The sequence below is a fragment of the Ranitomeya variabilis genome, chromosome 1, assembly GCF_051348905.1.
Source record: "Ranitomeya variabilis isolate aRanVar5 chromosome 1, aRanVar5.hap1, whole genome shotgun sequence".
NCBI lineage: Eukaryota > Metazoa > Chordata > Amphibia > Anura > Dendrobatidae > Ranitomeya > Ranitomeya variabilis.
Window position 1 is genome coordinate 1,130,784,585 of NC_135232.1, and position 142,439 is coordinate 1,130,927,023.

The 142,439-nt window shown below is 45.2% G+C and overlaps 1 protein-coding gene and 1 long non-coding RNA gene across 3 annotated transcripts; both read right to left on the bottom strand.

Moving 5' to 3' along the window:
- Nucleotides 1-14,672: 14,672 nt before the first annotated feature.
- LOC143793377 (uncharacterized) lies at nt 14,673-17,764 on the bottom strand. The gene is made up of 2 exons (XR_013220116.1): nt 15,473-17,764; nt 14,673-15,380 (listed from the first exon to the last, which is right to left on the bottom strand). It is a non-coding gene; the product is annotated as an uncharacterized LOC143793377 (long non-coding RNA).
- A 1,878-nt stretch (nt 17,765-19,642) lies between these two features.
- Nucleotides 19,643-100,545, bottom strand: LOC143793376 (RING finger protein 24). Of its 2 annotated transcripts, none has more exons than XM_077280283.1 (6): nt 100,352-100,545; nt 28,894-29,043; nt 22,664-22,706; nt 22,389-22,430; nt 22,139-22,218; nt 19,643-21,241 (listed from the first exon to the last, which is right to left on the bottom strand). In XM_077280283.1, exons 1-6 carry the CDS (start codon nt 100,441-100,443, stop codon nt 21,103-21,105), a joined length of 546 nt encoding a protein of 181 aa, XP_077136398.1. In that variant the 5' UTR covers nt 100,444-100,545; the 3' UTR covers nt 19,643-21,102. The 2 variants fall into 2 exon arrangements, with proteins under 2 accessions (XP_077136398.1, XP_077136399.1); XM_077280284.1 differs by lacking the exon at nt 100,352-100,545 and adding an exon at nt 31,575-31,764.
- Between the last annotated feature and the right edge of the window lie 41,894 nt (nt 100,546-142,439).

The following is a 142,439-nucleotide window of genomic DNA, read 5'->3' on the forward strand; positions in this document are numbered from 1 at the left end:
GCCCTATCCTGGACCTCATCTTGTAGTAATGTCCCCATCCTGGACCTCATCTTGTAGTAATTTCCTCATCCTTCTAATAGTAATGTCCCATCCTGGTCCTCTTCTTGTAGTAATTTCCCCATCTTGGTCTTCTTCTTATAGTAATGCCCCATCCTGGTCCTCATCTTATAGTAATGCCCCATTCTGGACCTCATCTGGTAGTAATGCCCCATCCTGGTCCTCATCTTATAGTAATGCCCCATACTGGTCATCATCTTATAGTAATGCTCCATACTGGTCCTCATCTTATAGTAAAGCCCCATCCTGGTCCTCATCTTATAGTAATGCTCCATTCTGGACCTCACCTTGTAATAGTGCCCTATCCTGGACCTCATCTTGTAGTAATGTCCCCATCCTGGACCTCATCTTGTAGTAATTTCCTCATCCTTCTAATAGTAATGTCCCATCCTGGTCTCCTTCTTGTAGTAATTTCCCCATCCTGGTCTTCTTCTTATAGTAATGCCCCATCCTGGTCCTCATCTTATAGTAATGCCCCATTCTGGACCTCATCTTGTAGTAATGCCCCACCCTGACCTCATCTTGTAGTAATACCCCATCCTGGACCTCATCTTGTAGTAATGTCCCCATCCTGGACCTCCTCTTGTAGTAATTTCCCCATCCTGGTCTTCTTCTTATAGTAATGTCCCCATCCTGATCCCTTCTTGTAGTAATTTCCCCATCCTGGTCTCCTTCTTATAGTAATGTGCCATTCTAGTCGCCATATTGTAGTAATGTCCCTTATTGTGTTGTTCTTCACATACAGTACACATAAAAGAAAAAAAAAAGATTCTCCTCACCTGTCCTCTTTTCCCTTGGTATCCTTTCTGCACATGCTCCCCGCAGGCACTGTAGACCCCTTGACGATGGCGGCCCGGTCCAGCCTCCGTCAGCGCTTTATCTCAGTTGTCCTTGGACGCACGTTCAGTTGAAATGTATTGCAGCGCAGAGACTCTGCACAGCAATACCAGTGCCAGCTGCCTGCCAATCAGAGGCCAGTGAGGGCGCATGGCAGTGACATCATAAGCCGCTGAGCCTCTGGAGCAATATTATTCCCTGTGCAGTAAGCTTCCCCTAGTGGCAGCTGTTGGTAAATACACTTCTATTGTAAAAGCACACAGCTGTGTGAAGCAGAGGCTGCCAGGCAGGGCATAATGACTGTGGTTGCAGAGGTTATGACCACGACTGGTCCCATAGAGTCAGGGGGCAAGACGACAACAGCGCCATTTTCAGCTGAATGTGTTTCCTCTGATGCAGCTGAAATGTATTGCGGAGCAGAGAGCCGCCGGAGACATTACTACAGGATGGGAGCCCAGGACAGGAGACATTACTACAGGATGGGAGCTAAGGACAGGAGACAGTACTACAGTATGGGAGTCCAGGACAGGAGACATTATTACAGGATGGGAGCTAAGGACAGGAGACATTACTACAGTATGGGAGTCCAGGACAGGAGACATTACTACAGGATGGGAGTCCAGGACGGGAGACATTACTACAGGATGGGAGCTAAGGACAGGAGACATTACTACAGTATGGGAGTCCAGGACAGGAGACATTACTACAGGATGGGGGCCCAGGACAGGAGACATTACTACAGGATGGGAGCTAAGGACAGGAGACAGTACTACAGTATGGGAGTCCAGGACAGGAGACATTATTACAGGATGGGAGCTAAGGACAGGAGACATTACTACAGTATGGGAGTCCAGGACAGGAGACATTACTACAGGATGGGAGTCCAGGACAGGAGACATTACTACAGTATGGGAGTCCAGGACAGGAGACATTACTACAGGATGGGAGCTAAGGACAGGAGACATTACTACAGTATGGGAGTCCAGGACAGGAGACATTACTACAGGATGGGGGCTCAGGACTGGAGACATTACTACAGGATGGGAGTCCAGGACTGGAGACATTACTACAGGATGGGAGCCCAGGACAGGAGTCATTCCTACAGGATGGGAGCAAAGGACAGGAGACATTACTACAGGATGGGGGCACAGGACTGGAGACATTACTACAGGATGGGAGCCTAGGACAGGAGACATTACTACAGTATGGGTGTCCAGGCGAGGAGACATTACTACAGGATGGGAGCAAAGGACAGGAGACATTACTACAGTATGGGTGTCCAGGAGAGGAGACATTACTACAGGATGGGAGCAAAGGACAGGAGACATTACTACAGTATGGGTGTCCAGGAGAGGAGACATTACTACAGGATGGGAGCCCAGGACAGGAGACATTACTACAGGATGGGAGCAAAGGACTGGAGACATTACTACAGGATGGGAGCCCAGGACAGGAGACATTACTACAGTATGGGTGTCCAGGAGAGGAGACATTACTACAGGATGGGAGCAAAGGACAGGAGACATTACTACAGTATGGGAGTCCAGGACAGGAGACATTGCTACAGGATGGGAGCCCAGGACAGGAGACATTACCACAGGATGGGAGTCCAGGAGAGGAGACATTACTACAGCATGGGAGCAAAGGACAGGAGACATTACTACAGTATGGGAGTCCAGGACAGGAGACATTACTACAGGATGGGAGCACAGGACAGGAGACATTACCACAGGATGGGAGTCCAGGACAGGAGACATTACTACAGGATGAGAGCCCAGGACAGGAAACATTACTACAGGATCGGAGCCCAGGACAGGAGACATTACTACAGGATGGGGACACAGGACGTGAGACATTGCTACAGGATGGGGGCACAGGACAGGAGACATTACTACAAGATGGGAGTCCAGGACAGGAGACATTACTACAGGATGGGAGCCCAGGACAGGAGACATTACTACAGGATGGGAGCCTAGGACTGGAGATGGGGAAAATTATTACAGGATGGGTCCTAGGATGAGGGATATTTTTGCAGGAAGGGACCTGGATGGTAGACATTATTACCGAATGGGGCAAGGACAGGGAGCAGTATTACAGGATGAAGGACATTACTACAGGATGGCAGACATCATCAGATATCACTGGATGGAGGCGCATTATTACAGGGTATGAGACATTATTAAAGGATAGGGGCGAAGATGGAGAACATTCTTTCAGGGGCCCATACATCTGTCCAACATGCTGATGAGGGCTCAAGTCCAAATTTTGCACTGGGGCTTGAAGAACTCTGGTTACTTTCCTGAGCAGAGGACTTGGAGTTCTGTATCAGATTTCTATATAATTTGCAAATGTGTTATAAAAAGCTTCTTTTATTTGTTGTACAGAGACAGCGTGGTCTTAAGTGTGTAACTATAAAATGGGGCTGATTAGATCTGACGACAGATAATGGAGGGCAGTGATGAAGCTGATGGAGAGATGCAGAACTTTGCATGTTATTTTAGTGCATTGCATTTTAGCTGCAATCAACCAGAGAAACTCATGAATTATAAATGCATGTAGTTCACTGTGTGACCACCAGAGGTCACTAGAGGACTGCAGTTGAGTTGCTGCACCGCCACCAGTCACATGGTCCTTGCAGGTTGATGGCTTCTTCATGCTGCTGCTTATATTTACTTCACTTGATGAGGAGCAGTACCACGTACAGCCACATGTGCAGGGGTGGCGCTATATCTGATACAGCAGTATAGGATTGCATTGCTCTAGAAGGTGGAGCTGCTCTTTTAGGGTCGTCCGCCTCGGGGGAGGAATTTTTTTTCTTAAATACTTGTATTTGGGGCTTAGAATCATTTATGTAATTGGGTTTCATTAAACATTTTGCACCGTACAGCCTCAGTGTTGCATTGCCTATTGCTGGCTGCAGAATGAGCTGACTGAGAATCTGTCAGTGAGCTCCTTCTGACATCTAGCAGGAGACTTTGTAATTGTAACTCATTTATCTGCCTTTATATCGGAGCTTTTGACTGATTTATGACCACAGACCAAATCAAAATGACGTGCAGGAAAACAAAGAGCCTGGAAAAGACAAATGGTGCCAAATATATGTGCGTTTAAAGGGGTCTTCTCAACTAACTGCCTTTGCCATTTACTCTTTGTTAAAAAATTACTTCTGTTCTCAAGATTGGAGGGGATTTTTAATTTTATTATAAAGGCTCATTGCCTAGGTTACCGGCCACCTCTGCAGTCTATCAATGGCAGCCTGTTTACTAGGTAAGGAGTGCAGCACTTACAAGCTGTTTGCTTTACAGTTTACATACAGTGTGACCCATTGGCAAGGTCTGATCATGGATGGGAAATGGGGAAGGAGATCCCATAATCCCCCCAAAATCAAGTTGTTTCCTATCCAACGCGGATTGCTGGGGGTCCCACCTCTGGGACACCCAGGGATCACGATATCGGGGGGACGAAGAGAGGTGAGTACTTTTTTTTAAATCAAAGAGTACATTGCGGGGACCCATTATAATATATGGAAGGCTATGTGGGGTCCATTATACTATTAGGAGGGCTATGTGCAGGGAACAACATACTGTTAGGAGGGCTATGTGCAGGGAACAACATACTGTTAGGAGGGCTATGTGGAGGGACATTATACTGTTTAGAGGGCTATGTACAGGGACATTATACTATTAGGAGGGCTATATGGGGAACAATATACTGTTAGGAGGGCTATGTGGAGGGACATTATACTGTTTAGAGGGCTATGTGCAGGGATTTTATACTATTAGGAGGGCTATGTGGAGGGACATTATAATGTTTAGAGGGCTATGTGCAGGGACATTATACTATTAGGAGGGCTATATGGGGAACAATATACTGTTAGGAGGGCTATGTGGAGGGACATTATACTGTTTAGAGGGCTATGTGCAGGGACATTATACTATTAGGAGGGCTATGTGGAGGGACATTATACTGTTTAGAGGGCTATGTGCAGGGACATTATACTATTAGGAGGGTTATGTGGAGGGACATTATACTGTTTAGAGGGCTATGTATGGACCATAATACTGTTTGGTGGGCTATATGGGGTCATTATACTGTTTGTAGGGCTATGTGGGGGCATCATACTGTGTGGAGGGTTGTGTTGGGGCCATAATACTGTGTGTAAGGTTGTGTATGGACCATCATACTGTGTGGAGAGGTGTGATTGCCATTATACTGTATGGAGAACCATTATACTGTGTGGGGGACATCATATTATTTGGGGGGCTGTGTTGGGATCACAGTTGGGACATTATACTGTGTTGAGGTCACCATACTTTGCCAGGGGGGAGGGAGGATATATTACAGTAGGGTCATCATACTGCATGTGGAGGCTACTGTGGAGGAATTCACTGTGTGAGTATTATATTGTGTTCGGGGGGGCACTTTTGATTGCATCGTATTTTATCGGGGCAATGAAAGGGGAATCAAGGAGCTTCAATAGGAGGAAATTACTTTGTAAGGTCTGCAAAGTTGTGAAATATGCTCTTCTGTGACCCCGCCAACTTTAAAAAAAAAAAAAAAATGTTTTGGGGGTGGGTCAATTAGGACTTCTGCTATGGGGCACCATGTTTTTTATGTACAGCCCTGAACTATTATATTCCTTTTTGGGGAATTAGCCTTTCATTTTTGGATTGACCCCCTCTGAGATATCCAGGAACTGGTCCTCATTAGTGAGGTCGAATTTGTTATATCACCAGGTATGAAACATCTTGGGAGGCAATTTAGTAATGGCTTCCTGCCTCCAGTATGTTTATAAGTCCACATTAATTGTGAGGTTAACCACATAGGACCATCTGATGAGATATGAACAGCACACCCCCTGAGAAACAAAGGTCCTTACAAACATTTTTTGACCATTTTGACAGCACTGTGGATGAAAGACCCTGCTGTACCTTCTCCAGGTCTATAGGTCATATGGTAAATCATCATAATTAGCCTTAAAATTAAAAACATTCTACATTTCTTCGAAGACAGGACGTTGAGGAGCTCTCACTGCTTTCCTGGTAGACTTTCTGTCTTTGCCAGTAATTCATCGGAGCGTTGCTCCTTACTTGCACGGTTAAATTGGTGTTGACAAGTCGAGATTAAGAACAGATCATTATAAACGGCTTTAGGTTATTAAGAATTTATGGACGCAGAGACCAAAACGACTCCACCTCCATAAGCCCCTTTGTAGATCCCATAATCTCTTGTAATTTAGATGACTTCATCATCGTGAGGAGTAGGACACACCCTAGGAAGTTTTAGGGTGAAAAGAGTTTTGAAAGGACCAGAAATTTTGAGTAGATCTTACTAAAAAACAGTAACTTCTACTCGCCACCTTCTGGCTTGTTGTAGGCCCCATCAAACCACCAACCTAGGTCAGATCTGGATTGGGTATGTGTTGTGAATTCTGCTCTTGGGTTCCCTCCGGTGGTTGTTGGTAGTAATGCAGTTGTCCCTGGGTTGCAATCCTGGGCAGGTGTTCCTGCTGATTGCAGCTCTGACTGGGATATTTAGGTGTGCAGGATTCATTAGCCCTTGCCAGTTGTCCATTGTTCTTGGAGGTTTTGCATCTCTGTCTGGTTCCTCCTGCCCTGCTGCCAAATCAGCAAAGATAAGTGTCTGGTTTTGTTTCTGCAGCACACATGCTGTGTGCTTTACAATTCAGTACTATTCAATGTTTTTTCTTGTCCAGCTTAGACTGTGTTTGGATATTTCAGTCAAGTTGGATTCTCAGGAGATGCAGATATACATTCCATGTCTTTAGTTAGATGGTGGAATTTTTGTATCATCTGCTGTGGATATTTTTAGGGTTTTAATACTGACCGCTTAGCATTCTGTCCTATCCTTTTCTATTTAGCTAGCGTTGCCTCTTTTGCTAAATCCTGATTTCTGCCTGCGTGTGTCTTTCCTCTAATACTCACAGTCAATATTTGTGGGGGGCTGCCTATCCTTTAGGGTTCTGCTCTGAGGCAAGATAGAATTCCCATTTCCATCTATAGGGGTATTTAGTCCTCCGGCTGTGTCGAGGTGTCTAGGATGTGTTAGGCACACCCCACGGCTACTTCTAGTTGCGGTGACAGTTTAGGGTTTGCGGTCAGTACAGGTTCCACCTCCTGAGAAAGTCTCATGCGGCTCCAAGGTCACCGGATCATAACAGTACAACTGGCCAACAATGAGTTAAATGCATCTCAGAAGAAGGGAAGAAAGAGCCATTTTTTTTTCTGTAGCCTGCTTTGTCTTTTCTTCCCTCTTTTTCTCTGGGTGGCTGAGGAGTCTTGTGCTAGCATGGATGTTCAGGGATTAGCTTCTCGTGTAGACCAGCTTGCTGCTAGGGTACAGGGTATTTCTGATTATATTGTTCAGATCCCAGTTTTAGAGCCTAAGATTCCTACTCCTGATTTGTTTTTTGGGGACAGGTCCAAATTTTTGAGTTTTAAAAACAACTGTAAACTGTTTTTTGCTCTGAGACCTCGATCCTCTGGTGATTCCATTCAGCAGGTTAAAATTGTCATCTCCCTGCTGCGTGGTGATCCTCAGGATTGGGCATTTTCCCTGGAATCTGGGAATCCGGCCTTGCTTAATATAGACGCCTTTTTTCAGGCTTTAGGATTATTATATGATGAACCAAATTCTGTGGATCAAGCGGAGAAGACCTTGTTGGTCCTGTCTCAGGGTCAAGAAGCGGCAGAATTGTATTGTCAGAAATTTAGAAAATGGTCTGTGTTGACTAAATGGAATGATGATGCTTTGGCGGCAATTTTCAGAAAGGGTCTTTCTGAATCCGTTAAAGATGTTATGGTGGGGTTTCCCACGCCTTTCGATCTGAGTGATTCTATGTCTCTGGCCATTCAGATTGATTGGCGTTTGCGGGAGCGCAGAACTGTGCGCGCTGTGGCGTCGTCCTCAGAGCAGATGCCTGAGTCAATGCAGTGTGATAGGATTCTGTCTAGAACGGAACAACAGGGATTCAGACGTCAGAATAGGTTGTGTTTTTATTGTGGCGATGCTTCTCATGTCATTTCAGTCTGCCCTAAGCGTACAAAGAGGATCGCTAGTTCATTTACCATCAGTACTGTACAACCTAAATTTTTATTATCTGTGTCCTTTATCTGCTCATTGTCATCATTTTCTGTCATGGTGTTTGTGGATTCAGGCGCCGCCTTGAACTTAATGGACTTTGAATTTGCCAGGTGTTGTGGTTTCCCCTTGCAGTCTTTGCAGAACCCTATTCCTTTAAGGGGCATTGATGCTACACCTTTGGCTAAAAATAAGCCCCAGTTCTGGACACAGGTTACCATGTGCATGGCGCCAGCCCATCAGGAAGATTGTCATTTTCTGGTGTTGCATAATTTACATGATGCTATCGTGCTGGGTTTTCCGTGGTTGCAGGCACATAATCCTGTGTTGGATTGGAAGTCTATGTCTGTGACTAGTTGGGGATGTCAGGGGGTTCATAATGACGTTCCTGTGATGTCAATCTCCTCTTCCTCCTCTTCTGAAGTTCCAGAGTTTTTGTCTGATTTTCAGGATGTATTCGATGAGCCCAAGTCCAGTTCCCTTCCACCGCATAGGGACTGTGATTGTGCGATTGACTTGATTCCAGGCTGTAAGTTTCCTAAGGGCCGACTTTTCAACCTGTCTGTGCCTGAACATACCGCCATGCGGAGTTATGTTAAGGAGTCTTTGGAGAAAGGGCATATTCGGCCATCTTCTTCACCGTTGGGAGCGGGATTTTTTTTTGTTGCTAAGAAGGATGGCCCCTTGAGACCCTGTATTGATTATCGCCTCTTGAATAAGATCATGGTCAAGTTTCAATACCCTTTACCTCTGCTTTCCAATTTGTTTGCTAGGATTAAGGGGGCTAGTTGGTTTACGAAGATTGACCTTCGGGGGGCATATAATCTTGTTCGTATTAAGCAGGGTGATGAATGGAAAACTGCGTTTAATACGCCCGAAGGCCATTTTGAATACCTTGTGATGCCATTCGGGCTCTCTAATGCTCCATCTGTTTTTCAGTCCTTCATGCACGATATCTTCCGGACTTATCTTGATATATTCATGATTGTATATTTGGATGACATTTTAATTTTTTCCGATGATTGGGAGTCTCATGAGAAACAGGGCAGGATGGTATTTCAGATCCTTTGTGATAATGCTTTGTTTGTGAAGGGGTCTAAGTGTCTCTTTGGAGTGCAGAAGGTTTCTTTTTTGGGCTTCATTTTTTTCTCCCTCATCTATAGAGATGGATCCGGTTAAGGTTCAGGCCATTCATGATTGGATTCAACCCACATCTGTGAAGAGCCTTCAGAAATTTTTGGGCTTTGCTAATTTTTATCGCCGTTTCATTGCTAACTTCTCCAGTGTGATTAAACCCCTGACCGATTTGACGAAGAAAGGCGCTGATGTGACAAATTGGTCCTCTGCGGCTGTCTCTGCCTTTCAGGAGCTTAAACGCCGATTTACTTCTGCCCCGGTGTTGCGTCAACCGGATGTTTCTCTTCCGTTTCAGGTTGAGGTTGACGCTTCTGAGATTGGGGCAGGGGCCGTTTTGTCTCAGAGGGATCCTGTTGGTTCCTTGATGAAACCGTGTGCCTTCTTTTCCCGTAAGTTTTCGCCCGCTGAACGCAATTATGATGTCGGCAATCGGGAGTTGTTGGCTATGAAGTGGGCGTTTGAGGAGTGGTGACATTGGCTCGAGGGAGCTAAGCACCGTATTGTGGTCTTGACCGATCATAAAAATCTGATTTACCTCGAGTCTGCCAGGCGGCTGAATCCTAGACAGGCTCGATGGTCCTTGTTTTTTTCCCGTTTTGATTTCGTGGTCTCGTATCTTCCGGGTTCTAAGAATATTAAGGCTGATGCCCTCTCTAGGAGTTTTTTGCCTGATTCTCCTGAGGTCCTTGAACCGGTCGGCATTCTGAAGGAAGGGGTGGTCCTTTCTGCCATTTCCCCTGATTTATGACGGGTTCTTCAGGAATTTCAGGCTGACAAACCTGACCGCTGTCCAGTGGGGAAACTGTTTGTTCCTGATAGATGGACTAGTAGAGTGATTTCTGAGGTTCATTGTTCTGTGTTGGCTGGCCATCCTGGTATGTTTGGTACCAGAGATTTGGTTGGTAGGTCCTTTTGGTGGCCTTCATTGTCACGTGATGTGCGTTCTTTTGTGCAGTCCTGTGGGACTTGTGCGCGGGCCAAGCCTTGTTGTTCCCGTGCTAGTGGGTTGCTTTTGCCTTTGCCGGTCCCTGAGAGGCCCTGGACGCATATTTCTATGGATTTTATTTCTGATCTTCCGGTTTCCCAGAAGATGTCTGTCATCTGGGTTGTTTGTGACCGGTTCTCTAAGATGGTCCATTTGGTGCCTTTGCCTAAATTGCCTTCCTCTTCTGATTTGGTTCCGTTGTTTTTTCAGCATGTGGTTCGTTTGCATGGTATTCCGGAGAATATTGTGTCCGATAGAGGTTCCCAGTTTTGTTTCTCGGTTTTGGCGGGCCTTTTGTGCTAAGCTGGGCATTGATTTGTCTTTTTCTTCCGCATTTCATCCTCAGACAAATGGCCAGACCGAGCTAACTAATCAGACTTTAGAAACTTATCTGAGATGCTTTGTGTCTGCTGATCAGGATGATTGGGTGGCTTTCTTGCCATTGGCCGAGTTTGCCCTTAATAATCTGGCTAGTTCGGCTACCTTGGTTTCGCCCTTCTTTTGTAATTTTGGTTTTCATCCTCGTTTTTCTTCTGGGCAGGTTGAGCCTTCTGACTGTCCTGGTGTGGATTCTGTGGTTGACAGGTTGAAGCAGATTTGGGCTCATGTGGTGGACAATTTGGTATTGTCTCATTGTCTCAGGAGGAGGCTCAACGTTTTGCTAACCGTCGTCGGTGTGTTGGTTCCCGGCTTCGGGTTGGGGATCTGGTCTGGTTGTCTTCCCGTCATGTTCCTATGAAGGTTTCTTCCCCTAAGTTTAAGCCTCGCTTTATTGGTCCTTATAGGATTTCTGAGATTATTAATCCAGTGTCTTTTCGATTGGCCCTTCCGGCTTCTTTTGCTATCCATAATGTCTTCCATAGATCTTTCTTGCGGAAATATGTGGTGCCCGTTGTTCCCTCTGTTGATCCTCCGGCCCCTGTGTTGGTTGATGGGGAGTTGGAGTATGTGGTTGAGAAGATTTTGGATTCTCGCTTTTCGAGGCAGAGGCTTCAGTACCTTGTCAAATGGAAGGGTTATGGCCAGGAGGATAATTCTTGGGTTTTTGCCTCTGATGTCCATGCTGCTGATTTGGTCTGTGCCTTTCATCTGGCTCGTCCTGATCGGCCTGGGGGCTCTGGTGAGGGTTCGGTGACCCCTCCTCAAGGGGGGGTACTGTTGTGAATTCTGCTCTTGGGTTCCCTCCGGTGGTTGTTGGTAGTAATGCAGTTGTCCCTGGGTTGCAATCCTGGGCAGGTGTTCCTGCTGATTGCAGCTCTGACTGGGATATTTAGGTGTGCAGGATTCATTAGCCCTTGCCAGTTGTCCATTCTTCTTGGAGGTTTTGCATCTCTGTCTGGTTCCTCCTGCCCTGCTGCCAAATCAGCAAAGATAAGTGTCTGGTTTTGTTTCTGCAGCACACATGCTGTGTGCTTTACAATTCAGTACTATTCAATGTTTTTTCTTGTCCAGCTTAGACTGTGTTTGGATATTTCAGTCAAGTTGGATTCTCAGGAGATGCAGATATACATTCCATGTCTTTAGTTAGATGGTGGAATTTTTGTATCATCTGCTGTGGATATTTTTAGGGTTTTAATACTGACCGCTTAGTATTCTGTCCTATCCTTTTCTATTTAGCTAGCGTTGCCTCTTTTGCTAAATCCTGATTTCTGCCTGCGTGTGTCTTTCCTCTAATACTCACAGTCAATATTTATAACACGACCAGAAAGCATATTGCCGAAAACGACGGCGCAAAGAGGGGCGGATTAACACATAATAGTGCACAACAGCCCCAGGCCTACACAAAAGGCCACCCACTCCAGATCAATGATAGGGAAAAAGGAGAAAAAAGAGGAGTATATAGGGTATCAAAGTTTATTAAATATACAATGTGTAAATACAAGCGCTAATTTAATAAATACAAGACATAAATAGAAGCTACATATAAAGTGCATACAGGATGGGGACAGACAGTCCCACTGGTGAACGGGGCCCAAATATATAGCATACATATAAATGCTATATAGAGACCCCCAACGCGCATTTCGCTTACGCGGTGAACTGCTTTCTCAAGGGGAGAAAGCAGTTCACCGCGTAAGCGAAACGCGCGTCGGGGGTCTCTTTGTCCCGGTCCCAGCCTGGTGTCCTGGTGAGCCCATACTATTTAGCGGTAAGCATGTCTTACGGTGCCTATTATCAGTGACTGCGGTCACTATATAGCACTTATTTAGCTCTTTGGCATTCTGCGGTTTTTGTTCACTTCCAGTCTGCGGTTTTGTGCAGACTATTTGATTATTTGGGCCCCGTTCACCAGTGGGACTGTCTGTCCCCATCCTGTATGCACTTTATATGTAGCTTCTATTTATGTCTTGTATTTATTAAATTAGCGCTTGTATTTACACATTGTATATTTAATAAACTTTGATACCCTATATACTCCTCTTTTTTCTCCTTTTTCCCTATCACAGTCAATATTTGTGGGGGGCTGCCTATCCTTTGGGGTTCTGCTCTGAGGCAAGATAGAATTCCCATTTCCATCTATAGGGGTATTTAGTCCTCCGGCTGTGTCGAGGTGTCTAGGATGTGTTAGGCACACCCCACGGCTACTTCTAGTTGTGGTGACAGTTTAGGGTTTGTGGTCAGTACAGGTTCCACCTACTCCTGAGAAAGTCTCATGCGGCTCCAAGGTCACCGGATCATAACAGGTATGTATCTAAAAGTCCACTTATGTTCCACCATGTTAAAGTCTTGTTTTTAGTAGACATGACAAAGGTTTGTACAGGGTTCCCATAATGGTGTTGGACCGTTAAGGGACGTGAAAATCTTCGCACAATTGACTGCATAAAGTCTCCAAAATAGAGAGTGGGCTTTGTACTACTATGGTACGGTAGCATTCCTGCCCCTAAAGACAACAATCGAGTTATGTAAATGATGTCATGTAGTTTGTATACATACATTGTGCCATGTGAAGTGTGAACTATGTCCTGCGGTTCTTAATGTGTATTGTGATATGGTAAGGTATAAAGTACAGAGTAAGGCATTGGTTAGGTTTTAGGTCATAAGGTAGTGACTATAGGGTAAGACAGACTTTGGTAAGCATTATAGGCATAATATGTTTAATGTATGTAAATGTAATGCATAACGTTTGTGAAGGAGATCTGTCAGTTACAGAAATAGGGACAGACAAAGTTCGGGACTAGCCCATGGTGGGATGGGAAAGCCCCAGCCAAAATGGACTGCTTTCTTCTAGGCAGTCAGATAAGGAAGATAGTTAAGAAGGTCAAGTCCAAGTTGCAGTGGGTCGATATTGATAGCTAGAGTGTATAGTTCAGGGCAGTGGGAAGCCTTACTGGGATTCATTGCAGGCATTCCTGCAAAGTCCGGAGCGTAAGGCTCGATACAGGTACTACAAAGAGTGCCTTTTCCTCTGGCATACAGATGAAGATGGACGTGGAACCACGTGAAGGGAAGGTAACAGATCCCGGGTGGACTGCAGAACTGGATGGGAAATCCCTGGGGCTAACAGAGCCAGTAAATGTAGGGATAGTTCAGGAGGAACGGATAGAAATGCTGAAAATTGACTGTATTAAGGAAACAAGAAAGAAGTGTTGTGCCTGTTACTGCATGTTACATACGGAAGAACTTGAGTTGTCTAGTAAATTTCTGTGTTGAAACGAACTGGGTGTCCCCCGAGTTATGTGCAGCGGCTCTGGAAGATGGAGACCCGGAGACAGTGGTGGCCACCGGCCTAGAAGTGAGTGTAACACACTCCACACACGCCAGCACATAGGGACAGGGATTTCCTTGTTATGTGCCAGGGAGTCGTAAAGCAGCAGCTACCTCCTCACCTCGGCCATTTCTCTGAGCACTGAACACCTTGTACTTCTGTGTCTTGCTCAGTGTTGGCCAGGCTCAACCTCCTCACCTCGGCCATGTCTCTGAGCACTGAACACCTTGTACTTCTGTGTCTTGCTCAGTGGTGGTCGGGCTCAGCCTCCTCACCTCGGCTATGTCTCTGAGCACTGAACACCTTGTACTTCTGTGTCTTGCTCAGTGTTGGCCGGGCTCAGCCTCCTCACCTCGGCCATGTCTCTGAGCACTGAACACCTTTTTCTTCCGTGTCTTGCTCAGAGGTGGTCGGGCTCAGCCTCCTCGCCTCAGTTGTGTCTCTGAGCACTGAACACCTTGTACTTCTGTGTCTTGCTCAGTGTTGGCCGGGCTCAGCCTCCTCGCCTCAGTCGTGTGTGCACACTGTGTCAGTTGGACGTGGTAGTTGCCTGTGGTCGTGGTAGTTGCCTGCGGTCATGGTAGGCTGAGGCTCGTTGAACGCCTCGATGCGCGTTGTGTTTCCTCTCGTTTCGCTGTGGCCACGGGTGGTTGTTGTGTCTGGCTGATCTGTGCTTCTGTTCTTGTCCATTATTATATTTGTACTACTTTGTGGTGGCCTATTTTAGGTTTACCATCTTTTTACGATGATTAAATTGTATCAGTTTATTAATACATAAATACATGAAAAAAAAAATCTTCACTTTTGGGCAAGAGGAAGATGACTCACGACTGCGCTCACACACAAAAACAGTTTTGAAAAGTTCTCCTTTATTTACATTTCAAGTCAAATCACATGCAAAACAGTTTTCTTCTTTCATATGAATATCGTAGTTAGCAAAAAACACGGTTTTAATAGCAATTAAATATACAAAAATATAGCTTACAAAAACAGTGAGTTGTTTTATTTTTTTTTACGTTTTAAAAAATAGTCTGCTGCAGAATTTTCTCTTCTCTTTTAGTGTACAAACACGTCTATGAAACCGAGAACCTGAGGTCTCACAAACAACGCGAGAAAAATAATAAAAAGCAAAAAAAAAAAAAAAAAAAAAGACAATGGAACAACAAGGAGAAAAAAAAAAAAGACGAGGAGAAAAGAAATAGTAAATAAAACATAAATATCCTTTTTGTGGTTTAATACTGTATTGACATTACTGTGTTAGGTCGAGGCTCATTGCTCAGGTCATGATGACTTTACATAAACTTTACAAAATTTAAAGGGCCATGACACTCAGGCACGTTATTGCTTGCGGAATTTTCTTCTAGCAAGTACAAACAAGGAAAAGTGGCAATTTCTTAGAAACACCTCAATATTAATGGTATTTATCATTGCCATAATTGTCATCAAAGCCACTCCCACCAGGCATAATAATGGAGCACAGATCTAATGTTCTTTTCATTATCTAGAGGAGAATATATCAAAATATCTTCACTATATCAACTCTGAAAACACAAAATGCTGCCCCCCTTGGTCATAATTAAGGGCAGAAATTCTTAGGAAATTTTTTTTTTCTGTAATTGGAGTTCCCCATGTACAGGACTTACAACCACTACCGATATGTGACATCACAATAATTGGAATATGACCTTTAAAAAAACTAAAAAATGAAAAAAAAAAAAGGATTACAAATTTTGGCACAAGATTTTAGACAATTCCTTATCCATCACAACACTTCACCTACCTAATATCTAGTTAGATTCTAGTGAGTACGTTTGACCAATACGAAATACATTTCCAACAACTGGGCCTTACTATCAAATACTTTAAAAAAAAAAAAAAAAGTTTGTGAAAATGATACTGGATCATCTATTTTGTCTATACATGGCAGCCATAACCTCTACACAACCTTGAAGGGCAATGTCGTCACCAAATTTCCTACCGATTGGTATAGAAATCAAGATGGCCGCCTCCATTGTCTACTTCTCCGACAAGGCTTTAAAACATTTTTTCACAGATAACCTAAATTATTAGTGTGAATTTTATATTTTTGGACAAATTAAAGACCAGTGAAAAGATCTACAGTGTCCAAAAAAAATCTATTTTAGCCACTTTAAATACCAGCAGCCATTGTAGTGGGTGGTAAAGATACAATTAACCAATATTTTAATACAAAATATAATACAAAATACAAGCTCCCGATTATGTGATTAGTTTTAGGTGATACTTTGAGAAAAAAAAAAAAGAGGTTTAATAATAATAATTAGAAAAAAAAAAAATTATCCCACAAGATGGCCGCCACTGCAATTAAAGGGATAACATTTTAGTCAACCAATTTTACCAAATGCTCCAAAAATTTTACGACTCCATAAAACAAAACAAACACGTTAATACAATGGCACCACAAAGCCAATTAATCCAATCTGACCTGGAAGAAAATAGAATATATCAAAACCATAACCATTACATGGACGATACAGGTCTCTTTTTAAAGCATCAGAGCCCTTATAGACAAGGATAAACACTCGACTTTAGTCACACAGGCACAACTAGGAGTCTACCATTACAAGATCCTTCCCATCAACTGTCACGCTCGTCATACAGGGAAGTCAAAAAATTACCAAAAATACTTGAAGAAAAAAATAATTTTTGGACGGCAGGTCTATCAGAAGTAGTTACATTATTGGAATCGTGGGGAAATATGCACTAAAGGAATATCAATGTAAGACCATAGTAAACAGTGCAAAAAAAGTTTGGCCAAACTATAAAAAAAATTATAGATTACACAAGTTATCAAGAAAATGTCAATTCTTCATTTTTAAAGATATACACGTGACTGTAGTCCAATGTGGTACAATCACAACAAACCCAGGGAAAAAAAATCTACTGGTTATTCTTATAATTCAATACTTAAAAAGGAAACTCTACGTTTCGCTAGCGTATATGCTGCGACAAAAAATACCCCAGTTGGGACGTCATAAGCAGGGCATCTATATAAAATTCCAATTCTAAGGAGCCGCACATCTGAAAAACATCATTGGTGCTGGTTGGGGAATGGGACAACTGTACAAATTGAGACAATGAGGTTTATAATGAGGTAGTGAGTTCTCCTTCAATGGAAGTCTTCAAACAAACAGAGGCTGGACAGACCTCTGTCTGAGATGGATTAGTGAATCCTGCATTGAGCAGGGTGGTTGGACTCGACGACCCTGAAGGTCCCTTCCAACTGTGACATTCTAGGATTCTATGATAAACCAAGAAGGAGAATGTCCGCAGGAAATCAATAGCGGTTTGAAAGCCATAATACGATTGTTGGATATTGGTAATAGTGAAGTGGCTTAGATACACCGATGTAAAACACCATATACCAGAAAGAGCCTACATAAAAAAGTTGAGTCACTGACATGTGCACATATACTCCAGAGCTGCACTCACTATTCTGCTAATCCAATACAGTTCATAACGACACGAGCAGTGAGTGCAGCTCTAGAGTATAATACAGAACAAGTAATGTATCTACACAGTGACTGCACCAGCAGAATAGTGAGTGCAGCTCTGGGGTATAATACAGGATGTAACTCAGGATCAGTAATGTAATGTATGTACACAGTGACTGCACCAGCAGAATAGTGAGTGCAGCTCTGGGGTATAATACAGGATGTAACTCAGGATCAGTAATGTATGTACACAGTGACTGCACCAGCAGAATAGGGAGTGCAGCTCTGGGGTATAATACAGGATGTAACTCAGGATCAGTAATGTAATGTATGTACACAGTGACTGCACCAGCAGAATAGTGAGTGCAGCTCTGGAATATAATACAGGATGTAACTCAGGATCAGTAATGTAATGTATTTACACAGTGACTGCACCAGCAGAATAGTGAGTGCAGCTCTGGGGTATAATACAGGATGTAACTCAGGATCAGTAATGTAATGTATGCACACAGTGACTGCACCAGCAGAATAGTGAGTGCAGCTCTGGGGTATAATACAGGATGTAACTCACGATCAGTAATGTAATGTATGTACACAGTGACTGCACCAGCAGAATAGTGAGTGCAGCTCTGGAGTATAATACAGGATATAACTCAGGATCAGTAATGTAATGTATGTACACAGTGACTGCACCAGCAGAATAGTGAGTGCAGCTCTGGGGTATAATACAGGATGTAACTCAGGATCAGTAATGTAATGTATGTACACAGTGACTGCACCAGCAGAATAGTGAGTGCAGCTCTGGAGTATAATACAGGATATAACTCAGGATCAGTAATGTAATGTATGTACACAGTGACTGCACCAGCAGAATAGTGAGTGCAGCTCTGGAGTATAATACAGGATATAACTCAGGATCAGTAATGTAATGTATGTACACAGTGACTGCACCAGCAGAATAGTGAGTGCAGCTCTGGAAAATAATACATAGTCAGTGTGTAGTGTCTGTACACAGTGACCCAACTTTTTATGTGGACTAATCCTATAGGTAAGTGGTGATATGGGATTTTTTGTTGTTGTGTTTTTTTGCTTTTGAACAATAGCAATTGTTTTCTCGGTTATTAACACTTTGAATTTTGCACTTCGTCTTGCCAAAATTGTTGACATCTCAAAACACGACATCACATCCCAATAAACCTTCTACAGCAAATGACCGGCACTAAATAAAGTAAGGCGCTTGGAGATAACACTGAGGGGGAAACCAGCGCACACTACGTCCTAACTAGGAGGAAAAATATGGGTAATGTAATAATCTTTATCTTATGAAAATGAAGGAGAACAACAAAAAAAGTGTAGGTTCACATTGCGTTAGGGCAATCCGTTTAGCGCTAGCGGATTGCACTAACGCAATGTTTTTTTAGGGGCCGCGTTAGGGGTTGCATTAACGTCCCCGCTCTCGCAGATCCCCGATCTGCGAGAGCGGGGAACGGACCTCGGGCGCGCCGCGGACGCTGCAAGCAGCGTCCGAGGCGTGCTACAGAAGACCGGCACATCGCTAGCGCGTGCCGAAAATGACACGCGCTAGCAATGCGCGCTAAACATTGCCGGCAATGGGAGCGCTAACGGACGCGGTGCACGGCGTTAATTTCGCCGTGCAACGCTGTCCGTTAGCGCTATCCCATTAACGCAATGGGAACCTAGCCATAGCTGTGATCAGACAGATGACGTTATCTATCCTTCCAGCAAGAATAACAACAAAAAAGAATCTTTATTATAGAGGGCGATTAAAAGATTAAATTATTAGGAACCACTGAAACCTGAATTCTTAATATTGAATACAACATGGCGCATGTGTGGGGGGCACGTAGACGAAAAAAAGTGACGAGATTGATCTTAGGGCGTACAGTTCCATTTGGAATCCCGATGTTTACGTTTAAGCTGTCGCCCCCGGAAACCGATTCCTTCAGAATTCCAAATGCTTCCGTTTAAATGGTTGCCTAGCAACAGATGTTCTCACACAGAGGTGACTACTTAGGGCCTCCGTGTCTTCTAAAACAGCTTTTTTCCACCTCTGATATACTTTAATATTAATCTGTTGGAGAGGATAAAAGGTGTAATCCGTCAATCCGTCATGTCGTCTCCCTAGGATGGTTCAGGACCTTATTTTTTTAATAATTATATATATATATATATATATATATATATATATATATATATATATATATATATATATATATATATATATATATATATATATATATATATATATATATATATATATATATATATATATATATATATATATATATATATATATATATATATATATATATATCTCTCTATCGGTTATATAAGACACCTCTTATTTATAAGGATCACATCAGCCTTCTATGAAAACAAATAATAAATTAAATTAAGTGCTCTTGTTTCTATAGAGATGTCATGACCGACCCCAATCTATCCGGCAGAGAGGCCCGACCATTGCCATGTTACATGTGCCTAAAAGTCTTAATAAAGAATTTGGCTTTTTTATTATTTAAAAAAAAATTAAAAAAAATGAACACAATTCTAGAAGGGTTTTTTTTTTTCTTTTTTTGTTACATTTTTGCCCCCCCCCCTAAATATCTCATGTAATATACTGAACCATTTGATGGGCACTGAAGAGACTTGGCATCGTCAACATAGCCTGGCATATAATGAGTGGGGGGGGACTAAAGGGTTAATAACCCAAGTGCTAAGTTTCCTATAAAATTCTACCATTTCATGGCCGCCTGGAGACAAATTCCTGTATTATCCCCAGACAAATCTAGACTAAAGCCCCCCTCTTGTATCTAAAAGGGGGTTTTACATTTTAGGGGACTTATATAATATATTTATACACATATTATATCTAAAAATATTCATCTTTGCATTTCATTAAAAATGTGGCTCAGTTTCCCCTTCATTACCTTTGCGTCTATTGCTGGCTGAAGAATGAGTTAACTGAGAATGTGTCAGCGAGCTCGTCTGGACAGAAGAGTCTGTAACTGTTATCTGTCGTTTTCAGAGCTCTTCTCAGCCGATTTATGACCAAATTAAAATTTAACGTGGCCTGTAAAAAAATCAGAGGGGGCAATATTTTTAATGAAACCCAAAAAAGAAATTTTTTTAAGCCCCCCAAAAACAAATTTAAACCGTTATCAGCTGTGAAGCGCCTCGATGCTGTAATTAGGGCAGAAAGCCCCGACTTGTGGGATATTGGTGAAGCTGGAATAAGGGGCAGCGTGCCGGTGATGGGTGCACTACATTAAGAAGACCCTCGTGGTGTGTACAGTACCCCGGCGAGGAGAAGCGGTGCACCGGGCTTCTCTCATCCAGAGATCGGCACGGTTTACAGTAAGCAGTTTGCATAGTGCGGCATTTCTCCATCCCCGGCTCCTCGTGGGCGGCGCCATCCCTTCCCTTTGTAAATGGTCACTTGTGCCACGTCCGACCCCCGCACAGCGAAACTTCCAGTAAAAGATTTCCATATAAAATGTTTTAAAAGAAAAAAAACAAAAAAAGTTGCAAGAGTCCCAGTGAGATCTTGTAAAGTGCTCGACCAAGGCCAAATACTGCTGCCAAGTTCCCTTGTGCGCCCCCTGCGGAGCGACGGGAGACGAAAGTGCTTTGGTTGCGACAGAGTCCACACATCCATGTCGGAGGCGGGGACAGGAATCCATCAGCTGCCGACCAGGATTCTGGGATCTGCCCCGAAGAATCGGGATAAGGACATGTGATCTGTGGCTTCAGGTATGGGCGACCCACGACGACGGGCTGGCTGTAGACTATACAATGTTCTCCGCCCCGGGCAGCGGGCCCTGCGGGGGGCCGGGCTCCTGGTTACTGTGAAGCTGGGCCAACTGCAGGACGGGCATGTTACACAGGGGGCAAACTTTCCGCACTTCCAGCCACTTAATGAGGCACCTGAAAGAAGAGACAAAGAAATGTACCAGAACACAAGGATAGAAACATGGCAGAAAGGGTTAATATAATGTACACAGTGACTGCAGCAGCAGAATAGTGAGTGCAGCTCTGGGGTATAATACAGGATGTAACTCAGGATCAGTAATGTAATGTATGTACACAGTGACTGCACCAGCAGAACAGTGAGTGCAGCTCTGGGGTATAATACAGGATGTATCTCAGGATCAGTAATGTAATGTACGTACACAGTGACTGCACCAGCAGAATAGTGAGTGCAGCTCTGGAGTATAATACAGGATGTAACTCAGGATCAGTACAGGATCAGTAATGTAATGTATGTACACGGTGACTGCACCAGCAGAATAGTGAATGCAGCTCTGGAGTATAATACAGGATGTAACTCAGGATCAGTAATGTAATGTATGTACACAGTGACTGCACCAGCAGAATAGTGAATGCAGCTCTGGAGTATAATACAGGATGTAACTCAGGATCAGTAATGTATGTACACAGTGACTGCACCAGCAGAATAGTGAGTGCAGCTCTGGGGTATAATACAGGAGGTAACTCAGGATCAGTAATGTAATGTATGTACACAGTGACTGCACCAGCAGAATAGTGAGTGCAGCTCTGGGGTATAATACAGGATGTAACTCAGGGTCAGTAATGTAATGTATGTATACAGCGACTGCGCCAGCAGAATAGTGAGTGCAGCTCTGGGGTATAATACAGGATGTAACTCAGGATCAGTAATGTAATGTATGTACACAGTGACTGCACCAGCAGAATAGTGAGTGCAGCTCTGGAGTATAATACAGGATGTATCTCAGGATCAGTAATGGTGGGATCAGATGTGTTGCTTTCTAACCTTGGATACAGTGAAGGCTCGGGACTTACTTTCTGTGAAAGGCGTGCTTGCATGGACATATACCCAGCTCATCCTTGGGCTTGAACTCCTCTAGGCAAACAGCACAAATCTACAAGCAGATGAAAGCAGAATTGACGTCAGCAGCTTATGTGGAAACCAACAATGGAAATTATAGGAAAACTTTTCAAACCCATTTAGAAAAATTAGTAACAGAGAGATAAAAAAAAATTAATAAAATAAAAAGTACTGTCGTAGTTTTCAGATATACCAGATACTAACCTCATAGAGATTCAACTCTTTTACTTTCTCTTTCAAAATGACCTGAAAAATAAAAAATAACAGAAAAACGTAAGTCATACCAATGTTTTATGTCAGAAATTAAAACCCCCCTCCAAATACTGATTGGTTATCACATCAGGGGGCTGTTAAGTCTGTGCAATATCGCCCCCTGGATTTAATCATTAGAACTTCTGGAACACTGGTACCAAACCTGTTGGTCACCAAATGAATCCGGGGGTGAAAAGAATGTGGAATTCGGAAGTTGGGAGCCTCACCTGTTTATACGCATAGAGCTCCTTACGGGTCTGATGTCTCAACCTGTAGAGGGCAATAATGAGAAGGGCAGATGAGAACACCGGTACCGCCACCAGGCGTCACATTTAGCCATACATATACTGTACTTTATGACGCCAAGAAATCAATGTTTTTTTTATCATTTTTTGGTCTGCAGAGTACACCCTATAAAAATACTAGGAGGTCTTAAAGGGCAGTAGACACCCCAGCAGCACAGAGCATTTCAGGAGAGACATGTGCTCATGTTAAGACTAATTGGTTATATTACTAGATCAGGTATTTAAGTGGAAGTGATGAACACAAGCCGATACGCCATCTGCACAGTAACGAGACCTAAGCACTAAATCCATCTCAAGTAACAGAGTAAATTGACATTAACCCACATCGACCAATCAGCTTTCATAAAACAATCATGAGTCAAGCAATAAAAGCATACGTCCGGCCGATCGCGATGGGTCATTTCGCATTTGACTCCATTGTGTGCGAATGAACACCGAAATTCCTATAGAATTGCCACGGCAACCAGTCATTATAGGGAAGAACATGGGTTGAATTTACCTCCATTAGAAGAACCTTTATTGTCTTGGAGTTCAAAACACAGAAATCTGTAAAACAGGCAGCACAGTCTAAAAGGAAAAGGCCCTTTGTAAACTGCATGACGACATTTATTGCAATGCAAGAATGGTAAGAAAAAAAAGCAAAGAAAAAATCAGGTCAATACTCGCATCGCTCTAAGAAAAGTAAGAGGAGAGTGTAAAAAGGAACAAAAAAAAATAGAAAACGCCACCACCACAACAACTACATCATAAACAAAAAACACACAGCACTTGATGTACCATAGAGAGACATTACTTATAATCCTAAACAATGAATAGGAACCGTAATGGGCTCCTCACACACCCCATGACTTTCATTTTTAATGCCATCTCTAACCACAAGCTTGTCAAGTATCTCCTAATAAATAGATTCTGATATTGGCATCATCATTGGTTGTAGCTGCCGGTAAACCTCTATATGGCAACTATAACTACTACTTCATCAATCCAGGAGGTTTAGGAACATAGGTGTACGTATTTTGGTGGTGCTATTGGCAAGTCCCTCATTAATCAAATTATTTAAAATCCTCCATAGGCTGTTCTCAAAGCATATCCATGGGCTTAATGATAAAAGCAGGTATTAAAGGAACTCTATAGAGCTTGTATCTTGCTCCTGCCTTCGAATTACATGGAGCAGTAGACAGCTCTATGAGGTTCACATAGTAGTTTTCAAGATCAACAGACCTAATAGCAGGTCACAGGAACGGGGACCAAAGTTTTAGGAGCATGGGTTTGGCTCGTCCCAGTACAAAAGAGGTCATGGGAATATTTTTCCTATAAACTAACATGTTATGGACAGTTAAACACTTTCCCAGAATATTTATAATTTTAAAGGTTCCTAAAATGGAGAACTTAAGGTTTCAGACCTAGAAGTGTCCTCATATCCTTGATTAATAGTCAAGTTCCTCTCTTTCCTGTAGGTCGGCTGCAACTCACTAGTTCTTCTTTCGAAGAGTCTTGTATCTACTAATGGGTAACTTTAGAATACATGGGGCAGACGGTTTAAAAGGGAATATCCAGAATCAGAAAATATTGCCAAAACAGCGCCACACTTCTCTACAGGCTGTGAATGGTATTGCAGCTTAGCCTCCTTCACCTTCTTGGCATACTGTTCCTGAACCAGGAAGCTCAGGATGAATAACGTTATTAGTCTTAATCTAATAGGAACGGATCATGATACTTAATATGACTAACCCGCAACATCAGATGAACTGACGGACAGGGAAGGTACAAGCTCTGGAGGAACAGTATGTGCTTCTTTTATCTTATGTAATCCCTTTAATTAAAACCCATTTAGATTCCACAGCTGGGTCTGAGCACACAGGGGGCTGGCGGTAGGTAAATATGGGATATTGACTCTATGACGTAGGAGCCGTGCCCTCTCGACATTCCCTTTCAGTTTTAGGGGATGTTTATTTTCCTGCGACCAAAGCACGCAATGTCTTCTGAGAAAGAGAAACTAATACAAAGCAGCGCCCCGCTATGACTCAGCGGCGGCAAAGTGCAAGAATTTTTACAAGGAGTATAAACAGGCATCAGGGGGATCTACGGGGTTAAAAACCACCCTGAAATTTAGCTTTTTATAGCATTATAAAAATACTATGGCCAGTAGCTGTCTATTTATGAGCGAATGCAGGGGTGGGCAAATAATTTTCCTGAGGGGCCACATGAGAGACCGTGACTGTTGTGGGGGGCCGAACCAATAGGCTGAAATTAATTCTGCTCAATATCCATATATTATAATTATTATATTATTGATAATTATATTACTATTAATTGTATCACTTAATATTGAGCAGAATTAAGTATGCTGGCCCCCTATATATTGTATGAGCCCCCACACAGCCCCTTATATACTGTAAGAGCCCAACACAGCCTTCCCATATACAGCATGAGCCCCACACAGCCTCTATATACAGCATGAGCCCCACACAGCCTCCTATATACAGCATGAGGCCCCCATAGCCTCCCCATGTGTAGCATGTCACCCCCATAGCCTCCCCATGTGCAACATGTCAACCCCATAACATACCCATGTGCAGAATGACACCCCCATAGCCTCCCCATGTGCAGAACGACACCCCATAGCATCTCCATGTGCAGAACGACACCCCATAGCATCCCCATGTGCAATACAACACCCCCATAGTCTCCCCATATGCATCATGTCACCCCCATAGCCTCCCCATGAGCAGCATGTCACCCCTATAGCATCCCCATGTGCAGAAAGACACCCCCATAGCCTCCCCATGTGCAGAACGACACCCCCATAGCCTCCCCATATGCAGCATGTCACCCCTATAGCATCCCCATGTGCAGAACGACACCCCCATAGCCTCCCCATGTGCACAACGACACCCCATAGCATCTCCATGTGCAGCATGACACCCCCATAGCCTTCCCATGTGCAGCATGTCACCCCCATAGCCTTCCCATGTGCAGCATGTCACCCCCATAGCCTCCCCATGTGCAGAACACCCCCATAGCCTCCCCATATGCAGCATGTCACTCCTATAGCATCCCCATGTGCAGAACGACACCCCCATTGCCTCCCCATGTGCAGCATGACACCCCCACAGCCTCCCCATGTGCAGCATGTCACCCCATAGCCTCCCCATATGCAGCATGTCACCCCATAGCCTCCCCATATACAGCATGAGCCCCCATAGTCTCCCCATGTGCAGCATATCACCCCATAGCCTCCCCATATACAGCATGAGCCCCCATAGCTTCCCCATGTGCAGCATGTCACCCCATAGCCTCCCCATATACAGCATGAGCCCCCATAGCCTCCCCATGCCCACCCAAACATCCCATACACATGAAATAAAAACACCACCACATACTCACCTCGGTCCCTTTCCCCGGCGCTCTGCTTCTCGCTGACTCTCCGGAGTACATTTCATCACATCATCATCACCTGTTTCACACGCTGACTGGTGGAGAAAGTGGCCGGAGGCTTCTTCTCCACCAATGCAGTCAGCGCCTACCGAGACAACGGAGGCAGCGAGCGGACGGGCACGGTGCGGCCCGTGGACCTCTGGTATCCAGCCGCACGGACGTCTCAGGCCGCACTTTGCCCACAAGTTAGTGGATAGATCACGTCATAAATAGGTTGATTTTACGTCTTAGAGCATAGAAGGAAAAAAAAAGGGGTGACAATACCGCCAAGTGGTGCCAAAGTAATGCTACCGCACTATATTATATGCTCAAATAATATGCAGCATGCACATAATAGTGCTACAAAGTGCCAAAGTAGCACTACCATAGAATATGCTGTAGCCACAATACTCCTTTAAAGAGCCCACATATTACCGCCATATAGTTCCCACATAACACATAACAGTTCCTAAATAATATGACCATATAATCCTAGTGTTTTTGTTTGCACCTACAGTTGTAAGAGGACCCCTTTGGAACAGGGCACTTAGTTTCGGGTATAAAACAACCAGTTTATGGGATATCAGTTTTCTCAAAACAGTTTGTTATATCTCCTAAGAAGAGAACTGAATGACTTATTAGATTTTAGGGATGGACGATCTTTAAGGAATGCAAATCAGTAGTTGACTGCTCCAATTTCCTCCCCCAAAAAATAATTTTAAAAATGGATGCAAATGCTGCCCACTTTCACCTATGCAAGCAAGGTTACCATAGCACGCACAAGCAGTATACAGTCAGCTATGTGGGGGCGCTGTTGCATTGACATCTATAGAAAAATAGGTCCCTTTTCAGTGGTAAAAAAGTGGTACTGCAACTTTACAAACAGGAACAGAAAAGAAGTTACTACAACCACAGGTTAAATTAAATGTCACATGGATAAACCAACAGTATAAATTTAGAAATATATTTTTACAATTTTACTGCTTCTATACAATAAACCTGAAAATAATTTGCCTGTGTTATATTGTGCTGATATTAAAGGATTATACTCCACACACATCCAAAGCTGCATTTTGATTTCTGATAATAATCTGCAGTCTATCTACTGTTCAGATATGAAGACCAGCGGTCGAGCCGGAGTGATTATTTCAGCTTCAGGCATGGAAGGAGCAAACATGTCAATCAGAGGCAAAATGCAGGGGGAAAAAAAAGTGGAGTGGAGGGGGTTACTTTCGGAATAAGATTTCTGCATCATCCTGCCAAGATATTCAAGTGTACCATATATAGGATATACATATCGCTACGCACTTATAGGGTTCTGAACCTAGAATATAGTACCCAACGAAGCAAGAATAGGTCGCCCAGTTTAGTTTTTCTTGTAATTTCAACCTACATAATACCGCCATGACTCACCAAGATAATAATACTACACACAGTGCCTGATTAATACTGTCATGTAAAATTACCCCATAATACTCCTCCATAAAAAAACATAATAGTGCATAATACTGCAATATAATATTACCATATTGTGACAAAATAATGTGAAGCATCCTCATAATACGCCTTTGAAAGCCCACATACCTCCACATACTTCCAACATATCACTGCTATAAATTATTACCATAGTAATATAATGTGATGTACCATAGTAATATAGTGCCCAAATATTATCATGCATTCACATATGCCTGTAAGGAGTGCACATAATACTGCCATATAGTGACCATACTAATCCTTAACAATTAACATAATACCGCTACATAATGCTTGGATAATACTGCCATATAGTGACCATACTAATCCTGAACAATTAACATAACACTGCCACATTGTGCTTATATAATACTGCCACATAGTGACCATATTAAGCCTTAAAAGCCCACATAGTGCTTAGATAATGATGTCATATAGTGACCATATTAATCCCTAAAAGTCCACATAATACTGCCAGTGCTTAGATAATGCTGCCATATAGAGACTATATTAATCCTTAGTCCTTAAAATCCCACATAGTGCTTAGATAATACTGTCATATAGTGATGATATTAAGCCTCAGTAGCCCATATCATACTGCCATATAGTGTTTATATAATACTGCTATATAATCTTACCTTTTTGTGCCCAACTATTCTGAAGCATGATCTGCAGCACACAGTATAGCAGTATACAGTCATCTGGCGAGATGTCCATCAGCTACAGACACATTATGTAATGTAACATTTGGCAGAAGTAATTGCAGAATGGTGGAGTTCTGCTTTATTGTCCGGAGCAGACGGCATTAGACAACATCTGACATTTGTGTAGGACGGATCACATTCTGCCCCTGGATTACCAGATCACGGTGACTCAGGAGTCACATTACTGGAGCGTCCTATAAAACTGGAGTTCCCCGTAGGGCTTATTCACCAGGCGTCCCGCTCCCTCCCTGATGCATCATTTTATGTACCGATTGTCGGAAAGCACCAAGAATATATTTGGGTTATCCCCTAGACTTGTCCTAAGTGAGAAAAGTGTGCAACATATGAGCGGAGTTATGGCTTCTATAGGGCGAGTCCCACGAACCGGTAGACCCCAGACATTGGTTATCCATTGAGGACGATGGCAGTCGTGTGCAGAGGGCGCAAGACCTCCGTCTACAGTGACAACTTTCTAACAGAGTAGGGCAGGTGCCAGGAATGGTTTTTAAATTATATTTAAAGTCATAAGAAATAAGGCGAGTAATCAGAACTTACCGTATCAGGTAGCAGCAGAAGAGCAGGCTCAAGATGAAGACGAATATAGCAGTGCCGAACACTACGATATAGATGTTGAGAGGGAGGTTCTGGAATCCAATATTCGGCATTCTGAAGCTATAGTGCTGGAAATCTGGGCTCATGGATGGGCTGCAGGATTAACAGAGAGGAGCAATTAATAACATCATGTAAAATCAAAATAAAAAGTGAAACACAATAGTATGATGGTTGAAGTAATGAGACTGGACCTTATCAGCTGTTTATACTATGTCACATCTCACCTTTAAGTGGTACCGCTATGGGGACTACACACAGCCCAACTCAAGTGAAGGTAGAATCTGGATAGGCTTTGTATGTAGGCTATGTCCCTATTTGTTGTTAATAATAATAAAATTCATGACATTCAGCCGGATCCATCACACAATGTAAACCACTGGCGCCAAACATTCTATTGAATTGTAACGGGGACAATCAGTTTCTGCCAAGTTGTAATGTAATTTTTCCTACTACAATAAAATCTGCAATAGAGCGTCTGAGCTGTGCTGAAGTGTGCACAGAACCTAAGATTAGGGCCACACTTGGCCATGTGTTGTACATGGTACTGTAGAGATTTATGTTGTAAAGTTAGAACTGTTGCACTGTTTTTGGAAGAAAGCAAGTATTATCTTTTTATAATGCTGTGCAACCTATTTTAGTGCGTACTGTATATAACACCCAATCTGTACTTTTATGCTGGAGCCGTTTCCTGCACATGCTCTCCTGGCACTGATAGCAGAATACTGGCACCATTTCTAGTAGCCTGTATCATGTGATTGATGGTAAGAGAAGAATTGTTGCAATGTGCTGATAGTCAACATAACAACCGTTCAAACTGGTGCCTGGAGAGCAGTATTTACCTCAATCACAGCCTAAAGGGAGATATTTCCAAAATAGGCATGAACTGGAAAAATACTAAGATACAACAATGGTGTTTTTCCTGTAGAACTCTGCACCTCCTCAAATAGCTTGGACCTTCATTGCCATCCCTTCATTGATGCAGCAGCCTCCTTCACAACATTCCTCCAGTTTTACAATCCTATGTTTCCTCTGCTACACCCTCCTGGCTGGAAAATTCCACAGGAGACAAAGAGATGGCAATGACAAGCCCACACCATTATGTGTGCTCACTGAAACTTTGTTTCCAGAATCCAATTTTTCCAGATTCAATAGAAATGAAGCAAGAGGGATTTTATTTTACCTCGGGGGGAGAAAAAAAACAAAACTACAAAGTCTAGGGGTGAGTGCAGAACCCATTACGGTTCTGATTATTAAACCAACATTTAGATGAGATATGGAAAATCATGAGGGTCACTCGTGGGAGGAAAGGGAATGGTAAATTTGCCATAGAAGTACAGATACCAGCATGCTGGGGCTAAAACGTTTAGTGGTTTAGGTCAACCTACAGTAGCTTATTGGCTTTTTCAAAGAATAGGGTGCTATTATGTGTAGATTGGAAGGGCATACTAGTATTTACATTCTATGGAATAACACTGAACTTGCTGGCATTTAGTCAGGGTTTAAAGCATCTACAAAGAAAACTGCCACTAACCTGAACTCAGCTTTTGGCACTCATACTGGCATTGAGATTTGCGGCCAGGCTTTTCTTTCACTCAGAAGTGTGCAGATTGAGTTTACTGCTCTAGCGCTGTATCTGAATAAACTTGGTCATGCCAAAATAGTTTGTTGGCCATCAATCTGTATTTTCTACCCCCCCAGCTATTCCCTTCCTAACTAAAGGAAGGATTCTTTACAGAAAAAGCACAATATACAGTCATTTCAAGCATTGATGTTGCAGGCAGTTAAAAAAGATAATTCTATAAAATATATAGCTACGACCTTTACTGAGTAAATAGAGATTAAAATGTTATTTTCCGTTCTCGCACTGCGCTGTCATACCATATTCTCGGTAACAGCTGATGGGTAGAGATAAGGGGCACATAAGATATCTGCAGCACTAGTTCCTGATTTGTGTATATATATATATATACATACACACACACACACACACACACACACACACCGGATGCACTTGTAACAAACCCTCAGTAATAAAAGGAGTATTCAGGAACGTAAAGCAAATAAGAGTACTCCCATTCATTGACAGCATGCAGAGATACTGAAAATGTCCACAAAAAAGTGAAGAAGAGGAGGAAATAGTGCAAAAAAAAAAAAAATCAAAATAGCATTCTAAAAGTAAAAGTCACAGAACTTTAGAGATTTCACCCCCTCAGCCCAGATCTCATTTACAAGCCCTGCTGTGACTGTGAAAAGAGGAGGAATGGTGATGGGGGCCAATGTGTATAGGCCCCCAATATCAAAGGACCCATAGAGATTGATCATTGTGACCCTACACAAACTCCACCACATTAGGAAATGATTAAAATAAAAAAAAAACTAATATCTTATAAATATTCTAGTAAAATAAGCTACATAAATAAAACAAAAACACAGTATAAAATAAAATATATATTTAAAAAAAAATCAAAAGATTAAGTTGCATTTTCCTTGAAATACGAAGAGGCATGAATGACGCCAGGAGTGGAAATCCCCTCTGGAAAAGTCCTTGAAGCTGCGCCAAAATTCCAAGTGTTCTGTAGAAAGAATGTTAGACTTGTCTTTGGGGAGGAAAGCGATGCCCTTACCCACGGCGGCTGCTGGCGTTGTACCTCTGCAGATGGATGTGTACGGGAGGAAAGAACTGCATCGTGGAGGGCAGAGCGCAGGCAGCGGCAGTGAATGGCAGATCTGTGTCCTGGGCCTGCAGCCAGCTTTACATGAGTCACCAATGGGGAGGAGAGTATGACATGTGCACAAGGAGGAGTGGGGGGGATGAGGCTGCACAGCTGGGATCTACTGTACCATCATAGTCCTATTATTACACCGTGGGCCGCCCCACCTAGCAATGCAGACTGTGGGACTAATGGGGGCAGGTGACTGCAGGCTGCTAATCATGAGCTTTCTGCAAGAGGATGCTGGGAGCATAGCCTTACCTAAAGACCCTCGCAAAATAAAATGCTGCCCTCTTCTGGTGAAAGGGGATGTTAACACGTGCGTTAGTGTTTATGTTTATGGGGTCTGTCAGGTTTCCATCATTATTACTAAGAGGAGACACAGAGGGGCATTATTACTATGAGGAGACACAGAGGGGGCATTATTACTATGAGGAGACACAGAGGGGGCATTATTACTATGAGGAGACACAGAGGGGGAATTACTATGAGGAGACACAGAGGGGCTATATTACTATGAGGAGACACAGAGGGGCATTATTACTATGAGGAGACACAGAGGGGCATTATTACTATGGAGACACAGAGGGGCATTATTACTATGAGGAGACACAGAGGGGCATTATTACTATGAGGAGGCACAGAGGGGGCATTATTACTATGAGGAGGCACAGAGGGGGCATTATTACTATGAGGAGACACAGAGGGGGCATTATTACTATGAGGAGACACAGAGGGGGCATTATTACTATGAGGAGGCACAGAGGGGCATTATTACTATGAGGAGACACAGAGGGGGCATTATTACTATGAGGAGACACAGAGGAGGAATTATTACTATGAGGAGACACAGAGGGGGAATTATTACTATGAGGAGACACAGAGGGGCATTATTACTATGAGGAGACACAGAGGGGGCATTATTACTATGAGGAGACACAGAGGGGCATTATTACTATGAGGAGACACAGAGGGGGCATTATTACTATGAGGAGACACAGAGGAGGAATTATTACTATGAGGAGACACAGAGGGGGCATTATTACTATGAGGAGACACAGAGGGGGAATTATTACTATGAGGAGACACAGAGGGGGCATTATTACTATGAGGAGACACAGAGGAGGAATTATTACTATGAGGAGACACAGAGGGGGAATTATTACTATGAGGAGACACAGAGGGGCATTATTACTATGAGGAGACACAGAGGGGGAATTATTACTATGAGGAGACACAGAGGGGGCATTATTACTATGAGGAGACACAGAGGGGGCATTATTACTATGAGGAGACACAGAGGGGGCATTATTACTATGGAGACACAGAGGGGACATTATTACTATGGAGACACAGAGGGGACATTATTACTATGAGGAGACACAGAGGGGCATTATTACTATGAGGAGGTACAGAGGGGCATTATTACTATGAGGAGACACAGAGGGGGCATTATTACTATGAGGAGACACAGAGGGGCATTATTACTATGAGGAGACACAGAGGGGCATTATTACTATGAGGAGACACAGAGGGGGCATTATTACTATGAGGAGACACAGAGGAGGAATTATTACTATGAGGCGACACAGAGGGGCATTATTACTATGAGGAGACACAGAGGGGGCATTATTACTATGGAGACACAGAGGGGGCATTATTACTATGAGGAGACACAGAGGGGGCATTATTACTATGAGGAGACACAGAGGAGGAATTATTACTATGAGGCGACACAGAGGGGCATTATTACTATGAGGAGACACAGAGGGGGAATTATTACTATGAGGAGACACAGAGGGGCATTATTACTATGAGGAGACACAGAGGAGGAATTATTACTATGAGGAGACACAGAGGGGGCATTATTACTATGAGGAGACACAGAGGGGGCATTATTACTATGGAGACACAGAGGGGGCATTATTACTATGAGGACACACAGAGGGGGCATTATTACTATGAGGAGACACAGAGGGGGCATTATTACTATGAGGAGACACAGAGGGGCATTATTACTATGAGGAGACACAGAGGGGCATTATTACTATGAGGAGACACAGAGGGGGCAGTATTACTATGAGGAGACACAGAGGGGGCATTATTACTATGAGGACACACAGAGGGGGCATTATTACTATGAGGAGACACAGAGGGGGCATTATTACTATGGAGACACAGAGGGGGCATTATTACTATGGAGACACAGAGGGGACATTATTACTATGGAGACACAGAGGGGACATTATTACTATGAGGAGACACAGAGGGGCATTATTACTATGAGGAGACACAGAGGGGGAATTATTACTATGAGGAGACACAGAGGGGCATTATTACTATGAGGAGACACAGAGGGGCATTATTACTAAGAGGAGACACAGAGGGGGAATTATTACTATGAGGAGACACAGAGGGGGAATTATTACTATGAGGAGACACAGAGGGGGAATTATTACTATGAGGACACATAGAGGGGGCATTATTACTATGAGGAGACACAGAGGGGGCATTATTACTATGAGGAGGCACAGAGGAGGCATTATTACTATGAGGAGGCACAGAGGGGGCATTATTACTATGAGGAGGCACAGAGGGGGCATTATTACTATGAGGAGGCACAGAGGGGCATTATTACTATGAGGAGACACAGAGGGGGCATTATTACTATGAGGAGACACAGAGGGGCATTATTACTATGAGGAGACACAGAGGGGCATTATTACTATGAGGAGACACAGAGGGGCATTATTACTATGAGGAGACACAGAGGGGCATTATTACTATGAGGAGACACAGAGGGGCATTATTACTATGAGGAGACACAGAGGGGGCATTATTACTATGAGGAGACACAGAGGGGGCATTATTACTATGGAGACACAGAGGGGACATTATTACTATGGAGACACAGAGGGGACATTATTACTATGAGGAGACACAGAGGGGCATTATTACTATGAGGAGGTACAGAGGGGCATTATTACTATGAGGAGACACAGAGGGGGCATTATTACTATGAGGAGACACAGAGGGGCATTATTACTATGAGGAGACACAGAGGGGCATTATTACTATGAGGAGACACAGAGGGGGCATTATTACTATGAGGAGACACAGAGGGGGCATTATTACTATGAGGAGACACAGAGGGGCATTATTACTATGAGGAGACACAGAGGGGCATTATTACTATGAGGAGACACAGAGGGGCATTATTACTATGAGGAGACACAGAGGGGGCAGTATTACTATGAGGAGACACAGAGGGGGCATTATTACTATGAGGAGACACAGAGGGGGCATTATTACTATGAGGAGACACAGAGGGGGCATTATTACTATGAGGAGACACAGAGGGGGCATTATTACTATGAGGAGACACAGAGGGGCATTATTACTATGAGGAGGCACAGAGGGGGCATTATTACTATGAGGAGACACAGAGGGGGCATTATTACTATGGAGACACAGAGGGGCATTATTACTATGAGGAGACACAGAGGGGGCATTATTACTATGGAGACACAGAGGGGACATTATTACTATGAGGAGACACAGAGGGGGCATTATTACTATGAGGAGGCACAGAGGGGGCATTATTACTATGAGGAGACACAGAGGAGGAATTATTACTATGAGGAGACACAGAGGGGGCATTATTACTATGAGGAGACACAGAGGGGGCATTATTACTATGAGGAGACACAGAGGGGGCATTATTACTATGAGGAGACACAGAGGGGCATTATTACTATGAGGAGACACAGAGGGGCATAATTACTATGGAGACACAGAGGGGCATTATTACTATGAGGAGACACAGAGGGGCATTATTACTATGAGGAGACACAGAGGGGCATAATTACTATGGAGACACAGAGGGGCATTATTACTATGAGGAGACACAGAGGGGACATTATTACTATGAGGAGACACAGAGGGGCATTATTACTATGAGGAGGTACAGAGGGGCATTATTACTATGAGGAGACACAGAGGGGCATAATTACTATGGAGACACAGAGGGGCATTATTACTATGAGGAGACACAGAGGGGGCATTATTACTATGAGAAGAGACACAGAGGGGACATTATTACTATGAGGAGACACAGAAGGGCATTATTACTATGAGGAGGTACAGAGGGGACATTATTACTATGAGGAGACACAGAGGGGACATTATTACTAAGAGGAGACACAGAGGGGGCTGTCATGAATCCCAATGGCTAGGGATAGCACAGGACAAGCAAAGTACAAATATATTACGGACGAGCTCTAGGGTGATGGAACCTGGGCTGACCGCTGCCCTACGCCTGACAAACGCAACTAGAGATAGCCAGGCAGCGTGCCTACGTTGGTTCTAGACGCCACGCACCAGCCTAAGAGCTAACTAGCACTGCAGAGAAAATAAAAACCTCACTTGCCTCCAGCGGAATGAACCCCAAAAGATATAGTTGCCCCCCACATGTATTGACGGTGAAATGAGAGGAAGGCACACACATAGAGATGATATATATAGTTTTAGCAAATTGAGGCCCGCTGTAAACTAGAAAGCAGAACGATACAAAAGGGGACTGAGCGGTCAGCAAAAAAACCCTAATCAAAAAAACCATCCTGAGATTACAAGAACCCATGTGCCAACTCATGGCACATGGGGAGAACCTCAGTCCACTAGAGCTACCAGCTAGCATAGAGACATAATAAGCAAGCTGGACAAAAAAACCAAACAACTGAAAATCAGCACTTAGCTTATCCTGAAAGATCTGGGAGCAGGTAGGCAGGAACCAAACAGAGCACATCTGAATACATTGATAGCCGGCAAGGGAAACGACAGAAAGGCCAGGTAAAATAGGAAACACCCAGCCACTGATGGACAGGTGGAAACCAATGGCCGCAACCCACCAAAGTCACCCAGTACCAGCAGTAACCACCAGAGGGAGCCCACAAACAGAATCCACAACAGTACCCCCCCCTTGAGGAGGGGTCACCGAACCCTCACGAGAACCCCCAGGGCGATCAGGGTGAGCTCTATGGAAGGCGCGGACCAAATCAGTCGCATGAACATCGGAGGCGACCACCCAGGAATTATCCTCCTGACCATAACCCTTCCACTTAACCAAATACTGGAGTTTGCGTCTGGAAACACGAGAATCCAAGATCTTCTCAACAACATACTCCAATTCTCCCTCCACCAGCACCGGAGCAGGAGGCTCAACCGAAGGAACAACGGGCACCTCATACCTCCGCAACAACGACCGATGGAACACATTATGAATAGCAAACGATGCTGGGAGATCCAAACGAAAAGATACAGGGTTAAGAATCTCCGAGATCCTATAAGGACCGATGAACCGAGGCTTGAACTTAGGAGAAGAGACCTTCATAGGGACAAAACGAGAAGACAACCACACCACGCGGCGACGGCGATTAGCAAACTGCTGAGTCTTCTCCTGAGATAACTTCAAATTGTCCACCACCTGATTCCAAATCTGATGTAGCCTGTCCACCACCACGTCCACTCCAGGACAATCCGAAGGCTCCACCTGACCAGAGGAAAAACGAGGATGAAACCCCGAATTACAAAAAAAAGGAGAGACCAACGTGGCCGAACTAGCCCGATTATTAAGAGCAAATTCGGCCAGTGGCAAAAAAGCAACCCAGTCATCTTGATCAGCAGAAACAAAACACCTCAAATAAGTTTCCAAGGTCTGATTAGTTCGCTCCGTCTGGCCATTCGTCTGAGGATGGAATGCAGACGAGAAAGACAAATCAATGCCCATCTTGGCACAAAACGTCCGCCAAAATCTAGACACAAACTGGGATCCCCTGTCAGAAACGATATTCTCCGGAATCCCATGCAAACGAACCACGTTCTGAAAAAATAAAGGGACCAACTCAGAGGAGGAAGGCAACTTAGGCAAGGGCACCAAATGAACCATCTTAGAAAAGCGGTCACACACAACCCAGATAACGGACATTTTCTGTGAAACCGGGAGATCAGAAATAAAATCCATGGAAATGTGCGTCCAAGGCCTCTTCGGGATGGGCAAGGATAACAACAACCCACTGGCCCGAGAACAGCAAGGCTTAGCTCGAGCACACACTTCACAAGACTGCACAAAGGTACGCACATCCCTAGACAAGGAAGGCCACCAAAAAGACCTGGCCACCAAGTCTCTAGTACCAAATATTCCAGGATGACCAGCCAACACAGAAGAATGGACCTCGGAGATGACTCTACTGGTCCAATCATCCGGAACAAACAGTCTTTCTGGTGGACAACGATCCGGTTTATCCACCTGAAACTCCTGCAATGCACGTCGCAAGTCTGGGGATACGGCGGACAATATTACCCCATCCCTAAGGATACCAGTAGGCCCAGAGTCTCCAGGAGAGTCAGGCACAAAACTCCTGGAAAGAGCATCTGCCTTCACATTCTTTGAACCTGGCAGGTATGAAACCACGAAATTGAAACGAGAAAAAAACAACGACCAACGAGCCTGTCTAGGATTCAAACGCCTGGCAGACTCAAGGTAAATGAGATTCTTGTGATCAGTCAAGACCACCACACGATGTTTAGCACCCTCAAGCCAATGACGCCACTCCTCAAATGCCCACTTCATGGCCAAAAGCTCCCGATTACCCACACCATAATTGCGCTCGGCGGGCGAGAATTTTCTAGAGAAGAATGCACATGGCTTCATCACCGAGCCATTAGAACTTCTCTGTGACAAAACCGCCCCCGCTCCAATCTCGGAAGCATCAACCTCAACCTGAAAAGGAAGTGAAACATCTGGTTGACACAACACAGGAGCAGAAGAAAACCGGCGCTTAAGTTCCTGAAAGGCCTCCACGGCCGCAGGAGACCAATCAGCAACATCAGCACCCTTTTTAGTCAAATCAGTCAAAGGTTTAACAATACTGGAAAAATTAGCAATGAACCGACGATAAAAATTAGCAAACCCCAAGAACTTCTGAAGGCTCTTAACAGATGTAGGTTGTGTCCAGTCCACAAATGGCCTGAACCTTGACGGGATCCATCTCAATAGTAGAAGGAGAAAAAATGTACCCCAAAAAAGAAATCTTCTGGACTCCGAAGAGACACTTTGAGCCCTTCACAAACAGAGAATTGGCCCGCAGAACCTGAAACACCTTCCTGACCTGTAGAACATGAGACTCCCAGTCATCAGAAAACACCAAAATATCATCCAAATACACAATCATAAACTTATCCAGATATTCACGGAAAATATTGTGCATAAAGGACTGAAAGACTGACGGAGCATTGGAGAGTCCAAAAGGCATTACCAAATACTCAAAATGGCCCTCAGGCGTATTAAATGCGGTTTTCCACTCATCACCCTGTTTTATCCGCACCAGATTATACGCACCGCGAAGATCTATCTTAGTGAACCACCTAGCCCCCTTAATGCGAGCAAACAAATCAGTCAATAATGGCAATGGATACTGATACTTGACTGTAATCTTATTCAGAAGGCGATAATCTATACAAGGCCTCAGGGAACCATCTTTTTTTGCCACAAAAAAAAAACCTGCTCCCAGAGGGGACGAAGATGGACGAATATGTCCCTTTTCCAAGGACTCCTTAATATAATTCCGCATAGCAGTATGCTCTGGCAGTGACAGATTAAATAAACGACCCTTAGGGAACTTACTGCCAGGAATCAATTCTATAGCACAGTCACAATCCCTATGCGGAGGGAGCGAATTGAGCTTAGGCTCCTCAAAAACATCCCTATAGTCAGACAAAAACGCAGGGATCTCAGAAGGAGTAGATGAAGCGATTGAAATCGGAGGTGCATCATCATGAACCCCCTGACATCCCCAGCTTAACACAGACATTGTTTTCCAGTCCAGGACAGGATTATGAGTTTGTAACCATGGCAGACCAAGCACTAGTACATCATGTAAATTATAAAGTACAAGGAAGCGAATCACCTCCTGATGAACGGGAGTCATGCGCATGGTCACTTGTGTCCAATACTGCGGTTTATTCATAGCCAATGGTGTAGAGTCAATTCCCTTCAGAGGAATAGGAACTTCCAGAGGTTCCAGACTAAAACCGCAGCGTTTAGCAAATGACCAATCCATAAGACTCAGGGCAGCGCCCGAATCCACATAGGCATCGACGGAAATGGAAGACAGTGAAAAAATCAGAGTCACAGACAAAATGAACTTAGGCTGCAGAGTACCAATGGCAAAAGATTTATCAACCCTTTTTGTGCGTTTAGAGCATGCTGATATAACATGAGCTGAATCACCACAATAAAAACACAAACCATTTTTCCGCCTATAATTTTGCCGTTCACTTCTGGACTGAATTCTATCACATTGCATAGTCTCAGGTGCCTGTTCAGAAGACACCGCCAACTGGTGCACGGGTTTGCGCTCCCGTAAACGCCGATCAATCTGAATGGCCATAGCCATAGACTCATTCAGACCTGTAGGCGTAGGGAACCCCACCATAATATCCTTAATGGCCTCAGAAAGACCATTTCTGAAGTTTGCAGCCAGGGCACACTCATTCCACTGAGTAAGCACCGACCATTTCCGAAACTTCTGACAATATATCTCCGCTTCATCATGCCCCTGAGAGAGGGCTAATAAAGCCTTTTCAGCCTGAATCTCCAGGTTAGGTTCCTCATAGAGCAATCCCAATGCCAGAAAAAACGCATCCACACTGAGCAATGCAGGATCCCCTGGTGCCAATGCAAATGCCCAATTCTGAGGGTCGCCCCGCAGGAAAGATATTACAATCTTGACCTGTTGAGCAGGGTCTCCAGAGGAGCGAGATTTTAAAGAAAGAAACAATTTACAATTGTTCCTGAAATTCAGGAAGGTAGATCTATCTCCAGAAAAGAACTCTGGAATAGGAATTCTAGGTTCAGACATGGGAGTGTGAACAACAAAATCCTGTATGTTTTGAACTTTTGCCGCGAGATTACTCAGGCTGGAAGCCAAACTCTGGACATCCATGTTAAACAGCTAAGATCAGAGCCATTCAAGGGTTAAGAGGAGGTAAGAAGCAGCTAGACAGCAATTAAGGGCTAGGCAGCAAAACTCTGAAGGGAAAAAAAACAAAACAAAAAAAAAAAAAAATTCCCTTAAACACTTCTCTTTCTCCTGCTTCAGCCCAAACAATTAACACTTTGTGGGCCGGCTATACTGTCATGAATCCCAATGGCTAGGGATAGCACAGGACAAGCAAAGTACAAATATATTACGGACGAGCTCTAGGGTGATGGAACCTGGGCTGACCGCTGCCCTACGCCTGACAAACGCAACTAGAGATAGCCAGGGAGCGTGCCTACGTTGGTTCTAGACGCCACGCACCAGCCTAAGAGCTAACTAGCACTGCAGAGAAAATAAAGACCTCACTTGCCTCCAGCGGAATGAACCCCAAAAGATATAGTTGCCCCCCACATGTATTGACGGTGAAATGAGAGGAAGGCACACACATAGAGATGATATATATAGTTTTAGCAAATTGAGGCCCGCTGTAAACTAGAAAGCAGAACGATACAAAAGGGGACTGAGCGGTCAGCAAAAAAACCCTAATCAAAAAAACCATCCTGAGATTACAAGAACCCATGTGCCAACTCATGGCACATGGGGAGAACCTCAGTCCACTAGAGCTACCAGCTAGCATAGAGACATAATAAGCAAGCTGGACAAAAAAACCAAACAACTGAAAATCAGCACTTAGCTTATCCTGAAAGATCTGGGAGCAGGTAGGCAGGAACCAAACAGAGCACATCTGAATACATTGATAGCCGGCAAGGGAAACGACAGAAAGGCCAGGTAAAATAGGAAACACCCAGCCACTGATGGACAGGTGGAAACCAAAGGCCGCAACCCACCAAAGTCACCCAGTACCAGCAGTAACCACCAGAGGGAGCCCACAAACAGAATCCACAACAGGGGGCATTATTACTATGAGGAGACACAGAGGGGCATTATTACTATGAGGAGACACAGAGGGGGCATTATTACTATGAGGAGGTACAGAGGGGCATTATTACTATGAGGAGACACAGAGGGGACATTATTACTATGAGGAGACACAGAGGGGCATTATTACTATGAGGAGACACAGAGAGGCATTATTACTATGAGGAGACACAGAGGGGGCATTATTACTATGAGGAGACACAGAGGGGGAATTATTACTATGAGGACACATAGAGGGGGCATAACTACTATGAGGCGACACAGAGGGGCATTATTACTATGAGGAGACACAGAGGGGCATTATTACTATGAGGAGACACAGAGGGGGCATTATTACTATGAGGAGACACAGAGGGGGAATTATTACTATGAGGACACATAGAGGGGGCATAACTACTATGAGGCGACACAGAGGGGCATTATTACTATGAGGAGACACAGAGGGGCATTATTACTATGAGGAGACACAGAGGGGGCATTATTACTATGAGGAGACACAGAGGGGGCATTATTACTATGAGGAGACACAGAGGGGGCATTATTACTATGAGGACACATAGAGGGGGCATAACTACTATGAGGCGACACAGAGGGGCATTATTACTATGAGGAGACACAGAGGGGGCAGTATTACTATGAGGAGACACAGAGGGGGCATTATTACTAAGAGGAGACACAGAGGGGGCAGTATTACTATGAGGAGACACAGAGGGGGCATTATTACTAAGAGGAGACACAGAGGGGGCAGTATTACTATGAGGCGACACAGAGGGGCAGTATTACTATGAGGAGACAGAGGGGCATTATTACTATGAGGAGACACAGAGGGGCATTATTACTATGAGGAGACACAGAGGGGCATTATTACTAAGAGGAGACACAGAGGGGGAATTATTACTATGACGAGACACAGAGGGGGAATTATTACTATGAGGAGACACAGAGGGGGAATTATTACTATGAGGACACATAGAGGGGGCATTATTACTATGAGGAGACACAGAGGGGGCATTATTACTATGAGGAGGCACAGAGGGGGCATTATTACTATGAGGAGGCACAGAGGGGGCATTATTACTATGAGGAGACACAGAGGGGCATTATTACTATGAGGAGACACAGAGGGGGCATTATTACTATGAGGAGACACAGAGGGGCATTATTACTATGAGGAGACACAGAGGGGCATTATTACTATGAGGAGACACAGAGGGGCATTATTACTATGAGGAGACACAGAGGGGCATTATTACTATGAGGAGACACAGAGGGGCATTATTACTATGAGGAGACACAGAGGGGGCATTATTACTATGAGGAGACACAGAGGGGGCATTATTACTATGAGGAGACACAGAGGGGGAATTATTACTATGAGGACACATAGAGGGGGCATTATTACTATGAGGAGACACAGAGGGGCATTATTACTATGAGGAGACACAGAGGGGCATTATTACTATGAGGAGACACAGAGGGGCATTATTACTATGAGGAGACACAGAGGGGGCATTATTACTATGAGGAGACACAGAGGGGGCATTATTACTATGAGGAGACACAGAGGGGGCATTATTACTATGAGGAGACACAGAGGGGGCATTATTACTATGAGGAGACACAGAGGGGGCATTATTACTATGAGGAGACACAGAGGGGGCATTATTACTATGAGGAGGCACAGAGGGGGCATTATTACTATGAGGAGAAACAGAGGGGGCATTATTACTATGAGGAGACACAGAGGGGCATTATTACTATGAGGAGACACAGAGGGTCATTATTACTATGAGGAGACACAGAGGGTCATTATTACTATGAGGAGACACAGAGGGTCATTATTACTATGAGGAGACACAGAGGGGCATTATTACTATGAGGAGACACAGAGGGGCATTATTACTATGAGGAGACACAGAGGGGCATTATTACTATGAGGAGACACAGAGGGGCATTATTACTATGAGGAGACACAGAGGGGCATTATTACTATGAGGAGGCACAGAGGAGGCATTATTACTATGAGGAGACACAGAGGGGGCATTATTACTATGAGGAGGCACAGAGGGGGCTTTATTACTATGAGGAGACACAGAGGGGGCATTATTACTATCGGCACTGTACGTCGGTAATATCAGTCCTACTATTGTGGTTTTGGTTACTGATCAGTATGGTGGCATTATCACTACTGTGTATGGTGGTAAAATGTGGTTTATGGTCTGGCGGTATTATTTGTCTATTATATTGCAGCATTGAGGGTAATATTGGTCTGGGTACAGTCATGCTTGTTAAAGCGATTGTCCACCCCTGAGTAAATTCTGACTTAGCATGCTGCACTGTTTGCTGAAAATTCACTCTAAGGTGGACAACCCCTTTAACGATCAGCATGACGGCATTATTCTGTCACCATGTGGTGGTATTATGTGGCTTGGCAGTATTATCTAACCTTATATAGTGGTATTATTGGTCTCACAGTAAATCTCTAGTTCCGCCAAAGTCGGGCAGGGTCACATGTGGGGCAGTGGGGTGGGGAGATGGACCTGTGTGCGGCCGTATCAGGGGCAGGTGTCCGCGGATGAATGTCCTGGAGGCTCAGAATCAGGGGATATCCTCACAGAACACCAGTATCAGGGAGGCTTAGATACACTGGACGTATCACACATGACAATCTTACATAAGAAGAGTGGTACCATACAGAGTAGGCTTAGATACACTGGACAATATCATGTCTGACAGGCTTAGATATGCTAGAGACTATCACATATGGGAGGCTTAGATACACTGGATGTACCACATGATAGGTATATATAAGAAGCATAGAAACACACGACAGGCTTAGATACACTGGACAGTATCACACGACAGATTACACGGCTCAGCAGACAGTATCACACATTAGACGCTTAGGTATCACGGATAACTGAAACACACATTAGAGGCTTAGATACACTGGGCAGTATCACAGATTATTCTCTTAGATATGCAGAACCGTATCACAGGGAAGAGGATTAGATAAGAAGGACAGCATCACACATGACAGCTTAGATACAGTGTATTTAAAAATGCTTAGGTACCCCGGCTCAGCATAAAGTATGTTCCCAGAATCGGCCTTGACACACTGAACAGCTCAGTGGCTTAGATACACTATAAAATGTCACATATGACAAACAGAGTTATGTGGGACAGTATCACACATGAGAGGCTTAGATACACAAGAGAGCATCACATAATAGATGATTAGATACAGTGGATAGTACTTAGATCTCAGCAGACGGTGTGGAGGACAGTAAGACACACTTGGCCAACATATCTGTTGAACAGTAGATGCGAGAGAGGCTTAGATACCGAGATCAGTATCACATGAGAGAATTAGAGGCTCGCGCTCAGCAGAGAGCATCAGACATGACACCATTAGATACATTGGTGGAACAGAGTATCAGACTTAGATACACTAGTCTTAGATACATAGATTAAGAAATTATCTCCCATGACAGGCTTAGATACACTCTTATTACGATGAAATCCCACTGCCCATCCGCCTCCATGGATCCCCGCTGTATGATGCCGAGTCAACGAGATAATGTGATAACAGTGTGGATACCGTATCACAGCAGATAACAGTGTGGATACCGTATCACAGCCGATAACAGTGTGGATACCGTATCACAGCCGATAACAGTGTGGATACCGTATCACAGCCGATAACAGTGTGGATACCGTATCACAGCCGATAACAGTGTGGATACCGTATCACAGCCGATAACAGTGTGGATACCGTATCACAGCCGATAACAGTGTGGATACCGTATCACAGCCGATAACAGTGTGGATACCGTATCACAGCTGATAATATTCCATCCTGATAACGATCTTGTTACAGATTCTAGCGCGAGAAAAGTGTCACAAGAGTCAGCATGTAATTCCGCCATGTAACACCGTGCCGGAGGGGGCGCCACAGTCACGTCCCATTCCCAAATAACACGGGGAATGTGCAGTTTCTGGGACTTAATGTCACCATCACATCTCATGTTAGCTTAGATACAAGTATCACACATTATAGGCTTAGATACTCTGGACAACATCACATACTGATAGACATGGAGCATAAAATCCACAAAGAAATTCTGAAAAATATCTGTTTACTTTTAATCACAGTGACATGGAGTACAGAATAATACATAGATAACAGAATAGTGTCAGTGACGGAGATATTAATGGCAGGTCACAGGGGCGCCACAGTATAGGGCGGCACCACACATGCAGACGCCATCAATAATTAAAGTGACAGTGCAACTAGCTGAAAATCTATCGGTGTAGTGACGGCGAAAGTGCAGGGAAAGCAACAGCAAGTCCATATAGTCCAATGAGTAACAGAGTAATATTCGCAACAACGGTGAAATGAGTGCTACCAATGAATGGCTCTTACCGGTGTCCATATGCGCAGTCCACCACGCGCCCCAACGCGGGTTTCGCATCGGCTTCCTCCGGGGGCCAAGATGATATCAGGAAGGAAGGCCAACACGAAACGCGCGTTGGGGCACATGTAGGACTACGGATATGGACACCGGTAAGAGCCTTTAATTGATACCATACATGACGAGCTTGGATACAGTGTCATACAGAAGAAGCGGATATACTGAACAGCTTAGGTACCGGGATAGATACACGAGACAGTATCACACATAGGGCTCACATACACAGGACAGTTTCAGATATAACTGGCTTAGATACGCTGTACTAGGTGAGATACACTGTTGAGTATCACACTTTTGCATTAGGTTGGTTCTAAGAATTAAAGGGACGGTACCCTGGAAAAGCCCATTTTTTAGTATTTTGGGGGCAATTTATTATTGGATTTGTGCCTTGTTTTTTTCTCATTTTTGGTGTTTTTCGCTTTACTTCCATTTCCTCTTTAACCTTCTTTTAACTCCGAAGTCTATTTTCTATTTTTTTCTGGGGTTTCCCTCTGATATTCTCTGTTGTGGAGGAAGGTTTTTGGAGTTTCCAAATATTTTTCATCAATTGTGACTTTTTAAAACGTTGCTAAATTCTTGCACAATTATCCTCCGGTTTCCCTTGGGGTGATTTTATGGGCATGTGAAATGTATGGGCAAATAACGAATGAGGCCCTTAATTTTCTCTTTTTGAGTCACAACTCGATAAGCCAAATTTTATTTTAGCCACTAGATGGCAGAAGAGAAAACCCATCAAATAAAAAAAAAGTAATAATAATAAAAAAAAACATTAAATTTTTCCAAGCAATCTATAGCCAGAAATAAATGGGGAACACCAACTCTTCCGCTGAAGGTCGCACAAATCAAATGTGGAGAAATGGCGGCTGTTTTTAAGACTTTTGCCCCCCCCCCATCCCCCCGGGAGTCAGTACATATACCGTAGAAGAGACAAAAATGAAAAAAAAAACCTTCTAAAATATTATTGTTCTGCTCTATTGACAAAAAAATATGATCTGACAATTGTTGTGCATGTAAAGGTGCCATACACAGTCCAGATAAATAGCAAAGCCCAGATAAGCAGCATCAAAAAGTGCCCAGATAAATATTACTGCCATACAATGCCCATATAAACCATCTCATGTAGTGTGCAGAAACGTCCTGCAGTGTAGATAAACCTAGAAATGTTGACTGCCGTGTAGTGCCCGTACAACTGAGGTCATATATAAAGCACCAGAGAGCGCCCAGATAAGCCGTGCCGCACATATCAGAGCGCTCAGAGGAGGGACAAACAGCGCCAACATAAACAGTCAGAACTCTATTCCCCAGGGCAGTGGAAGGGTTAAGATTCCCAGTCAATTACCCAAGATGGATTTCCTTTTTTGAGGGTCATCACTGGTTTCCTGCAGATAAAAACTCACAAAACTAGAAAAAGTAAAAAAACGAACAAAAACATCCGCCGCTATAATGCGACTACAAAAGATAATACCGATGTCCTGACGAGGGAGTTCCCAGCTACGCACTGACAGCACATGATGGGAGGAGTAGTACCAACACGGCTATGGAGAGAAACATGAGAACAAACCATCACCTACAGGAGCTTCTCACTAAACTAGAATATCATCAAAGAGTTAATTTATTTCAGGTCTTCAATACAAAAAGTGAAACTCGTATATTCTATAGTCATTACAGAGTGATCTATTCCAAGTGTTTATTTCTGTTAATGTTGATGATTATGGCTTACAGCCAATGAAAAACCAAAAGTCATTATCTCATTAAATTAGAATACTTTATAACACCAGCTTGAGAAATGATTTTTATATCTGAAATGTTGGTCTACTGAAATGTATGTTCAGTAAATGCCCTCAATACTTGGTCGGGCTCCTTTTGCATCAATTACTGCATCAATGCGGCGTGGCATGGAGGTGATCAGCCTGTGGCGCTCCTGAGGGGTTATGGAAGCCCAGGTTGCTTTGATAGCAGCCTTCAGCTCGTCTGCATTGTTGGGTCTGGTGTCTCATCTTCCTCTTGACAATATCCCATAGATTCTCTATGGGGTGAAGGTCAGGCGAGTTTGCTGCCAATCAAGCCCAGTGATACTGTGGTTTTTACACCAGGTATTGGTACTTTTGGCCGTGTGGACAGGGGCCAAGTCCTGCTGGAGAATGACATTTCCATCTCCATAAAGCTTGTCGGCAGAGGGAAGCATGAAGTGCTCTAACATTTCCTGGTAGATGACTGCACTGACTTTGGTCTTGATAAAACACAGTGGACCTACACCAGCAGATGACATGGCTCCCCAAACCATCACTGATTGTGGAGACTTCACACTAGACCTCCAGCAGCTTGGATTGTGGCCTCCACTCTTCCTCCAGACTCTGGGACCTTGATTTACAAATGAAATGCAAAATTTACTTTCATCTGAAAACACCTTGGACCACTGACAACAGTCCGGTTCTTGTTCTCCTTGGCCCAGGTAAGATGCTTCTGGCGTTGTCTATTGGTCATGAGTGGCTGACACAAGGAATGTGACACTTGTAGCCCAAGTCCTGGATACGTCTGTGTGTGGTGAAGCAATGACTCCAGCAGCAGTCCACTCCTTGTGAATCTCCCCACATTTTTGAATGACCTTTTCTTAACAATCCTTTCCAGGCTGTGGCTATCCCGGTTGCTTGTGCACCTTTGTCTACCACACTTTTTCCTTCCACTCCACTTTCCATTAATATGCTTGGATACAGCACTGTGTGAACAGCCGGCTTCTTTATCAATGACCTTTTGTGGCTTCCCCTCCTTGTGGAGTGTGTCAGTGACGCCTTCTGGACATCTGTCCTCTCTCCTCCTGTACCAGCCATGACTTGTATTGTTCACGATTATTGTACTTGTTTTTATTATGTATACCCCTCCTCACATGTAAAGCACCATGGAATAAATAATAATAATAATAATCTGTCAGTCAATAGTCTTCCCCATGATTGTGCAACCTATTGAAACAGACTGAGATACCTCTTTAAATGCTTAGGAAGCCTTTGCAGGTGTTTTTTGTTAATTATTCTAATTTACTGAGATAATGACCTTTGGGTTTTCATTGGCTGTAAGCCATAATCATCAACATTAACAGAAATAAACACTTGAAATAGATCACTGTGTAATGACTATATATAATACAGGAGTTTCACTTTTTGTATTGAAGAACTGAAATAAATTAACTTTTGATGATATTCTAATTTTGTGAGAAGCACCTGTATGTACAAGAATATAACTACTACAATACTGCCCGCCATGTACAAGAGTATAACTACTATAATACTGCTCCTATGTACAAGAATATAACTACTATAATACTGCCCCTATGTACAAGAATATAACTACTATAATACTGCCCCTATGTACAAGAATATAACTACTATAATACTGCTCCTATGTACAAGAATATAACTACTATAATACTGCCCCTATGTACAAGAATATAACTACTATAATACTGCTCCTATGTACAAGAATATAACTACTATAATACTGCCCCTATGTACAAGAATATAACTACTATAATACTGCTCCTATGTACAAGAATATAACTACTATAATGTTACTCCTATATACAAGAATATAACTACTATAATACTGCTCCTATGTAGAAGAATATAACTACTGTAATACTGCCCCTATGTACAAGAATATAACTACTATTATACTGCCCCTATGTACAAGAATATAACTACTATAATACTTCCCCTATGTACAAGAATATAACTACTATAATACTGCCCCTATGTACAAGAATATAACTACTATAATACTGCTCTTATGTACAAGAATATAACTACTATAATACTGCCTCTATGTACAAGAATATAACTACTATTATACTGCCCCCTATGAACAAGAATATAACTACTATAATACTGCCCCTATGTACAAGAATATAACTACTACAATACTGCCCGCCATGTACAAGAGTATAACTACTATAATACTGCTCCTATGCACAAGAATATAACTACTATTATACTGCCCCCTATGTACAAGAATATAACTACTATAATACTGCCCCTATGTACAAGAATATAACTACTATAATACTGCCCCTATGTACAAGAATATAACTACTATTATACTGCCCCCTATGTACAAGAATATAACTACTATAATACTGCTCTTATGTACAAGAATATAACTACTATAATACTGCCCCTATGTACAAGAATATAACTACTATTATACTGCCCCCTATGTACAAGAATATAACTACTATAATATTGCTCCTATGTACAAGAATATAACTACTATAATACTGCCCCTATGTACAAGAATATAACTACTATAATACTGCTCCTATGTACAAGAATATAACTACTATAATACTGCCCCTATGTACAAGAATATAACTACTATAATACTGCTCTTATGTACAAGAATATAACTACTATAATACTGCCCCTATGTACAAGAATATAACTACTATTATATTGCCCCCTATGTACAAGAATATAACTACTATAATACTGCCCCCTATGTACAAGAATATAACTACTATAATACTGCCCCCTATGTACAAGAATATAACTACTATAATACTTCCCCTATGTACAAGAATATAACTACTATAATACTGCCCCTATGTACAAGAATATAACTACTATAATATTGCTCCTATGTACAAGAATATAACTACTATAATACTGCCCCTATGTACAAGAATATAACTACTATAATACTGCTCCTATGTACAAGAATATAACTACTATAATACTGCTCCTATGTACAAGCATATAACTACTATAATACTGCTTCTATGTACAAGAATATAACTACTATAATACTGCCCCTATGTACAAGAATATAACTACTATAATACTGCTCCTATGTACAAGAATATAACTACTATAATACTGCTCCTATGTACAAGAATATAACTACTATAATACTGCTTCTATGTACAAGAATATAACTACTATAATACTGCCCCTATGTACAAGAATATAACTACTATAATACTGCTCCTATGTACAAGAATATAACTACTATAATACTGCTCCTATGTACAAGACTATAACTACTATAATACTGCCCCTATGTACAAGAATATAACTACTATAATACTGCTCCTATGTACAAGAATATAACTACTATACTACTGATCCTATGTACAAGAATATAACTACTATAATACTGCTCCTATGTACAAGAATATAACTACTATAATACTGCTTCTATGTACAAGAATATAACTACTATAATACTGCCCCTATGTACAAGAATATAACTACTATAATACTGCTCCTATGTACAAGAATATAACTACTATAATACTGCTCCTATGTACAAGAATATAACTACTATAATACTGCCCCTATGTACAAGAATATAACTACTATAATACTGCTCCTATGTACAAGAATATATCTACTATAATACTGCCCCTATGTACAAGAATATAACTACTATAATACTGCCCCTATGTACAAGACTATAATTACTATAATACTGCTCCCTATGTACAAGAATATAACTACTATAATACTGCCCCTATGTACAAGAATATAACTACTATAATACTGCCCCCTATGAACAAGAATATAACTACTATAATACTGCTCCTATGTACAAGAATATAAGTACTATAATACTGCCCCTATGTACAAGAATATAACTACTATAATACTGCTCCTATGTAGAAGAATATAATTACTATAATATTGCTCCTATGTACAAGAATATAACTACTATAATACTGCCCCTATGTACAAGAATATAACTACTATAATACTGCTCCTATGTACAAGAATATAACTACTATAATACTGCCCCTATGTATCAGAATATAACTACTATAATACTGCTTCTATGTACAAAAATATAACTACTATAATACTGCCCCTATGTACAAGAATATAACTTCTATAATACTGCCCCCTATGTACAAGAATATAGCTATATAGCTACTATAATACTGCCCTTTATGTGCAGGAATATAACTGCTATAATACCGCCTCCTATAGACAAGCATGCTGAGCAGAGTGAGCAGGTGTGGGGCAGTTTTTGTATGTGTATAAAGCAGGGGACAGGTCGCGGGGAGCAGTCTTTTATGTGGGTTTCCCTTTCCCACCCTGTAGTGCGCCCTCTGATAGCTGATACATGAGTAATTCAGCAGATGCTCCATGTGAGCGGCTACAAGGTCACCCAGCTGCTGGCATTACCGCACACAGGGCCTGGGGGGTCATATTAACCCAGTCACTGCCTGGTCCATCAGCTGGTGCCCTTACCACACAGGGGGGCTGTCCACTGGCAGGGTGGATTAACCCAGTGACTGCTCGCAGGCTTATAGATGAGAAGGGTTAAACTCTCCCAGTTACTTCCAGTACTAGCATCCTGGGAAACCTCATACAATCCCTCTGGTGTCCGTCCTCCCTGCTCCTTCCTTTCCGGCTGCATTGATCTTTATATAATTGGATCCAGACATCGTTATTTTATTGCTTTCTTTATATACAAAGTGGGAACAGATCCCAGATCTGGAGACAGATCCCACTTAGGGAGAATCTAAAAATGTGTGTAAATGGGTAAGTAACTGGCTTAGTGATAGAAAGCAGAGGGTGGTTATAAATGGTATATTCTCTACCTGGGTCGCTGTGACCAGTGGGGACCGCAGGGGTCGGTGTTGGGACCTTTTCTCTTCAACATATTTATTAACGATCTGGTAGAAAGTTTACACAGTAAAATATTGATATTTGCAGATGATGCAAAACTATGTATAAAGCAATCAATACAAGAGAAGATAGTATTCTGCTACAGGTGGATCTGGATAAGTTGGAAACTTGGGCTGAAAGGTGGCAGATGAGGTTTAACAATGATAAATGTCACATGGGAAGAAGGAATCAATGTCACCATTACACACTGAATGGGAAACCACTGGGTAAATCTGACATGGAGAAGGACTTGGGGATCCTAGTTAATGATAAACTTACCTGGAGCAGCCAGTGCCAGGCAGCAGCTGCCAAGGCAAATAGGATCATGGGGTGCATTAAAAGAGGTCTGGATACACATGATGAGAGCATTATACTGCCTCTGTACATATCCCTGGTTAGACCGCACATGGAGTACTGTGTACAGTTTTGGGCACCGCTGCTCAGGAAGGATATAATGGAACTAGAGAGAGTACAAAGGAGGGCAACAAAATTAATAAAGGGGATTGGAGAACTACAATACCCAGATAGATTAGCGAAATTAGGATTATTTAGTCTAGAAAAAAGACGACTGAGGGGCGATCTAATAACCATGTATAAGTATATAAGGGGACAATACAAATATCTGTCCGAGAATCTGTTTATACCAAGGAAGGTGACGGTCACAAGGGGGAATTCTCTGCGTCTGGGGGAGAGAAGGTGGGAGAACTAGAGGAACTCCTTAGGTGGACCAGCTGGACCACGACAGGGAACCTCCCTAGGGCAAGTAGACCTAGTGGACCACCCCCTATACAGGGAGTGTTAGTGGCAGGCCGTGGGAGACTACCGCCACTACAGCTGGTACCCAGGGGCGGACAACAGGAGTCACAGCGGGAGTAAGAAGGACAGGCGGGAGGAATGATACAGCAGAGACACAGGAACACGAGCTGGACTGAGGCGCTGGTAGGCTGGCACGGCTGAGACACAGAAAGGCGGGCAGGACGGAGACACTGGTAGGCAGACACTAGGAGAGAGCAGAGAGGAGGACGAAGGTAAGGGCAAGAGGTAAGTAGTGAAAGCTATGCGGCAGGGTAGGCAGGCAGGGAAGAGAGACCGCAGAGGAACGTGGGGCCAGAATCACTTGCAAAGCACAAATGACAGTCAGGGACAGCCAGGAGGAAGAGGCGGCCTGATAAGCAGAGTGCGCGGCGGGACTTCCGGGTCAGGGTCCTCCAGGAGCATAGAGCGGGCTGGAAGGAGCAGCCAAAATCAAAGAGAGAGGTGTGCGCGTGCGCCGCTAAACCCAGTGCGCACGCGCACACAATGGGAGACAGGAGCCGGCTGAGCGAGTAGGGAAGCAGACGCCAGGAGACGAGCGGAAGTGCGCCGGGACGCCAAGGACCGGTAATTATAGCGGGACTCGGAGAGCGCCGGCATGACAGAAGGTTTCTCCACCAACATAGAAGAGGATTCTTTACTGTTGGGGCAGTGAGAATCTGGAATTCCTTGCCTGAGGAGGTGCTGATGGCGAACTCAGTCGAGGGGTTCAAGAGAGGCCTGGATGTCTTCCTGGAGCAGAACAATATTGTATCTTACAGTTATTAGGTTCTTTAGAAGGACGTAGATCTGGGGATTTATTCTGACGGAATATAGGCTGAACTGGATGGAAGGATGTCTTTTTTTCGGCCTCGCTATGTTACTAGAAGATGTCGTCTCTAGAGTCCACACATTTTACACATTTGTGGCATCCAAGTATATGAACACACAGGCGACACGTGTCACCAGATATATAACCCGGAGCCGCAGCGTCAGGCCGTTACTATTAAGGGTTTCCGTGCGCAGTTTAACAAGTAAGCGAAAAAAGAAAGTAGGTCATATCTAGTCCCAATCTCCGTGTACAGCCGGGAGACTTCAGAGCCAAAAGAAGCTTGGATGACACCCAAGATGTGCGCTAGTAATTGCCGTAAGAAATGCAACTGTAGGATGATCAGCAGATTCTGAGTCTACGAGCGCACGGAGCGCGATCTATGGGAACTACCGCAGCAACGTACAGTGATGGAAGCCAGTACTAATGAGTGCAGCTCTGGAGTATAATACTGGATGTAAGTAATGTATGTACACAGTGACTGCACCAGCAGAATAGTGAGTGCAGCTCTGGGGTATAATACAGGATGTAACTCAGGATCAGTAATCTAATGTATGTACACAGTGACTGCACCAGCAGAATACTGAGTGCTGCTCTGGGGTATAATACAGGATGTAACTCAGGGTCAGTAATGTAATGTATGTACACAGTGACTGCACCAGCAGAATAGTGAGTGCAGCTCTGGGGTATAATACAGGATGTAACTCAGGATCAGTAATGTAATGTATGTACACAGTGACTGCACCAGCAGAATAGTGAGTGCAGCTCTGGGGTATAATACAGGATGTAACTCAGGATCAGTAATCTAATGTATGTACACAGTGACTGCACCAGCAGAATACTGAGTGCTGCTCTGGGGTATAATACAGGATGTAACTCAGGATCAGTAATGTAATGTATGTACACAGTGAGTGCACCAGCAGAATAGTGAGTGCAGCTCTGGGGTATAATACAGGATGTAACTCAGGATCAGTAATGTAATGTATGTACACAGTGACTGCACCAGCAGAATAGTGAGCGCAGCTCTGGGGTATAATACAGGATGTAACTCAGGATCAGTAATGTAATGTATGTACACAGTGACTGCACCAGCAGAATAGTGAGTGCAGCTCTGGAGTATTATACAGGATGTAACTCAGGATCAGTAATGTAATGTATGTACACAGTTACTGCACTAGCAGAATAGTGAGTGCAGCTCTGGGGTATAATACAGGATGTAATTCAGGATCAGTAATGTGATGCATGTACACAGTGACTGCACCAGCAGAATAGTGAGTGCAGCTCTGGAGTATGATACAGGATGTAACTCAGGATCAGTAATGTAATGTATGTACACAGTGACTGCACCAGCAGAATAGTGAGTGTAGCTCTGGGATATAATACAGGATGTAATTCAGGATCAGTAATGTGATGCATGTACACAGTGACTGCACCAGCAGAATAGTGAGTGCAGCTCTGGAGTATGATACAGGATGTAACTCAGGATCAGTAATGTAATGTATGTACACAGTGACTGCACCAGCAGAATAGTGAGTGCAGCTCTGGGATATAATACAGGATGTAACTCAGGATCAGTAATGTATGTACACAGTGACTGCACCAGCAGAATAGTGAGTGCAGCTCTGGAGTATAATACAGGATGTAACTCAGGATCAGTAATGTAATGTATGTACACAGTGACTGCACCAGCAGAATAGTGAGTGCAGCTCTGGAGTATGATACAGGACGTAACTCAGGATCAGTAATGTAATGTATGTACACAGTGACTGCACCAGCAGAATAGTGAGTGCAGCTCTGGGATATAATACAGGATGTAACTCAGGATCAGTAATGTATGTACACAGTGACTGCACCAGCAGAATAGTGAGCGCAGCTCTGGGGTATAATACAGGATGTAACTCAGGATCAGTAATGTTATTACTTACCAAGTTACACAGCTTTATGTAGATTATATCTAAATATAAGTTGCACAATGGTGCTTAAAGGTGGACTTGTCCTTTGAATAAAAGAGCTATTTATTTCTTATTCCGTACATTTTAATTATCAGAGTTTGGTGAGGTAATTTTTTGTCCCCACATATAACAGATGAATCCCCTGAGGGAACAGAGCAGCCATAGACCCCACAAACTTGTACTGTCTTATTCCTACAAGTTCCCTCTATCAATGCTGCAGAGCTGCACTTCCCCCGTTCTGCTGAATGAGGTTATTGAGAAATGTGATCAGGATGGAATGATGTGACGCATATAAAATGAAGCGCTGACAACTGGCCTCTTGAGGGACTCCGCATGCCGAGCATCGCTGCCCCAGTCCCACGCCGGCTACACAGTTCACCTACGTACAAGATGCCCAGGAGCCTCATGCTCCCATGTCCTCCCCTGCTGCTGATACTTGGAGGGAATCTGGAGTCTGGAACTTTCCTAGTTTTCCACTCAACATTTCTCCATCATGTATCTTATGCTCTATTCACTTCTAAAGCTGCACCCAGAATTTTGGTGCTTTACTCTGACTTCAATTTTAATACCATTGGTCCATTATAGGGTACAGTGGGGACTTGTATATCTTTATAGGGTATCGTGGGGGACTTGTATATCATTATAGGGTATCGTGGGGGACTTGTACATAATTATAGGATATCGTGAGGGACATGTATATCATTATAGGGTATCGTGGGGGACTTGTATATCATTATAGGGTATCGTGGGGGACTTGTATATCCTCATAGATTGTAAGCTTGCGAGTAGGGCCCTCATTCCTCCTGGTATCTGTTTTGAACTGTGATTTCTGTTATGCTGTAATGTCTGTTGTCTGTATAAGTCCCCTCTATAAGTTGTAAAGCGCTGCGGAATATGTTGGCGCTATATAAATAAAATTATTATTATTATTATAGGGTATCGTGGGGGACTTGTATATCCTTATAGGGTATCGTGGGGGACTTGTGTATCATTATAGGGTATCGTGGGGGACTTGTATATCATTATAGGGTATCGTGGGGGACTTGTATATCATTATAGGGTATCGTGGGGGACTTGTGTATCATTATAAGGTATTGTGGGGGACTTGTGTATCATTATAGGGTATCGTGGGGGACTTGTATATCATTATAGGATATCATGAGGGACTTGTGTATCATTATAGGGTATCGTGGGGGACCTGTGTATCATTATAGGGCATCTTGGGGGACTTGTATATCATTATAAGGTATCGTGGGGGGACTTGTATATCATTATAGGATATCGTGGGGGGACTTGTATATCATTATAGGGTATCGTGGGGGACTTGTGTATCATTATAGGGTATAATGGGGGACTTGTATATCATTATAGTGTATAGTGCGAGGGTATCGTGGGGGGACTTGTATATCATTATAGGGTACAGTGGTGACTTGTATATAATAATAATAATAATAATTTTATTTATATAGCGCCAACATATTCCGCAGCGCTTTACAACTTATAGAGGGGACTTGTACAGACAATAGACATTACAGCATAACAGAAATCACAGTTCAAAACAGATACCAGGAGGAATGAGGGCCCTGCTCGCAAGCTTACAAACTATGAGGAAAAGGGGAGACACGAGAGGTGGATGGTAACAATTGCTTTAGTTATTTGGACCAGCCATAGTGTAAGGCTCGGGTGTTCATGTAAAGCTGCATGAACCAGTTAACTGCCTAAGTATGTAGCAGTACAGACACAGAGGGCTATTAACTGCATAAAGTGTATGAGAACATGATGCGAGGAACCTGATGTTTTTTTTTTGTTTTTGTTTTTTTTAATTTTAATTAGGCCACACAGGGATAGTTAGGTTAATGCGTTGAGGCGGTAGGCCAGTCTGAACAAATGCGTTTTTAGGGCACGCTTAAAACTGTGGGGATTGGGGATTAATCGTATTAACCTAGGAAGTGCATTCCAAAGAATCGGCGCAGCACATGTAAAGTCTTGGAGACGGGAGTGGGAGGTTCTGATTATTGAGGATGCTAACCTGAGGTCATTAGCGGAGCGGAGGGCACGGGTAGGGTGGTAGACTGAGACGAGAGAGGAGATGTAGGGTGGTGCTGAGCCATGGAGTGCTTTGTGGATGAGGGTAGTAGTTTTGTACTGGATTCTGGAGTGGATGGGTAGCCAGTGTAATGACTGGCACAAGGTAGAGGCATCGGTGTAACGGTTGGTGAGGAATATGATCCTGGCAGCAGCATTCAGGACAGATTGGAGCGGGGAGAGTTTGGTAAGAGGGAGGCCGATTAGTAGAGAGTTACAATAGTCCAGACGAGAATGAATAAGTGAAACAGTAAGTTTTTGCAGAGTCGAAAGTAAGAAAAGGGCAAATTCTATAAATATTTTTGAGATGCAGATAAGAAGAGCGAGCCAGTGATCGGATGTGGGGGGTGAATGAAAGCTCGGAATCAAGGATGACCCCAAGGCAGCGGGCATGTTGCTTTGGAGTAATGATTGAACCGCACACGGAGATGGCAATGTCAGGCAAAGGTAGGTTAGTAGAGGGAGAGAACACGAGGAGTTCAGTTTTTGACAGGTTAAGTTTCAGATAGAGGGAGGACATGATGTTAGAGACAGCGGTAAGACAATCACTGGTGTTTTCTAAGAAGGTCGGAGTGAAAGCAGGAGAAGAGGTGTATAATTGGGTGTCATCAGCATAGAGATGGTACTGGAAACCAAATCTACTGATTGTTTGTCCAATAGGGGCAGTATACAAAGAGAAGAGGAGGGGGCCTAGGACTGATCCTTGAGGAACCCCAACAGTAAGGGGAAGGGGAGAGGAGGAGGAGGAACCAGCAAAACATAGAGTGAAGGATCGGTCAGAGAGATAGGAGGAGAACCAAGAGAGAATGGTGTCCTTGATGCCAATGGAGCGGAGCATACTGAGGAGGAGCTGATGATCCACAGTGTCGAATGCTGCGGAAAGATCCAAGAGAATTAGCATGGAGTAGTGACCATTAGATTTAGCTGTTAGTAGGTCATTAGAGACTTTAGTGAGGGCAGTTTCAGTAAAGTGTAAAGAGCGGAAGCCAGATTGAAGAGGGTCGAGAAGAGAGTTATCTGAGAGATAGCGGGTAAGACGGGAGTGGACCAGGCGTTCCAGGAGTTTAGAGATGAAGGGAAGATTAGAGACAGATCTATAATTAGCGGCACAGTTTTGGTCGAGGGAGGGTTTTTTAAGTAATGGATGTATGATGGCATGCTTAAATGAGGAGGGAAAAATACCGGAAGTGAGGGAAAGGTTGAATATTTTTGTTATGCGAGAGGTGACAGCCGGGGAAAGGGACTGGAGGAGATGTGACGGAATGGGGTCACTGGTGCAAGTGGTCGGGCGAGAAGATGCAAGGAGCCTGCTTACTTCTTCTTCTGTAACTGGTTCAAAGTCAGAGAGTGAAATAGAAGCAGTGGGGGAGGGAGGACAGTGCCTGGTATGAAGAGATTGGGAGATGATTTCCTGTCGAATGAGGTCAATTTTTTCTTTGAAGTAATTGGCCAGATCGTCAGCGCGGAGATCTGTGGTTGGGGCCTGCTCTCTTGGGTTGAGTAGGGACTGGAAAGTGTCGAAGAGACGTTTAGGGTTATTGGACAGCGAGGTGATGAGGGTGTTGAAATAGGTTTGTTTGGAGAGGTGAAGGGCAGAGTTGTATGTTTTTAGCATGAACTTATAATGGATGAAATCTTCGGGTAGATTAGATTTTCTCCACAGACGTTCGGCGCACCTGGAGCACCGCTGCAGGAAACGTGTTTGCAGCGTGTGCCACGGTTGTCGCCGTCTGTGTCGAGTTGCTCTATGTATAGGAGGAGCAGCTTCATCCAGGGCACTTTGCAGGGATTCATTGTAATGCTTCAGAGCAGAATCAGGACATGAGATGGAGGAGATTGGGGCCAATGAGGACTGCAAGTTTTTTATAAGTTTCTGGGTGTTAATGGCCTGTATGTTTCTATAAGTGTGGAAAGTGGTGGTGACCTGAGCGGGGTGGCAGTTCTTGATAGAGAATGAAAGAAGGTTGTGGTCAGAGAGCGGGAGAGGGGAGTTTGTGAAATCATCCACTGAGCAGAGCCGAGAGAAGACCAAGTCAAGGGAATTTACATATTCATGCGTTGGAGAGTTAGTATGCTGCGAGAGGCCGAAAGAGGAGGTTAGAGATAAAAGGTGAGAAGCAGATGGGGAGAAGCAATGGGGATGTTGAAATCACCCATGATAAGGGTGGGGGTGTCACAGGAGAGAAAGTGTGGAAGCCAGGTGGCAAAATGATCCAGGAACTGATGAGAGGGGCCAGGAGGACGATACACCACCGCCACTCGTATATCATTATAGGGTATCGTGGGGGACTTGTATATCATTATAGAGTATCGTGGGGGTACTTGTATATCATTATAGGGTATCGTGGGGGACTTGTATATCATTATAGGGTATCGTGGGGGACCTGTGTTGTGAATTCTGTTCTCGAGCTCCCTCCTGTGGTTATGAATGGTACTTCGGCGAGTTCTGTTCATGGACTCCCTCTGGTGGCTGTGAGTGGAGCTGCTGGTTCTGAGATTCATTCTCCAGCTGATCTCGTTGAGGCCTTGGCTGGCTGCTCTATTTAACTCCACTCAGATCGTTACTTGATGCCAGCTGTCAATGTCCTAGTACTGGTTCAGTTCTCTTGGATCTTTCAGATGACTTGTCTACTTCAGCAAAAGCTAAGTTTCTGCTAGCTTATTTGTTATCATTGTTTTTTGTCCAGCTTGCTATCATGATTTTGTTCTGTTAGCTGGAAGCTCTGGGATGCAGAGTGGCACCACCGCGCCGTGAGTCGGTGCGGTGGTTTCTTTTGCACACTCTGCGTGGTTTTTTGTTAGTGTTTTATGCTGACCGCAAAGATACCTTTTCTATCCTCAGTCTGTTTAGTTAAGCCGGGCCTCCTATGCTGAAACCTGTTTCATTTCTGTGTTTGTGACTTCCATCTTAACTCACAGTCAATATATGTGGGGGCTGCCTATTTCTTTGGGGGATTTCTCTGGGGCAGGGTGGGCTGTGTTTTCTATCTTTAGGGGTAGTTAGCTCTTACGCTGTGAAGAGGCATCTAGGCAGAGTCAGGAACGCTCCACGGCTATTTCTAGTTGTTGTGATAGGATTAGGGCTTGCGGTCAGCAGAGCTCCCACTTCCCAGAGCTCGTCCTGTATTACTAGTTTGCTCATCTGGTCATTTCTAGTGCTCCTAACCACCAGTTCAATCATAACAGTACAGCTGGCCCGCAAAGTGTTAATGCATCTCAATAGAGGGATAAGAGAAGTTCTGAGACCATTTTTTTTTTTCTGCAGTGTGTTTTGTTTCTCTTTTCCCCTAAATCTCTGGGTGGTTCAGGACACAGGTGTAGGTATGGACATTCAAGGTCTGTCCTCTTGTGTGGATCAGCTTACTGCAAGGGTACAAGGCATTCAAGATTATGTAGTTCAGAACCCGATGTTAGAACCCAGAATTCCAATTCCTGATTTGTTTTCTGGGGATAGATCTAAGTTCCTGAATTTCAAAAATAATTGTAGACTGTTTTTTGCTTTGAAACCCCGCTCCTCTGGTGACTCCATTCAGCAAGTAAAAATCATTATTTCTTTGCTGCGTGGCGACCCTTAAGACTGGGCATTTTCCCTTGCGCCAGGAGATCCTGCATTGCGTAATGTAGATGCGTTTTTTTCTGGCGCTTGGATTGCTTTATGATAAACCAGATTCAGTGGATCAGGCAGAGAAAATTTTGCTGGCTTTGTGTCAGGGTCAGGATGAAGCGGAGGTATATTGTCAGAAGTTTAGAAAGTGGTCTGTGCTTACTCAGTGGAATGAATGTGCGCTGGCGGCAATTTTCAGAAAGGGTATTTCTGAAGCCCTTAAGGATGTTATGGTGGGATTCCCCACGCCTGCTGGTCTGAATGAGTCTATGTCCTTGGCCATTCAGATCGATCGACGCTTACGTGAGCGCAAAAATGTGCACCATTTGGCGGTGTTTTCTGAGCAGAGGCCTGAGCCTATGCAATGTGACAGGACCTTGACTAGAGCTGAACGGCAAGAGTACAGACGTCTGAATGGGCTGTGTTTTTACTGTGGTGACTCCACTCATGCTATCTCTGATTGTCCTAAGCGCACTAAGCGGTTCGCTAGGTCTGCCACCATTGGTACGGTACAGCCAAAATTTCTTTTGTCCGTTACTCTGATTTGCTCTTTGTCGTCCTATTCTGTTATGGCATTTGTGGATTCAGGCGCTGCCCTGAATTTGATGGACTTGGAGTTTGCCAGGCGCTGTGGTTTTTTCTTGGAGCCCTTACAGTATCCTATTCCATTGAGAGGAATTGATGCTACACCTTTGGCCAAGAATAAGCCTCAGTACTGGACTCAATTGACCATGTGCATGGCTCCTGCACATCAGGAGGATATTCGCTTTTTGGTGTTGCATAATCTGCATGATGTGGTCGTTTTGGGTTTCCCATGGCTACAGGTCCATAATCCAGTATTGGATTGGAAATCAATGTCTGTATCCAGCTGGGGTTGTCAAGGGGTACATGGGGATGTCCCATTGTTGTCTATTTCGTCTTCCCATCCTTCTGAAGTCCCTGAGTTCTTGTCAGATTACCGGGATGTATTTGATGAGCCCAAATCCAGTGCCCTACCTCCTCATAGGGATTGCGATTGTGCTATTAATTTGATTCCTGGTAGTAAGTTTCCGAAGGGCCGACTGTTCAATTTATCTGTGCCAGAACACGCTGCAATGCGGAGTTATATAAAGGAGTCCTTGGAGAAAGGGCATATTCACCCATCGTCGTCACCGTTGGGAGCAGGGTTCTTTTTTGTGGCCAAGAAGGATGGTTCTCTGAGACCTTGTATAGATTACCGCTTTCTCAATAAAATCACCGTCAAAATTGCCGCTACTGTCTGATTTGTTTGCTCGGATTAAGGGGGCTAGCTGGTTCACCAAGATAGATCTTCGAGGGGCATATAATCTTGTGCGTATTAAACGGGGCGACGAATGGAAAACAGCATTTAATACGCCCGAGGGCCATTTTGAGTACTTGGTGATGCCATTCGGGCTTTCTAATGCTCCATCTGTGTTTCAGTCCTTTATGCATGACATTTTCCGAAAGTACCTGGATAGATTCATGATTGTATATTTGGATGATATTTTGGTCTTTTCGGACGATTGGGAGTCTCATGTGAAGCAGGTCAGAATGGTGTTCCAGGTCCTTCGTGCTAATTCCTTGTTTGTGAAGGGGTCTAAATGTCTCTTTGGAGTTCAGAAGGTTTCATTTTTGGGTTTCATTTTTTCCCCTTCTACTATCGAGATGGACCCTGTTAAAGTTCAGGCCATTTATGATTGGACTCAGCCTACTTCTGTGAAGAGCCTTCAGAAATTCCTGGGCTTTGCTAATTTTTACCGTCGCTTCATCGCTAATTTTTCTAGTGTTGTTAAACCATTGACGGATTTGACCAAGAAAGGTGCTGATGTGGTCAATTGGTCCTCTGCGGCCGTTGAGGCTTTTCAGGAGCTGAAGCGTCGTTTTTCTTCTGCCCCTGTGTTGTGTCAGCCAGATGTTTCGCTCCCGTTTCAGGTCGAGGTGGATGCTTCTGAGATTGGAGCAGGGGCTGTTTTGTCTCAAAGAGGTTCTGATGGCTCTGTGATGAAACCATGTGCTTTATTTTCTAGAAAGTTTTCGCCTGCTGAGCGCAATTATGATGTGGGCAATCGAGAGTTGTTGGCTATGAAGTGGGCGTTTGAGGAGTGGCGACATTGGCTTGAAGGAGCCAAGCATCGCGTGGTGGTCTTGAAGGATCACAAGAATCTGACTTATCTCGAGTTTGCCAAGCGGTTGAATCCTAGACAGGCTCGATGGTCGCTGTTTTTATCCCGCTTCAATTTTGTGGTTTCGTACCTTCCGGGTTCTAGGAATGTGAAGGCTGATGCCCTTTCAAGGAGTTTTGTGCCTGATTCTCCGGGAGTTCCTGAGCCGGCTGGTATTCTCAAAGAGGGGGTAATTTTGTCTGCCATCTCCCCTGATTTGCGGCGGGTGCTGCAGGAGTTTCAGGCTGATAGACCTGACCGTTGTCCAGCGGAGAAGCTGTTTGTCCCTGATAGATGGACTAGTAGAGTTATCTCTGAGGTTCATTGTTCGGTGTTGGCTGGTCATCCTGGAATCTTTGGTACCAGAGATTTGGTGGCTAGATCCTTTTGGTGGCCTTCCTTATCACGAGATGTGCGTTCTTTTGTGCAGTCCTGTGGGACTTGTGCTCGGGCTAAGCCCTGCTGTTCTCATGCCAGTTGGTTGCTTTTGCCCTTGCCGGTCCCGAAAAGGCCCTGGACGCATATTTCCATGGATTTTATTTCGGATCTCCCTGTCTCTCAGAGGATGTCAGTTATCTGGGTGGTTTGTGATCGCTTCTCTAAGATGGTCCATTTGGTGCCTTTGCCTAAATTGCCTTCCTCCTCTGATTTGGTTCCATTGTTCTTCCAGCATGTGGTTCGTTTACATGGTATTCCGGAGAACATCGTGTCGGACAGAGGTTCCCAGTTTGTTTCAAGATTTTGGCGGTCCTTTTGTGCTAAAATGGGCATGGATTTGTCTTTTTCTTCAGCTTTCCATCCTCAGACAAATGGCCAAACCGAACGAACCAATCAGACTTTGGAAACATATCTGAGATGCTTTGTTTCTGCTGATCAGGATGATTGGGTGTCCTTCTTGCCTTTGGCTGAGTTCGCCCTTAATAATCGGGTTAGCAAGGCCACTTTGGTTTCGCCTTTTTTCTGTAATTCTGGTTTCCACCCTCGTTTTTCTTCAGGGCAGGTTGAGCCTTCGGACTGTCCTGGTGTGGATTCTGTGGTGGACAGGTTGCAGCGAATTTGGACTCACGTAGTGGACAATTTGACATTGTCCCAGGAGAAGGCTCAACGTTTCGCTAACCGCCGTCGCTGTGTTGGTCCCCGACTTCGTGTTGGGGATTTGGTTTGGTTGTCGTCTCGTTTTGTTCCTATGAAGGTTTCGTCTCCTAAGTTTAAGCCTCGTTTCATTGGTCCTTATAAGATCCTCCTGCCCCGGTGTTGGTTGAGGGGGAGTATGTGGTGGAGAAGATTTTGGATTCACGTATTTCGAGACGGAAACTTCAGTACCTAGTCAAGTGGAAAGGTTATGGTCAGGAGGATAATTCCTGGGTGGTTGCCTCTGATGTTCATGCTGCCGATCTTGTTCGTGCCTTTCATTTGGCTCGTCCGGATCAGCCTGGAGGCTCTGGTGAGGGTTCGGTGACCCCTCCTCAAGGGGGGGGGTACTGTTGTGAATTCTGTTCTCCTGTGGTTATGAATGGTACTTCGGCGAGTTCTGTTCATGGACTCCCTCTGGTGGCTGTGAGTGGAGCTGCTGGTTCTGAGATTCATTCTCCAGCTGATCTCGTTGAGGCCTTGGCTGGCTGCTCTATTTAACTCCACTCAGATCGTTACTTGATGCCAGCTGTCAATGTCCTAGTACTGGTTCAGTTCTCTTGGATCTTTCAGATGACTTGTCTACTTCAGCAAAAGCTAAGTTTCTGCTAGCTTATTTGTTATCATTGTTTTTTGTCCAGCTTGCTATCATGATTTTGTTCTGTTAGCTGGAAGCTCTGGGATGCAGAGTGGCACCACCGCGCCGTGAGTCGGTGCGGTGGTTTCTTTTGCACACTCTGCGTGGTTTTTTTGTTAGTGTTTTATGCTGACCGCAAAGATACCTTTTCTATCCTCAGTCTGTTTAGTTAAGCCGGGCCTCCTATGCTGAAACCTGTTTCATTTCTGTGTTTGTGACTTCCATCTTAACTCACAGTCAATATATGTGGGGGCTGCCTATTTCTTTGGGGTATTCCTCTGGGGCAGGGTGGGCTGTGTTTTCTATCTTTAGGGGTAGTTAGCTCTTAGGCTGTGAAGAGGCGTCTAGGCAGAGTCAGGAACGCTCCACGGCTATTTCTAGTTGTTGTGATAGGATTAGGGCTTGCGGTCAGCAGAGCTCCCACTTCCCAGAGCTCGTCCTGTATTACTAGCTTGCTCATCTGGTCATTTCTAGTGCTCCTAACCACCTGTTCAATCATAACAGACCTGTATATCATTATAGAGTATCGTGCGGTACTTGTATATCATTATAGGGCATCGTGGGGGACTTGTATATCATTATAGGGTATCGTGGGGGGACTTGTACATCATTTTAGGATATCGTGAGGGACTTGTATATCATTATAGGGGATCGTGGGGGGACTTGTATATCATTATAGGGTATCGTGGGGGACTTGTACATCATTATAGGGTATCGTGGGGGGACTTGTACATCATTATAGGGTATCGTGGGGGACTTGTGTATCATTATAGGATATCATGGGGGGACATGTATATCATTATAGGGTATCGTGGGGGACTTGTATATCATTATAGGGTATCGTGGGGGACTTGTATATCATTATAGGGTATCGTGGGGGACTTGTATATCATTATAGGGTATCGTGGGGGGACTTGTATATCATTATAGGATATCGTGAGGGACTTGTGTATCATTATAGGGTATCGTGGGGGACTTACATATCAATCTCCAACAGTGCAAAACACATACTCTAAGTGCAGCTCTGGAGGTGACTGGAGTAAGAATAAAATATGGTGATAACAGCTTAGCAAATAGCGTTTCCTTTTTGGTTGCAAGAAGATAATGGTAAATTAAAAATCCAGCCATAATGTAACAGAACTGTTGCCCACCATGTTCTACTCTGGACGAAAGGGCCTTCGGGTACAGAGCCCGGGGAGGAGCACCTGAGTCCACATGTAATGCCGCTCGTCAGTCTTTGTATCGTGGCCTTATTGCAGCCTGGACGGATGAAGGATTATGTGCAGGAAAGCCTGTGTGCCAACCACAGCCAGCTGACAGTATGGCAAAGCGCCATGCCTGGTGGTAGCTAAGAAGGCAGCTAGGCGCTAGCTGGATCAGCTTTCATTCAGACGCCTGTACAAATCATCCATGAGTGCAGCTCTGTTTTTAGGTTCCCTAAAGGGTTTCCGCTCCAAGGTGGTGGGAGTTATAGTGTCTGACCACTGGGACCTTCACTGACCCTGAGGATACAGAGCCATGTAAAAGTTTGGGCAAAATTACTGTTGTGAACAGTTAAGGCCCCGTCTCACATAGCGAGATCGCTAGCGAGATCGCTGCTGAGTCACTAGTTTTGTGACGCAACAGCGACCTCAGTAGCGATCTCGCTATGTGTGACACGTACCAGCGATCAGGCCCCTGCTGCGAGATCGCTGGTCGTGTCGGAATGGCCTGGACCTTTTTTTGGTCGTTGAGGTCCCGCTGACATCGCTGAATCGGTGTGTGTGACACCGATCCAGCGATGTCTTCACTGGTAACCAGGGTAAACATCGGGTTACTAAGCACAGGGCCGCGCTTAGTAACCCGATGTTTACCCTGGTTACCAGCGTAAATGTAAAAAAAACCAAACAGTACATACTCACCATCTGATGTCCGTCAGGTCCCTTGCCATCCACTTCCTGCTCTGACTGAGATCCGGCCGTACAGTGAGAGCGCAGCACAGCAGTGACGTCACCGCTGCGCTCTGCTCTCACTGTACGGCGGCTCAGTCAGAGCAGGAAGCAGATGGCAAGGGACCTGACGGACACCGAAAGGCGAGTATGTACTGTTTGTTTTTTTTGGTAACCAGGGTAAACATCGGGTTTCTAAGCGCGGCCCTGCGCTTAGTAACCCGATGTTTACCCTGGTTACCCGGGTGCTGCAGGGGGACTTCGGCATCGTTGAAGACAGTTTCAACGATGCCGAAGTCGTTCCCCTGATCGTTGGTCGCTGGAGAGAGCTGTCTGTGTGACAGCTCCCCAGCGACCACACAACGACTTACCAACGATCACGGCCAGGTCGTATCGCTGGTCGTGATCGTTGGTAAATCGCTATGTGAGACGGGGCCTTTAAGCAAGTTGAAGATGAAATGATCTCTAAAAGGCCTGAAGTTATAGATGACATATTTAATTTGTATTTTAGGCAAAAAAAATAGTCATCTTTTACATTTAAAAAATTACAAACATGGAAAATGGTCTGATGCAAAAGATTAGGCACCCTGTATGAATAGTACCTAGTTGGCACCCCCTTATGAAAGTATCACAGCTTGTAAAAACCTTTTGTAGTCAGCGAAGAGTCTTTCGATTCTTGTTTGAGGGATTTTCCTCCATTCTTCCCTGGAGAATTCTTCCAGTTCTGTGAGATTCCTAGGGCGTCTTGCATACTCTGCTATTTTGAGGTCTAACCACAGATTTTCAATGATGTTCCGATCAGGGGACTGTGAGGGCCATTGTAAAACCTTCAGCTTGTGCCTTTTGAGGTCGTCTATTGTGGACTTTAACGTGTGTTTAGGATCATTATCAATTTGTAGAAACCATCCTCATTCTCTTCAACTACACTTTTCAACTTCACCTTACAGATGGTGTTATGTTTGCATCACGAATTTGTTGAAATTTTATTGAATCTATTTTTCTCTCTACTCGTGAAATGTTCCCCGTGCCATTGGCTGCTCCCTTAAATCCGCGGGGTCTCGCATACATGCACTACTTGCATCTTTTTCTTGAGGCTCGATTACAATAGATTGCAGTGAAACAACAACACTGCTCCGGCGCCAAAGAGTTACTGCTGCTAGTCGAGCCATATCTGACTCTGAATGTACATGAGGTCATTGGTGATCCGTGTACAATGTGACAGGCTCCCTTAAATCCGCGGGGTCTCGCATACATGCACTACTTGTATAGTTTTCTTGCGGCTCGATCACAATAGATTGCAGTGAAACAACGACACAGTCCCGGGGCTGAGAACTTACTGCTGCTAGTCGAGTCTGACTGTGAATGTACATGAGGTCATTGATGACCAACTAGACATTTCCAAGGCTTGGTGATAAAGTCGAGACTTTTTGTATGGGACATCACAGGAAGTCTTAAAATTGTAGGGATCGGAAAAACTAGTGTTTCAGAACATTAACCCTTTTCGAAACTCATGAAGAATTTTTGATGTTTGGTAGAAAACCACTTTAACTTGCACCAGAATGTTCCAATATCTGAGACAACTTCTGTGTAAGTTTAGGAGCCCATTCACAAACCTATTAATCATAATTTGCATGCATTTAATAGCAAATATTTCCAGTAAAATATTCAATTTTCTCATGGTCTTACTGGGCAGCAAAGTTTTATTGACTCTTATATGAGACCTTATCATCCTGATTGTCCTGGACCACGAATAGAATGAATAAGAAGAGAAAGTGTGAGAATGTCATAACAATGCACATTTACGTCAAAGTCTATTGATCCTCCATGGGCATTGTCCTGGTGATCTGTATAGCCAACTCAAGGCACCTGTAACCCATTTATAACTCCAAAATGTCCAAAATAGTGACAGAAACAATATTAAAATTTCACGCATAAGGACAATTCCAGGTCTGCAATTTCCAGAATGCTGTTTGGCTCAATATGCTAATGTTTATTTTCCTAGGGATTTATTAACAGCAATAAATTTACATCATTGTAATCAAATTCTCACCCATATGTATACAGCAATCCTGCTCTACTCATTGCCTCTGCCCAGAAACTAAATTTAGATGCCGGTCCAGTCCAGGGTCACAGGGCGATCATATATCTTCATGTGACCAATCATCGTAATAAGATATATGGAAAACAGGTAAGATGAAACATGATTAACCCCATTCAGTAGTGGTCGTTTTTCAAATGATTTTCTCAGCGCAAGGATTGTGTGTGCAGAATTTATTCCCATCTGCTGGATAACATTGGCTAGAGTTATTCCTGGACTGTTTACACATGCACTAACAAAATGAACTTTTTATTCACGTTTCCAGCTGTCTGCTTTTCTGCACAATGATTACCACACCTCAACAACCTTTACAGTCAGGTTACATCTTGATACATTGACAAATCTGCTGGTCTTTAAAAAATAAAGCTATCAGGGGTGAAAGTTTACTCCATCGCGGTTCCTATTATAAATTTTCACATATACACATAAATGTACATATTGATTTCAGTTTATATATTGACAAATTGTTGAATTACATTTGGAAGAGGATTTGGAGTCTAAATTATAAAAATTAGTGATACTGAACGGTATTATTCTGGCCACAGAGATAACCCATGGAACTGATGTGGGGTCCCACTTCAGCCCAAGTTCAAAACTATCTGGAACTAGTGGAGAAAAGAGACAAACTAAATTCTCTCAACCAACCAAAAATCTGCAAAACCTCCCCTAGCCCCAGGCCATCAAAACCAGAGACAGGAACTATAATAGGACATGACTGCCAATCCTGTGTCAGAAATGGTATTTGAATGAAAATAATACATGTACTTCCATCACAAGACTGTCAAAACAATAATGCTGCAGTTGTACAGTGTTCGTTTGAATGCAATTTTTTTTAGTTCCTGTAACATCAAAAAAAGATTGCCGGCATGTCATAGCCTCTACCTCACCATTAGAATCATTATTGTGTATTTTGTTAGATTTCGACTTGTTATAGTTCTTTACATAAGAAATCTTAAGATAGATCATTATTAAATCTAGCAATACACATTGGATTAATTTCAGAGGAATATGACAAATTATTATGTTTTCAGTGTGCCACCAGATGTAGCTTGCCCCCGACGCACGCTCCACTAAACTGATCATGCATGTCAACAGATGGATCAGGAAAAATATGCCAAAGAAACTTGGTAGTATTGCTACTATAGCCAATAAAATATTGAATACAGCTGTGATGCAGGTTTCAGACACAAAGCCTTTGAAGTTCACTTGAAGACGCTGCAATGAATGAATGGAAATACTCTCTGATCTGCTAGACGTAAATATCTATACACAGTTCTCAACATACTTGAAGATGATAGAAAATAGGGATGGGTTCTGGAAAGGAAAGACAAGGGAAACTAGGGAGCAACCGAGACCAAGAACATCTGAGACTCAAAAGCACCCATCCCCCCATGTTGCATTATACTCCAAAATAAAATACATACTATAAAACAGAACTTCATAAATTAATAATATGCGCTGAGCAAAGTAACAAACACAATTATGTTCTGCCAAGGACGTATGATCAAACCTGAAAGTTAAAGATAAAAAAAATAATGTAAATGAATCACATAAAGACGTTGTAGTGTCCTGTCATATATGGATGCCCGCTGCACAATATATGACAATACTAACTTATCAGCTGTGAAAATCCTTCAACAGGGAGTAATACAGCAGAAAACGATTGTACACAGAGACATTATAGTAGTTATAGTCTTGTACATAGGAGCAGTATTATAGTCGTTACATTCTTGTCCATAGGGGCAGTATTATAGTAGTTATATTCTTGTACATAGGGGCAGTATTATAGTAATTATATTCTTGTACATAGGAGGCAGTATTATAGTAGTTATATTCTTGTATAGAGGGGCAGTATTATAGTAGTAATATTCTTGTACATAGGGAGCAGTATTATAGTAGTTATATTCTTGTACATAGGAGCAGTATTATAGCAGTTATATTCTTGTACATAGGGGCAGTATTATAGTAGTTATATTCTTGTACATAGGGGGCAGTATTATAGTAGTTATATTCTTGTACATAGGAGCAGTATTATAGTAGTTATATTCTTGTACATAGGAGCAGTATTATAGTAGTTATATTCTTGTACATAGGGGCAGTATTATAGTAGTTATATTCTTGTACATAGGGGCAGTATTATAGTAGTTATATTCTTGTACATAGGGGCAGTATTATGGTAGTTATATTCTTGTACATAGGGGGCAGTATTATAGTAGTTATATTCTTGTACATAGGAGCAGTATTATAGTAGTTATATTCTTGTACATAGGGGCAGTATTATAGTAGTTATATTCTTGTACATAGGGGGCAGTATTATAGTAGTTATATTCTTGTACATAGGGGCAGTATTATGGTAGTTATATTCTTGTACATAGGGGCAGTATTATGGTAGTAATATTCTTGTACATAGGAGCAGTATTATAGTAGTTATATTCTTGTACATAGGGGCAGTATTATAGTAGTTATATTCTTGTACATGGGGCAGTATTATAGTAGTTATATTCTTGTACATAGGGGCAGTATTATAGTAGTTATATTCTTGTACATAGGAGCAGTATTATAGTAGTTAGATTCTTGTACATAGGAGCAGTATTATAGTAGTTATATTCTTGTAAATAGGGGCAGTATTATAGTAGTTATATTCTTGTACATAGGGGCAGTATTATAGTAGTTATATTCTTGTACATAGGAGCAGTATTATAGTAGTTATATTCTTGTACATAGAGGCAGTATTATAGTAGTTATATTGTTGTACATAGGGGCAGTATTATAGTAGTTATATTCTTGTACATAGGAGCAGTATTATAGTAGTTATATTCTTGTACATAGAGGCAGTATTATAGTAGTTATATTGTTGTACATAGGAGCAGTATTATAGTAGTTATATTCTTGTACATAGGGGCAGTATTATAGTAGTTATATTCTTGTACATAGGGGCAGTATTATAGTAGTTATATTCTTGTACATAGGGGGCAGTATTATAGTAGTTATATTCTTGTACATAGGGGTAGTATTATAGCAGTTATATTTTTGTACATAGGGGGCTGCATTATAGTAGTTATATTATCGTGTGCTAACCAATGAGAGATCAGCTTTCATTCGAACAGAGTAATGTAAGAAATTACTGAGGGCCTTGTCTCCTTATTGTTGGTTGGGTGGTTCTCTGAAGAGGGCTGTAGTGTTATAGGTGTGATTACAAACGGGCGTAACAATAGCAGTCACAGAGGGTAAAAACGGGCTCGGACGGGAGGGTGACCCAGAGACGCCAATTTACCTGGCTGTGCATCCTCGGACGCACATTCAAGTGAAGTGTATTGCGGCACAAAGACTGGGAAAGCCCCCCCGGCTCCCAGCACTGCAATATATGGTGACAACAAATCAGAGTATGGCAGCCGATTTCAGCTTACCAGTGACATCATGCACTGACTGTGCCGCACACCAAAGACAGCTTCCGACATTTGCGCCAGCTAGAGAAGCGTAAAAAGGTAAGAATGATCATTTACTTATTTTTAAAATGTGCTGGAGAAAAACTGAATGGGCCCAGGATATTATACCAGATTGGGGACACTATACCAGGATGAATGACACTATACTAGGATGGGGGACATTATACCAGAATTGGGGACATCATTCTAGGATGAGGACACTATACCAGGATGGGAGACACTATACCAGGATGGGGGACACTATACCAGGATGGGGGACATTATACCAGGATGGGGGACACTATACCAGGATGGGAGACACTATACCAGGATGGGGGACACTATACCAGGATGGGGGACATTATACCAGGATGGGGGCACTATACCAGGATAGGGGACATTATACCAGGATGGGGGACACTATACCAGGATGCGGAACACTATACAGGATGGGGGACATTATACCAGGATGGGGGCACTATACCAGGATAGGGGACATTATACCAGGATGGGGAACATTATACCAGGATGGGGGGCACTATACCAGGATGGGGGGCACTATACCAGGATGGGGGGCGCTATACCAGGATGGGGGACATTATACCAGGACGGGGGACATTATACCAGGATGGGGGGCACTCTACCAGGATGGGGGACATTTTACCAGGATGGGGGCACTATACCAGGATGGGGGCACTATACCAGGATGGGGGACACTATACCTGGATGGGGGACATTATACCTGGATGGGGACACTATCAGGATGGGGGACATTATACCAGGATGGGGGCACTATACCAGGATAGGGGACATTATACCAGGATGGGGAACATTATACCAGGATGGGGGACATTATACCAGGATGGGGGACACTATACCAGGATGGGAGACACTATACCAGGATGGGGGACACTATACCAGGATGGGGGACATTATACCAGGATGGGGGCACTATACCAGGATAGGGGACATTATACCAGGATGGGGGACACTATACCAGGATGGGAGACACTATACCAGGATGCGGAACACTATACAGGATGGGGGACATTATACCAGGATGGGGGCACTATACCAGGATAGGGGACATTATACCAGGATGGGGAACATTATACCAGGATGGGGGGCACTATACCAGGATGGGGGGCACTATACCAGGATGGGGGGCGCTATACCAGGATGGGGGACATTATACCAGGACGGGGGACATTATACCAGGATGGGGGGCACTCTACCAGGATGGGGGACATTTTACCAGGATGGGGGCACTATACCAGGATGGGGGCACTATACCAGGATGGGGGACACTATACCTGGATGGGGGACATTATACCTGGATGGGGACACTATCAGGATGGGGGACATTATACCAGGATGGGGGGCACTATATCAGGATGGGGGACACTATACCAGGATGGGGGCACTATACCAGGATGGGGGACACTATACCTGGATGGGGGACATTATATCTGGATGGGGACACTATCAGGATGGGGGGCACTATATCAGGATGGGGGACACTATACCAGGATGGGGGACATTATATCTGGATGGGGACACTATCAGGATGGGGGGCACTATATCAGGATGGGGGACACTATACCAGGATGGGGGCACTATACCAGGATGGGGGCACTATACCAGGATGGGGGACACTATACCAGGATGGGAGACATTATATCTGGATGGGGACACTATCAGGATGGGGGACACTATACCAGGATTGGGGACATTATACCAGGATGGGGGACATTATACCAGGATGGGGAACATTATACCAGGATGGGGGGCACTATACCAGGATGGGGGGCACTATACCAGGATGGGGGACATTATACCAGGACGGGGGACATTATACCAGGATGGGGGGCACTCTACCAGGATGGGGGACATTATATCTGGATGGGGACACTATCAGGATGGGGGACACTATACCAGGATGGGGGACACTATACCAGGATGGGGGCACTATACCAGGATGGGGGACACTATACCAGGATGGGGGACATTATATCTGGATGGGGACACTATCAGGATGGGGGACACTATACCAGGATGGGGGACATTATACCAGGATGGGGGACATTATACCAGGATGGGGAACATTATACCAGGATGGGGGGCACTATACCAGGATGGGGGACATTATACCAGGACGGGGGACATTATACCAGGATGGGGGGCACTCTACCAGGATGGGGGACATTTTACCAGGATGGGGGCACAATACCAGGATGGGGGCACTATACCAGGATGGGGGACACTATACCTGTATGGGGGACATTATACCTGGATGGGGACACTATCAGGATGGGGGACACTATATCAGGATGGGGGACACTATACCAGGATGGGGGCACTATACCAGGATGGGGGACACTATACCAGGATGGGGGACATTATATCTGGATGGGGACACTATCAGGATGGGGGGCACTATATCAGGATGGGGGACACTATACCAGGATGGGGGACATTATATCTGGATGGGGACACTATCAGGATGGGGGGCACTATATCAGGATGGGGGCACTATACCAGGATGGGGGACACTATACCAGGATGGGGGACATTATATCTGGATGGGGACACTATCAGGATGGGGGACACTATACCAGGATGGGGGACATTATACCAGGATGGGGGACATTATACCTGGATGGGGGACATTATACCTGGATGGGGACACTATCAGGATGGGGAACACTATACCAGGATGGGGGACACTATACCTGGATGGGGGACACTATACCTGGATGGGGGACACTATACCTGGATGGGGACATTATACCAGGATGGGGACATTATACCAGGATGGGGACACTATCAGGATTGGGGATAACAGGTATCTATAAGATCTTGAATGCTACAAGTGCCCACACATCTGACCAACATGCAGCGGTCCATCGTCCTCTAGTTACACCACTGAATACAACATGGCATATTGTGATAGTGGAGACCGATGTACACACATAATCATTCACACACGACTGTTCTGCTGCGCAGTTTCTATACTTTCCTTTTCTTCCAACAAGTACAGTACATAGTTTGGTGCAGCAGTGACATGATCCATCATCCACGTCTTTGGGTTCTAATCATTTCTATTGATGTCCCTAAGGTAAACAATATGAAAATGATCCCAGCAGCCGTGTGTTTCGTCCTATGAAATGCAATTGTGTGACCTCACAGAATAGGTGGTGACACCAAAATCTCACATAAGGTGCCATAAGAACCACTGTCTGATCCAAAATCGTCTTCCAAGCGCTAGAATGCCAATGTGATACTGCACATGACGAGAAGGAAGTCCCGCTCCACCAGGTCCTATCATGGTGGAGCGGTGTACAATGCGCTGACTGGCTCCTATCTCCACGTGTGGTGCGGACGGCTGTGGCAGAAGATGGAGGAGGCTCCACGTGGTTCATAAATGCGCATCTGTGCGTCAATATCTACAGACTCCAGGGTCGCTCAACGTCTGCCTGATGGCCTCATCCTGCCATAACAAAGGCATCAGTGTGCAAGGCCTAGAAGAAATGAGCAAATCTCGACAACCTTCTAGATACAGAAGACTTCTTCAGCCTGGTGGTGGTTTGTGACAACATGGCCACTTTACTGTCCCAACAGGGGTTGTCACCTAGTCTTACAGATGTGTCCAAGTGAGGGATAACAGGCCGGTCTGAAGAACCTGCTCCCATGTGTTGTACACAGTGTCACCCGGATACTCCAAGGAAGTGGCCATCGTCCTCTCTTCAAAACTCAGGTGAGCGTGTAATGTGCGAGAGCTGCAAGCACTCATGGCGGCTCATATCACCATCTGCATCCACCATGAAGCACCGCAATCTCCATACAGATGAGAGCCACTCACCACCTGCTTCCATCCACCAGAAGATATAGCGATAGATGAGAGCAATAGTGCCTATCGTCTGAGGGACAAGTCCTCCACAGAGAAGAATATCCACAGCATGGTCAATCTAACCACAGTATCTAATACAGTGAATATAAAAAAGTCTACACACCCCATCTTAAAATGCCAGGATTTTGTCATGCAAATAAAATCCTACCAAGAGTCATTTCAGGACGTTTTTCCACTTAATGTCATTGATAATCTGTACAGACCCATTGAGAAACAAACAAATATTTTTGAGTGGAAAAATGTGTTGTATAAATCAGCACACCCTTAAACTAATATTTTGTTCTGGGCTCTGGCTGGTCCATTTCAAAACATTGATCATCTTCTTGATCTACATTGATCTTTGAAGGTCACTGTTGTGCCGAAAGGTGAAATTCCTCTTCATTTTCAGCTTTTTAGCAAATTCCTGAATGTTTTGTTACGAAACTAACTGTTGATATTTCCCTCCACCTTGACTAAAGCTCCAGTTCCAGCTGCTAAAAAACAGCCCCAAACCATAATGCTGCCTCCATCATGCCTCACTGTGGGCATGGTGTTCTTTTGGTAATGTCCAGTGTTGGCTTTGCGCCAAACATACCTTTTGGAATCATGGCCAAAAAGTTCATCCTTGTTTTCATCAGATCACAACACGCTTTTCCACATGTTTTTTTTGCAGACTTAAGGTAGGTTTTGGCGCAACATAGCCAGGCTTGAATGTTTTTATTTGTAAGAAAAGGCTTCAATCTTGCACCCTACCCCACAGATCAGATACATTAAGAAATTCCTGCAGCTCCTTCAATGTTGCTTTAAGCTACTTGCTAGTCTTTTGGACCAATTTTCTTCCTGTCTTTCCATCATGTTTTGACAGAAGTCCATTTCAATTTAATGTCATCATTGTGCCAAATTTAAGCCTCTTCTTGATGAAGTCTTCACAGTGTCCCATGGTAAATCTAATGCCTTGGAAATGTTTTTTTTCTCCTTCTCCTTCTCCTGACTGATAACATTCAACAATGAGATCCCTTTGCTGTGTTGTCAGTTGTTTACACCCCATGGATTGTGTTGTAAAATGCAACTAAGAAAATGTCAGGAAAATCCTTCTAGATCAGTGAAACTTTATATGGGGTTAATCAAGATTCCTGAAAATGATGGCAGCTGTACTGACTACCATATCCCCGAAGTGTAAATGTGATTGGCTAATTCTGAACACAACCACATCCCCAAATTATTAGAGGGCATTCACATTTATGCAACCACATTGTTTTACTTCTTAATTTTCCTGTTTTAATTGAATAAATTATGGGTGACATTAAAGGTGGAAAAAGTTCTGAAATGTTTCTTGTTGGCATGATTTAATTTACAAAACTAAAACCTGGTACAGGGGTGTGTAGACTTTTCATATCCATTGTATCTCTCTATCTACAGTTGCATGTAAAAGTTTGGGCACCCCAGGTCCTACTGTTATTATGAACAGTTAAGCAAGTTGAAGATTAAATTATCTCTAAAAGGCCTAAAGTTAAAGATGACACATTTCCTTTGTATTTTAGGCAAAAAAAATATATAGATATTTTCATCATTTACATATTAAAAATTACAAAAAGAAAAATGGGCCGTCGCAAAAGTTTGGGCACCCTTGGAGATTGGTGTGGTTTGATAACTTTGACCAAGGCTTCAGACCTTAACTAGCCTGTCAGGGTTATGGCTTGTTCCCCATCATTGTTAGGAAACACCGGGTGATCCAAATTTCCCAGCTTTATAAAAACTCACCCTACTCTAACCTTGTGCCAAAAAAAACAGCAGCCATGGGTTCTTCTAAGCAGCTGCCTAGCACTCTGAAAATGAAAATGGTGGAGGCCCACAGAGCAGGAGAAGACAGCAAAGTGTTTTCAAGTTGCCCTTTACTCAGTTCAAAATGTAATTAAGAAATAGCATTCATCAGGAACAGCAGAGGTCAAAATAAGGTCTGGAAGACCAAGCAAAATTGGTCAATGACGAGCAGAAATCTCATTCTTCGCATGCGCCACCTAAACTGCGCCGGAAGTCGATCTGACGCCATTTTCATGAAGACCACCCCCAGCAACTTGCTTAACTGTCCACAATAACAGTAATTTTGACCATGAGTGCCCAAACTTTTACAGGTCACTGTATCTAAAATCTGTCTGTCTCATACCTATCTATGTTTTCTGATGTTCTGTGAGTACAGTATATCTATTATTTGCCTACAGTCTCATGTTCACAGTTTTTCTGTATAATTATGGAAATATCACACAAGTCACCAGACGTGAGAACAAAGCTGCATCTTGTTACTGATCCGTCAGCCTATAGTGACCTCAGCCGTGTTTCCACCCTCTGGTGATGTCATATTGATGATGTCACACACATCCTTGCTATTGTTCTAGATTACATCCTGTGGAGGACTGTAAGGTTAGTATGGATGAGGCAATCCATGGCATCTCACTAATCTGGAAAAGTCTTAGCATAAAGTATTTTCAGGACAAGTAAAGAAGGATGACGACAGATAACGTTTCGGATAGACAGTGTGCACATTGGCGTGATGTGTCTACGAACTGACCGGTCACAGACACTCCATTGATCCCTGTCTGACACCCAGGGACTCTACTAGAACGACCTCAACATCTAACGTTCTCAGCAAGAGCTTAAAACAACGTAAGGTTCAAAAACACAAGATATAATATAAGGTGACAACTGCCGAAATAAACAGCAAAACACTGCAGAAATAGACCCAAGATGTGATATAGAGGGTAACGTCATATGGTCAATGGGAATCCATGTGCCAACAAAAGGACTTAGGTGCCATGTGGAAGAGGACAAGTGACCCGCTCAACTCAGCCTCGTGGTAGGTAGCTTTGTCTTTAGTTTAGATCCTCCCCAATTCCTTGCCAAATGTTAAAACAATTCCAGAAAAGAGGAATATTGATTAGCTTTCAGTAGCCTGTCTCTACATGCTGCACAGTCTTGTTTTAGGTCCCCGTTACAAAAGGAGATCTTGAGAAAGTTATGGTTCTGCAAATAGAGATAATCTGGCCATGATCACGAGATAAGACTAAAGGTGACCAAACCCGATGACATCGATGGCGCCACCAAACAGTCTAATGTGTACCGGGCCTCCTAACAGTCTCGATTTTAACGGAGCCATAAACTGAAACACTGCAGATAAGGGACATAGCAAAGCTGAGCCCAAAAGAGTCCCTTTTTAGGGGTGTTCCTAATTGTGCCTATGGGTTGGTCTTAAGTTTCCCGAAGTTTGCTTTGTGAATGTATTGAGAAGCCATCAGAAGTTGGGCATGTCGAAACTCAAGTGTTGACCAACGAGGAAAGTTGTGAATCCCGTTAATATTGACGACTTTTCTTTTGCGTATGGACCACTGTAGGCATTAGGACAGGCCTAGATAATGAGGTACATTCAATTCCATATTTGATAACCATCCCGATTTTTGAGGATTTGCTCCATTAACCAGAAAGTGGTCATGCTAATTTATTTTACTAAATAAATTTTGGAGTAATTTTTAAAGGCTTTCTTGTGTGGAAGAATTTAAATGTTGGTAAGTATGGTATAGCAGTGATTTTTATAAGTATAGTGCAGCACGGATGCCATATTGGCAGTCCTCTCCTGTAGGACATGATGGTGAGACACCAAGAAAGACAATCCACGTAATGTGTTATTCCGGGGGGAAAAAAAAAGTCATAACACACACTGTGCAGAAGTCAGGAAGGTCAATGACCATAGGACTCGTTATTTTGCAGTTGTCTAGAGGCAACAGCCAGAAAAAACAAGGATAACAATACTTGACCCTCGTCCTGTCGGGTCAAAGACCTTTGGAATTGATTTTCAAAAAGTGACACCAACAACTGAGGACTCACTGTACGTGAAGCTCTCAAGGGCAAAAATATGGATACATCTTGTGTAGGGTCTGAACGGGGTAACAGGTTTTTGTAAGGTTCTGTTGAGATGATGGTGCAGGACCTTACATGACTTACAGTCAAAAAGCGACTGTAATACTGTATAGTATAAGAAACATTACGCTCTTAGAAAAAAATACCCCATAAACAAACCAGAGCTCAGACTTCAGGCAGGAAAATATTATGTGAACGAAGGTCAAGCATAAACACAGCCACGAGACCCAAAGCCAAATCATCTCATCTAATCTGCCCCATAATCAGATCCATTCAAGGTTATCCTTGTCGTGTTTAGAGAATGCGGCCTCTTCATTTCCCTACATGGCCCGTAAGTCAAGCATAGGTATAGGTTACATTCAACCCACGGGGCAGAATACATTTTTTAATGGGTTACCCAATCTTCTCAATCCCCTTTCTTGTGATAAGGCTAAAGTAAAGACTAAGGTCAATTCTCAAGATAACCCATGCTATTCTACAATATTGTGCACTCTTCGTTCTTTGTCTTTATGGGTTAAAGCCACCATTTTGATCCAACAGTGGTGGCCTCGAATGTGCCATTCTTGGAATTTTCATTATGGTCAGAATCCCAAGACTTCATGTTCTAGCCCATGGGCAGTAACTCTCTGCTTGCTTCTTTATAGCCCTGAAGCCATTTCTGTAGGCCTGCTCACAAAACATTAGGAGTGCTGTTGGTCTGAACTGTCAATTACCAAGAGTTCCCATCGCTCACACCCAGGGAAGGAGGTCACCAACCCAGTGCTACTGGAAGAGGGTGAAAACTGCAAGTAAGAATAACCCTATCCAACAGTGGCCACCCAACGGTGCCAGCATGGGATATAGTGGCCTATATTGGGCCTTTTTGTTCCCCCAACAAAATAGATTACTCCTCTTCAGTGGGCCTTTTGCAACATTACAAAACCGATCCAGGAAAAAAAAATTTCTGGATCGAAAGATCAAAAAAAAAATAAAAAATCAATGATTGCTTCACTAAAAAACGATTAAAAAAAGAGCCTGACGGAAGACCATGGATCACAGCAACTACTAACGACTGGCAATGCCACCCACCAAAGGATTATGTTCTGAAAGGTCATCATCATGCATGCTCATGTCAATGGAGAAGAGAGATTGGAACAAAATTATATGCAACCGGCTACATTTTGGGGTCAAAGAACAGAAGTGACGACAGTACGATCTAACAATTGGGTTGTATGCTTACTGCAACCAACTTTGTGTTTGTGACTCCTTCAGGGGGATCAGGTGGAAGAGATGCAAATTATTAGGATAGACATTAGTTTCTGCATGTCTGGAGTAATCTCCCCATGTCTTCCCGCCACATTGTGCTCCCCAGAAACGACTAATTATACAATCTGCATTCACCAGATGGTATACCCCCTTATTATTTTCTTTGGGTCAGGAATATCCTACGATGCTGGTCATGGTGAACACCAAAGCCTCATCTGACCCACCACTTACGTCTCTAGCTTTTGTTTCCAGCTGTCACCAGGAATGAATTGGGGTCTATGGAGGATATTGAGTGACACACTGAGTGATGTCCCCGTGCCTTAGAGAATGAAAAAAAAACATATGAAGGATAAATTTGGCTACATAGAAGATCAAACTGTATCAGGTGTTGGATGTTCCTACATGACCCAGCCTATGGTGTAAGTGCTGAAAATAGTTAAACAGAGTGCACTAGACCTGCCTGGAAATAGTGGGCCACTTGGCTTGGAGAAATGTAAAGCGTGTGGAGGCAAAGGATCCCCCTGGTTTTCACCTTTTAACCCTTGTAACAGGGATTTGGACTGATACAGGATATCACATGACAAAATCTTAATTGAAGTTACCAACAGCTGACAGTAGAGTAGTCATGTAGAAGGTCAGGGCAGGCAGCAGACAAAACATCCAAGTTAAGTCAGGTCAGAAATTGAAAGGCAACACTTAAAAAAGAAAACAAGATGTCACACACAGTGTAGGACAGACTAAGTGCAGCACAAAGGGATAAGGGAAGGGGAATCAAACACTAGGGAAGGGGGAAGTGGAAACCCCTGAACTGATCTAACGTCACCCTGTCTGTCCTACAATCCCAACATAGTTTCCGCACCTATCGCCGAGCAGGATACTTACTCCCTGTGTGACCCTGGCAATAAGTCTTGCAGCGGGAAGGACAGGATGATCGCTAGTCAATCCCACTAACACTAAAGACTGCAAGGGGGACACTTAACTTAAGTAGACTCAGAGACACACCTATGTCCTCCAAACTCCAAAAGGACGCTAGCAGACTGCTACAGCTCCAAGCCTCAACAGAGAAGGGCAAACAGGAAATAACACCTGCACCTCCCAACAGGAAGTAGGGCGTTATAAACACCCAGGTTCAGGTGTTTTCATTAGCACCGGGAAAGGTGGCCACTAGCCTGCAAAGCAAACAACCGAGACCTTCTGCAGACAGATGCAGTGCAACGGTCTGCAGCCTCTGACACATCCGTGACACAATAGCTAAGGAACCTGATTACTAAGGGAAGGAGTGATGAAGAAATGTCACATTGAGGCAGATGAAGATGCTGACAGCCACGTACCCACAGTAGATTAGTCGTAGTAGAGGGAGGAGAAGACTGTCGACAAACTGGGAAGTGGTGTACAGGATCTTGAGCAGTAGCACAGCATTTACCAGACATTTTACAGATAAACCCTCACCATATCCTGTATGTTGTGAACTAATTTTTGACAAAAATCCAAGAAAATTTACATAATCTATTATTCTCAGTGGGGTAGCATTTACCGATAACTTTCCAAAATTACTCAGCAATCTACGTTAATAGCGCTACTCGTCAGCATGGACCACAGAGGACCAAAAAACTACAAAGGACCAAAAGGGTTTATCTGTACTATTATTATGCAACCAAAAGCGATAATTTGTGTAAATTTTCTCTCGGCACCCCTCCTAATCATCTAAAGGCTGGTTTGTAAAGTGATAATTTTCTCTGGATAACACGTCGGGGATAATCCAGTAGGTGGTCTTGATAAGAGCATTATTAATAATGAGATAAGATTACGCAGACCCTCGATGCTTACACAGCAGATATGCACAAGCCGGGCACTGCGATAGTGGCGGGACCAGGACATCATCTTATCAGCAGATATCCAGCAGAAACTCTTGTGATGCTTAAGATGTGGGGGTTCTGGACCATCATTAAGAATCCGCCACCTACCGTATTTTTCGGACTATAAGACGCACCGTACTATAAGACGCACCCCAAATTTGGGGTGAAAAATGCAGAAAAAAAGATTTTTTATAAGATGGGGGTCCGTCTTATTGTCCGAATTTAAGATCTCTTACCTGAGGGCAGGCAGTGGCAGAGCAGGGTCACAGGAGGCATGGTGGTGGCAGAGGTGAGGTGATGCTGAGGTGCGGTGGGCGGAACGGCGTGCACCTGAGCAGGGTCCCATCCTGCTTAGGTGGGCGACGCCATGGCCTGGTGTCCATGGGGAGATTGCTGTGGCAGACGTGCGGTCACTTCCTCAGGTGGCAGCGGCCAGGGTCCCTTCCACATTTGAGGTGACGCCACAGCAGTAGTGAAGGAGAGCAGCAGAGCTGGGTGGTTTTCCTGGTGGCGGCGGGCTTACCGGCATTGTGGCGGCGACAGAGGTGCGGGCATGATGTGGCACGGTGAGCTGTATGGTGTGAGCAGGTCCCATCCATATTTGAGGTGAATCCGCGGCCCGGTATTGATGGAGAGCAGCAGCGCTGGTGAGTTACGGTATTTTCCGGTGGCGGCGGCCATCTTGCTGAGGCCGCGCGTGCGCAGATTCACTACACTGCGTCCCAGGGCTTCAGGAAAATGGCCGCCGCGATCTCCATCTGCGCACGCGCGGCCTCCCGCGGCCATTTTCCTGAAGCCCTGGGACGCAGAGTAGTGAATCTGCGCACGCGCGGCCTCAGCAAAATGGCCGCCGCCACCGGAAAATACTGTAACTCACCAGCGCTGCTGCTCTCCATCAATACCGGGCCGCGGATTCACCTCAAATATGGATGGGACCTGCTCACGCCATACAGCTCACCGTGCCACATCATGCCCGCACCTCTGTCGCCGCCACAATGCCGGTAAGCCTGCGTTCCGAATATAAGACGCACCCCCCATTTTCCTCACAATTTTTTTGGGGAAAAAGTGCGTCTTATATTCCGAAAAATACGGTACATGTTTATTTATATTGACTGTAAAAAGGAAATAATGTAAAAAAAAAATGTAAAAAAAAAATAAAAATCGGTGAATGTGATAACCTTGGGACTGTCCACAGCATGGCCCGCTTACGTAATTGGCACATCGTAATGGTAAATGTTACATCAGGGTTTCCTAAATGAGCTCACATTGTGCATCTTAATATATTAGTAAATGAAGGTAGTGTTTACAATCGGATATCTCAAAACAAATGGCAGGAGATAACAGAAGAAACAAAAAAAAAACAACCAACGCATTTCAGTCAGGGTATCCCAAATCACACACAAAAAGGTAGGTTAATCAATGGGTGCAAGTGCAAAGGGTTATGACCGAACACAAATGATATCTCACGAAAAAGAACCCAACCAACGCATTTCGCCTCTAGAGCCTTTACAAATGAGTCTCCTCTAATTTTTAAAGAGGGATCTCATACTGGGAAAAGGCACCTAAATATATTTAGGGCCTGCCTAATTTTGGTTAGGTGGGTTAGGATCACTTAAGAGGCTCCATCAATAGACACTTCAATAGAATCTTCAGGTTCTCTAATAATCCCATCAAGGCTTTACTTCCCGAGGAGAGACAATTTCTTATCGTAGCCGCTTCATTTCAGTCTAGAGAATATGAAATATGTACAGTATTAATGCGCACGGCTTTCTAGTGATCCGGCGTGGTCACTCAAAAGAGATCTCATGAAAGACTCAAATTCTGAGGCCACCACTCTCGTGAGGCCAGTCACCTTTATATAGCCCCAACTCATTTCGGTCCATAACTAAGGCTTTGTTTTAGCCATCCCATGCTCTACTGTAAAGAGTTCCTCCTAATATCAGGATAGCCATCCTTCCTGAATACTTATTAGCCTTTGACTTGAGATTACCCGTGTGTGTCTCCAGCCAACCCGTGTGTGTCTCCAGCCAACCCGTGTGTGTCTCCAGCCAACCCGTGTGTGTCTCCAGCCAACCCGTGTGTGTCTCCAGCCAACCCGTGAGTGTCTCCAGCCAACCCGTGAGTGTCTCCAGCCAACCCGTGAGTGTCTCCAGCCAACCCGTGAGTGTCTCCAGCCAACCCGTGAGTGTCTCCAGCCAACCCGTGAGTGTCTCCAGCCAACCCGTGAGTGTCTCCAGCCAACCCGTGAGTGTCTCCAGCCAACCCGTGAGTGTCTCCAGCCAACCCGTGAGTGTCTCCAGCCAACCCGTGTGTGTCTCCAGCCAACCCGTGTGTGTCTCCAGCCAACCCGTGTGTGTCTCCAGCCAACCCGTGTGTGTCTCCAGCCAACCCGTGTGTGTCTCCAGCCAACCCGTGTGTGTCTCCAGCCAACCCGTGTGTGTCTCCAGCCAACCCGTGTGTGTCTCCAGCCAACCCGTGTGTGTCTCCAGCCAACCCGTGTGTGTCTCCAGCCAACCCGTGAGTGTCTCCAGCCAACCCGTATGCTCCAACGCTGAAGGAACGCACACAAGCCCACAGAAGAACCTTTCAGCAAAGTCATTTAGGCCCAGCAACTCCATGTTATGAGCCGCGATTTACTGATCTGATTGTAAGAGATTAGATTTATCCCTTCAAATCATCTAATCTGCTGAAGGGTGAAGTGCGGCAGCTGTCGGGGCGGATGGCACGGGATATGAAGAAATTGCTCAAACAGGTTACAGTTGTTAAAATCCTATGTCGACAGGTCAGGTCAGAGGGGTGAAGATGTCAGTGGCATTTAGACGAAAAGTTTCCCGCCAAATCATGGTTCAGACGACGTTCCATGCAGAGAGATGGGAAGAACCTTTTCTGTGTTAGATGGAACGTTGCCACCGCTGATAATGTCAGCCCCACACCGGGCACAAGCTCGGTATCAGTACCATGCCTGCACCACCAATCGGCCCATGAATAGGGTAAGTGACTGTTACATACGGGTTATGTAACGTGAACCAGCAATTTAATTGGCACATTCAGCCCCACTCCATCTCTACATATACTGCTGCAAAAACAAAAAAGCAATACCAAACTGTGTGCCAATATTCACAGATCACAGGGGCAAATAATTCACTGCGGATGGAAAATGGGACATTCTAGAGCAAAAGATAAAGGTGTGTCACTAATGGCCACATGCTATTTCCCGATCCCACTGATATTTACACTGTTACCGGTAATGCCACATGGGATTCCGGTCCGACAAGTCCACACTACAAAGGAAACACAGAACTGTGACTGTGGACACAATGAGAGCCATGCACCAGTGATACACAGAGAGGCTTACCAAACACCGGAGTGCTGGGCATTACTATGTGTATCACTAAACTAGTATAATACTGCCCCTATACACAAGAATATAACTACTATAATACAGCCCCTATACACACGAATATAACTGCTATAATACTGCTCCTATACACACGAATATAACTGCTATAATACTGCTCCTATACACAAGAATATAACTACTATAATACTGCTCCTATACACAAGAATATAACAACTATAATACTGCCCCCTATGTACAAGAATATAACTACTATAATACTGCTCCTGTGTACAAGAATATAACTACTATAATACTGCTCCTGTGTACAAGAATATAACTACTATAATACTGCTCCCTATGTACAAGAAAATAACTATTATAATACTGCTCCTATGTACAAGAATATAACTACTATAATACTGCTCCTATGTACAAGAATATAACTACTATAACACTGCCCCCTATGTACAGGAATATAACTACTATAATACTGCCCCTATGTACAAGAATATAACTACTATAATACTGCCCCTATGTACAAGAATATAACTACTATAATACTGCCCCTATACACAAGAATATAACTACTATAATACTGCCCCCTATGTACAAGAATATAACTACTATAATACTGCCCCTATGTACAAGAATATAACTACTATAATACTGCTCCCTATGTACAAGAATATAACTACTATAATACTGCCCCTATGTACAAGAATATAACTACTATAATACTGTCCCCTATGTACAAGAATATAACTACTATAATACTGCCTCTATGTACAAGAATATAACTACTATAATACTGCCCCTATGTACAAGAATATAACTACTATAATACTGCTCCTATGTACAAGAATATAACTACTATAATACTGCTCCTATGTACAAGAATATAACTACTATAATACTGCTCCTATGTACAAGAATATAACTACTATAATACTGCTCCTATGTACAAGTATATAACTACTATAATACTGCCCCTATGTACAAGAATATAACTATTATAATACTGCTCCCTATGTACAAGAATATAACTACTATAATACTACTCCTATGTACAAGAATATAACTACTATAATACTGCCCCTATGTACAAGAATATAACTACTATAATACTGCCCCTATGTACAAGAATATAACTATTATAATACTGCTCCCTATGTACAAGAATATAACTACTATAATACTACTCCTATGTACAAGAATATAACTACTATAATACCGCACCTATGTACAAGAATAGAATGGTTAGAATAATACCGCGGTCAGGTTAGTGGTTTGGGAACATTTCCTGACGCCTTTGTTGTTCCATGAGGTAATCGCACTGTGATGACATGGTGACAAAGCGATTATGTGAACACTTGGCATCGGTCCCACTGCCAACAGCCCAACATTGGGTAACTTACATAATTGTTGTATATAAAGTCTCTGGCTCGCTGCCTGTAATAATCGTTCACCAGGAATGAGCTCGTCCGTGTGGATTTCGGGAATATCTGACCCAGCAGGGAATCAGATACATCGGGGGGATCGGCTCGGCGGCAGCAGATTTATTTTTGAGAGCACTGTAATATCGGAGGTGATTACAATATGGATAGTATTATTCGGGCCCCTGTGGTACGGATGAAAGGCACAAATAAAGCTCCGGTTCTGTGATATAAACCCACGTCTAGCAGCTGTCATCCGGGCAGGAACCACATGTGGGGCGGCGGACGCACAACACCAAACCTCCGTGTTATCAGGCCAAATGTAATAGATGTCAGCCAAGTCCGAGCACGGCGGGAGAGGACAAAAAACTGCAGCCCCTCTACGGTTCCCATAGAGAACCCATTTATAAACTGTGATAAAATATCATCTAAAACAATATATACAGCACCATTAGATAAAATATCATATAAAATATAGTAATATATATATATATACATATATATATATATATATGTATCACACGTGGTCACAATTGTTGGTTCCCCTCGTTTAATGACAGAAGAACCCACAATGGTCACAGAAATAACTTGAATCTGACAAAAGTAATAATAAATAAAAGATCTATGAGAATGAACAAATAAAAGTCAGACATTGCTTCTCAACCATGCGTCCACAGAATTTTTACATAAATAAAACTTATAACATAAGCCTGGACAGAAATGATGGCACCCCTGAAAATAATGTGATAAGGGAGACATATTAAATCGCGGTGTGTCCACTAACTAGCATCACAGGTGTCTACAATCTTGGAATCAGTGAGTGGGCCCAGTATATAGGGCTACAGATACTCACTGTGCTGGTGACATGGTGTGTATCACACTCACCATGGACCAAAGGAAGCGAAGGAAAGAGTCGTCTCAGGAGATTAGAAAGAAAATTATAGACAAACATGTTAAAGGTAAAAGTTATAAGGCCATCTCCAAGCAGCTTGATGTTCCTGTGTCTACAGTTGAACATATTATTCAGAAATGTAAGATCCGTGGGACTGTAGCCGACCTCCCTGGACGTGGCCACAGGAGGAACATTGATGACAAATCAAAGAGACGGATAATACGAATGGTAACAAAAAAGCCAGAAAAACTTCTAAAGAGATTAAAGGTGAACTTCAAGCTCAAGGAACATCAGTGTCAGATCGCACCATCCATCGTTGTCTGAGCCAAAGTGGACTTCATGGGAGACAACCAAGAAGGACACCATGGTTGAAAAAAAATTATAAAAAAGCCAGACTGGAATTTGCCAAACTACATGTTGACAAGCCACAAAGCTTCCGGGAGAATGTCCTATGGAGAGATGAGACAAAAATGGAACTTTTTGGCAAAGCACATCAGCTCTATGTTCACAGACAGAAAAATGAAGCATATCAAGAAATCAACACTGTCCCTACTGTGAAACATGGAGGAGGCTCTGTTATGTTCTGGGGCTGCTTTTCTGCATCTGGCACAGGATGTCTAGAATCTGTGCAGGGTACAATGAAATCTCAAGACTATCAAGGGTTTCTAGAGAGAAATGTGCTGCCCAGTGTCAGAAAGCTTGGTTTCAGCCGCAGGTCAAGGGTCTTGCAACAGGATAATGACCCAAAAAACACCCAAAAATGGCTAAGAGGAAAGCATTGGACTATTCTGAAGTGGCCTTCTATGGGCCCTGACCTAAATCCTATTGAGCATCTTTGGAAAGAGCGGAAACATGGATTCTGGAAAAGGCAACCTTCACACACGAGACAACTGGAGCAGTTTGCTTTTGAGGAGCGGCCAAAATACCTGTGGAGAGGAGCAGAAGTCTCATTGAAAGCTACAGGAATCGTTTGATTGCAGCGATTGCCTCAAAAGGTTGTGCAACAAAATATTAAGTAAAGGTCCAAGCCTATTTCATGAGTTTATTTTTAGTTCTGTGGAAGCATGGCTGAAAAGCAATGTCTGACTTTCATTTGTTCATTTTCATAGATTTTTTATTTATTATTACTTTTGTCAGATTCAAGTTATTTCTGTGACCATTGTGGGTTTTTCTGTCATTAAACAAGGGGGACCAACAATTTTGACCACGTGTGTATATAGAATATACACACAATGGAAAATCTAAAAAAATATATATCATATAAAAATTAAAAATATTAATTTAATAAAATAAGTAAAAATAAACAATATATACAACATAATAAGAAACAAAATCCTATAAAAACAATAGATAATATAATGAAATATATATATATATATACACTCACTGGCCACTTTATTAGGTACACCTGTCCAACTTCTTGTTAACACTTAATTTCTAATCAGCCAATCACATGGCGGCAACTCAGTGCATTTAGGCATGTAGACATGGTCAAGACAATCTCCTGCAGTTCAAACCGAGCATCAGTATGGGGAAGAAAGGTGATTTGAGTGCCTTTGAACGTGGCATGGTTGTTGGTGCCAGAAGGGCTGGTCTGAGTATTTCAGAAACTGCTGATCTACTGGGATTTTCACGCACAACCATCTCTAGGGTTTACAGAGAATGGTCCGAAAAAGAAAAAAAATCCAGTGAGCGGCAGTTCTGTGGGCGGAAATGCCTTGTTGATGCCAGAGGTCAGAGGAGAATGGGCAGACTGGTTCGAGCTGATAGAAAGGCAACAGTGACTCAAATCGCCACCCGTTACAACCAAGGTAGGCCTAAGAGCATCTCTGAACGCACAGTGCGTCGAACTTTGAGGCAGATGGGCTACAGCAGCAGAAGACCACACCGGGTACCACTCCTTTCAGCTAAGAACAGGAAACTGAGGCTACAATTTGCACAAGCTCATCGAAATTGGACAGTAGAAGATTGGAAAAACGTTGCTTGGTCTGATGAGTCTCGATTTCTGCTGCGACATTCGGATGGTAGGGTCAGAATTTGGCGTAAACAACATGAAATCTTTGGGATGTGGTGGAACGGGAGATTCGCATCAGGGATGTGCAGCCGACAAATCTGCGGCAACTGTGTGATGCCATCATGTCAATATGGACCAAAATCTCTGAGGAATGCTTCCAGCACCTTGTTGAATCTATGCCACGAAGAATTGAGGCAGTTCTGAAGGCAAAAGGGGTCCAACCTGTTACTAGCATGGTGTACCTAATAAAGTGGCCAGTGAGTGTATATACACACACAATGGGAAAAATAGTCTAATAAAATATAATATAAAAAGCAATATATACAACATAATAAGATAAAATAACATAAGAAATGTAAAAAAAAATAAGTATAATAAAATGTTAATATAAAAACAATGGAAATTTTTTTAAACATAATATAACTTAAAATATAATATAAAAATAGAACATATTAATAAAATATGTAAATCAAAAAAACATACAACATAATAGGATATATCATATAAAAGCAATAGAAAATATAACAAATATATAAAATATAAATAAAAACAATGAAAAATCTAAAAAATACATATAATTAAATATAATATAAAAATAGAAAATATTAAAAAAATGTAGAAAATATGTAAAAAAGAACACTACTATAAGTCATCATGTGTCGTGGCTTGTGTTCCAATTGGTCAAGAAATTGTCAGCAAAAAAAATATAATTTAATAAAATGATACTGTATAATATTCTATGACAAAATATACTAATATATTACAAGTGTTATAATGCAACAAAATATTATTAGTCTGGCATTTGATAATCCAGAATGTCTAATAGCAGCACTGAGGCTGTAGGGAAGGAAGCACATGGTTTCCTTGCAGCTTTGTGCTGCTGCCCCTGTGTGAGGCCACCTGTCACATCAGGTCCATGTCACACTGACAGCTGGGGAGCTTTTTCCCCAACTCTTCCATTCATTAGATGCAGTGGTGTGAACACTGTTTACAAGCCTGACATCCTCACCCCCATGCTAATGACCCTCATTAAAGTGATAAGCACAGGCCTGTGGCATCTGTGCAATGCACAAAGGTCACGTCCTAACAAGGCACAGAGGGGCCCTAGTCAGAAACAGTTGTGAAGTAAAGAGAATCTGTCATTTGCCATAAATATGTCATTTTATTATTTCGTGTTAAAGCCGCTGTTCTCCTGAATCCGGCGATGTTTTTCTTTTCTTTCTGAACCTCTCCGTTCCTGAGTTATGGCCTCATCTTTCCTGTATATAAATCTGGTCCTTGCTTGCCATTTGGGTGTGGTCCTGAAGAAGACCACCCACAAGAGGTGCGGACCACGCCCACTTGGAAACAACACTAGATTTATATATTTGGAAGAAAGGGCCATAACAAAGGAACAGAGAGGAGCAGGAATAAGAGAAAAACATCGCCGATTCAGGAGAACAGCGGCTTTTACACCAGGTGATAACATTGCATGGATCATTGCTGTAAGCATCTTCCAGGCGTGAAATGGCTGACAACAGAGAGCAGTGGAGGAGGAGGAGGAGGTGAGCTGTGACATCACCTATTGTGAATGGTGGATCCTGTGTTATCTACTGTATATAGAGGTGTTATCAGTCATTGTACAGGAGGAGGAGGTGAGCTGTGACATCACCTATTGTGAATGATGGGTCCTGTGTTATCTACTGTATATAGAGGTGTTATCAGTCATTGTACAGGAGGAGGAGGTGAGCTGTGACATCACCTATTGTGAATAGTGGATCCTGTGTTTTCTACTGTATATAGAGGTGTTATCAGTCATTGTACAGGAGGAGGAGGAGGTGAGCTGTGACATCACCTATTGTGAATGGTGGAACCTGTTTTAACTACTGTATAAAGGGGTGTTATCAGTCATTGTACAGGAGGAGGTGAGCTGTGATATCACCTATTGTGAATGGTGGATCCTGTGTTATCTACTGTATATAGAGGTGTTATCAGTCATTGTACAGGTGGAGGAGGTGAGCTGTGATATCACCTATTGTGAATGGTGGATCCTGTGTTATCTACAGTATATAGAGGTGTTATCAGTCATTGTAGAGGAGGAGGAGGTGAGCTGTGACATCACCTATTGTGAATGGTGGATCCTGTGTTATCTACAGTATATAGAGGTGTTATCAGTCATTGTACAGGAGGAGGAGGTGAGCTGTGACATCACCTATTGTGAATGGTGGATCCTGTGTTATCTACAGTATATAGAGGTGTTATCAGTCATTGTACAGGAGGGGGAGGTGAGCTGTGACATCACCTATTGTGAATGGTGGATCCTGTGTTATCTACTGTATATAGAGGTGTTATCAGTCATTGTACAGGAGGAGGAGGAGGTGAGCTGTGACATCACCTATTGTGAATGGTGGATCCTGTGTTATCTACAGTATATAGAGGTGTTATCAGTCATTGTACAGGAGGGGGAGGTGAGCTGTGACATCACCTATTGTGAATGGTGGATCCTGTGTTATCTACTGTATATAGAGGTGTTATCACTTATCAGTCATTGTAATCTTGCCTTTGGTGATAAGGAGCCTGCTGAAAATTCTCCCTGAAGTAGAAGTCTAATAACCCTAGTGTGAAAATTATTTTTATACACTTAACATAGAAACCTGATTTAAGCAATAGATGATTTCTCATGGCACATTCCTTTTAAGGGCAGAATTGTGCTTTTAATTACGATAAAGGCATTCGTGGCACGTAATCTGATCATATTGTCATTATGTTGTGCCGCCCAGACAATTACTGTAAACCTGGAGACTCCTCATTACGTCACATCCATAGTGATGGACCGTCTGTGACCTGAGACAATGGCTGAAACATCAGATCACGACGGAAGGAAAATTACTTCAAAAACAACAACGACAACAATGACCCATCTCATAAAAAACTATAATAAATAAGCCCGACATCGCATCACACGGCCGACTAATGGGGTTCATAGCTATAAAGGAGAATTATGGTAATGACATAAATCCGGGTCACGTCATGAGAAAGGGATAAAAGTGTAAAAATAGCAAAAAACAGTGTAATAAATGTGTAAGGAGAAAATGACAGAACCTCCCACCTCACTACAGGACCCAGCAGACCAAAGCCGCCGATACTGTATACGGGGGGTCGGGCCGCCGCTGAGTGATCTCATGGGGGGGACATTGAACCATATGATGGCCCTGGGCAAAAATAATAGCACACTAGGCTCCCAGCCTAGAAAACATCAGAACATCAAACCACTGGACACCAGGGACTGGGTCTACAAACCACTAGGGACTAGGGCTCCTAACCACTAGGGACTGGGTCTACAAACCACTGGACACCAGGGACTAGGGCTCCTAACCACTAGGGACTGGGTCTACAAACCACTAGGGACTAGGGCTCCTAACCACTAGGGACTGGGTCTACAAACCACTGGACACCAGGGACTAGGGCTCCTAACCACTAGGGACTGGGTCTACAAACCACTAGGGACTAGGGCTCCTAACCACTAGGGACTGGGTCTACAAACCACTGGACACCAGGGACTAGGGCTTCTAACCACTAGGGACTGGGTCTACAAACCACTAGGGACTAGGGCTCCTAACCACTAGGGACTGGGTCTACAAACCACTGGACACCAGGGACTAGGGCTCCTAACCACTAGGGACTGGGTCTACAAACCACTAGGGACTAGGGCTGCTAACCACTAGGGACTGGGTCTACAAACCACTGGACACCAGGGACTAGGGCTCCTAACCACTAGGGACTGGGTCTACAAACCACTAGGGACTAGGGCTCCTAACCACTAGGGACTGGGTCTACAAACCACTGGACACCAGGGACTAGGGCTCCTAACCACTAGGGACTGGGTCTACAAACCACTAGGGACTAGGGCTCCTAACCACTAGGGACTGGGTCTACAAACCACTAGGGACTAGGGCTCCTAACCACTAGGGACTGGGTCTACAAACCACTGGACACCAGGGACTAGGGCTCCTAACCACTAGGGACTGGGTCTACAAACCACTGGACACCAGGGACTAGGGCTCCTAACCACTATGGACTGGGTCTACAAACCACTAGGGACTAGGGCTCCTAACCACTAGGGACTGGGCCTACAAACCACTAGGGACTAGGGCTGCTAACCACTAGGGACTGGGTCTACAAACCACTGGACACCAGGGACTAGGGCTCCTAACCACTAGGGACTGGGTCTACAAACCACTAGGGACTAGGGCTCCTAACCACTAGGGACTGGGTCTACAAACCACTAGGGACTAGGGCTCCTAACCACTAGGGACTAGGTCTACAAACCACTGGACACCGGGGACTAGGGCTCCTAACCACTAGGGACTGGGTCTACAAACCACTAGGGACTAGGGCTCCTAACCACTAGGGACTGGGTCTACAAACCACTGGACACCAGGGACTAGGGCTCCTAACCACTAGGGACTGGGTCTACAAACCACTAGGGACTAGGGCTCCTAACCACTAGGGACTGGGTCTACAAACCACTGGACACCAGGGACTAAGGCTCCAAAAAACAACGGCTGGGTCTACAAGCTACTGGAAACCAGAGACTAGGGCTCCTAACCACCAGGGACTGGGTCTACAAACCACTGGACGTCAGGGACTATAGCTCCAATCCTATACCTTCAAATGGTAGGGACCACAAACCATTAAACTAAACGCAAAACATGACAGATACAAGTCACTGGGGATCAAACTGTAAATTGGCTAGTAGGCCACTGGGGAGGCTCAGAAGTCCCAGCCACCCAACCACTTCCTGCAAGGTCCTGAAACAATAAACCACCGGTCACCAGAACACGGCACAAAACTAGTGGTGCCATGACTTTTGCACAGACATGGAGCTGCCGTATGAGCACAGCCTGTCATGTGGAATCCCCTGTAAGAAAGTCACGACTGGTGTCAGAGACACTATTTTTCCCGGGCTTCCTGGCACTCGCTGACTGCTCCCTGCTGCCTCACACCGGCTCCTGACCTCCCGCTGCCTCACACCGGCTCCTGACCTCCCGCTGCCTCACACCAGCTCCTGACCTCCCACTGCCTCACACCAGCTCCTGACCTCCCACTGCTTCACACCAGCTCCTGACCTCCCGCTGTCTCACACTGCTCCTGACCTCCCACTGCCTCACACCGGCTCCTGACCTCCCGCTGCCTCACACCGGCTCCTGACCTCCCGCTGCCTCACACCGGCTGCTGACCTGCCGCTGCCTCACACCAGCTGCTGACCCCCCGCTGCCTCACACCGGCTCCTGACCTCCCGCTGCCTCACACAGGCTCCTGACCTCCCGCTGCCTCACACCGGCTCCTGACCTCCCGCTGCCTCACACCGGCTGCTGACCTCCCGCTGCCTCACACCGGCTGCTGACCTCCCGCTGCCTCACACCGGCTCCTGACCTCCCGCTGCCTCACACCGGCTCCTGACCTCCCGCTGCCTCACACCGGCTCCTGACCTCCCGCTGCCTCACACCAGCTCCTGACCTCCCACTGCCTCACACCAGCTCCTGACCTCCCACTGCCTCACACCAGCTCCTGACCTCCCGCTGTCTCACACTGCTCCTGACCTCCCACTGCCTCACACCGGCTCCTGACCTCCCGCTGCCTCACACCGGCTCCTGACCTCCCGCTGCCTCACACCGGCTGCTGACCTGCCGCTGCCTCACACCGGCTGCTGACCTCCCGCTGCCTCACACCGGCTCCTGACCTCCCGCTGCCTCACACCGGCTCCTGACCTCCCGCTGCCTCACACCGGCTCCTGACCTCCCGCTGCCTCACACCGGCTGCTGACCTCCCGCTGCCTCACACCGGCTGCTGACCTCCCGCTGCCTCACACCGGCTCCTGACCTCCCGCTGCCTCACACCGGCTCCTGACCTCCCGCTGCCTCACACCGGCTCCTGACCTCCCGCTGCCTCACACCGGCTCCTGACCTCCCGCTGCCTCACACCGGCTCCTGACCTCCCGCTGCCTCACACCGGCTCCTGACCTCCCGCTGCCTCACACCGGCTCCTGACCTCCCGCTGCCTCACACCGCTCCTGACCACCTGCTGCCTCACACCACCTCCTGACCTCCTGCTGCCTCACACCACCTCCTGACTCACAACACCTCCTGACTTCCTGCTGCCTCACACCGGCTCCTGACCTCCCGATGCCTCACACCGGCTCCTGACCTCCCGATGCCTCACACTGCTCCTGACCTCCCGGTGCCTCCTGGGAACTGGTACTCTGGTTGCAGAGGAACAGATGCAAATGCACCTGCCTTGCAGCTCTCATATTCTCAGCTGCGGGGGATAAATATAACCCCCATGTGACAGAGGGGTAACACAAGCCATCACTAAATGAGTCCAGTACAAACAATAGTAAGTGACCCCCCCCCAGGATCTTGTAAGTCCGTGCATCAGAAAGCCAAACTGAGCACATAGAGAATGACTGCGCTGCCCCGCACGCCCATCTGCAGCCCCGCACGCCCATCTTCAGCCCCGCACGCCCATCTTCAGACCCACCATCAGTTCAGGAGAGCAGCACAGTTCTCACCGCTGGGGCAAGGCACCTGAAAGATGCACAAAATTCATAAAAAGGTATACACCTCTTAAAGGGGTTGTCCGCATGCCTGCTGAGCTCTTCCTTTCTCAGCACGTTTCGCTGGATGTGGTCTGCGGTCACAAATCAGCTAGTTACGAACTCTCGGCCACACCGAGCTCACTGAAGGATTCTCAGTTACCTCATTCAGCAGCCACAAATCTCTTTCTTTAGCATGTAAGTAGAATGGTTACAGAGGCGGGCAGAGGGAGTTTTTTCTGCTCTTACTAGTTCTCTACGTCTCCATTCGTCCGGTTCTTCTGTGACGTTTGTCTTGACGCTCCAGAATTGGATTTTGGCCCCGGACGCAGCAGCTGCTGTGCACAAAACGGCCGACAGGGGGCGCTACAGCTGGACAGAGGGGTCTCCTCTCAGCAGGAGCTAAATTCCCTCAGAAAGATCCCAGGAGGCGAAACTATGATGAAAAACATTCAGAAAGCGGAGGAAGAAAGCGGAAACAATATCCCCCACTGCCGCCGCCACCGCGGAGGTCTGCAGTCCTCATGGACACTACATATGTGACTGCTCCTTTCCCTCGCACCATTTATAAAATCTCCGCTTTCTGTAAGTGAATGGTGGGAAAAGAGGTCCGGTATGGATGGGGGATCTCAGGAGTGGCTGATAACAGCGAGCAGTAGACAGTCTGGGGGCTTATGTAGGAAGGTGGATATAACAGGTAGCATCACTGGGTACACGGCTGACATGCGGGGCCCGGACGTCCCCATGGGCCTGCGGAGACCAGAGCTGCCCCCTATGAGCACTACATAAGGTGAGCGGTACTGCGAGCTCTCTCCCATAGAAGTGAATGGAGGTTACCCGCAGTACCATTCGCCGCCACTACACAATATACGGCGCTGTGTGACACTTCTCGATCAGCGGATCGATCCCACACTGACGACCCCTTCTCCTTCTTCTGTCTCATTTCCTCCGCCCGCCGGGGCAGATCTCTGCTTGCTGTCAGCGTACGACAACGTCGTTCTGCGCTTGATCCACTGGATTCTTCTCGGAATGTTTCCATTCGTTCCCAGCAAGCAAAGGGAAAAAAACCCACAGAGGCTGTTAAAAATGTATGTGAGTGATCCGGGGTACCCCTTTAAGCGACTGTCAGGAAGCTGCGCAGTGTGAATGAGGTTGGAATACCAAGTATTATACTGGGGATAATGCAGAGCGCGCGCCTCGGTATAATAGTACAGGAGCATTATAACAGCCCGGAGCGCACCAACTGCCAAACAGGGGGAACCAGTTTCTCGGAGGCTCGGTTTTGTGTCATTTCTCCGCACCATATGTGCAGGTCCTCCTGACATCCCCTCCTGGCTGCAGCTGCTCCTGTGTGTTCCCCCCACCCTCGGCCACCAATGGGCAGCTTCTCCTCAGCGCACACCCCCCCCTTTTACGCTGACTATGAATTGTGCAAGCCTGCATTCACCTTCAGCAGCTCCACATGGGAGCAAAGACAAATATAAACACCGCCAGGCCCGCGACATGACCAATGGGGGTGCAAAAAAAAAGGGGTGCAAGGATTTAAAGGGATCATCGCCGCCCTAAATAAGCCAGAAATGATCAAATGTTGTAATATAAGAGCACAAAGCGGCACAGAAAATGGTACAAAACCAGGTGGCGGCAATTGTGTGGCTTGTTACAGACCAGGGGATGGGGGTGATGCCCATGTCATAGAGCGGACCGGGGCAGAGGATGGAGGCAGATCTATGGCTCCAATGTCTGATGGTGCCCATAGGGCAAATGTGGCGGTGATGGCGACTTACCCAGGGAAGAGGCAGACGTCCAGATGTGAGGTCCAGAGGCTGCTCCTTAGATCCCACAATGGAGGGCTGGGCACCACTAAGCACCCGGGCATAGGAGTCCAGCGCGGGCAGGTCCTGGGGGCGCGGGCAGGTCCTGGGGGCGCGGGCAGGTCCTGGGGGCGCGGGCAGGTCCTGGGGGCGCGGGCAGGTCCTGGAGGCACGGGCAGGTCCTGGGGGCCCCGGGCTTCTCACTCACCACCGCCTGGCTGGAGAGAAGAAAATGATCATTTGTCTGGCAGGATTTCTGGTCTTTGCACGTAGCAATAAGAGAGAGAAGCGTCCTCCCCTCCCCTGCCAATCATCCCCTGCCTGCCTGTATACAGAGGGAGGGCAGAGGGGCCGGGAAATGGGCAGGGACCAGAGGAGAGGAGGGAGCACATGGGAGGCAGACACAAAGGGGAGCAGGGGACGCGTTGGGGTCCGCCGCCGCCAAACCCAATAGGGGATCCCTCACAGATGTCTGCCTGAGAGGATTACCATTCAGGAGTCTGGGAAAGCTGGGTGACAATCCCTGTGCAGGCCAAATCTGACCCCATACTGGGGCACTTTAGCTCAGGACCCTTCTCTTCCTTCCTACTCTGCAACCTTTCTTCGTCCGTTCCTTGTCTGCCCCCCTATGTCTTATCTGCTTCTCTATTTATTGTCTGCAACCATATTTCTTGTTTACCTCCATTTCTTGTTCGCCCCCGTTTATTGTGTTCCCCCTATTTCTTGTTTGCCCTCCCCATTTCCCATCTGTCCTCCATTTCTTGCCAGCCCCAATTTTTTGTCCGCCACATTTCTTGTCCCCCATATCTTGTCCGTCCCCTTCTATTTCTTCTCTGCCCCCCTATTTGTTGTCCACCCCCCATTTCTTCTCCCCCCCATTTCTTGTCTGCCCCCCCATTTCTTGTCTGCCTCCATTTCTTGTCCGCCTCCCCATTTCCTGTCCGCCCCCCATATCTTGTCCGCCCCCCATTTCTTATCTGCCCCCATTTCTTGTCCACCCCCCCATTTCTTATCTGCCCCCATTTCTTATCTGCCCCCATTTCTTATCCGCCCCTCCTATTTCTTGTCTGCCCCCCATATCTTGTCCGCCCCCTCCCATTTCTTTTCCACTTCCCCCCTATTTCTTGATCCCCCCCCATACCTTGTCCGCCCCTCTCTTCTGTCTCCATAATTCTGGAATCATTGATGGCTCTCGTCATAATTACATAACCGCACATCACACCCACCATTAACCTAGAACACGGCTCTACCTGCTAAACTGGAGGAGTCACTGGTCTGGAACTGGAGTATACTGGGATGATCTACAATCGTAAGGCCACGGGGAGGCTACCCAGCTTTTCTAGAGCCCAGAAAGGAACATTTTCCTGCAGCTATGCAATTATGCAAAATACATAAAAGTTTCTGAACATTTTCCCACATTACACAGTCATGTAGTAAAGGACGGCTTCAACGGAGTTATTGCCAACAATCAGGATGGTCTAGGGTAACGAAGTGGTTAAAGTTATCATCCCTGGTGGTCTGGGGTAATGACATGATTCAAGCTATCATCCCTGGTGGTCTGGGGTAATGAAGTGGTTAAAGTTATCATCCCTGGTGGTCTGGGGTAATGAAGTGGTTAAAGTTATCATCCCTGGTGGTCTGGGGTAATGAAGTGGTTAAATTATCATCCCTGGTGGTCTGGGGTAACGAAGTGGTTAAAGTTATCATCCCTGGTGGTCTGGGGTAATGACATGATTCAAGCTATCATCCCTGGTGGTCTGGGGTAATGAAGTGGTTAAAGTTATCATCCCTGGTGGTCTGGGGTAATGAAGTGGTTAAAGTTATCATCCCTGGTGGTCTGGGGTAACGAAGTGGTTAAAGTTATCATCCCTGGTGGTCTGGGGTAACGAAGTGGTTAAAGTTATCATCCCTGGTGGTCTGGGGTAACGAAGTGGTTAAAGTTATCATCCCTGGTGGTCTGGGGTAATGAAGTGGTTAAAGTTATCATCCCTGGTGGTCTGGGGTAATGACATGATTCAAGCTATCATCCCTGGTGGTCTGGGGTAATGAAGTGGTTAAAGTTATCATCCCTGGTGGTCTGGGGTAATGACATGATTCAAGCTATCATCCCTGGTGGTCTGGGGTAATGAAGTGGTTAAAGTTATCATCCCTGGTGGTCTGGGGTAATGAAATACTTAAAGATATCATAGGTCTAGGGTAATGAAATGCTTAACGAAACCATCCCTGGTGGACTGAGGTAATGAAGTGGTTAAAGCAAACATCCCTGGTGGTCTAGTGTACTAAGGGTTAATGCTAATATGCTAGGTGGTCTAGGATTCTACAGGGTCAATGCTAAAATCCCAGCTGGTCTAGTGTGTCAGGGAGTTAATGATAACATCCCAGCCGGTCTAGGGCACTGTTGGGTTTAATACTAATATCCAAGGTGATCAAGTGTACTAAGGAAACATTACAGGTGAAAGAGGCAAATCCTCTTGGCTAGTGGTGAAAGAGTTAATAGTGCCCCCTGGTGGGCTGCAGTGGCGCAGTACCTGTGGTGCAGCCTGTGGCTTCTCCTTCCTCTCTCCTGGGTGTGAGTGCAGCTTGCAGCCAATCACAGGGCAGTCTAGCCTTTCCTAGAGGCTCTGCGATTGGCTGCTGGGGATGATTCTGTGCCTGTGCAGGGTTAGAGGAAGAGGGAGGGGAGAGGACAAGTTTTACAACTTTTATTTATGGCCGGAGGAGCCCCCTCTTTACTGGGGCACTATCCAAACTTTATGTTTATTGGTTCAAAATCTATATCAGTTCCTGGGAAAAGCTGGGTGACAGCCACTATAGCAGCCATGACAACGCCCAGGTATATAGTGTCAGTGCCATTCAGGAGTCCGGAAAAGCTGGGTGACAGCCAATATAGCAGCCATGTCATGATTGATGATATTGATCCGGTCGCCCCCCCTGGGATGTGCGATTGTCCCCCCACTTATTTACCGGTGTCCATCCTGCTCAGCTCTTTAAATGACAACTTTGTTTCATATCTGCTATTGCTCTCTGTTATCTGCCAGCTGCTGCAGCTTGCAAAAAAATAATTGCCCTGCCTCAAGGGACTGTATTTTCTTAGGTGCCGAGGTAGGAATGACCCATGGTCCTCGGTGCCTCAGGTGTCAAAAAGACCCCTCTTCTACACATTGCTACATTATAACCCCTGCTGGATATATCTTATCTGCACTGATACATTGTAACAAAAATATCTGCACAAGAGGCCAATCTGTGTGGTCTAAACTGCATGCAATTGTAACAAATCCTCAGCTGTCATTAGTATCAGGTGTGCAAATCGCCTCTCTAGAGAGGAGAACTAGAACTCTAGCCCCATCTTTTGGACGTAGCAATCCTAAAAGTCGACCCTTTAAGGAGTATTGTCATATGACTTAGGATAAAAGCCAAACCAAAATCTCATTTTGTAGAGAAATGTTTCGAGGTCTTGCCCATCCTTAGTACAAAGCATGAGATCTGATTTGGCTAGGTGAGAGGCTTAAGAATGGGATCCAAGGGGTAACATTTCTCTTGGAGTAGAGTGACATTTGCATATTTAATTTCCCACAGGAACATTGCATGGCCTATAAGTCTCCTTACACTGACATGTCACTCTCCACAAGGAGAAACGTTACCCCTAAAATCCCAATCAGAAGTCTTTCATACAGCCAAATCGGATCTCATGCTTTGCTCTGAGGAGGAGCAGCGCCCCGAAACATGTGTCTGTAAATTGAGATTCCGGTTATGGCTTTTATCCTAAGTCATATGGCAAGGGTCAATATTGACTGTTAAGATTGCTACTTCCAATAGGTGGCGCTAGAGTTCAAGTCCTTGTCCTCTCTGAAGAGGCAATTTGCATATTTAATTCATCAGGGGAGCATGCATGGCCTATATGTCTCCTTACACCGACATATCAAACATGTCACTCTCCACACACATTACCCTTTAAACCCCAGTCAGAAACCTTGCATACAGCTAAATCAGATCTCATACTTTGTACTGAAGGAGGGGCAACACCCCGAAACACGTGTCTGTAAATTGAGATTCTGGTTGTGACTTTTATCCTAAGTCATACTGCAAGGCTCGTTAAAGGGTTGATATTGACTTTTAGGATCATTACTTCCAATAGGTGGCGCTAGAGTTCAAGTTTTTGTCCTCTCTGAAGAGGCATATTTAATTTCCCAGAGGAGCATGCATGGCCTATAAGTCCCCTTACACTGGCATGTCAGGCCTCGCTTGTCGCTCTCCACAAGGAGAAACGTTAACCCTTAGATCCCAGTCAGAAGCCTCTCATGCAGCTAAATCAGATTTCACGCTTTGCACTGACGAGGGGCAGTACCCCGAAACACGTAACTGCAAATTGAGATTCTGGGTTGGCTTTTATCCTAAGTTTTATGGCAAGGCTCGTTAAAGGGTTAATATTGACTTTAAGGTTTACTAGGATCGCTACTTCTGATAGGTGGCGCTAGAGTTCTAGTCCTCTTTTTCTCTGATGAGGGTATTTGCCTATTTAGTTTCCTAGAGGAGCATTGCATGGCTTATAAGTCTCCTCACACTGGCATGCCAGACATGTCACTCTCCACAAGGAGAAACGTTACCGCTTAGTTACAAGTTTCAGGTCAGGACATGCTTTCAGCCTCTGGATGTTCCTGGTCACCAACAGCAAACAGAGATCCTGAAAATGATAAGGAACTGAATCGTAAGGTCCTGACTCAGGATCTGCAGGCTGTACATGGGTTTACTCACTTTTCTTTTTTTTTTTGTACGTTTTTAGATTTTTTTTGGGGGGGGAGCCAAAATTCTTCAAAACGGCGCACGGGGTACATAAATTTTGAGCAAAATCAAGTTCCCCCTTTTTTTTTCTTTAACTCGATTTGTGACATTTTAACTCAAAAAGTCAAGTTACAAATTATGCAATTTTTGACCACAGAAATCGGGGGGGGGGCAAGAAAAAAAAATACAAAAAGTTCTGGATTATAACAAGAAAAAAAAAAAAAAAAAAAGTGAAATTAGGAGGAAAAAGAAACAAACAGGTGAACTAGTAGAAAGTAGCCGAAATGAAGACTAAGGCGCAAATGAAAAATAGGCAAAAAAAAACTGCAAAAAAATGGATTAAAAAAAGGTTCAAATGTAATAATGAATGGAGCCCAAAGTGTATTTCGGAGGACTCAATTGTCGCCATTGTTGGGGTTGGAGCTCTATAGGGTGACAAGGAGGTGAGGGGTGCGGGCGGTCCCGGTGACTGGCGGAGAGACCTGCCGTATCGCTGGCAGAACACAGGCTCCGTTCAGCCCTTACAATACGATTGTTCTTCCTGGTGACTCTCCGAGTATGACATATAGCGGGTTTATTTGTGTTCAGACACTAGGGGGTGATCCTGATCATATCAGAGTGGGGTCAGGATTTCTCAGAAATATCCGATTCTGGGAAAGCTGGGTGACACCCGCTCAGGTCCATCAACTGTACCAAACTCCTATGAAAAAACTACCTAACGGTGCAAAAAAAACAAAACCCGCCAGCTATTGTTTAGCCATGTTTCATGTTATTATCCTGAAACTGAACTGCAGTATTAGATAGAAACTATGTGGGAGCATTATATGGAGCATGTGGGCGTAGCTTGGGCACTATAGGGTTGTTTTATGTCAGTAATACCGTTTTTATGGTGCCATATTGTTGTATTATTTGGGAATGGAATTGGAGTATGATGTAGGAAGTATATGGCAATAATGCAGACTGTTCTATGGATATTGTAATATCCAGGTACTATGTTGTCTATATGGGGCAGTGGATTTATGGGGCACTGTATGATGTTATTATGTGGGCTATATATGGCAGTATTGGGTGGGTATTATTTGGGCACTATATGGCGGTATTATATTGGCAGAGCCGAGAGCTTCCACACAGACTCATTGACTATTATTGATATCGCCCTGTGACTGCGAATATGGCCGACAGGAAGTAGCGTCTTCTGCAAAGAGCGATTCTCCCTCCTGTCCAGTGTTACACACACAACTCATTGATATGAATGGACACGGTGTAATGCTTCATTTCTCCTGTGGTGGCGCTGTGGGGAAATCAAACACTTACGGTTAGGTTTCGCTGGAGATCCAGGCAGGGATCAGCTTATTCTAACAAATAGGGATTGTCCAAAGTGGACATCCCCTCTAAGCCAGGGTGTGAGGCCCCTTCACCCTCAGTAGCTGCACCGCTGAGGGACATCCATTTGTAGGTTTTGCTTTAAGAACTGTGAGAGATAGGAAACCCAGGGGCCGATGGGCTGATGATGGGCCCCCGGAGCCGGGATGGAGATGTCACTACGGCTGCTGCACTGTACGGTCACATTCCAGTCATTCCCGGCAGATGGTCGTCACCCCGGTATAAATAGCCGCGGCCACTCGTGTGTACTGTACGTAACCCCCCGCTGATACCTAGATGGGGGTCCAGGGCCGGCCCGAACGTATAGGCGAACTAGGCGGCCTAGGGCGCCGACCCTAAGGGGGCGCCAGAGAAAAAATAGAAAAAATTATGAAAAATCTTTTCAAAAGGCAAAAGGTGTATGGAGCGGAGCTGAATGTGTATGAGGTGTACGGAGCGGAGCCGTGTGTATGAGGTGTATGGAGCGGAGCTAAATGTGTACAAGGTATACGGAGGGGAGCCGCGTGTGTACGAGGTGTATGGAGCGGCGCGCGTGTGTACGAAGAGCAGCCGCGTGTGTAGGAGTAGCTATGTGTGGCCATTATACGGTACGAAGCATCATGTGCGGCCAATATACAGCATGGAGCATCATGTGTGGTCATTATACAGTATGGAGCATCATGTGCGATCATTATACAGTATGGAGCATCATGTGTGGCCATTATACAGTATGGAGCATCATGTGTGGCCATTATACAGTATGGAGCATCATGTGCGATCATTATACAGTATGGAGCATCATGTGTGGTCATTATACAGTATGGAGCATCATGTGCGATCATTATACAGTATGGAGCATCACGTGCGATCATTATACAGTATGGAGCATCATGTGTGGTCATTATACAGTATGGAGCATCATGTGCGATCATTATACAGTATGGAGCATCATGTGTGGCCATTATACAGTATGGAGCATCATGTGCGGTCATTATACAGTATGGAGCATCACGTGCGGCCATTATACAGTATGGAGCATCATGTGCGATCATTATACAGTATGGAGCATCACGTGCGGCCATTATACAGTATGGAGCATCATGTGCGATCATTATACAGTATGGAGCATCATGTACGGTCATTATACAGTATGGAGCATCATGTGCGGTCATTATACAGTATGGAGCATCACGTGCGGCCATTATACAGTATGGAGCATCATGTGCGATCATTATACAGTATGGAGCATCACGTGCGATCATTATACAGTATGGAGCATCATGTGTGGTCATTATACAGTATGGAGCATCATGTGCGATCATTATACAGTATGGAGCATCATGTGTGGCCATTATACAGTATGGAGCATCATGTGCGGTCATTATACAGTATGGAGCATCACGTGCGGCCATTATACAGTATGGAGCATCATGTGCGATCATTATACAGTATGGAGCATCACGTGCGGCCATTATACAGTATGGAGCATCATGTGCGATCATTATACAGTATGGAGCATCATGTACGGTCATTATACAGTATGGAGCATCATGTGCGGTCATTATACAGTATGGAGCATCACGTGCGGCCATTATACAGTATGGAGCATCATGTGCGATCATTATACAGTATGGAGCATCATGTGCGGTCATTATACAGTATGGAGCATCATGTGGGGCCATTATACAGTATGGAGCATCATGTGGGGCCATTATACAGTATGGAGCATCATGTGCGATCATTATACAGTATGGAGCATCATCTGTGGCCATTATACAGTATGGAGCATCATGTGCGGTCATTATACAGTATGGAGCATCATGTGTGGCCATTATACAGTATGGAGCACTGTGTGGCCATATTTTTTTGTTTATAATTATTCTTTATGAAACAGTGTGATCAGCAGTGCTAAATGGGTGTGGTTGGGACGTGGATATGGGTGTGGCTAGTTATGATTGGGTGTGGTCAGAGGCGTGGCCCAAAATTTGCCGCGGCGCGCTTTCCCTCTTTCCCATCTTCAAAAGTTGGGAGGTATGTTAAAAGTAGTAGGGGCGCAAGAAAACAGTTTCGCCTAGGGCGCCGTAATCTCTCGGGCTGGCCCTGTGGGGGTCCTCCAGGGTCGTTATAGTCTGAGTCAAGCCATTTGGATTTCTTTGTACCCCAGCCCACAACTGGGGGGGGGGGGCAGAGGTCATTGAGCGAAACTAATGTGCACATCCCCCCTAAATGCCGTCACAGCGTAAATCATCATAATTGTGATAAAATATTCCACTTGGATGTTTTATGCTCTAGTCACATCAAAAGCTGCACTAACAATTCTCCAGCAGGTGCACCGCCAGATGAATGAGTGAATGACCGACCTCTGTTATAGGAGCACATGGGCGACCAATGTTATGGGGGAGCTGCGACGGCTGCTTCTATATACTGCCACAGCGCCAGGCACTATGACTTGTTTTTGATGCTGACAGGGAGGCATGACAAACAACTACTATGGGGGCACTGAGGCTTATCTGATCAGTGGGGGCACTATGGTTTAGCTCTTATGGGGGTACTGTGAGTTATCTGATCAGTGGGGGGCACTGTGGCTTAGCTCTTATGGGGTACTGTGAGTTATCTGATCAGTGGGGGCACTGTGGCTTAGCTCTTATGGGAGTACTGAGTTATCTGATCAGGGGGGGCACTGTGAGTTATCTGATCAGTGGGGGCACTGTGGCTTAGCTTTTATGGGGGCACTGAGCTATCTGATCAGTGGGGGCACTATGGTTTAGCTCTTATGGGGGCACTGTGAGTTATCTGATCAGTGGGGGCACTATGGCTTCGCTCTTATGGGGTACTGTGAGTTATCTGATCAGTGGGGGCACTATGGCTTAGCTCTTATGGGGGCACTGTGAGTTATCTGATCAGTGGGGGGCACTATGGCTTCGCTCTTACGGGGGCACTGTGAGTTATCTAATCAGTGGGAGCACTATGGCTTCGCTCTTACGGGGCATTGTGAGTTATCTGATCAGTGGGGGCACTATGGCTTAGCTCTTACGGGGGCACTGTGAGTTATCTGATCAGTGGGGGCACTGTGGCTTAGCTCTTATGGGGGCACTGTGAGTTATCTGATCAGTGGGGACACTATGGCTTAGCTCTTATGGGAGTACTGCGAGTTATCTGATCAGTGGGGGCACTATGGCTTAGCTCTTATGGGGGCACTGTGAGTTATCTGATCAGTGGGGGCACTATGGCTTAGCTCTTATGGGGGCACTGTGAGTTATCTGATCAGTGGGGGGCACTATGGCTTCGCTCTTACGGGGGCACTGTGAGTTATCTAATCAGTGGGAGCACTGTGGCTTAGCTCTTATGGGGCACTGTGAGTTATCTGATCAGTGGGGGCACTATGGCTTAGCTCTTATGGGGGCACTGTGAGTTATCTGATCAGTGGGGGCACTATGGTTTAGCTCTTATGGGGCACTGTGAGTTATCTGATCAGTGGAGGCACTATGGCTTAGCTCTTACGGGGGCACTGTGAGTTATCTGATCAGTGGGGGGCACTATGGCTTAGCTCTTACGGGGGCACTGTGAGTTATCTGATCAGTGGGGGGCACTATGGCTTAGCTCTTACGGGGGCACTGTGAGTTATCTGATCAGTGGGGGCACTGTGGCTTAGCTCTTATGGGGGCACTGTGAGTTATCTGATCAGTGGGGGCACTATGGCTTAGCTCTTACAGGGGCACTGTGAGTTATCTGATCAGTGGGGGCACTGTGGCTTAGCTCTTATGGGGCACTGTGAGTTATCTGATCAGTGGGGGCACTATGGTTTAGCTCTTATGGGGCACTGTGAGTTATCTGATCAGTGGGGGGCACTATGGCTTAGCTCTTATGGGGCACTGTGAGTTATCTGATCAGTGGGGGCACTATGGTTTAGCTCTTATGGGGCACTGTGAGTTATCTGATCAGTGGGGGGCACTATGGCTTAGCTCTTATGGGGCACTGTGAGTTATCTGATCAGTGGAGGCACTATGGTTTAGCTCTTACGGGGGCACTGTGAGTTATCTGATCAGTGGGGGGCACTATGGCTTAGCTCTTATGAGGGCACTGTGAGTTATCTGATCAGTGGGGGGCACTATGGCTTAGCTCTTATGGGGGCACTGTGAGTTATCTGATCAGTGGGGGCACTGTGGCTTAGCTCTTATGAGGGCACTGTGAGTTATCTGATCAGTGGGGGGCACTATGGCTTAGCTCTTATGGGGGCACTGTGAGTTATCTGATCAGTGGGGGCACTATGGCTTAGCTCTTATGGGAGTACTGTGAGTTATCTGATCAGTGGAGGCACTATGGCTTAGCTCTTATGGGGGCACTGTGAGTTATCTGATCAGTGGGGGCACTATGGCTTAGCTCTTATGGGGTACTGTGAGTTATCTGATCAGTGGGGGCACTATGGCTTAGCTCTTATGAGGTACTGTGAGTTATCTGATCAGTGGGGGCACTATGGCTTAGCTCTTATGGGGTACTGTGAGTTATCTGATCAGTGGGGGCACTATGGCTTAGCTCTTACGGGGGCACTGTGAGTTATCTGATCAGTGGGGGGCACTATGGCTTAGCTCTTATGGGGGTACTGTGAGTTATCTGATCAGTGGGGGGCACTGTGGCTTAGATCTTATGGGGCACTGTGAGTTATCTGACCAGTGGGGGCACTATGGCTTAGCTCTTATGGGGCACTGTGAGTTATATGATCAGTGGGGGCACTATGGTTTAGCTCTTATGGGGGCACTGTGAGTTATATGATCAGTGGGGGCACTATGGTTTAGCTCTTATGGGGGCACTGTGAGTTATTTGATCAGTGGGGGCACTATGGCTTAGCTCTTATGGGGGCACTGTGAGTTATATGATCAGTGGGGGCACTGTGGCTTAGCTCTTATGGGAGTACTGTGAATTATCTGATCAGTGGGGGCACTATGGCTTAGCTCTTATGGGGGCACTGTGAGTTATATGATCAGTGGGGGCACTGTGGCTTAGCTCTTATGGGAGTACTGTGAATTATCTGATCAGTGGGGGCACTATGGCTTAGCTCTTATGGGGGCACTGTGAGTTATCTGATCAGTGGGGGGCACTATGGCTTCGCTCTTATGGGGGCACTGTGAGTTATATGATCAGTGGGGGCACTATGGCTTAGCTCTTACGGGGGCACTGTGAGTTATCTAATCAGTGGGAGCACTATGGCTTCGCTCTTACGGGGCATTGTGAGTTATCTGATCAGTGGGGGCACTGTGGCAGCCCTGTTGGGTACTGTGACACCGCTCTTTTGGAGGCATGGTGACTATAAGTACCAACGACCGATCACTCCGCACATGGTATTAAAGTGTGAGTGGAATTCATTTCGACAATTTGTACAGTAATTCCCTTCTGTTACGGAGGCACTGTAGATGCTATAGGAACACTTAGATTATCACATTTATAATGTCACTGTGAGAAATAAAACAGTGTTTATGGGGCGATTACTTCAACCACTAGTATCACACAGAAGGAGAGCGTCCAGCATCACTGAGCCTGGGATAGAAACCAATTGTCTTGCTCTCACCATTAGCATGTGCCACAATCTGAGCCAGCTGCCTAGACAATAAAACACATTGCACCTACACATGGTGGAGGCCAATAATCCCTAAAAGACCAACGAGGAAACTGATATTGTTTTTGAAAGTCACGAATATTTTCATAAATTTACATATAAAAATTATTAAAAAAGCAAAAGAAAGCAGTAGAACAAAAAAAACTACAGCAGCAAATGTAAAAGGTTATAACTAGTGTTGAGCGATACCTTCCGACATCCATAAGTATCGGTATTTTTGATGCAGGGTTTGATGCAGTTATTGATGCTGTTTTTGATGCAGTTTTTGGTGCAGTTTTTGGTGCAGGTTTTTGGTGCAGGTTTTTGGTGCAGGTTTTTGGTGCAGGTTTTTGGTGCGGTTTTTGAGGCCACGTTCACACTTTGCGGCGTCCCTCTGAGGGTTCTCCCGCAGCGGAATTGATAAATCTGCAGGGCAAAACCGCTGCGGTTATCCCTGCAGATTTATCGCAGTTTGTTCCGCGGTTTCCGCTGCGGGATTACTCCTATACTATTGATGCTGCATATGCAGCAATATGCAGCATCAATAGTAATGTTAAAAATAATAAAAATTGGTTATACTCTCCCTCCGATGCCGGATCTCCTCGGCGCTACACGCGGCGCTCCGGTTCCAAAGATGCTGTGCCGAGAAGGACCTTCGTGACGTCACGGTCATGTGACCCGGGCGTCATCACGGTCATGTGACCGCGACGTCACCGCAGGTCCTGTTCGCACAGCAACTCTGACCGGCCGGCCGCGTGCAGCGCTGAGAGGTGAGTATATCATTATTTTTTATTTTTATTCTTTTTTTTACCCCAAATATGGTTCCCAGGGCCTGGAGGAGAGTCTCCTCTCCTCCACCTCGGGTACCACCCGCACATTAACCGCTTACTTCCCGCAACGTGGGCACAGCCCCTTGCGGGAAGTAAGCGGTTAAATGCATTCCTATTGGTGCAGAATCGCAGCGAAAGAAGTGACATGCTGCGGGTTTTAAACCGCTGCGTTTCTGCGCGGTTTTTCCCGCAGCATGTGCACAGCGGTTTGCGGTTTCCATAGGGTTTGCATGTAAATGGAAACGCTATGGAAACTGCTGCGGACCCGCAGCATCAAAATAGCCGCGGTTCCGCGGTAAAAACCGCAAAGTGTGAACATGGCCTGATGTAGTTTTTTGGTGCAGTTTTTCATGCAGTTTTTGGTGTTTTTTAATGCAGGTTTTTGATGCAGTTTTCGATGCAGTTTTCGATGCAGTTTTCGATGCAGCTTTCGGTGCAGCTTTCGGTGCAGCTTTCGGTGCAGTTTTCGGTGCAGTTTTCGGTGCAGTTTTTGATGCAGGTTTTGATCCGGTTTTTGGAAATAAATAAATAAACGGAAAATGTGCATGATGTGAATGGAAACATGCATGAAAAAATGGATTAGGAGGCCGGATTCATCATTTCACAACTCAGTTTCATACGTTTTTTGCCGGATCCGTCGCTGTGTGTTTTTTCGCCAGACAGAAAAAACGTTCCTTTGTATGTGTTTTCCGTCCGGCGGAAACAGCTTTTTTGACGGATCCGGCAAAAAAGGGATGAAACGTGTGGCCATCAAGCGCAATCCGGCGCTAATAAAACTCTAAGAGAAAAAAACGGATCCGGTGGAAAAAAAATGGATCTGGCGGGAAAAAACGGATCTGGTGGAAAAAATGGATCCGGTGGGAAAAACGGATCCGGCGGAATTAAAAAAGGATCCAGCGGAAAAAACGGATCCGGCGGAAAAAAACGGATCCTGCAAATGTGCTCGCAGGATGCGGTTTTTTCCCCATATACTTGTACTAGCGACGGATCGCGATGGATGGCCACGCGTCGCGTCCGTCGTGCAAGAGATCCGTCGTGTTTTGGCGGACCGTCGGCACAAAAAAAGTTCAAGTGAACATTTTTTGTCCGTCGCGTCCGCCATTTTCTACCGGGCATGCGCGGCTAAAACTCCGCCCCCTCCTCCCCGGACTTCAGAATGGGCAGCGGATGCGTTAAAAAACTGCATCCGCTGCCCACGTCATGCACAAATTTCACAATGTGCGTCGGTACGTCGGCCCGACACATAGCGACGGACCCGTACCGACGGAAGTGTGAAAAAGTCCTTAATGAGCGTTTAATTTAAAAAAAAAAAAAACGGAAAAAAACGGCGTGGGCTCCCGCGCAAATTTCTGCGCCAGAGGGGGGAAAGCCGACGGCCGGGGGCCAATATTTGTAGCCTGCTATGAATATCAGCCCGCAGCTGTCTGCGTAGCCTTTACTGGCTATTAAAATAGGGGGACCCCCCAAAAAAAATGACGTGGGGTCGATGCCTGCTACAATGGCAGTGAGTGACACATTAGCCGGATGATGGGACTACTACTGTCCCATCATTGGCTAATGTGTCAATCACTGTCATTGTAGCAGGCATCGTCCGATGGGACTTGTAGTCCCATCGGATGATGCCTGCACAGACACAAAGACCCCCCGGCAGCCCACACAGAGCCCAGGGAGGCCCGCACAGTCCCCCCGGCAGGCCGCACAGACCCCCCGGCAGGCCGCACAGACCCCCGAGAGGCAGCACAGACCGCCGGCAGCCGGCACAGAGCCCCGGCAGGCACGCACAGAATCCCCCACGATCCCGCACAGACAGGGGTGAACCTAGCCTCTATGCTGCCTGAGGCGAACTGCAAAACAGCGCCCCCCCCCCCCCATAGTAAAATCAGTATAAATAAATCTGGTTTACTCTTTACTTACATTCAATTTACATTACATTTACTCTTTACATGCATTCAGTAGATTGAAGTCACATAGAGTGCAGAAATATGTCTACAGCCCTGAACACCCCCTTAATTGCTACGTACTGTAGATCTGTATTCAGATGTACGATAAATAATAATGATTGCAGGGGCCTTCACCATTTGACCCCCACTAATCACAGGCTGCAGTGGTCGTACAATTATGTACAGCAAATGACTGTGAGGTCAGTGATTGGCTGCAGCGGTCATGTAAATAATGCACAGGTCGACATCACTTTTGGTACCAGAGGGGAACACCGACACGAATAAGAATCACTAAGTAATGTAATAGGGGGTTTTCAATTTTTTTTTTTAAGACCACCCCTTAGGCTAGGTTCACATTGCGTTCTGCGCGTCCGTTAAACGGACTACGTTACACAGCGGCATAATGCGGTGTAACGTAGTCCGTTAACGCCGCCATTGAATGCAATGTCGGACGCATCGCTAGCACATGCCCACAATGGGCATGCGCTAGCGATGTTCCGTCATTGAGTGACGGACCCTGAGACGCGGGCTGCAGCGTTTCCGGGTCGGTCACCGCTAGCGCAGATAGAGCTAGCAGATGCTCTATCTGCGCTAGCGGGCAGCCATACCGGCACTTGCGTTAACAGCAGCCCGTTACCGTATGTGTTGAACGGGCTGCTGTTAACGCAAAGTGAACCCAGCCTAACTCTTTTGAAAATTTGGCAAAATAAGAGAAAATTAAAGTCCACAACTGTCAGGTGACTGGCACAGGCCCCCCTTCAGAGAAACGTCTAAGGCTATGTGCACACGTTGTGGATCCGCCGCTGTGGGTCCGCAGCGGTTTCCCATGCGTTTACAGTACAATGTAAACCTATGGAAAATGGAATCCGCTGTGCACATGCTGTGGAAAAAAAAACGCACGGAAATGCAGCGGGTTACATTCCACAGCATGTCAATTCTTTGTGCTGTTTCCGCAGCGGTTTACACCTGCTCTACTATAGGAATCTGCAGGTGTAAAACCACAGGTGGAATCCGCACAAAATATGCAAAAAAAACACGGTAAATCCGCGGTAAAACACAGTGCCTTTTACCTGCGGATTTCTGAAATCCGCTGCGGAAAAATCTGCAGCCCTCAAAAATACGTGTGCACATACCCTCACAATCACCTGACCGCTGCAGTTAATCACAGGTTTTATCTGTTCTGTGACATCCAGATGGTGCAGTCATCACTTCCAGAACCGCTGTCGACCACCAGAGAGGTCTGTGGCTGAATTCCCGAGGGTGACAGGAGGGCAATATCTCTCTGTGTAGGATTTGTTTTAAATAAACTAGTATGTATATCCTGTATATTTCCCCATCTCAGATAACCCCTTTAATGCCAGGCAGGATACAATACAAACATAACACATCCTCTTCTATTTACCTTCATGGTCGCACAGTCTCCTGCTGCCTGCGGCTCCTGTGCTTACCTGGTGTAAACCAAAGAGGGCACACAGCAGGCAGCCAGGGGGGACTGGTACCATTGTCATATTAAGGAAGCAATTTATGACCTGGGATTTACCCTGCTGGCATCACTGCTATATTCTAGTGACAGTGACAAGCGCATAATACCGGGGGCACGAGAGAACAGAGGGGGGGCACGAGAGAACAGAGGGGGGGCACGAGAGAACAGAGGGGGGGCACGAGAGAACAGAGGGGGGGCACGAGAGAACAGAGGGGGGGCACGAGAGAACAGAGGGGGGGCACGAGAGAACAGAGGGGGGGCACGAGAGAACAGAGGGGGGGCACGAGAGAACTAAGGGGGGCACGAGAGAACAGAGGGGGGGGGCACGAGAGAACAGAGGGGGGGGCACGAGAGAACAGAGGGGGGGGGCACGAGAGAACAGAGGGGGGGCACGAGAGAACAGAGGGGAGGCACGAGAGAACAGAGGGGGGGCACGAGAGAACAGAGGGGGGGGGGGGGGGCACGAGAGAACAGAGGGGGGGCACGAGAGAACAGAGGGGGGGGCACGAGAGAACAGAGGGGAGGCACGAGAGAACAGAGGGGGGGCACGAGAGAACAGAGGGGGGGCACGAGAGAACAGAGGGGGGGGGGCACGAGAGAACAGAGGGGGGGGGGCACGAGAGAACAGAGGGGGGGGGGCACGAGAGAACAGAGGGGGGGGCACGAGAGAACAGAGGGGGGGCACGAGAGAACAGAGGGGGGGCACGAGAGAACAGAGGGGGGGCACGAGAGAACAGAGGGGGGGCACGAGAGAACAGAGGGGGGGCACGAGAGAACAGAGGGGGGGCACGAGAGAACAGAGGGGGGGCACGAGAGAACACAGGGGGGGCACGAGAGAACACAGGGGGAGCACGAGAGAACAGAGGGGGGGGGGGGCACGAGAGAATTACAGTTACGGTTGCGCACTCTAATTGTGAATATAGTGGAACCTCAGAATATGACCGCTCTGTTATTGAAAATAAATCTATATACTAAAACGAACATGGATTTTACCGCCATATTGTGACAATATGCAACTTTGATGGTCGCAATACTATGAGTGTCCCTATAACAATACACTGTGTTCCAAATTATTATGCAAATAATATTTCCTCATATTTTCTCTACATTACCTCTCTGAATTGCAGTCATTGTTGTTTTCCAGTCATCTACTATTCTAGTATAATTGCAATGTTTTGGAACAAACTGCCTATGAAAACAGTATCTTTTTAAAAAAAATAAACACTCAAAATGCATGTTCCAAATTATTATGCACAGCAGAGTTTTCAACCTTTTTTTTTTTTTTTTGAACAAAAAAATGGCCAATTGTGAAGTTATAAGCATTATCAGCTTATTACAAAATGAAATCAAACAGTTTTCAAGTGAAAACTTTATTCTAGGTGATGTTACATTTGCACATAGGACCCCTTGTTCAAAAGAAGCTTCTGAACTCTCTCGTCCATTGAATTTGTCAGTTTTTGGATGGTTTCTGCTTCAATTGTTTTGCATGTGGACAGAATACCCTCCCAGAGCTGTTGCTTAGATGTGAACTGCCTCCCGCCATCATAGACACTCCTTCTGATGATGCTCCAGAGGTTCTCAATGGGGTTGAGGTCAGGGGAAGATGGTGGCCACACCATAAGTTTGTCCTCTGTTATGCCCATAGCAGCCAGAGATGCAGATGTGTTTTTTGCAGCATGAGACGGTTCATTATCAGGCATGAAAATGATCTTGCTGCGGAAAGCACGGTTCTTCCTCCTGAACCATGGCAGGAAGTGTTGTTTTAGAAACTCCACATAGATTATGTTCATCTTTACCCCTTCAGGGATCATAAAGGGGCTGACAATCTCTCTCCCCATGATTCCAGCCCAAAACATTACTCAACCTCCTCCTTGTTGGCGCCTTAGCCGTGTTTTCATGGGGTGTCCATCAACCAGCCATCCTCCACTCCATCCATCTGGACCATCGAGCGTTGCACGGCACTCATCGGTGAACAAAACAGTTTGGAAGTCAGTCTTCATGTATCGTTTGGCCCACTGGAGCCGTTTCTGCTTGTTGCAGTGGATAGAGGTCAACAGGATGGCTTACGCACAGCTGCAAACCTCTGAAGGACCCTGCATCTTGTTGTTCTGGGGACGGTGGAGGCACCAGCAGCTTCAAAAACGTGTCTGCTGCTATGACAAGGCATTTTTGCAGCTGCTCTTTTAACCTTACGCAATTGCCTGTTGGAAAGAGTCCTCAATTTTTCCTTATCAGCACGCACACGTGTGTGCTGGGAATCAGCTACATACTTCTTGATTGTGCGATGATCACGATGAAGCGTCTTGGCAATGTTGATTGTAGTCATGCCTTAACCTAAATACTCCACAATTTGTTGCTTCTCAGCAGCCGACACATCCTTTTTCTTTCCCATTTTGGCAAAAAATGTAGGTTGCTTAATAATGTGGAACAGCCTTCTTAAGTAGTCTTGCCTTTATTTGGACACACCGGCCAAACTAATGTGCACAGGTATCTGCAATTGCTTTCAGTGATATAAAGAGCCCTGACACACATCACCATCAATGAGTTTAAATGACAAACAAAAAAATTCTAACCTTATCACTCGTAAACTCTATGTGCAGAATCATTTGGAACACAGTGTACAGTAAGGGCCCACTTTACATGTAATAATGTCCCCTAAGTTCCCTCATGTACTGCTCCCTTATACACAGTATGATGGGCCCGCAGCTCCCTTATATACAGTATGATGGGCCCGCAGCTCCCTTATATACAGTATGATGGGCCCACAGCTCCCTTATATACAGTATGATGGGCCCGCAGCTTCCTTATATACAGTATGATGGGCCCGCAGCTCCCTTATATACAGTATGATGGGCCCACAGCTCCCTTATACACAGTATGATGGGCCCACAGCTCCCTTATATACAGTATGATGGGCCCGCAGCTTCCTTATATACAGTATGATGGACCCGCAGCTCCCTTATACACAGTATGATGGACCCGCAGCTCCCTTATACACAGTATGATGGGCCCGCAGCTCCCTTATACACAGTATGATGGACCCGCAGCTCCCTTATACACAGTATGATGGACCCGCAGCTCCCTTATACACAGTATGATGGACCCGCAGCTCCCTTATATACAGTATGATGGGCCCGCAGCTCCCTTATACACAGTATGATGGGCCCACAGCTCCCTTATACACAGTATGATGGGCCCACAGCTCCCTTATACACAGTATGATGGGCTTACAGCTCCCTGTCATGATTTGGCAGTCTGCAGTCACATAAAGTGACTGCAGACATTTATTCCAAGCCTTTATCAACTTTATAGTATTAAATTGCTTATTATTAATTTATTAAAGCACCTCTCTAGCAGGGTTTTTTTTTCCACCGCTGGAGTGGTGTTTTAAGCGCAAGTCCCCTGCCCTGGTCAGTTACTCGTCCTCTGGCGTATTCACTATTTTGTGGCACTGCTGCAGTCCCACAGCTCAAACTTGTGAGCGCAGCTTCTGACAGGCCAGAAGTTAGAAGCGATGTCACAAGCGCTCAATGTAAGACTATGAGGCTATGTGCACACGTTGCGGATTCGTGTGCGGATTTATCCGCACTGTTTTTGCAAAATCCACAGGTAAAACGTGCTGCGTTTTACCTGTGGATTTACTGCATTTCTTTGAGGATTTCGCCTGCGTTTTTACACCTGTGGATTCCTATTATGGAGCAGGTGTAAAACGCTGTGGAATCCGCACAAAGAATTGACATGCTGGGAAAATACAACGCGTTTCCGCGTGGTATTTTTGGCACCATGTGCACTGCGGATTTTGTTTTCCATAAGTTTACATGGTACTGTACACCGCATGGAAAACTGCTGTGAATCTGCAGCATCCAATCCACTGCGGATCCGCACCGTGTGCACATAGCCTGAGAGTGAGAAAGAGGCCAGAACGAGGCCCCACAGACTCACACTGATTAGTGACCTCTGCGCTGGCTGCTCCAAGAAACAATGGAGCAACGGACAGGTAAAAAAAACTGAAGGAGACAGAGCCGAGGGGAGACAAAAACAGATGAAGACGCCAGAAGGTGAGTATCAGACAGGGGCAGGGGACTTGGATTTTCAGCACCGCTCCAGCAGTGAAATAAAAAAAAATGCTGGAGTGGTGCTGTAAATGTGATGCAGCTCCTGGTTACTATATGCGGCTCCTTATACTAATACTCATAAAAGACCCAGGTGGTACGTATCAAAAGCCCCCGACCCCCATCTCCAGCCTCTCCAGACAACAAATATTACAGGATGGAGCACATATAATATCAGAACAAAACATTATAATATTCAGCCCCCAGTGACCTGTCCCCCCTCCCCCACTTCAGCCCCAATGCCCCCATCATCTCACATTCACCCCTCAGTACCCTGTCCCCCCTCACCCACCTTCAGCCCCCACAACACCCCCATGGTCTCACATTCACCCCCCAGTACCCTGTCTCCCCTCCCCCACAATACTCCCATCATCTCACATCCACCCCCCAGTACCCTGTCCCACCTCACCTACCTTCTGCCCTCACAACACCCCCCATGGTCTTACATCCACCCCCCAGTGCCCTGTCTCCCCTCCCCCACAATACCCCCATGCTCTCACATCCACCCCCTCAGTACCCTGTCCCCCCTCACCCACCTTCAGCCCCCACAACACCCCCATGGTCTCACATTCACCCCCCAGTGCCCTGTCTCCCCTCCCCCACAATACTCCCATCATCTCACATCCACCCCCCAGTACCCTGTCCCCCCTCCCCCACCTTCAGCCCCCACAACACCCCCCATGGTCTTACATCCACCCCCCAGTACCCTGTCCCCCCTCACCCACTTTCAGCCCCCACAATACCCCAATGGTCTCACACCGACATACCTGAATTTAATAAACCTAAAAAGTCCCATCCCCACTTACTGATAAAGTTTGCAGGCAGGACCAGGAAGTGTGTAGGTGAAATGCAAGCTGTGGACACTAGGACCCAGCGTGCCTGAGCCAATCCCAGCGTGCACAGAGTGAAGAAAACTGCAGCTGGGGAAAAGCTTCATGATCAGGTCAGACGGGCGAAACCATTCACTGCAGGGGGGAGACTGCAGCCGGCCACTGTACTAGCAGCCTGCAGAGTCTCAGACGGGAGCAGACATTATACTGCTCCTATGCGGTGTTCTGCCTCATCACAGAAGTGGCCCTGGTTCCCGGTGGGCCCCTTCATGTGACAGGGCCCGGGACGACGCCCCCCCAGTAGCTGCACTACTGTGTAGCAGGCAAGCAGCCACAGTCCCCGCCCACAGGCTGTGCTTCAGTTACCAGTAGCTCGTCCTGGCTGGGGCCGCTCACCCCGTCCCTCAGTACTTATAACCTGATGGGTTGTGTGAGGAGGCAGCACCGCTCCCGGCATCCCCGCCGCCTGCTGCCGGTGACACAGCCTCATGCTCATGGCTGGTACCCGGCACATCTGACTGCAGGGGGCGCCGCCACGCTGACACCCCCTGTTTTGAGGGACTGGCTGCCGCTTGAGGCAAAGTGCTCAACTTGCCTCATTATAGCGGCGCCAGTGACCACAGCACCTTCTCCCAATCACTCACGGAATCATCCAGTGACTGGAGGCACCTCCACTGCCTCTGATGGTGGCCCATCAGCGCTCACGTCCCCATCATGTTGGGTTGCCAAGTTATATAGTAATTTTACTGTATACGGCAAAACTTGTACAGCAATGAAGCCCTCCAAAAGGAAATAATTAAAAATCATTAATTAAATTTAAAAATCTAATATATATATATATTTGCTACTTTTTGAGTCAAAACATGCAATAAAAGTCATGTGTAATCAAAAATGGCATCACACAAACCAAATTTTTTTTTACAAAGTTCTGAATTTTTTTAACCATTAAAATATAAAAGAGAAACATACGAGCCCCAGGTGTCTTTATACAGCCGGCCAGGAGCTTCAGTGTTTGCAGTCTCGCCCAGAGGGTCTGTTGATGTCGCCAGGGCACAGCTTCTTAGGACCAACAGAGCTTGTTAGGACTGAGTGTCAGCCATCCTGCTGATTGTGAGGCCTGAGTGCGTCGCCATCTGTCTGACACACATTCTGAGGCTCTAGGTGGTCGGCGACACGACAGATCATATTGCTGCGGAGAGAACAGACTGCAGGATGGCGCTCGCACACTTTGCACATTGGCAGATTATATGTGTTGATGCCCGGGTACATGCAGGGTAAAGGAGGTGGTCCCGCACACAGCGTCCCGTGAAACAGCCGACATGACTGGCCGGTAATAATCTTACAGATTACTACTTCCATAGCGTAGAGAGAGTTCATCTGGAGCGTACCCCAATAGTAAGCGACCAGCAGAGTGCCCCCACACTCAGCGACCGGCAGAGTGCCCCCACACTAAGTGAGCGGCAGAGAGCCCCCACACTCAGCGACCGGCAGAGAGCCCCCACACTAAGTGAGCGGCAGAGAGCCCCCACACTCAGTGAGCGGCAGAGAGCCCCCACACTCAGTGAGCGGCAGAGAGCCCCCACACTCAGCGACCGGCAGAGTGCCCCCACACTCAGTGACCGGCAGAGTGCCCCCACACTCAGTGAGCGGCAGAGAGCCCCCACACTCAGTGACCGGCAGAGAGCCCCCACACTCAGTGAGCGGCAGAGTGCCCCCACACTCAGTGAGCGGCAGAGTGCCCCCACACTCAGGGAGCGGCAGAGAGCCCCCACACTCAGCGACCGGCAGAGTGCCCCCACACTCAGTGACCGGCAGAGTGCCCCCACACTCAGTGAGCGGCAGAGTGCCCCCACACTCAGTGAGCGGCAGAGTGCCCCCACACTCAGGGAGCGGCAGAGAGCCCCCACACTCAGCGACCGGCAGAGTGCCCCCACACTCAGTGACCGGCAGAGTGCCCCCACACTCAGTGAGCGGCAGAGTGCCCCCACACTCAGTGAGCGGCAGAGTGCCCCCACACTCAGTGAGCGGCAGAGTGCCCCCACACTCAGTGAGCGGCAGAGTGCCCCCACACTCAGTGAGCAGCAGAGTGCCCCCACACTCAGTGAGCGGCAGAGTGCCCCCACACTCAGTGAGCGGCAGAGTGCCCCCACACTCAGTGAGCGGCAGAGTGCCCCCACACTCAGTGAGCGGCAGAGTGCCCCCACACTCAGTGAGCGGCAGAGTGCCCCCACACTCAGCGACCGGCAGAGTGCCCCCACACTCAGCGAGCGGCAGAGTGCCCCCACACTCAGCGAGCGGCAGAGTGCCCCCACACTCAGTGAGCGGCAGAGTGCCCCCACACTCAGTGAGCGGCAGAGTGCCCCCACACCCAGTGACCGGCAGAGTGCCCCCACACTCAGTGACCGGCAGAGTGCCCCCACACTCAGTGACTGGCAGAGTGCCCCCACACTCAGTGAGCAGCAGAGTGCCCCCACACCCAGTGACCGGCAGAGTGCCCCCACACTCAGTGACCGGCAGAGTGCCCCCACACTCAGTGACTGGCAGAGTGCCCCCACACTCAGTGAGCAGCAGAGTGCCCCCACACCCAGTGACCGGCAGAGTGCCACCACAGTCAGCGACCGGCAGAGTGCCCCCACACACAGTAAGCGGCAGAGTGCCCCCACACTCAGCGAGCGGCAGAGTGCCCCCACACTCAGTGAGCGGCAGAGTGCCCCCACACTCAGTGAGCGGCAGAGAGCCCCCACACTCAGTGAGCGGCAGAGAGCCCCCACACTCAGCGACCGGCAGAGTGCCCCCACACTCAGTGAGCGGCAGAGTGCCCCCACACTCAGCGAGCGGCAGAGTGCCCCCACACTCAGTGAGCGGCAGAGTGCCCCCACACTCAGTGAGCGGCAGAGTGCCCCCACACTCAGTGAGCGGCAGAGTGCCCCCACACTCAGTGAGCGGCAGAGTGCCCCCACACTCAGTGAGCGGCAGAGTGCCCCCACACTCAGTGAGCGGCAGAGTGCCCCCACACTCAGCGACCGGCAGAGTGCCCCCACACTCAGCGAGCGGCAGAGTGCCCCCACACTCAGCGAGCGGCAGAGTGCCCCCACACTCAGCGAGCGGCAGAGAGCCCCCACACTCAGCGAGCGGCAGAGAGCCCCCACACTCAGCGAGCGGCAGAGAGCCCCCACACTCAGCGAGCGGCAGAGTGCCCCCACACTCAGTGAGCGGCAGAGTGCCCCCACACTCAGTGAGCGGCAGAGAGCCCCCACACTCAGCGACCGGCAGAGTGCCCCCACACTCAGTGACCGGCAGAGTGCCCCCACACTCAGTGAGCGGCAGAGTGCCCCCACACTCAGTGAGCGGCAGAGAGCCCCCACACTCAGCGACCGGCAGAGTGCCCCCACACTCAGCGACCGGCAGAGTGCCCCCACACTCAGCGACCGGCAGAGTGCCCCCACACTCAGCGAGCGGCAGAGAGCCCCCACACTCAGTGAGCGGCAGAGTGCCCCCACACTCAGCGACCGGCAGAGTGCCCCCACACTCAGTGAGCGGCAGAGAGCCCCCACACTCAGTGAGCGGCAGAGTGCCCCCACACTCAGCGACCGGCAGAGTGCCCCCACACTCAGTGAGCGGCAGAGTGCCCCCACACTCAGCGACCGGCAGAGTGCCCCCACACTCAGCGACCGGCAGAGTGCCCCCACACTCAGTGAGCGGCAGAGTGCCCCCACACTCAGGGAGCGGCAGAGTGCCCCCACACTCAGCGACCGGCAGAGTGCCACCACACTCAGCAACCGGCAGAGTGCCACCACAGTCAGTGAGTGGCAGAGTGCCCCCACACTCAGTGAGCGGCAGAGTGCCCCCACACTCAGTGAGCGGCAGAGTGCCCCCACACTCAGTGAGCGGCAGAGTGCCCCCACACTCAGTGAGCGGCAGAGTGCCCCCACACTCAGTGAGCGGCAGAGTGCCCCCACACTCAGTGAGCGGCAGAGAGCCCCCACACTCAGTGAGCGGCAGAGTGCCCCCACACTCAGTGACCGGCAGAGTGCCACCACACTAAATGTCTGTGCAGACAAAGATATTTTCCATTCTTTTCTTAAGCATTGCCCCCAAGGAATCAGCGCACTGTTGTCCTGAAACCCTCTGTGCTGCTGGGTGCATCTAGTCCCAATGGTGACATGTGTGAGTCCTCACTGACATCCCCAGATGAGTGGACACCGCGGCTCAGCGCATTGCTCTGTGCAGTCAGTGACCCGGCTCCTTCTACCGCGCCATTATCAGTATGACCCACTGTTCTGTCTCCACAGAAAGGTGAAACCACTCCTGACATACTCTGTGCTGCTGGGAACCACTAAGACCACTGGGAAACAATCACTCAGGGCACGTACAGGTACAACAGCTGGAAGAAAAGTCAGAAGATGGTCGGGTTCAATGTTACAGGTGACAAACTGAGAATCATGAGCTAAAGGATCATGCATGGAGGTATGGAAGAAAGACAAGGTATGTAAATATATGTAAATATATGATAATGTGAGAATAAAGGAATTTACTGCCTGTGGAATCTCTCATTTCATAGGAATTAGACATTTTCCCCCTCAAAGATAGAAATCTTAATATTAAGGTTCAGCTATGTCTGGAGCAGCTTCAAGTGCGTTATCTTCTGTTCACAGCTTCCTCCCTCTGTGTTATATCCAGGAAATTACTAATAACCAGGAACACATTATATAAACTGGAAAATCTACCTCCAGACCAGTCACCATGTCCAGAGTCACAGGCTGCTGAAGGGCCGGCACTCATCCGGCTCAATGGTCCACTGGGTAAAACTAATCAGGCCACAAATTGGTCATAACATGTTACAGTTACAAGATGAGTCACTGTGTACATACATTACATTACTGATCCTGAGTTACATCCTGTATTATACCCCAGAGCAGCGCTCACTAGTCTGCTGGTGCAGTCACTGTGTACATACATTACTGATCCTGAGTTACATCCTGTATTATACTCCAGAGCTGCACTCACTATTCTGCTGGTGCAGCAACTCTGCACATACATTACATCACTAATCCTGAGTTACAACCAGTTTACACCAGAGCTGCACTCACTATTCTGGTGGTGCAGTCACTCTGCACATACATTACACCACTGATCCTGAGTTACAACCAGTATACTCCAGAGCTGCACTCACTATTCTGCTGGTGCAGTCACTCTGTACATACATTACATTACTGATCCTGAGTTACAACCAGTATTCTCCAGAGCTGCACTCACTATTCTGCTGGTGCAGTCACTGTGTACATACATTACATTACTGATCCTGATATACATACTGTATTATACCCCAGAGCTGCACTCACTATTCTGCTGGTGCAGTCACTGTGTACATACATTACATTACTGATCCTGATATACATACTGTATTATACCCCAGAGCTGCACTCACTATTCTGCTGGTGCAGTCACTGTGTACATACATTACATTACTGATCCTGATATACATACTGTATTATACCCCAGAGCTGCACTCACTATTCTGCTGGTGCAGTCACTGTGTACATACATTACATTACTGATCCTGAGTTACATCCTGTATTATACCCCAGAGCTGCACTCACTATTCTGCTGGTGCAGTCACTGTGTACATACATTACATTGCTGTTCCTGATGACTGATGACAGCAGCATTGAATGAGCTGCAGGAATTTCTGCCAAGTCCTGGTTATTTGCTGCATGTCCGACGTGTGGTGTAGGGTGACAAGATGGAAGCCGTTTCATAAATTGAAAAGCATCCAAGCCTGGCTATGTTTTTGCAAAACCTACATCAAGTCTGCCAAAATCATGTGGCAAAATGTGTTATGGTCTCACGAAACCTAGATTGACCTTTTTGTGCAAAGCCAATACTGCTCACTAGCAAAAGAACACTGTACCCACAGTTAAGCATGGTGGAGGCAGCATGGTCATTTGGGGCTGTTTTCACCAGCTCAAACTGTTGCTTTTGTCAAGGTGGAGAGAATTAGGAACAGGCACTGTGTACAATTGTGCTCAAAAGTCTGCATACCCCAGCAGAATGTTTTCTTTCTTGGCCTTTTTCACAGAATATAAATGAGAACACTAAAACTTTACCTCCACTCATGGTTAGTGGTTGGGTGAAGCCATTTATTGTCAAACTACTGTGTTTTCTCTTTTTTAAATCATAATGACATCCCAAAATATCCAAATGACCCTGATCAAAAGTTCACATCCCCTGGTGATTTTGGCCTGATAACATGCACAGAAGTTGACACAAATGGATTTGAATGGCTGCTAAAGGTAACATCCTCACCTGTGACCTGTTTGCTTGTAATCAGTGTGCATAAAAGCTGAGTGAGTTTCTGGGATCCAGACAGACTCTTGCATCTGTCATCCAGCCACCGATGTTTCTGGATTGTGAATCATGGGGAAAGCAAAAGAATTGTCAACGGATCTACGGGAAAAGGTAGTTGAACAGTATAAAACAGGAAAGGGATACAAAAAGATATGCAAGGAATTGATAATGCCAGAAAGCAGCATTCAAACTGTGATTAACAAATGGAAAATCAGGGGCTCTATAAAAACAAACGGCCAGGAAAATCATTTGGAATGCAAAGAAAAACCCACAAATAACATCAGCTGAAATACAGGACTCTGTGAAAACTAGCGGTGTGGCTGTATTAATATGCACAATAAGGAGGCAGTTGAAGAAAAATGGTCTGCATGGTCGACTCGCCAGAAGAAAGACATTACTGCGCAATTGCTACCAAGTATCTCGCCTACAATATGCAAAACAGCACAGACACAAGCCTCAAAACTTCGGGAACAAGGTAATTTGGAGTGATGAGACCAAAATTGAACTTTTTAGCCACAACCATAAACGTTACATTTGGAGAGAGGTCAACAAGGCCTATGATGAAAGGAACACCATCCCTACTGTAAAGCACAAAGGTGGATCGCTGATGTTTTGGGGCTGTGTGAGCTACAAAGGCACAGGAAGCTTGGTCAAAGTTGAAGGAAAGATGAATGCAGTACGTTATCAGCAAATACTGGAGGCAAATTTGCACTCATCAGCCCGGAAGCTTCGCATGGGACGTACTTGGACGTTCCAACATGACAACGATCCAAAATGCAAGGCCATGTCGACCTGTCATTGGCTACAGCAGAACAAAGTGAAGATTCTGGAGTGGCCATCTCAGTCTCCTGACCACAATATCATTGAGCCACTCTGGGGAGGTCTCAAGCGAGCAGTTCATGCTAGACAGCCCAAGGATTTACAGGAACTGGAGGCTTTTTACCAAGAAGAGTGGGCAGCTTTACCAACTGAGAAAATAAAGAACCTCATCCACAACTACCACAAAAGACTTCATGCTGTCATTGATGTTAGAGGGGGCAATACGTGGCATTAAGAAATGGGGTATGTAAACTTTTGATCAGGGTCATTTGGATGTTTTGGGTTGTCATTATGATTTAAAAAGAGAAAACACAGTAGTTTGACAATAAATGGCTTCACCCAACCACTAACCAAGAGTGGAGAAAACGTTTTGGTGTTATCATCCATGTTCTCTGAAAAAAGGCCAAGAAAGCAAAAATTCTGCCGGGATATGAAAACTTTTGAGCACAATTGTATAGGAGATACTCTCACAATCTCACAGATCCTGATCAATTGCAAGAAAGAGAGGGCAAAGTTCGACATTTCTAGATGCAATCCTGATAGACTCTTACTCTAAAAGAAACCGTGCTGTCATAAATTCTTCAACAAAGTATTGGCTTAAAGGTATTTAGATTTATGCAACCACATTATTTAGGTCTTTTTTCCACCTGAAAAGATTTTATATGTGGATGAATTATTTCTGAGTACATTATATACAGTGCCTTGCGAAAGTATTCGGCCCCCTGGAACTTTTCAACCTTTTCCAACATATCATGCTTCAAACATAAAGATACCAAATGTAAATTTTTGGTGAAGAATCAACAAGTGGAACACAATTGTGAAGTTGAACGAAATGTATTGGTAATTTTACATTTTTGTGGAAATACAAAAACTGAAAAGTGGGACGTGCAATATTATTCGGCCCCTTTAACTTAATACTTTGCTGCGCCACCTTTTGCTGCGATTACAGCTGTTTGTCGCTACGGGTATGACTATCAGTTTTTTACAACGAGAGACTGAAATTCTTGCCCATTCTTCCTTGGCAAACAGCTCGAGGTCAGTGAGGTTTGATGGAGATCGTTTGTGAAGTTTTCAGCTCTTTCCACAGATTCTCGATAGGATTGAGGTCTGGACTCTGACTTGGCCATTCTAACACCTGGATACGTTTATTTGTGAACCATTCCACTGTAGATTTTGCTTTATGTTTGGGATCATTGTCTTATTGGAAGACAAATCTCCGTCCCAGTCTCAGGTCTTTTGCAGACTACAACAGGTTTTCTTCAAGAATGGTCCTGTATTTGGCTCCATCCATCTTCCCATCAATTTGAAACATCTTCCATGTCCCTGCTGAAGAAAAGCAGGCCCAAACCATGATGCTGCCACCACCATGTTTGACAGTGGGGATGGTGTGTTCAGGGTGATGAGCTGTGTTGCTTTTACGCCAAACATATCGTTTGGCATTGTTGCCAAAAAGTTCAATTTTGGTTTCATCTGACCAGAGCACCTTCTTCCACATGTTTGCTGTGTCTCCCAGGTGGCTTGTTGCAAACTTTAAACAACACTTTTTATGGATATCTTTGAGAAATGGCTTTCTTCTTGCCACTCTTCCATAAAGGCCAGATTTGTGCAGTGTACGACTGATTGTTGTCCTATGGACAGACTGTCCCACCTCAGATGTAGATCTCTGCAGTTCATCCAGAGTGATCATGGGCCTCTTGGCTTCATCTCTGATCACTCTTCTCCTTGTTTAAGATGAAAGTTTAGAGGGACGGCCGGGTCTTGGTAGATTTGCAGTGGTATGATGCTCCTTCCATTTCAATATGATCGCTTGCACAGTGCTCCTTGGGATGTTTAAAGTTTTGGAAATCATTTTGTATCCAAATCCGGCTTTAAACTTCTCCACAACAGTATCACGGACCTGCCTGTTGTGTTCCTTGGTCTTCATGATGCTCTCTGTGCTTCAAACAGAACCCTGAGACTATCACAGAGCAGGTGCATTTATACGGAGACTTGATTACACACAGGTGGATTATATTTATCATCATTAGGCATTTAGGACAACATTGGATCATTCAGAGATCCACAATGAACGTCTGGAGTGAGTTTGCTGCACTGAAAGTAAAGGGGCCGAGGGCCGAATAATATTTTCAGTTTTTTAATTTCCACAAAAATGTTAAATAACCAATAAATTTCGTTCAACTTCACAATTGTGTTCCACTTGTTGTTGATTCTTCACCAAAAATTTACATTTGGTATCTTTATGTCTGAAGCATGATATGTGGGAAAAGGTTGAAAAGTTCCAGGGGCCGAATACTTTCGCAAGGCACTGTAGCTCAACTATTTACATGTACTAGATAGCAGTAATATATGTGTGTGATATGTCCATATGCATGCATACAGTATGAGATTATAGTTATGACATTGTGGTCACAGTATGATGGGACCCTGACAACTTTTTCACCATAAACAATTAATCTTTAGCTACAACTTCACTATTTATCTATCACCAGTTTTCCAAGAAATGATATAAACTAATTAGAATTACCAGGAATCTTGTAAACTAATAATAGAAAACTGTTCCTACTGGAGCAGATAATCTTCTACAAGTGGGAAATTATCAGACCATAATGTTTTGCTGTTGTTTTCATATTTTGCAATAATTTCAGTGCCATGAAAATTTCAAAGAAATTCCACAAATGCCAAAGAATGCAAAAAACAACCAGATGACCATGAATCTGTTGCGGGTTATATTGTCTGAGGGAGGCGCTTCTCATGTATGCATAAAGGGGGTTCCCGATTTAAATTTCATCAGTCACAAAAGGTCTGAACTCTTCAAAGTAGAAAAACTGCAAGACGGATTTAAAATGTTATGGCCCCATTTACATGAAAATAACTACTATAGTACTGCTCCTATGAACAAGACTATAACTACTATAATACTTCCCCTATGTACAAGAATATAACTACTATAATACTTCCCCTATGTACAAGAATAAAACTACTATAATACTGCCCCTATGTACAAGAATATAACTACTATAATACTGCTCCTATATACAAGAATATAACTACTATAATACTGCCCCTATGTACAAGAATATAACTACTATAATACTGCCCCTATGTACAAAAATATAACTACTATAATACTGCCCCTATGTACAAGAATATAACTACTATAATACTGCCCCTATGTACAAGAATATAACTACTATAATACTACCCCCTATGTACAAGAATATAACTACTATAATACTGCCCCTATGTACAAGAATATAACTACTATAATACTTCCCCTATGTACAAGAATAAAACTACTATAATACTGCCCCTATGTACAAGAATATAACTACTATAATACTGCTCCTATATACAAGAATATAACTACTATAATACTGCCCCTATGTACAAGAATATAACTACTATAATACTGCCCCTATGTACAAAAATATAACTACTATAATACTGCCCCTATGTACAAGAATATAACTACTATAATACTGCTCCTATGTGCAAGAATATAACTACTATAATACTGCCCCTATGTACAGGAATATAACTACTATAATACTGCCCCCTATGTACAAGAATATAACTACTATAACACTGCCCCTATGTACAAGAATATAACTACTATAATACTGCCCCTATGTACAAGAATATAACTACTATAATACTGCTCCTATGTACAAGAATATAACTACTATAATACTGCCCCCTATGTACAAGAATATAACTACTATAATACTGCCCCTATGTACAAGAATATCTATAATATAATGCTAGGAGAGTCACTCTGTCCGAAGCCTTTACAGACTGCGCAAGCGCGACGCGCCTGCACAGTCTGGACCCCATAGAGTTACCCACTGAACGCATACCGCGATCTCTGGCATGTGCCAGGTGGGGGTGAGTATGACGGGGAGGGTGAGCCATGCGATATTCACCTGTCCTATTGCTCCATTCCCTGACAGCAAGCGGCTTGGATGGTATCTGATTCATTCTATCTTCGGCATTGAATCCTGCATATATCTATATATGTTAGTCATCTTATTATGCATTTGTTTGTGTTTATAGATATTTAACTCACTTCTGCTTGTCCTTATTCAGAGAGATCACATAACTGGCTCAAAGGGGTTTATGATCCATGTAGACCTGGACATTTGTTTATCTGATCACTACATTTATTGTGTCCTGCTGTCTCAACTGAGTTAGATTGATTGGTAACGAGAGGGGGAGAAACACCCAAAAAAAAAAAAAGTGAGATCTAAGAGCTAGCCTTCTATAAATGTAGACATAGCTTGGGGACGCATTCGTGCACTATTATTCGTGTACTTTTATTCAAAGTACTTTTTTTCTAAGTATTCGGCAGTTATAACATGGCAGTTAGACAGGGCAGGTGTTGTGAATTCCGTTCTTGGGCTCCCTCCGGTGGTTGTAAGTAGCACTTTTGTGAATTCTGCTCTTGGGCTCCCTCCTGTGGTTTTGAGTGGTATAGCTGCTTCTTGGATTTAGCATCAGCAGCTGCTTCCACTGATCGTCTTTCTGGCTCGGCTATTTTAGTCTGGCCTTATCCCTCAATCAATGCCAGTTGTCAATTGTTCCTGCTTGGAGTTACTGCTCTTTTGGATTTTAATTTTTTAAAGTAGATTTATTGGAGTAAAAATTAGCTTGGAAAACATAAATTACTCAAAAACAAAAAATATATTTTATTAAATATGATTTAAAAACCACAACCCTGTGGCTGTCCCAAAAAAAACCAAAAGAAAAAACACCAAAAGAAAAAACTGTGAAAAACTTGGTGAAAGGGAAAAAGGTATGCCCTATATGCTGTCTGACGTTACGGTCTGCCTATCTGCGGGGGTTGGCACCCTATGGGATGGCGTTGTGGCGCCCCCGCTCCACGACGGCTCGCCCTGGGGTCCCTATAAAGCCCTAAACAATGAGTAGGGCCCCTCTACCCACACAATCGTGTACTAAAGGACCCCTGCGGACTAATACATAGACCAAGCTGACGTCTAGGGAAACCTATATCCCACACCGTGAATATAAAAACAGTTTGAGCACATGCAGACACAGGCTTATGGCAACGTGCGTTTTTAAACAAATGCCGCTTATTGATAACTACTCCCCCAGGTTTGTTGGGGATTATGATAAATCAAGCATAATAGGTAGCAGCGTATATTTGAAAAAACACACGGATCTCTTGCTTAGGCTGACGTGGATTTTTGTACATTTAGATGGACCACCCTCAGTTGAGATTTTATCAGGTAATCACCACTGACATCGATATTATCCGAAATGGTGCTTATATACTACACCACAAAACATTGCCATCCAGGGGCTCAGTGCATAAAGAATAAATATTCATACTGATGGCCCATCATACTCCGATATATCCCCTCCCTGGGATATCTATCACCACCATTAATATCAGATGATGCACTTATATATGATGGAAACAATGCCCTTTTACATCCACAAAAAAACTTTGCCATCAAATTCAGGAAGAATATTATCAATTACGCGTTTCGCCTCTCTGGCTCCTCAGGAGGCTAGATTCAGTGCCATGTGTCTTGATGGTTGATAATCCTTTGGGACGCTGATAATGTTACCTCATTTTAAATGGAGCCGCAGACGCGTCCCGTGTATGTGCTTCCTGTCATGAGACCGGAAGTAGCGTCACTAGAATCAGGAATCATTTACTGCGCCTGCTCCATAGTGGAACGCTCAGACGATCCCTGCGTTTCACCCGGATCCTTCCGCGCTTGCCCAGTAGAGGTGGGGGAGTATTATAACCACACCTCCCACCTACGTATTTATTTTCCAGGATTAGGGACAGAAGAGAGCGAGAAGGCCCTTACACACAGAAATCAGCCAATGCGCCTGCTCAGAATGGGACGCTCGGTCGATCCCAAACCATAAGCCCCATCTTCTTCGCGCATGCGCTTTAGGCTTGTTAATGTCGGAAACCCCAGCTTTACTATAGTAGTATACCTTTTTGTGTCAATTGTATTCACATCTGATATATACAGAATCGCAAGTGCTTAAAGAGGCCGATTCCAACATGGACGCTATATTATATGAACTGCATGCACTTAAGCAGATACTGAGATACTAACTAGGATGGAGGATATTTAGAATTAAATCATAACAAATAAAGAAATAGACCATCATTTTGATTTATTCGATACATCATGATGGTCCCAATAAAGGATTTGCCCTATATATATACACATGAGTCAAACCTAACAAATTCGCTACTTTCTCCACTCACGGGTAATACGCAATCTCGTTACGGCTCGTAATCAATGAGGATTTTTATCATTCAGATGAAATACATACTAATCTATGTGTGCCCCTAAAAAATAGGAGCCAAACAAGGGTCGAGAGCTAGACCAGGTCCCTATATATGACTTAGAGTCCCTAAAAAACATAATTACACAGGATTGATGTCTGCATTTAAAGGGGCAGAACCCTACAGGAAGCAGGTGAATGACTGCTGTTCATTTATCCCCTTAGGGGACATAGTGTCCATTCTGAACGTCCACTCGCATTCCCTCTGTAGGATTACCCTATCCCAGTCTCCCCCCCTGGGATTAGGTTTAACCACTTCAATGATGGCAAATTTTACATTCAATGAATCATTTGCGTGCTGTAATCTCATGTGTCGTGCCAATGATGTATCCCGTTCATTTCTGATATCCCCTATGTGTTCCCCTACCCTGCTATGGAATTCCCTTTTGGTTTTCCCGATGTAGTCTTTGGGGCAGGGGCATGTAGCCATGTAGACGACACCCGCAGTTTTACAATTCGAAAAATCACGTTGATAGAAAATCCTCTGTGTAGAGGAACTCATGAATGATTTATTCGGTTTCATCCACCTACAGAGCTGGCAGTCCCCACATCTATAGAACCCACATGGTTTTCTCCCCAGCCAGGAAGCACCACTCGTTGGTCTTATATAGTGGCTATGGACTAGGCTGTCTTTGAGGGATTTACCCTTTCTAAAAGTGATGTCCGGATGTGTGCTCAAAGCACCTCTAAGATCCGAATCCATCAGTAGAATGTCCCAATGTTTATTGATAGCCTCTCGTACCCTTTGATGTTGATGGTCATATGTACCTATAATTCTAATGACCTCCTCTTTGTTGGCTGGGGTGTTATGATTTTCCCAATAGCAGGGAAATCAAAATAACAACGGACTAGCTCTCGGGTGATGGGAACTAAAGTGACCGTGACCTGAACCTGACACGACACTGGAAGTAGCCGGGGAGTGTTTCCTACGATGCCCTAGACACCACGCGCCAGCCGGAGATCTAACTACCCCTATCAGAGGAATATACAGGCCTGCCTTACCTCCAGAGATGAACCCCAAAAGGAGATAGCAGCCCCCCACAGATATTGACGGTGAGTCAAGAGGAAAAGACATACGTAGGATGAACAGCAGATTTAGCACAGTGAGGTCCGCTTACTAGATAGCAGAAGTACAGGAAAGAGTCACTTCACGGTCAACTTCAAAACACTACTCAAAAACACCATCCTGAAATTACTTTAAAACTCCAGTGACAACTCATGCCACTGGAGTGGCAATTTCAGTCCACGAGAGCTTCCAGCTACAGAGAGTCACATTGCAAATAGCTGGACAAAAATAGCATAAACTAGAAACAAAATTCAACTTAGCTGAACAGGATCTTGAGGCAGGAGAATGCAACAGAATGCTACTGATACATTGTTGGCCGGCATCAGACCAGCAGCCAAGCAGCCTTAAATAGGAAACTCCCCTAATGGGTGTCAACAGGTGATCAAAGATAGAAGAAGGCAAATAAGTGGCACTACCATAAAACACCACCGGGGGAGCCCACAAACAGAATTCACAACAGTACCCCCCCCTTAAGGAGGGGGCACCGAACCCTCACCAGAACCACCAGGGCGATCTGGATGAGCACTATGAAATGCACGAACCAAATCAGGAGCATGAACATCAGATGCTGTCACCCAAGAATTATCCTCCTGACCATAGCCTTTCCACTTAACCAGATACTGAAGTTTCCGTCTGGAAACACGGGAGTCCAAGATCTTTTCCACCACATACTCCAACTCACCCTCAACCAGCACAGGAGCAGGAGGATCAGCAGACGGAACAACCGGCACCTCATACCTCCGCAACAATGACCGATGAAAAACATTATGAATAGTAAAAGATGCTGGGAGGTCCAAACGAAAGGACACAGGATTGAGAACCTCCAGAATCCTATAAGGGCCGATAAACCGAGGCTTAAACTTAGGAGACGAGACCTTCATAGGAACAAATCGAGAAGACAACCAAACCAGGTCCCCAACACAAAGACGAGGACCGACACGCCGATGACGATTAGTGAACTGTTGAGTCTTCTCCTGGGACAACTTCAGATTGTCCACAACCTGTCCCCAAATCTGATGCATTCTATCAACCACAGCATCTACTCCAGGACAATCCGAAGACTCCAATTGACCGGACGAAAAGCGAGGGTGAAACCCTGAATTACAAAAAAATGGAGAAACCAAAGTGGCAGAACTGGCCCGATTGTTAAGGGCAAACTCTGCCAATGGCAAAAAATCAAGCCAATCGTCCTGATCAGCGGACACAAAACACCTCAAGTAAGTCTCCAAGGTCTGATTAGTACGCTCAGTCTGGCCATTAGTCTGAGGATGGAATGCAGACGAAAAAGACAAGTCGATACCCATCCTGGCACAGAACGCCCGGCAAAATCTAGACACAAACTGAGTACCCCTGTCAGACACTATATTCTCAGGAATACCATGCAAACGCACAACATTCTGAAAAAATAGAGGGACCAGCTCAGAGGAGGAGGGCAATTTGGGCAAAGGTACCAAGTGAACCATCTTGGAAAAACGGTCACACACCACCCAGATGACGGACATCCTACGAGAAACAGGAAGGTCAGAAATAAAGTCCATAGAGATGTGCGTCCAAGGCCTCTTAGGAATAGGCAAGGGCAACAACAACCCGCTGGCCCGGGAACAGCAGGGCTTAGCCCGAGCACAAACATCACAAGACTGCACAAAAATACGCACATCTCGAGACAAGGAAGGCCACCAGAAGGACCTAGACACCAGATCCCTGGTGCCAAAAATTCCAGGATGACCTGCCAACGCGGAAGAGTGAACCTCCGAAATAACTCTACTGGTCCAGTCATCAGGGACAAACAGTCTACCAGGCGGACAGCGATCAGGCCTATCCACCTGAAACTCCTGCAAAGAGCGCCGCAGGTCTGGGGAGACAGCTGACAATATCACCCCATCCTTCAGGATGCCAGTAGGTTCGGAATCACCAGGCGAGTCAGGCTCAAAACTCCTAGAGAGGGCATCCGCCCTCACATTCTTAGACCCAGGCAGATATGAAACCACAAAGTTAAATCGAGAGAAAAACAACGACCAGCGCGCCTGTCTAGGATTCAGACGCCTGGCTGACTCAAGATAAATTAGATTTTTGTGGTCAGTCAAGACCACCACCTGGTGTCTAGCACCCTCAAGCCAATGACGCCACTCCTCAAATGCCCACTTCATGGCCAAGAGCTCCCGATTTCCAACATCATAATTTCGCTCAGCGGGCGAAAACTTTCGAGAGAAAAACGCACATGGTCTCATCACTGAGCAGTCAGGACCTTTCTGCGACAAAACTGCACCTGCTCCGATCTCGGAAGCATCTACTTCAACCTGGAACGGGAGCGAAACATCAGGCTGGCGCAACACAGGAGCAGAAGAAAAGCGGCGCTTAAGCTCCCGAAAGGCCTCCACAGCCGCAGAGGACCAATTAGCAACATCAGCACCCTTCTTGGTCAAATCAGTCAAAGGTTTAGCAATGGCAGAAAAACCCGCTATGAATCGGCGATAGAAATTAGCAAATCCCAAGAATTTCTGAAGACTCTTTAGAGAAGTAGGTTGTATCCAATCACAAATAGCCTGAACCTTAACAGGGTCCATCTCCATAGATGAAGGGGAAAAAATATATCCCAAAAAGGAAATTCTCTGAACCCCAAAAATACACTTTGAGCCCTTCACAAATAGAGAATTAGCTCGTAAAACCTGAAAAACTCTCCTGACCTGTTGAACATGAGATTCCCAGTCCTCCGAAAAAATCAAAATATCATCCAAATACACAATCATAAATTTATCCAGATATTCACGGAAAATATCGTGCATAAAGGACTGAAAAACGGAAGGGGCATTCGCGAGACCGAAAGGCATTACCAAATACTCAAAATGGCCTTCAGGCGTATTAAATGCGGTCTTCCACTCATCCCCCTGCTTAATCCGCACCAAATTATACGCACCACGTAGATCGATCTTAGTGAACCACTTCGCCCCCTTTATGCGAGCAAAAAGATCAGTCAGTAAAGGTAACGGGTACTGGTATTTAACTGTAATCTTATTCAGAAGTCGATAGTCGATACAAGGTCTCATTGAACCATCCTTTTTACCCACAAAGAAAAACCCTGCCCCCAGTGGAGACAAAGAGGGGCGAATATGACCCCTTTCCAAAGATTCTCTGATATACTCCCGCATAGCAGTATGTTCAGGTACAGACAAATTAAACAAGCGACCCTTAGGAAATTTACTACCGGGAATCAACTCAATAGCGCAGTCACACTCTCTGTGAGGGGGGAGAGAATCAGTTTTAGGCTCCTGAAAGACATCATAAAAATCTGACAGAAATGCTGGGATCTCAGAGGGAGTAGATGAAGAAATGGGAACCAAAGGTGCATCCCCATGAATCCCCCGACATCCCCAGCTCAGCACAGACATTGATCTCCAGTCCAAGACTGGATTATGAATTTGTAACCATGGTAATCCAAGTACTAATACGTCATGTAGATTATATAACACAAGGAAACGAATAATCTCCTGATGGTCTGGGGAAAGATGCATAGTCACTTGTGTCCAATATTGTGGTTTATTGCTAGCCAAAGGTGTAGAATCAATACCCTTTAAGGGAATAGAAACCTCCAGAGGCTCTAAATCAAACCCACAACGCTTGGCAAAGGACCAATCCATGAGACTCAGAGCGGCGCCAGAATCCACATAAGCATCCACAGTAACAGATGATAAAGTACAAATCAATGTCACGGACAAAAGAAATTTAGACTGCAAGGTACCCATAGAAAAAGATTTATCAACCTTTTTATCAACCTTCTTTATGCGTTTAGAGCATGCTGATATAACATGAGCTGGATCTCCACAATAGAAGCACAACCCATTTTTGCGCCTGTAATTCTGTCGTTCGCCTCTAGACAATACACTATCGCATTGCATATGCTCTGGTGCCTTTTCAGAGGTCACCGCCAAATGATGCACAGGTTTTTGCTCAGAAGATACCGCCATATGGTGCACAAGTTTTTGCTCAAAAGATACCGCCATATGGTGCACAGATTTTTGCTCAGAAGATACCGCCATATGGTGCACAGATTTGCGCTCCCGCAAACGCCGATCAACCTGGATAGCCAATTTCATGGCATCATTCAGACCTGTAGGCACAGGGAACCCCACCATGACATCCTTCACGGCATCAGAGAGACCCTCTCTGAAACTAGCTGCTAGAGCGCACTCATTCCATTTAGTAAGCACCGACCACTTACGAAATTTTTGGCAGTATATCTCAGCTTCATCTTGCCCTTGGGACAGAGCTATCAAGGCTTTCTCAGCCAAAATCTCTAAATTAGGTTCTTCATAAAGCAACCCCAAAGCCAGAAAAAACGCATCTACATTTAATAACGCAGGATCCCCTGGCGACAATGCAAATGCCCAACTTTGTGGGTCACCCCGCAATAGAGAAATAACAATTTTAACCTGTTGCGCAGGATCACCAGCAGAGTGAGATTTCAGAGACAAAAACAATTTACAATTCTCTCTGAAATTCAAAAAACGGGATCTGTCTCCGGTAAAAAATTCAGGCATAGGGATCTTAGGTTCAGACATTGGAGCACGTATAACAAAATCTTGTAAGTTCTGGACCTTTGTAGCCAGGTTATTCAGACCTGCAACCAAACTCTGTGGATCCATGATTCAAACAGGTGTAACCAAAGCCATTCAGAGATTAAGAGGAGAGGAAAAAAAAAAAAGGCTGAAGACTGCAGTTTAAGCAAGGAGTACAAATAAGCACTAAGGTGCACTTTCCAAACACAGAAGGAAAAAAAACCTTTTGATATCCTTTCCTGCTTTAGTGCATAGTTTTAACACATGTGGCCGGCCAAACTGTTATGATTTTCCCAATGGCAGGGAAATCAAAATAACAACGGACTAGCTCTCGGGTGATGGGAACTAAAGTGACCGTGACCTGAACCTGACACGACACTGGAAGTAGCCGGGGAGTGTTTCCTACGATGCCCTAGACACCACGCGCCAGCTGGAGATCTAACTACCCCTATCAGAGGAATATACAGGCCTGCCTTACCTCCAGAGATGAACCCCAAAAGGAGATAGCAGCCCCCCACAGATATTGACGGTGAGTCAAGAGGAAAAGACATACGTAGGATGAACAGCAGATTTAGCACAGTGAGGTCCGCTTACTAGATAGCAGAAGTACAGGAAAGAGTCACTTCACGGTCAACTTCAAAACACTACTCAAAAACACCATCCTGAAATTACTTTAAAACTCCAGTGACAACTCATGCCACTGGAGTGGCAATTTCAGTCCACGAGAGCTTCCAGCTACAGAGAGTCACATTGCAAATAGCTGGACAAAAATAGCATAAACTAGAAACAAAATTCAACTTAGCTGAACAGGATCTTGAGGCAGGAGAATGCAACAGAATGCTACTGATACATTGTTGGCCGGCATCAGACCAGCAGCCAAGCAGCCTTAAATAGGAAACTCCCCTAATGGGTGTCAACAGGTGATCAAAGATAGAAGAAGGCAAATAAGTGGCACTACCATAAAACACCACCGGGGGAGCCCACAAACAGAATTCACAACACTGGGGTATCCTGTTTGTGTAGGAGCTGTTGTCTATCCGTGTTCGCCGCGGTCTGATATGCCAAATTAAGTACATGTGCTGGATAATTTTTTTCCTTAAATCTGACCATCATGTCGCCAGCCTGGCTATGAAAGGTACCTGTATCCGAGCAGTTGCGTCTCAGCCTCAGGAACTGGCCCTTCGGTATTCCCCTTTTTAAAGGGGCAGGATGGTGACTATTCCAGTTCAAGAGGCTGTTAGTACTTGTCGGCTTACGGTAAATATTTGTCATTAGACTGCCATCTGCTGCTTTTCTGATTTTAACATCTAGAAAGGCTAATTCCTCCCCCTGGATTTCCGATGTAAACCTTAAATTGATGGTATTGATGTTGAGTTCAGTGATGAAGTTCAGGAATTGCTCTTTAGTACCTGTCCAGATAATAAAGACATCATCTATAAACCTAAGCCAAATGGCTATACATTCCTGCCACCACATGACGTCCTCGCGAAACACAACTGTTTCCTCCCACCAGCCCAGGAACAGGTTTGCGTACGAAGGGGCACAGGGACACCCCATCGCGGTGCCCCTGAGCTGGTGGTAGTACTTTCCATCAAATTTAAACGTGTTATGCGTGAGCACGAATTTGAGTAGAGAAATTACCAGTTCATTGTGGTCCCTGCATGTCACGGATCTTTGTTTAAGATAATGTTGAACTCCTGTAATCCCCATCTCGTGTGGTATACTGCTGTATAATGCCTCGACGTCAATCGACGCCAGCCAGGACCCTTGCTCTAGCTGTATCCCTTCTAGTTTCTTCAACAGATCAGTAGTGTCTCTCAAATATGCGGGGATCAAGACCACAAAAGGCCGCATAATTTCCTCCAGATAAAGGCCACAATTCTGTGTTAAAGAGTCCACCCCGGAGACAATAGGGCGTCCCCTTAATGGATTCAAGCCTTTGTGTAGCTTGGGTAGCGTGTAGAAGGTGGCCTGCAGAGGAAATTTAGGGAGCAAAAATTCAAATTCAGACTTTGA

What these genes read in the sequence shown, in the direction of transcription:
- LOC143793376 (XM_077280283.1), bottom strand. Translation starts at nt 100,443, where the DNA reads ATGCCCGGGTGCTTAGTGGTGCCCAGCCCTCCATTGTGGGATCTAAGG. An exon ending in TTCTGCTGCTACCTGATACG is followed by an intron (nt 22,707 to 28,893) that starts GTAAGTTCTGAT and finishes TGCCCTCTACAG; the next exon opens with GTTGAGACATCAGACCCGTA. An exon ending in AAGCACGCCTTTCACAGAAA is followed by an intron (nt 21,242 to 22,138) that starts GTAAGTCCCGAG and finishes CTCTTCTTTCAG; the next exon opens with GTGCCTCATTAAGTGGCTGG.